The following is a 142,922-nucleotide window of genomic DNA, read 5'->3' as shown; positions in this document are numbered from 1 at the left end:
ACTTGGGACTTTGTTTTCTTTACTATCTGCTTTACCAAACTGCTCCTCATAAATCCCTGCACAGAACCCTCTTCAGAGTTGCCTGTGCTTCTTCCCTCCCATTTCCCACAAGAGGAGCATGAGAAAAAAGCAACAAACCTTCTCACCTTTGGTTTAAACCTTTTCCTTCGTTACCTCCGGCACTGGTTTGTTGTTGTGCTCTCATACATTTATTACCTAATTCTGGCAATAAACTCCTTTGGCAGGAATAGTGTTTCCTTAAATTTCACTGTATTTATTGAGCTCCACATAGGATCATCTGCAGAACAGATTATCATTATGATTGCAACAGCCAGGTCTGTAGGATTAACCAGTCAGAATGAGAAAAGCCGGTTGTCTTTTTTTCTTCTAGGTTCTTGACTAATATCAGCTGCTTTCTGAGCTCTTTAGTGAGTGAGTGCGACTGCAGGGAATTTGGGACTTCTAAAACATACCCATCTCTGAGTTATGAATGGGCAAGGGGGTATTTCTAAAATGGGAAACCTGCTAGACTTGAACTGACCGGTAAGTCAGAATAACTTGTCTCAGAATCAGTTTGTGTTTGTTCGACAAAAGGTTTTCACTTTAGCTCACTTAAGCGAGTTCTATGTGAATGGAGATGTTCTTCTGTAATACAAGTTTACCGAGGGTTGGGCGTCTCCAGGTGGGTTCCCCTTCTCCATCCCCATTTTTCTCTGTCATTTCTGGTAATTCAATTTGGCTTGGGGTGGGATTTCCAGACTTCACTAGCACAAGCTCTTCTGCTCCAGTGTTTGGAAAATTCCTGTTCTAGGTGTCTCTAGCTCTCTGCCTATGAAGTGGGTATTGTAATAGGCTCTCCTATCAGGATGGTGAGAGAATTAATTTGATATAGTGTGATCAGTGACAGTGTTGAGATGAGGTCTGAAGTTTTATATTACTGTATAATCTATATACAGAGGTCACTATATATATATGTTAGGGTTTTTTTCTTATGTGTGTATATAAATAGTAAGTTGCTGGGTCAAAAATACACATTATGGTGGAATATCATTAGCTGCATTTACTGACTTAGCAGAGAGGGATGGTTTAGCTATAAGGTTATCATCAAGGCTAGGCAAAATTAGTGCATGGGATTCCTTGAAAAAGAGATGACATGATTACCTGTGTGCTTTAAACCGAAGCAGAACATTATGCATTGTGGAAAACACAGATTAGGAAACTAAGCATGTTTGATTTTGGTGTTAATGCTGTAATGGCTAGTTGCTTTAAGATTGCTGTAACATGTTACCTGTGGTTATGAGTAATAATTGTTATTTAAAGTATTACAAAACTATTTACGAGTACTAAGCTTGTGTACACTAATTTTAAGATTGATGCTTGCTACGTGAGGGTACTGCTTATATAAATTTGCACAGATATAAAGCAAAAGAGCTGAAGATTTCTTGGAGAAAAGCGTCATTTTCATAATACTTCTGTATTACAAAGTGGGAGGTGCCAGACAATAGGTGTCAGCACTGGTTCAGTTATGCACAACTTCACTGCAGCTGGTGTTAAGCACAAGTTTGCTGTGAACTAGACTTTGAGCAAGCTGAATGCCTGTAAAGAAGTGCTGTGACAGTGTTTGGCACTTCTTATAAAATAGCTTTTTTTAGGGGGTAGACTGGGCAATAGAATACACGAGTCAGAAGATAAAAGTGGGTAAAAATAATGTATGTATGGTATTCGCTCTGCCATGTTTCCAAAATACTGAAGGAAAGCCTTTCTGGAAGTGGTGTTTTAATTAGATTTTGTTGTTTTGTGAATTGTTCAGAGAGATTCCTGGGAGGAGACTTTGATGGAGCACTTTCCCAGGGACTTTAAGAAAACAAAAGAAACCCTAATTGAAGCTAATAAGCCTGGTAGGCTGAAGAAGGAAAGCAAAGTCACAAAAGTCAGGATGGAGCAGACAGGACTAAGTACAGCGCTAGGAAGCTTCCATGAGACTTTGGAATCCTGCTGTTTTATGGAGGAATTTTGAACTGGAACTATGGGGTTTGATAGCTTGTTCATGAAATCAATGCATGTCACATGCAGGGGGCCATGGACAATTCTGCAACAACTTTGGAAGCAAAACCAGGAAGACTTAATGCAAAATGTACAATCATGCAGTGGAGAAACCAGATGAAACCCCATCAAGGAAGTAGAAGACAAATTCTTCATAGAATTGGATTTCCTCTGTGTTTCACTAGCAGCACTCACATAAGGATATACAATCCAGGATATGAGGATTAAGCCAAAAAGATGTAAGCCTAAACGCTGTAAGAGCCCAGTGAAAACATTATGGTCTTCAACCAGCACCTCTTTTAAGGTGCTGGATTAGAGTGTCAGTTGTCTAGAATTGCTTTTATCTGGACAAATGCTTATCTGTTTAAACTATGTCCTTGCAGGTGGAGGATACTGTAGCTTTAAAACTGTAAGGAAAGATGGTGAAATAGCCTTGCAGTCAGTCTACTAGCTGATGTGCATGTATGGAGGAGTTGATAAATAAGCACGTGCTGTCATTAGAGACCTGTGTGTGGTGAATGCCAGGGGGATGGCTATGCACAGAGCTTTTCCTTGTTAATATTTGGTGGGGGGATAGTTGAGATACCACCCCCCCCCCCTTCCCTGAAGTGTGTGCTGTATTGCAAAATCCTGTGTGTTCCTGGCAGCTGTTGCAGTGGCACACTCCGAGTGCCCCAAGCCTGGCAGTATAATCTAAAGGGAATGCAGTTGAATTGTGATCTATTGCTATATAAAAGGGGGCGGGTCACTCTGCTGGTTCCAGCTCCTTTTCTGTCATTACTGCTGCAGAAGCACCAACCAAAGGCAGCTGGCACGCCTCTTCGTTGGCTCTTACATAATGTGGGGTTTCACAGGGCACTGATGTAGAAATAAAGTCAAACATTCTTGAGGCAGACTCACATTACTTGTATCGCTGGTGCTCACTTCGCTGTGGGGTGTAGGGCTGCTCTTGGGAGGGTGATCTGTGGCCCTGTTTGAGTGAATTTTGGAAGGTGCGCAGGATGGCTCCAAACGACACAAGGGATGAACTTGTTTTCTTTGTGAATGGTAAAAAGGTAAGGAAGATTCCAGCTTCGTGTCCTGATTACTTATTTTTCTGGTAATCTTTTTCCTCCTTTCAAGGTTTCTAATACCAGCATAATTGTCATGGCTTTTACCTATTAAATTGTGAAGACTGCTTATTGCTTTACTAAGTGGCTTTTTCTCTTCTTTGACTTGTGAATCACGCAGACTGGCACAACTATATAACGTTCCTTTTACATTTTAGATTTGTTGGCAATAATTTACTGCAGTTCTGAGGCAACTAAGTAAAGGTGCACTGACTTCATACAGGCATTTCTACTAGAAATCGTTTCAGTAATTACAACAGATCTGGAAAACATATGTAAATATCCATATATAATTTGTATGTTCAGTATGTAATTATGACTTTTGATTTTTAGAAGGGGTTTCAGCAAAACGTTCATTCCATTTCCATTTAGAAAGCTAGAAAGCTCTAAAATCAAAGCCCATTAACTGATACTGTTTCCTAGATCAGCTGCTGACAATTACCCAAGCAGTGACTGTGTCTTGCAGGAGGGTGTGTGGTCCTTGCATATGCTCGACACCTTTGTTTGCCACAAACCCCCTCTCTGTTTGGATTTCCCTGGCTATCGTTGCAGCCTTGACTATTCAAAAGCTTGGAACAAGTCAAGGCTGCCTGTTTTTGAACTACGAGTACCAAGTTAGCTCTGTTTGTGAGCTCAGCTCAATGAGAACCTTGCCCTGCTGCCTTCCCCTTGCCTAGATACTTGGGCAGGGAAACTTGTGCCAAAGTAGCTTCCAGCTGGGAGACTTGGGGAGGGGAGAGGGTTGCATATCCACTGTCTACTGTGGAGCTGAGAGTCTGTGCACTGCTTAGGGGTAAATCACATGCAGCACCAGGTTGGAGTAGAGAATATATATATATTTTATTTAATCCTTTGAGATTAAATAAACACATTATTCTTAGCTGGTTAAAAAGCTCTGTGCCCTGCCCTATAAATGGGCACAGGTTTGGTATCATTTTTCCTTTTGTTGATCTTTCCTGCTAGTTTAATCAAGTCTAAATGTAGGTGAGATTGTTGGTACAATGAGAGTTTTTAGTTATGAATATGGATTCCAAAACTGGATTGGAATTTGAACCTTCCAAGGTACTAGAGCATTTGATACCAAAGTTTTGTTTTATCAAAGTATCAGTAGTTAGGTGAAGAATAAAGCTTATCTAGAATGGATTGCAAGTTAGTAGAAGGGCTTTTGAATGTAATACTGATGTAGAACCCAGTCCTGTTTCTGAGGTTCTCTAAAGAAGGGTGACAACTAAGCTTTGCTTACACAGATCAGGAATGGCTCCTATGTCAATGTTAATTGACATATCAGCCATTCATTGTTTCTAGAGTGAGGTGAAAACTTGAAGCTCCAGGTTAATCATGACTAGGTAATGGAGCCTCATCAAGACTGTGAAGCGGTGGCACAAGATGATTTATGAATTTCATCTGCTGCATTTTCTGCTATGGTGGGCACAGGTGGCATACCATTAACTTGTCATCTTCTTGCTCTGTGAAGGTTTTAGTGACTTCAGCTCCCTACTCTGTGAACCCCACTTTTTGGAGGGTGAACTGGAAGCTCTTTGAGTCTTGCAGTAGGAGGTTGCCACAAACATGTTGGTCAATCCAGACCCTGACACAGGCCAAGTACACTGCCTTTTTTCATTTTCTGGTATGCTCTAATGGAAGAGAATTGTAGTTCTGGTGCCAGAGCTGCTAAGGTTCAAAACCAATATGCTACTCACGGTAGGTATGAAGAGTTTATAAACAAATTCTTGTATGCATTTACAGCTTCAGCGTTTATTAGTGCTTGGGTGTTACAGGAGCATTGCTCTGCAGAAATCAATGGAAGAGCCCTTCTTCCTGGAGGAGACTCTTGGCTAACATGAAAATGTGTATTGGTCAAGGCAAAAAAGAAGGGACTGAGCTGCACAGAGCTGGTTCTGTGGGACTCTTTTATGTGGGGTGAGGCAGAGGGGAATAAAGAGCAGCCTAGACCCTGAAGGCTAGCACTGGAAGGCAAACAGTTCCTTTTGTATCTGTTATCTGTTCTTACTCCGTCCTGAAGCTCATAAATGTGTTGTGAATGGCATTGCCCTTGATGCAATTCAGCAATTTCTGTGGAACTGCAGCTCTTGCTTACAAAAGCCGTATCTCAGAGCTGACCTTGTGTGTGTGTCAAGGGGTTTATCACAGTGCGATCTTGACAGTTGTTGGCTAAGAAAACCCCACCAGGGAATGGTTAATACTACCAGTGGTGTCAACTCATTCCGTATGTCAAGGCTGTCTCAGTATCCTTTCCTGCCGGCTCATGGATGTGACACTGCTAGCAAAGGAGCATATTCCACTGATCAGAGAGGAGAGGCCTTCCTGGGTTGTGCTCTACTCAGAGCCTCTAGTGACATTTTCTTCCTATTCCCTTCTTGGATGTGCTGCCAAAATGGCTTGAGTTACACCACCACCAAATGCAGGTTTAAGAGAAAGAATTGGGCTTATGGGGCAATCCAATCTGTGGCAACGAATGTGGAGTTTGTTGGGACATGTTTGCACAATGAGATGTTATGTGATAGAAGGGGTGGTGGGAAGTGCCTCGGCAATGCTGCTGAAACGGCAGGTAGCAAGGTAGGATGTGGCTCCATCCATAGAGTCCTGGCTAAATATTCCTGTTGATTCGCTGTGAAGAATGTGATAGCATTGCCTGTGAGAAAGGTTACTGCTGCGTGAATTGTTGACAGCTGGACATTGCTAATGGGTTGCCCATATTCTGTCATAGTACAAAACTGTGATAAGAGGTGGTTGATAAGATAGGGACTTTCATGGCAGCAAATCCTTCCCTCTTACTTTAGCCCAGTCTGCAGTGTTGTCAGAGAAAAAGTCTCTTCAGAACAGCTGAGCGTACTTCACATTCAGGACTGTTTATTTTAAGCACCTGTTTACTTCATTGGGTATAAAGCTTGGCACGTAACTAACCCAGAGTTATCTGTGTTAACACAGAGTCTGCCTAGAGTAGAATGGAAAACAACACATGCAATTTAAAACTAATAGTGGCAGCTTTGTTTTCCTCACCTGACAAGTCTGTCTGATGCATATATAGCATGTAATTTTAGTTCAAACATGTGGAGTCAATATTTCTATTCCTGTTCTGAGTGTTAAGAGGGGTGCTGTGCTGGAGGCCACATTAGACCTCTTCCAAAGCCTGTGGATGTTTGACTGCACATAGGACCAGCCAAAATACAGGATTTTTTTTGAGCTTTGGCATTCTCTGGGTCCTACATAAACAGTGAATTACAAGTTTTCATCGTGCTGGTTTAAAGCAAACCAAAATGTTCTCAAGAGCAATAGCAGATTTACATTGTGTGGTTATATTCAGTGTGTTCGTCTGTGTTCTAATCTCGTTGACTTCAGGAAATGCACATTCACAGATTTTAAGGTCCTAGGGGACCTTTACCATTGACTAGTCTGACTTGCTGTGGGGCAGTCTGGTTAAAACCTTCCACCTTCTCTTTTAGTGCCTAATTGTGTGACTAGGGACTAGTGATTGAATTGGGAGCTCGTTGTTCAGAAAAGCATCTGCTTCTCATTTGAAGACCCTAGCTGATGGAAAGCTTAGCATGTTGTTTGGTGAACTAGGAAAGTTTCCATTTTCTTTTCCTTTTTGTTTCTCTATTTAGCTTTCTCAACTACTGTTTTAAATTGAAAAAGCCTTACTTTAACTTTTTGGGAATACTAATTTAAACATGATGCTTTATGTTGGAAAGGCAAAGTTATCTGAGTTAGTGAACGCTGATAGAGAAGAGAGCAAACAAAATACATACTGAAATCCAAGTGTTTTACATAAAAACATGGGGAAGTGAGCTGAATGCCTCTCTGGACCAGGCCATGGAACCAGTGTGTGGGACTGCTTAGCAACTTGTTCCATGTAGTGCTTGAAAAGCTATGGGGCCAGGCTGAGCTCCCTGCTGAGGTGATCTGTGTGTTTAAGATTCCTAGAATCAGTAGGCAAATAGATGTGTACTACAAATACAGCAGTACAGAGCAAATTTGTCTGGAGTCATTTGACTGTCTGTGCCATCCTAACATTTCCAACAAAGTTTCCTTCTGCATTTGATTAATATTTAAGCTACCACATGCAGTGAGATCCACAGTTTTGAACCTGACAAAGTGATGTATCTGGCAATATAAAATTTGGCTTAAAAAGAAAATCAAAACCCCCAGCCAGTAATGAGCAAAAATGAAACATTTTTTTAATCACAGTGTCTAAGTAGGTTGATCCTAATCCCACTGAGGGCAGTGAATACAATTCATTTTCCTTCTATACAAGGACACTGGGGGAGGTGAGCAGGAATTGTTTTGATGGGTAAGATATTGAGCTGTGAATCATATTGTTCTGGGCATCAGACAAGAGAAGATGTTATCCCCACCCACAGGGTTTTAAAATATTTTCAGAACAAATCACAGCAGGTGATTGTAACAAACCAAAGGCTGGTGGTGTCCTGCAGCATGTCATTCTTCATCAATGGCAATGAACAAAAGGGAGGAACAGTAAGAAGTTCTTACTCTATAGCCAACAAGAGAGGCTCGTAAACAAGCATCCCTCTACCGGGACCCTGACTGCAAAGAAATGACTCCTTGCTCTCTGATATTTGAGACCTGGGTTAAACCAAAATGTCCTCCCAACTCTTACCCCTTATCTCCCTCTGATCCCAAGTCTCTGCCAACATTGCTGAGACAGTGGAGTAGTGTGAAGTGACTGAAGTAGGAATCCTGGGCTATAGGTTTCAGCAGGGTAAGAGCATGGATTTGCTCAGGACATGTTCCTACTGCATAACAGGAGCCACTTTCTGATAAAGCTGAATAAAGGGTTGACTTTGGGACTTAACACATGCTTAAATACTTCACTGAAAGTGTGTGGAGCTGAGTGGCTAAATGCTTTGCTGAAGGAAGGCTTAGGCACATGTTTTATTTCTTACTTAACTTTCTGAAAAGGAGCCACTAGGTCAAGCTTTTAATTGCTTGGTTTGAGTACATAGTGGAGTGCTGCTTGGGTTCTTTACAGTAGAATTCTTGAGACATTTTCTTCGAATAATCTTGGTCTTTAAGTATTTTGAAGCTTTTTCTCAGTGCCTGGCTATCTTGGAAGCTGCTTTGAAGGGCTTGCAATGACCATCGGCACAGTCTGAAGGAAGAAACTCAGCTTGATAATGAGAGGATGAGTTGCTGAGAAAGGCTCTTTTCCTGTGAAAAGGGCTCTTGAAGGCCTTTTGTCCATGGGACACTTGTAGTCACAGGTATTTTTTGGAATTATCTGCTCTTGTCTGTTTCCCAGACTACAGCAGAAGGATATACGTGCTTACTCTGAACCAACCGGTCATGAGAGCCACTACATGCTCTTACTTGTTTCTATGCATCCAAAACGTGAGGGAATATGAATGCTCTGCTCTGAATAGCAGCAACAAGTGCTGTATGATTTACAGTAAGACATCTCCAAGCTAGAAGAATGAACTCTGTTTCCTTATAGATTATCCTCGATGCAGGACTGTGAGATGCCAAAAATGGCCAGTTGTGTTTTGTAGCAGCAGCTTTATCGGCTTGTTCTAAAAATGTGGACTCAAATAGGAAGTATGAACCTTGTCTCTTCAGAATAGCCCTGTCACGTGTAAAAGGCATAACATTGAAGCAGTCCAGAGGTTGTGAAGGTTTCTTATCAGGAAGAAAAAAGGCTTGCACAGTTGACCTCTCTTTCAATTTGCCCTTCAAACTGGGAGTGATTAATTTAAATAAACTGTAACTATTGTACTTAGGACTTGCACAATGTAAGAGCCAAGAGCACATGATTGCATTCTGGCACACAGTGAATCTGGAAAAGTTTCTTGACACTTTATTAATAACAGAAAAAGGGGAAGACAAGCTCTGCGGCCATTTGGAGGCAAGGACAGAACTTTGCTTTCTGACCCTTGGGCAGAGCTTCAAGTAAAATCTAATTTTCCTTCTAATAGGTAACTGCTAATACTGTTGTATAGGATGGAGCTGACTCAAAATGTGCAGAGAAAGTTTCCCCTTAGTTGAAATTTCCTATTCCCACATTTAGGATGGCTACTAATGTAACACTGATTTAATGTTAACAGGGAAGAAAGAGAAACTTAAAGAGGTTTGGTACTTGCTGTGTGTCCTGCGGCACCTGTACTGCTCATTTTAGGGTTTCTGCTGTTGGTTTTTTTCTGTGCAAAGACTATTACTGATGCTGTTCCTGTCATTCTGTTTATCTGCTCATTTTTCTGTCTCTTCTAATAGTGATAAGTAGAAGGGACAGGGGTCAGTTATGTATGGTCAGTAAAGATGAGATGCAATTTGGGGAAATGTCAAGAATTCAAAACTTGAGTACAAAACGCCGTTCTTTCCCTCTGCTCACTACTGACTCTATTTGCCATTTCTGAAGATTTGCCTCAGTCTGAAAAACTTTGACATACATAAACGTGTATTTTCTCTGTCACAATAAATTCAAGGAAAAGTTGTGTCTGGATACGTGGCCAACATTGCTGAACCTAGTAAGAGGAGTTAATCAGTGGCTCTCCTTCCTGCTCTGAAAGGAAGTTATAGAAAGACCAAGCTTTCTCCTTCCAACTAACCTATCTATGTTGTTCAGCATCCTCTGTGTAACAGCACCTTTCTCTTCTTTCAGGTGGTGGAGAAAGATGTGGACCCGGAAACAACTCTGCTAACCTATCTGCGAAGAAAACGTATCCAATGTCAGAAGAAACAGCAGAAGGCTTTAAATGCCTACAGCATTTCATAATTGTTTACTGTTCTGCCTGTCACTTGAGTGCTAGGCAGAGCTTGTGCAGAGTGTAAGAGGGAGGGCTCTGCAGGGTCTGGTGTTTCTTGCTGCCAAAGATTACAGCTGGTATTCCAAGCTTAAACAGCAGGAAATTTTAAATAATATTCTTTAAATAAACTTTAAATAATTTATTAATATTTTAAAGGGAAAACTCTCAGTATTACTGGGAATCAGAATAGGATGTAAAGAGAAAAGACAAAAAAAAATGAAGGAAATTTAGATTTGTTCCACATAAATTGTAAAGAATTTTCTGGCCAAAATATTACAGCCGCTTGAACTGCTTGCTTTATCACCCAATAATTGGGGTATTACTGCATACTTAGTATCCAATAACTTGATTATCCTGTGGCCTGTTTATCAGATGACCCGGGGATGCAAACTCAGAGGCAGAGGTTCCCACCACATACTGTGGGCATGTTACAGGGGTGGATGCGAGCAGTCACGTTTCATTCCTGTTTGAAACTGGTCAACACATGAGTCAGATTTGCTTCAGGAGCTGGGTAGCTATTACTGTGATGACCAGGCTGGCTATACTAGGCCTGGTTCAGTAGGTAGTGTCTTCTGAGGTTTTGTCTGACCAGCTGGGTACGTGCATATGCCCAACTATTCACATCTGTGTTGATTTATGCCTTAAAGAGAATCATGTACACTTATTTCACCATGCTGCCATGTTCTGTTTGTCTGGGATCTGAAAGAGGTACAAGAATATAAATCACACTCCTTCAGGGTTTCCAGCAGAACTATCAACAGCCCTATTTTGTCTGACCGTGCTTGGGGTGGATAAAGTTCAAGAGGGAAAATAAGTGGCATGACTCTGTGCCTTTGTGTACTTTTTACCACTAGACCTTTTGTGTGTAAGCTTGTTAATATCTAATGCAAATAGCTCTGTGAAGAGATGACCAGAGCTCTTCAAAACCTTCTGATCTTCTATAAGAACATTCTGATAAACTTATGTTGTAGATGTCTGGTTATGGTCTGGCAAATAGTTTGAGAAACAATTGAGGCAGAGTAGCACTGTTGCCAAGAGGAACATTAGATGACATAGGAAAGCTGTATTTCTGCTGAAGCAGGCACATTTTTGTATGTAAAGTAGACAGTGCTAGAGGCATGATTTAGTGGTGGACTTGGCAGTGTTAGGTTTATGGTTAGACTTGATGATCTTGAAGGTCTTTTCCAACCGAAATGATTCTGATTTCCATGATTCTATGAATATAGTCAGTTCCAGAATCTTTGCAGTGAAGGCAAAGATGATTTGAGTTCCCTGAATCATGATGCTTGTTGCTTTTCCATAGGCTTAGGTTGATTATCTCAGCAAAAGCATGTGTCCATTGCCAATGAAAACTGTTGTTCTTTTCCCACCAAAAACCTCTCAGCATTGGCCAATCCTCTTCACAATAAATAACAGCTTCTAATTACCTTCTAGTGAGTGAAGGAACCCAAAGCAGATGTGACTCAAGGAATTCTTTCCTGAAATCCCTTTGCAGGACATTTGATGTAATGCCTGATTTTAAAGTACAGACATCCACTTTGCAGCCTGTGGAGGAATCTGCTTAGGCTGGTCCACACACTTTGTGAGTTCCCAAGTGTCTCTGCACTGATTCTGTGCATCTCTGCTAGTTCTGCCTCTCAGTGTTTTCTGGGGTCTTACCTGAATCAGGCTGCTGGCAAGTGTGCTTAGCTGGTTTTGTCTGTAGCAATGTGGAAGCCATCATAAATGAGACCAAGAGAGGAGCTGGGGTGGCCAGACCACAACTCTTGAGATGCAGGTAGTTTGTGGGTAGTTCAAGTGCAGCTCCTGTGTCAGTGCTTATCTGTGTGACTTATAGAACTGTGTGACTGCTCTGCCTGGGCACCTTCTAAGTAGCAGGAATCACCAGGTGGAGGAAGAAGTCAACCACCACTGGTGAGAGGTGCTGAAGGAGATGTCACCATGTGTCTTGGGGATGTGGTGCATGCCTGAACAGCTCCCGCTCACTGTTTTGCCCACAGTTGCTGACTGCTTTGTTTCCTTTATATCAATTCCTTTTCTGAGTCTAAAGAAAAGGGGGAACTATTGAAGTTCAGACACTTTTTTGTTTATCCTAAAAGTCTATTTGAACATGAACTGCCTCCCTATTAGGGCTTTGGGTGTTGATCTTGGAGCTCACATGCTAGCATTTGAAACTTTGCTTATGTTGAGTTAAATTATTAGGCATTAAAAATGAGTGTTTGGTCTCCAGCAAGAACATGTTGCTAAGCCTTGATTGACACCTCTTTGAGTAGGCTTCTGCCAACATTCTTTGTTTTCCTTGATTCCTGTTCTCTCAGTGGGCTTATGTGGAACCAAACTAGGCTGTGGAGAAGGTGGATGTGGTGCTTGCACTGTAATGATATCCAAGTATGATCCGTTTCGGAAGAAAATCCTGTATCCTTTGCAATCTGAACTCTTCAACAGAGAAATGAAATGGGGACAGATCCAGATTCTTGACATTCCGGAAATGGTGCTGTTTTTAACAAAAGTTATATAATGTATGTTTCTGCCAAAACATAGTTTTTCACTTTCAGAACATAAACTCAAGACAAGAAGATGTTTTTTCCTACAGCATTACACAGTGCTGGTAGGGAACTATTTCACTGTGCCCTGAAATATTTGTACTGATTCTAGCTTGCAGGCCATCTGTCTTTTCCCAATTGAGAATAGCTTTATGTTCCTTTCTTGCAAAGTAATGTAACTCTTGGTTGTGATCACCCAAATAATGATTACCGTGATAAAATCTTTATTGCTGTTGTATTACTGCAATAATCTGGTTTCTCTATGCCAGCAGTTATTCACTTTTTCTCTGCTTCTATTGTATCCTTCAGAATTACTCTTATTTCCTAAGACACAAACTTCTTTGTGTTCTCTCTTTAATTGATGAGGGGAGCAATGGAATCAAACAAAACAGGGAATAGAGAGAGAGGATGAGGCAGAGGAAAAGCAAGGAAATCTTGGATATATTTGGAATAATGCCTGAAGATACTTTAACTTGGGATCAACTTAGTGGTTCTGCTTAGTAATGTGGTCTTGAACAGGGTATCTTTAGGGTCATTATTCTGTTTTGATAGAAACGAAATAAAGCAGCTAATTCCTATGAGAATTTTGGCACCATTATTTTATTTATAATATAATTATATATATTATAATATATTATTATATTATATTATATCTATAATATAATATTACTCTATTTCTTCAGCCTGGAATTTTTCATGTTGTCTGCCATCTAGAAATTGTTTCCTAGGCAAAAGGCCAAGAACTCGATGCTTTTCTGTAACTTTGTGAGTGGGACAGACCAGCTATATAACATCTTGGTATTTGTTGTCTGCCTCTATGAATTATTTGGTTTCTGTAAAGGTTAACATGCAACAAGGATGTTTCAAGTTCTAATTTCTAGGTCAAATCCTGGTGCATACTTAGTTTAAAGTTCAAGTGAAGTTGATGAGAACTTTGGCTGGTGTTAAGATTGGTCATGTAACGAATACCTGTATCACATCTGTTTAAGTTCTCCTATTGTGTCCACTGCTACAGTTTCTGAGTACTCTTCGGTCCTCCTGTCCACTTTTTCCTTTGTTGAGCAGCACTGGCAAAAGAAATGACCTTAATTTATTATTTTAGCCACCATACTGCCAATGCTTGCCTCTTCCCTATCTGTGCCCTTCATCATGTAGCTGTAACTACTGTTGAAGGCATAGGAAACACAAAATCCAGGCTGCACCCAGCCCAGGTAAGTTATTAATACTGGCAACTTTAAAACCCTCTATTCATGTTTTCTTCTCATGTTAATGAATTCTGTTGCAAGATGTTGGGACCTCTGTCATAATGTTAAACGTGGGAGTTTGACTTCCCACATTGAGTAGTCTTTACTTGCAGGAATGCCTACGTGATGGAATCAAACGTCTGGGTCAGTGCTGCAGCTCTGTTACACCCTAGCAAGTTAGCTGATGCTATCCTGGCTGAATTGATAATGCATTTGTTTTAGGGGTATGTGGCTGTGTTTGGTCTGCATCCTGGACCAAATCCCAGAAACTGGGAAGACTGATGTTATGGTGAAAACCTATACAATGACCTGGAGCCAGGAATCTGAGTTAGGCTTTGGCTGTTCTGTGGTCTTCCATGAAAGACCTTGGTTTCTCATCCTGTGTAGTTAGGAACCTTCCCTGCAGTAGAGCAGTAAGGCTTGGTTCAGCAATGTTTCTGGAATCCCAAAATATTCTTGGTGGGGAGGAGTGACAGGAAAGTGAAGCCTTGCTCTTCTAGCAAGGTGTTATAATGCGCTTTTTGTGGAAGCCTCAGCTTTGTCAGGGATTCTGTTCCTTTAGAAGGAATTGTGATTCATCTCAGTTTGTACAGCAGGTAGGACTTGTGCCAATATCTGAGACAGTAAACAACAAAGTGATGAGTATGTTAAACATGCATGAATGGATGGCAGCTAGGCTGACCTTTGTTTGCTTGTCTTCTTTTCCTTATCTCCCCTGAAGATTCTAACAGCTAAGTTTTGAAAGTCACACTCATGTCTGTACAAGTAGCCCCAACTTTTCTAGCATGGTAGATCTGGAGAACTCCTGATCTCTTTGGAGGTTTTAGTTGCCTTCAGTTGGGAATTCAAAGCCTGGATGCATACTTTTCAGAGAGTTCTCTTATTTTGCAGTCTGCTTCACACCGTATTTGACCATCTCATCAGAGAACATCTGATGATAGTTTTAGCTCCTCTGGTGAGATTGTGGTTTTTTTTTAACAGGGGTGTTACAGAAAGAAGCACAACAGTGAACTTGATCTCGTGACCTCATGGTTGTTGTTACTTTTTCTCAGGAGAGAATAGCAAAAAGTCATGGGTCCCAATGTGGCTTTTGCACTCCAGGCATTGTCATGTCCATGTACACGTTGCTTCGGAACAAACCTGAGCCCAAAATGGAGGACATAGAAGATGCTTTCCAAGGTAATACTCATAGCCCTGCAGACCTGCAGCCTGTTCTGCTTTTATTACATCTGCTTCACCAAACGGGATTGAGGTGCACCTTTGGTTAATGTGTTTCATTAAAGACAGCCAATTGTCATGAAGTTAAGAGGTAGCTTTTACCCTAGGAGACTGGCCAGGTGCTATGTGAACAAAAATAGAGTGTGGAAAATCTCACAGAAGCTCCTTGTTTGCCCTGAAGTAGGGGCAAGTAGCCTCAGTCTTGGATTAAGATGCCACTAATTTTCACATCTTGTTTATTCATTGCTGTCACAAGAGCCTGCAGAGGTGACAGCATCTGTGCCAGCCAACCTCATGTTGTAAAGCGTAAAGACAGCAATATAGGTGATGGAGTGGGGCAGAATCCAACTGTGTAAATCATATGAGGGGCTGCTGTTATTGCTGAGGTTATTGCTATTACCATGCTTCTGGCAGTGACCCACGAGGAAATCAGATGCAGGAGAAAGCAACCTCTGTAATTCAGGAGACTGGATAGCTGGTATACTGACTACACTCACACAGTTGAGGTAGATGCATACTGAATGAGGCAGATTGCATTTTTTTTTTCCTAATTAATTTCAATGGAAAACGATGGTAGGATTGTTGCAAGATTATTAATGAAATTTTCCTCTTCCCAGTTCTTTCATTAACTTTACCCAGGTTTGACAAGCTTTTGTGGGAATAATAAAATGTTCTAAAAGAAGAGATGTTTTTCAGCCAAATGACACTGAATCTTTATCCTTTTGCTCTGGTAATGTAGGGAATTTGTGTCGGTGTACGGGATACAGACCAATTCTGGAAGGATACAGAACATTTGCTAAAGTAAGTGGCTTCAGATAATGTTTAAAACAAATCTGGAAGGCTGGCTGTCTTTCTGTTACTGAAATACAGCTTGAGATGAAACAGCAATGAAAGAAATATATATACATGCCACAACAGCCCACCGCAAACTCTTGACCACTTTGTATGTGCTTCATGCATTAATAATGCAGGCAGACCAACTCCTTTACTCACTCCAGTTGGTGGAAGTGGAGTACCTGGTGGTTCGTTTATGGATCACAGGTTATCAGACTGATTCTTTTCTGTAAGTTCTCAGTGTCACTGCATAATGCAGCTTGCACATGATCCCTGATGTGGAAGAAGTGTGAAGGTATGGTGCATGAATAGGGACACACTGTGGGGGTATCTAAGGAGAAAGCTGCTTTCTTGAAAGATTAGCTGCGGAGCTGAAAAAGCTCTGGAAAGAAGCTATAGCTCTTGCCTAGAATTCACCTGCTGGTTTGAGTGAGGTATAAAGCTTTGCCTTCAATTTTCTCTAGTCCCTTTGTTCCTGAAAGGCTGCTGGAGTCTGTGAAGAAAAGGAGATCATTAGGTACTTCAGTGATTTTTAGCCACTTACGGGGCTACTCTGGTATTAAATATCACAAGTAAAGAATTTAGAATGCTGCCCATTGATTTCATTTTATTATCCAGAATTACGATCAATAAAAAATACAAACAGGAGTGAGATCCACTACAAATGGCTGATAAACACAGTCGATACAGTCTACTTGGATTTCCAACAGGCTTTCAACAGTGTCTCACCAAAGGCTTTTAAAGACAATAAGCGGCCATGGGGTAAAAGGAAAGATCTCTGTATGGATGAAAGATTGGTTAAAAGGCAGGAAATGGCAGGTAGGAGAAAATCGTGTGTTTTTGCAATGGAGAGAGGTCACTTGTGGAGTTCTGCTGAGACGTGTGGTGTGTGTGAGGTTATTCAAGATATCCCTAAATGCAGTGGAAAAGAGTCATGTGAGAAGTAAGTTAACAGATGTTGTGTTAGTCTGGGTAGTGAGGACGGAAACAGACTTTGAGGGATTTCAGAAGGACTTTACAAACCTGAGAGACTGGAGAATAGAATGGGATAAAAAATTCAGGGCAAATAAATGCAAAGCAATTTACAGAAAGAAAGGCAGTCCTCATTTCACATCTAATAGGACAGACTGAGCAGACACAAGGTCATCTTCCTGTTACATGCAGGAAGATGATCTTGGAGGTGTGGTGGAGTTCCACAAAGCATCAGCTCAATGCTCACTGGCAGTCAAAACAACACTTCAGAGGCTAGAGAACAAAACGGAAAGCACTGCCATGCCTCTGTCTGCATTATGGCTCTTCCTGCACTTGAGTACTCTGTGCAGTTCTGGTCCTCTCGTCTCCTACAGGGTACAGCAGAATAGGGGAAGATTCAGAGAAGTGGAATAAGGATCACATCTGTGGTAATCTGGTTGCCATACAGGGAAGGAGTAAGGAAAGGGCTCTACACAGCCCATGTACTGGTTTGTGGTGATCTCTGAGAGAGATCTATAAAATTGTGACTGGCAGGTGGAATGTGGAATCTGCTGTTTGCTGCCTTTTCCAATACAAGAGCAAAGTGTCAAGAAATGAAACTAGTAGAAGTCAGGTTGAAAACAAACAAAGGGAGATCTGCCATATCAGGTAGCTGACCTGCAGAACTCACCAAAGGGCGCTGTGGGCACCAAAAACTTGCACAGGCTTCAGGGGAGACTGAGCATGTACTTGGACTGAGAGCTGTGGAGGGTTACTAAAGAGACAGAAACTACACTGGGTTAAGATAGTCCCCTGAGCTGAATGCAGCTGGATGCTGGTAGAGTCCTAGGTATTGTATTGTATGTGCTTGTCCCTTTTATTCTTCTCTCAGTATTTCCTCACAGCTCCTCCTAGACCAGAGATACTGTCTGAATGATCAGAGTAGTTCCAAACTAGGACAAGAGGTCTATCAGTAGACTGGACACAACCTAGCCATCACACTGCAGGGTACTGCCTTCCACTGACAAGGGAAATCCTACTTGCTTGTCAGCTTCCATCCCCCATTTCTGCTTTGGATGTAATAAATGTCGGATCTCTCAAAAGCAAATCAAGTCTAGAATCTGCATGTGTTTCTCAGAACAGTTTTTGTCCCCGCAGGACTTGAATTGTTGTGACAGAGTGGCCAATGGCACTGGATGCTGTCGTAGTGAGAGAGAAAATAGCATGGTAAGCTGAATTTTGAAAAGCCATCATTTGCAATGTAATATTAGAGTTTTGATGTTTTAGTCACCTCTGCTGTGGTGCAGATATTCAGAGCCATCTCAGCTTGTTTGAACGCCTGCTCTTGGAAAACACTGCCACGGAGTATGGTCCTGACTGGCGTGAATAGCCATCATGACATAGGTTTTACACTAGTGAGCTATACACATTCTTTCTGAATGTGGGAGGTGTAACTCTTTTGTTAAATACCATGGTGACAACTGTAAGAATGTGTTACCAGCTTCTGGTATATTGGAGCAATACATCTTTGTGTGAAAACAGATCTAAACCCCACTTAATTCCCCAGTACAATCTTTCCCAAACTCTGCAGTCCAATGATGAATGGAGTAATTTAATCACTGTTCAAATTAATGGTACAATTGGAAGCTTTTGGGATATCTGGAGGAAAACAATCACATTTTATGTGCCAGTTGAGGTGCAAACAATGGAGAGATGAAAACACAAATTAGGACATAAGGTAGTGCAACTATAAAGTGAATTTAGGAAAGAGAGAATATAATGAAATTATTTGCCAGGAATTCCAGTGAATTCCTCTGGATTTTTTGCTAGGAAGCATTCAGTGTTGCATGAAATATTGCAGCAATTAGGACTGCTTGGAGTTCTTTTGTCAAAGTAGCTTATCAATGAAAAACATTACTACATAAAAGGGAAGGAATATGTCATGTAAAAGCTGGAATATTCTGACTTTGTGTAGAATAGCTGAAGCGTGCTTGTTACTTCTTTAGAATGGGGGCTGCTGTGGAGGAAAAGCCAATGGCCCAGGCTGCTGCATGAACGGGAAAGAAGGCAATGTGGTAAGGTGCCCTTCAACTATTAGTTTTTCCTCTGTTGCTGATGTTTTGAAGTCTTAGCTCTGGCTTGTTCTGTGCCAAACCCCACTGTTTTGTATTTAGCTGTATTTATGCAAATCTTACCTCAGACAAGGTACCTTTGTAATTTAACATGCCAATGTGAAAGTGATGTCTCTTCCAATTGGCAAAGGCCTGTTAATGTGTTCAGGGCTTGGGTTCTGGGTTCTGACTAGACATGCACTGTGATCAGAAAAATACGAACACCCAAAACTCTGAATCAAGTGATATCTTTTTGCTGTGTTTGCCATCCTTTGCTCCATTAAATAGTAATAGGGATTTGACTGGAAAGAGGAACAAGTTAGTGTCGTATGCAGATAGCTTTCTTCTCTGCCACCCAGCCATTTGCATTATCTCTGTCACAGAAAATGGTGTCCTCCAGCCTGTTCAATTCTTCTGAGTTCCAGCCATTGGACCCCACACAGGAGCCAATCTTCCCTCCAGAGTTAATGGTAAGCTCATTCAAAAAGAAATAGTATGTGGTTCATTGGTTTCATTGTGCTGCACAGGGTTTGAGTGTCCGCAGTGTCTCTGCCCCAAGGAAATGGCGAGCAGAAGATGGCTGCTGATAAAAGATGGATGGGCATGAATGCTTCCCTGTTGTATAAAAGAGAAGGCTTTTAAGCCAATGTGACTTAAAAGATATGCAGGCCAAGTGCTCGCCCCAGCTGGCTGGCTTTCCTCACTTGTTTCTCACCTTACGTGACTGCTCTTGGGTTGCCTTCCTTTCTGGTCACTGCCCCATGGGTGGAATAGTTGCTGACATCTAGATTTTGATTTACTAGGTCAGACGTGAACTTCTACATTAAAACAGCTGTATCTGAGCTAATGACCCTGCGTTCTCTTTATAGTGTAGGAAAAGAAGTAGGAGCTATGGGATGTAGCTGAATATATGTTTGAACTAGATGACTTTGCAAAAGCACCATCTTCTGCACTCAGTGTAGCAGGAGTAGCAGTTGGCTAGCTCACACTGACAGGAAAAGTTAGGTGAGATTAGTTTCCCTCCATGTTTTATTCCTTTCTTTTGGGGGGTAGTTTTCACCTAAGCGAACGTGTCCCAGCCAGGAATCTAGTCCACGACATGGCGTGTTTACGGCTTCCTTCACATTTAACAAACAACTGAAATTCAGTTGTTTGTTCTGCTGCTGCACCCAGCCTAAATGTGTCATGAGCTACAGCATGAGGAGGTTCTCATATATAGCATAATATATATTTAACATGAGATAGGTCCCGTCTGCTTCTTCTCTAAGATGTTCTCCTGCCTAAAGGTTGATCTGATGTTGCTGAGGGGCAGCTGTGTAAGTCTGTTTTCTTCAATCACTGGATGAAGGAATTAAAGGAACCAGAATCTGACTTTACAGCTGGTAACTCAAATTCAGCAGTGCTAAGGACTGACATTTTTGCAGCGAGATGAGAATGGAAAACCCATTACCTCCAAGATGGCTGAAGCCACAGGCATCTGCCAGAACTTTGGTGAGTTGCTTAGAGGTCTTGCTAGGGAGATGTGTCTGCAGAATGCAACCGGAAATATCAGGAAGGAAAAACTCTTGTCAGCATGAAAAAGACTCTTGGAACTGCTAGCAGAAGGATGGGGAATAGCTACCTGCCAACAACAGTGTGGATATCACAGCTAACCATAAGTAACTTTACTAAGATGGAGCCTGGCCTGGCATAGGCGTGGGCAGCATGTGGGCAGGGATTCTTGGCTTGAGCCAAGCTCTAGCTGAATTCACTATCTATAGGCTGAGTTCTATGTGAATTCACTTTTGCAGACTCAGAATAACAAACAGCAGAAACAGCTGTGTTTCAAAGGCGAGCGTGTGATGTGGATCCAGCCTACAACTCTCAAGGAATTGGTGGCTCTCAAATCCCAGTACCCCAATGCCAAGCTCGTTGTGGGGAACACTGAAGTGGGTAAGAGGAAGAGCTGGTGCTCATTATGAGCATTTGGAACTCTTTCAATGGAGTGTTTTGTGATAGTTGTGCAAATGTAAACCTCCTTTATGCCATTGCTGTTAAATAGGTGTTTAATCTTCAGGTTTTATGTAAGAATAAAATTTCCTCTTGGGTAGCTTAATCTCACAGTGAATGTTTTTCCCTGTTCTTTGCTGTGTTGGATGAGAAAACCATGCTTATCTAGACCTCTAAGCTTATGTGCTGGGTTTGTGGAATTTTGAGAAGACCGAGTGGCACAGCAGAAAATGTCTTCATAAACAAACAAATTCAGTTGTGAAACCTGTGCTTTAAAAGGTTTGTCAGTGAGTAAACTGTTAGACTTGAAATCTTACTGTTTTTTCCCCCCAAATACATACTTCTGCAAACATAAGTACTGAGGAGGAGAGTGCAGACATATTTAGTAATACTGTTATCCTGAGCAACTGTTTCAGGTGACAATCCCCAAACTTTGTATGGTTCATTGCATTCATTGCTCTTTCCTGAAGGATTATATACAACAACAGCCAAGTTACGCAAGTACTAAACAGTGTATTTTAGGTTATTGTAAGCCTAGAAAAGAGTCTCTAAAACTTCCCTATGAGAATCCTGGTATTAGTGGAAACCAGCTTTTTGTTTGGTATCTCTGTGACCTTATATAATCACAGATGGTCAATGAACTGACTCTTTAATAGGCTTGCTGCCATTTCATTGGGAAACAGCTTAGGCTCTCTATCATCTCTGTGTAACTGAAGGAGTCTTACTTTTCCTTAAGGTATTGAGATGAGGTTAAAGAACATGTTGTATCCAGTGATAATAGCACCAGCATGGATCTCTGAAATGAATGCTGTTCAGCACACTGAAACAGGTGAGCAATAAAGAGGCAGAATGTCTGTGAAGTGAGTAGGGACTCCTTTGAATAATAAAGAGGATATGAAGGAAAATCCCAAGATGAAAAACTGCTTTCTGTATGCATCAATTCCTCTCCCATGCAGGGGATCAAGTGAGTGATATATAAAATTAGTTTGAGAATCAGAGGGCTTTCACTAGAGGGTATATTAGACCCTGTTTGATGCATCATGGTTTAAGTATATTAACTGGGTTAATAATGGATTTCAATGAGCAATCTTTTTAATTAGACAATTAGTAGCTGGGGGAAAGATGCTGGATTTGACCATCTAAGGAACTAAGTGAAGTATTGCATTTATCTTTGTGGTGGGAACAGGTCAACCTTACAAATATTAAGAAGTAATTAGGACAATGTAGTGCGTGTGGTCCAATGCTTGGTAGCACGTTTAAGCTCTAGAAACTGGAGAGGAGTTGGAGTTCACTTCTCGAAGGATAAACTAATACCTATAGGAGGACAATATGGTTCATAATACACTGAAGCAAGAGGGTATAGTGGGTTACTGTCATGTGAGAGGCAGTACCACCATGAGCTGTGATTTAAAGGTGAATTGTGTTCTGGGGATGTGATGCTTACATGCAATGCATACAAAGTAGGCCAGTGTGACTGAATGTCTTCTCTAAGCCCTGCTGTCTAATTAAACTCGGTGACATCTAAGCTTTGTAGGCGCAGTTATAACCATCCTCCTGTACTTTGATGTTTGGGAGAAAAACAGTTCTTTTCATTTGTTTACAGGGATCACCTTCGGTGCTGCCTGTACCCTGAGCTCAGTAGAGGAGGTGCTGAGAAAAGCAGCAGCAGAGCTTCCTCCTTACAAAACAGAGGTCTTCCAGGCTGTCCTTGAGCAGCTGAGGTGGTTTGCAGGACCACAGATCAGGAACGTTGCTGTAAGTGACTCAGGAGTATCAGGGACTAAAATTGAGAGCTCAGTCTGAGGAGCTGGCCCGCATCATCCAGTCTTGGTGTGCTGTGTGCTTTTCACATGAGAACATTTGCAAATCTAGCTAAAGAAGGTACTATGCATAAACCAACTCCAGGAACTGATAGCAACTTGGGTCTTGGTGCCTGTGTTCACAGGTTTAGCAAGCAAGGGAAACAGAACCATAGCAGCTGTCCAGGTCTGTTACCAAAAAAAGTGGGGAAACTGTACTGAGATTTGACTAATTCAACAAATATGTATGTAGAGTGCTGAATAAACCTCAAACAAGCAGCTCTGTAGATTTTTGCCAGCACAACTATGGTAGTCACAGTGTTAATGCATCAGATGTGGCAAATTTTCGTCTAGTTTTAAAGGGAAAGAAGAGGTGGGTTTGATGTGTTCAGACTCCAGATACTAAAATGAAAGGTGAAGCAAGCAGATGAACCAACCTACCAAACGTGAAATTTTGCTCCACAAGGTAGCGTGCCATTTGTATGGCAGCCAAGAACTTGGGTTCCTGAATATTACTGAAAAGGTTCTCCATACTTTCATGGATCTTCCCTTAACTGCAGCTATAGCGATTGAATTTTGATATTGTTGGGTATATGTGGTTTGAGCATATAGTAGTTCTGATGCATTACCCAAAGACTGTTCCTAAAACTGTTGGTATTTACTGGGACAGCAACTGATTTCATGGCTTTTACATTTACCCACTTCGTTGAAAGCCTGAAATTGCTGAGTGAACAGGAAGAATTTATCAAAGCAGAGCTAAGCTCTAGTGCACTGTGTATGGAGTAATGCACATACAAGATGCTTCAGGTTTTTGACTATTTATCTGATGACTGTATTATAATTCCAGGCTCTTGGTGGGAACATAATGACAGCAAGCCCCATTTCTGACTTAAATCCTGTGTTAATGGCAAGTGGAAGCAAGTTGACTCTGGTATCAAATGGTAAGTTAATTGCATTTCCTTGTGGCACTTAGGGGAGTGGGATAGTCAACAGTCCTCTGCCATGGATTATAATGTTTGGTCAGAACTTGAAGGTGGAAATTAACATTGCATTTGATCCTTGTGGATTTTGCAGATAAAGATTGAAACTGTTGCTTGGTTTTGTGGTTTTTTGTTTTTTTTTCCTATGAAGAAAGCCAAATGTCTTCATTTGTGTTTGCTCTTGGGAAGAATTTTTTTGGGATAGGATCCCTGAAATGGACCTTCTGATCAGTGACTTTCTCTTGTACTGGTTTGTGTGCAGGCCAAGGAAAGGGTAAAGAGGGAATTACACTGGGCTGTTGGAAACTGGTTCAGCTGGAGGCTCAGCTTTAATTAGATAAAGAAGGAGGGAGATCGATCAGTTCCTGTCTAAATAAAACTTTATATGTAGGCAGAAGCTGTCATAGAGTCCTAAGGACCAAAGCAAATCTGGGAAAATCCTTCCTGACTCAGTGAGAGGGTGGAAAAATGAAAACTGATATCATATCAAGAGTGATCTGTGTGGGTTGACGGATCTTTCCGATCTTTCACACATACTATTGCTGAGCTTTATCTGAGTTATTAACCCATCTGCCATTGTTCTCTTCTTGCTCTACAGAGGGCAAAAGGACTATCACGATGGATGAGAAGTTTTTCACTGGGTACAGAAAGACAATAGTTAAGCCTGTGGAAATCCTTCTCTCGGTTGAAATACCCTACAGCAAGAAGGTAAGTTTGTAGGAAAAGACTTCAGTGTTTGTGGAGCTGAAGTGCTGTTATTTGGATCTTATTTTCAATGTTAGGCACTCTTTCACTTTGAGACTGAACTCCAAATGGTTACGTGTAGTCCCAGGTGGACCAGGAAGCAAGGAAATTATTTGGCAAAAATCTAGCAACATGCTCTTTTTGACAAGCAAGGGGAGCTGGGCTTTATCATAAAGTATGGTAAGTCCAGGAAGTTTCCTAGTGCAAGAAATATGAATTTCACTTCATTGTCTGAAGTTTTTTGAGTGCATTTAATAATGATGAAAGGTGACAAAATGATGTTCCCAAGGAATAAGTTCTGTTTGCAAAATACATAGCAAAGATGCCAGCAGTTCCTGAAGTGAAGGTTCTGGAGGTTCCTGCTTCATTTCTGTGAACTGAAATGGAAAAGTGTGTATGGATAAGAGCGAAGTTCAGTTTCTGCATCCTTGACTTGCAAGACTGAAACCAGAAGGACTGATTATTAGGGCATTTTGGCAATGTGGATTTGCAAATTCAAACGAGCCTGCGAAATTTCCTTCAAATAGAACAATGAACACTTCTGCAGCAGCATGAAGCATAACTGATGCAGAGTATCTAAGAGGTAAACCTCTCTTTTCTTCCCTTTAGGGTTCAGAACATCAGACTGTATTTTTATGGCTGTGAAGGTATTTACCCCTTTAGGGCTTGAGGCTACAAGTTATAAGATACAGCAGTTCACAGCATAGTGACTCCTCCATTCATATAACAGTCTTACGGCAATTTCACAAGACAAACTTTTACCAGCAGGGCAGTGGCTTCCTCCCCAGGTTATATGCAGCTCATTGATGCGAAAAACTAAACCAACTTTTGAACTCTCTGCTTCATGGTTCCTTGGCTGATCTTTGCTCACAAACATGAAATCAGGGAGACTGAAGTTCTTCAGGGGACATCTGAAGGTGCTGGCATGTGGCAGGCAAAGTCTTCTGGAACTGTGGTTTCCTCACAACTGGAAGCAGGGCTGTGTCAGCACACAGATCAATATTTTTTTGTTGTTCATGTTAGTCTAAAACTGATGTTACCTCTTGCGCTGGTGTGACCTGTCACACCAAGGTAAGAGCGGCCAAACCCCAGAAATAATCAGACTAAAGAAGTTCAGCAGTTTGCACATTAAGTGTCACTGTAGGGGGACTGAGCTCAGGGTAGGCTTTGTCACGGAGAGCGTGCAGTGAGAGAAGAGGCTGCTTTTTCTCTTCTTTGAAAGCTAATTGGTTTAACATTCAGCGTGGCAGAATGTCCTCACTGGGAGGATGCTAGTGATGCTCCTCTGCTATTACCTGCTGACTGCCCACTAATTACTTGAATTCAGGAAATGAAACACACCCTTCAGTTATATCTGCAGTAACAAGTTCTTGATGCATAAAAGGGACTTCTTGTGAAATTGTTCTCCTTGCCAACAACAGAGGAGTTGTTCTCTACAATAATGCAAGAACTGCTGTCCACTTCTGATGAGAAATAATTAATGGAACAGACTGCTGAGCTGTACAGTCACTTGGCTAAGCTACTACAGAAGAAACTTGGCAGAAAACTCTCCAGAAGGGCCATGCAAAGACATTGGGTCTGATTCCTCACTTAGTCTGTGAGATGCCTCAACAGAAATTTGTCATAATCTGCAGAACAAGCAAGAGGAAAAACTTGACTATGACTGTGAAAAACTACTGTGACACCATCTCTCGGTGTATACTGGTGGAGTGTTAATCTCCTATTTACTGCCACTCTTCATAGGAGAACTGCTGAGTTTTATGAGTTGCAGGTGCACTTAAAAGAATTTCCTCACTCTTTGGAGACCAGCAGAGGATTCAGGGTAGTTACAGAGAATTGTATTTGCAGTATCAGGCTGAAATTGTCTTTCATTAGCTTGTCTGGTCTATAAACAGGGGAAGTTTAGATTGGATATAAGGAAGAAATTCTTTACTGAGAGGGTGGTGAGGCACTGGAATGGGTTGCCCAGGGAAGTTGTGAATGCTCCATCCCTGGTGGTGTTCAAGGCCAGGTTGGACAGAGCCTTGGGTGACATGGTTTAGTGTGGGGTGTCCCTGCCCTTGGCAGGGGATTGGAACTGGATGGTCTTAAGGTCCTTTCCAACCCTAACTATTCTATGATTCTAAAACTGAGAGACATCTGTGATTATTGATTTCAGTTCTTGCAGAGTTCAAAGACTTCCAAAGGGATGGGATTTAGGATCTGTGTTTTACTGATTAGGGTTCCAGCTTAGCAGCCTGGGAGAAATTTAAATTTGCTGAGGAACTGTAAACTTGTTTATATACAAATATATGTCCTGGTTCTTCCTCTCAAGATATGTACAGGCAGATCTCAGTTAAAGCTCATTTCCCACACACTCCTAGGCTGGCTAGTAAGCACTGATCTAATACATCAGAATTAATTGTTGAATCATGTGAAAATATACAGCACTGCATGAACAAAAATGTCCTGCTTGGCCCTGCAAGATGAAACAACCAGATACAGTTCCCTGGAATAGCTCATCCATGTAGGGAGATGGGTTAATGGCTTGTCCATATTTATACTCCAAAGCATGCCAAGGTAGAGAATAAAGGAATAATTTCCTCTCTCCTAGGGTGAATACTTCTCAGCTTTCAAGCAGGCTTCCCGTCGGGAGGATGACATTGCTATTGTGACCTGTGGGATGAGAGTCCTATTCCAAGATGGCACTAGCCGAGTGGAGGACATAAAACTAAGCTATGGAGGAATGGCTCCAACAACTGTCCTGGCACTAAAAACTTGCCAGGAGCTTACTGGCAGGTAGGAACTTTTCTGTGATAGAAAGGCTACTTAATGGAACAGTGCTGATTTTTACAGGAGCATAACAAATACTCTAAGAGGAAAGAGGAAGAAGTGTAGCTACACTCCTGCAGCAGTCTGCGTTTTGCATGGCACCTGGCTTCCTCCAGTACTCCTTACCCTCAAAGATCCATGTCAGTGTCTCATTCAGAGACCTGTTTCCATGCTAAATTCACCATTGGTTGAAATGGGCAGAAGCTAGGTGTGGGCATGACCTACAAAACTGATTTTTTTCAAACTCGACTGAGAAATCTGCACTCTTTAATAGCTTTGCCACATCTTTAGAAAAGATGATGTAAGTCCAAGATGAGAGCAAGGCTTACACATATCCTATAACCAGAGATAGAACAGACATTGCTTGAGAGCTTGTGGGGCTGCATGTCAGAAGAGTTAGTCTGCCCTGGTGATATTTAGGGCTGAGCGAGGGCTCAGTGTCACCTTTGTTCCCTTTCAGAGACTGGAATGAGAAGCTGCTGCAGGATGCCTGCCGCTTACTGGCAGGTGAGATGGACCTGTCCCCTTCTGCACCTGGTGGGATGGTGGATTTCCGACGCACGCTCACGCTCAGCTTCTTTTTCAAGTTCTACCTGACGGTCATTCAGAAACTGAGCAAGAACCACAATGGCACTGTGAGTGCTGCTGGGAAAGGCAGACTTGGGGAAGGAGGACCTGTATGTGTTGCTTGGTGGGCAGGGTTCAGATTCAATGAGAGCTGTACCTCATAGCGAGCTCCATGTTGCAGTAGATGCTGGTGGTATTCCTTACCTGCATGATAGATTAGTGCATCTTCCCACTTGCTTCCTTGGGGCATGTCTACCTTGCTGTGGAAGGATGATGTTCTTGTCATACTACAACTGCTGTGGGTCTGTGGCTATTCATTGCACAGATCCTGAGTCCTGTTTGCCTTTTACCCAGTAAAAGATGAATTATCTTCACTGGAAGATGGAAAATGGAGAATATCCTGGGCTACTGGGGAACATGAGAAAGGGTCTGGCAGGGAAGATGATTGTTTTTTAATATGTCTCTGGCAGAACAAACTGTTTGAGCCCATCCCCTCAAGCTACATCACTGCTACAGAGCTGTTTCACAAAGATCCCATTGCAAATGCCCAGCTCTTCCAAGTAAGTAGCAGTACTTGCATGATGTAGACCTGGGTTTTTCTGTAGCTCAAGCTGCGCTTCTTATCTCGTCTCCCTGAGCATGGGCAATATGTGAACTTATGTAATGCCATTTCTGAGGCTCGTATTGGGATCTCAGTCCCTTCTTTGCTTTAGAATACAATGTTTTTCCTCTCATTGCCTGTGACTGTTCTTGGCATGTACAGCTTCATAGAAATTCTGTGGGTAGCAATGTCCTCCTGTAGCCAGCTCCATATCCAGACTGATGTTTGCCTTCTGCTTTCCTCAGTTACAGCCTGCTTTTCTTTGCATATCTCAGGCTTCAGATACAGGATGTATTTTCTTCCTTATTTCTCCATTAATGACCTGTTCACTTCAGCATTGAGAGCAGAAGCTAGCTTCCAAACTTGAACCTTTTATGCAAGCTGTAACATCAGACCCTTCTTTTCCATGGTGGTTTCCAAAACCAAATCCCTTTCACTTCATTCTCTACAGCCCCTTCTGTGTAGCCACTTGGTCTTGTTTACCTTCCTTTCCGACAGGCACAAGCCCTCATCCCGTTCCCCATCTCACTGGAATGTCTCATGGTGCTTTTTGCTCTTCCTTCAATGCTTCTGTATCTGCAGTCTAAGCAGTAGCAGTCAGCCGTGTGTTTTACTCCAGGAAGTGCCCAGGGGGCAGGCAGTTGAAGATATGGTGGGCCGGCCTTTGATGCACGTTTCAGCAGCCAAACAAGCATGTGGAGAAGCCGTTTACTGCGATGACATCCCTCACTATGAGAACGAGCTGTATCTAACGCTGGTGACCAGCACCAAAGCCCACGCAAAGATCCTGTAAGTCTTGCTTTTGAGTTTCAGATGTTGGAAGCGTCCGGTGCCTGATGGTTTAGAAAACACTGACCTGTCAAACTGTGGGTGAAGCAAATGTTTTTGCAGTACAGGGAACTCGAGTTCATTGCGCATTGTCACATGGAGGTGAGCTGTATGTGTTACGGCTGCCTTGCAAGTCCTAGTCAGTGTGAATATGAGGGAATTAATACCAAACTCAAAGCTTTGCTGAAACACAAAGCCCTCAGCAATAGGCAACCTTCTTGCATGTTGCATCTCTTGTACTCCAGCATGAAGGATTAGAAAGGAGCAGGGTAGGAGAGCACCACGATGAGTCATTTTATCACTAATGAGAGCATGCAGCTTAAACATACTTTTTCCTATCTGCCTAAAAATTTAGGTTGTAACATGCAAATCTACCGCAGTACTCCTGCTGATGAGTCTTCTGGTTTCTGTCTTGCACAGTGCTTGCTTACACTGGCTATGATCAAGCTCTCTGCGTAACAGCCCTATGTGTGTTAATTTCAGCTATTAGATGTAGATATGTATCAAGGGGATAGGTCAGTGTTTGGAATGTAGATGACTCTGAAAATATCTTGTCCATGCAGGGCATGACTGATGCATAATTTGTAACGATAGTGACTAACCAACCCTAAAATATCTATGCTGGCAGGTAATGCCATTTGCATTCTTATGAGTTTTAATGCTGCTTTATTGTGGGACTCGCTGCCCCCCACAATCCCTAATTGTGTTGGTTCTTCAGGCTCTTGTCTGCCCTCAACTACTTTGATGTGGGATGCTCTGTGTTATATTGCCTCATGCCATCCTCAATAGCTTTGTGATGTGCTTGCTCGTTCCTTGGGCAATACTTCCTGCCTATTTAGGCTTCCTGTCCAGAGGTTTCCCACAGTGGTTAACACACGATGGGCAGTATGGTGGTCATGGATGCACAGATGTAGTAGTCAGCTCTTGGGTTATGAAATTGCTCTGTCATCACAGTTACATCTTAGGTGTTGCAAAGCAGTCATTGATGAGTGCTACAAATGCATAAACACTGTTACTACTACCAGTGCAGATGGGGCAATAGAGAAAGCATCAGATCTATGCCTGTGACCACAACATGCACTATTTTCTAATTACACCTTCTCTTGCATTTCCGTTGCACATTGATCTTTTGAGCTGTGAGCCTGTATGATTCTATAGAGGAAGAAGTAGCATATTTCATGGGATGACAGAATTACCTCAGCCTACAGTTTTGAGGGTCAAAATATTGGTTCTGAAAACTTCCACTTCACCCAAGTTAGATTTTGACTACCAAGTGTAAATTTGAAATCATCTGCCTCTGTATTTCCAACTATGGGTAGCTGTCAGGGGATTGTTTCTGAGGCATTCCCATGCAGAAGCACAGGAAAGTGAACTTTCCAAAGAAATATAGCACTGTCTTCAGTTCCTGCTGTCAGAGTTCCTGTGGGAAAGTTCATTCATACATTTAATGTCTCCTTAAAGAAGTCTGTAACTCACTGGGATGCATAAACAGCTACTTCCAGGCACAGTTTGTATTGGAGTTTCAGGAATCTAAACAGGCATGCTGAAAAAATGGCAGCAATTTACAGAAGACAATAAATCATTCAGTTAAGCAGCAGCAAAGCCACAGCTTTTCCATTCGCACCAGGTCCCTTGTAAAGCAAGCCAATTACATAGCCAGTGTGCAAAATACTGCAGAAGGAGCTTGAAAGTCTTTTGTAATAGATTTTTTTTATGTGCTTCATATAAAAACTAAATTATATTGCACTTTTCTAGTTACTTTCCATCCTGCTTGTCTCTTAGTTTTAAATCTGTGTATGATTGAAGCAGACAAGCGTTTTGGTTAGCTACCTCTTTTGCCGATTACAAAAAAAAGCCTTTCACGAAGCTTTTTGCTTTTGGAGCATCATTTCTTTTGCATCCTTTTGAATGCCCTTCAGCTTCCTTGTGATTGATACTCAATAACTTCTTCCTGACTTACAGGCACATTTTTATCTAAAGGTGAACCCATGGTAGATGATAGGTGCCTGCAATAAAAATTCATGTTTATCAAATAGGGAGGAGTTTTGTCTTCACAGGATCATGGCAGCTGAGAAGACAGTGGAGACATACCATCACTGACACCAGTCTGTCTTTGGCAAAGGATGTCAAGGAATCTGTACATGTGGCAACTAGGCCAAATTCAGATGTGTTTTAGGGAAAAAGATGAATGACATAGTATTGTCCAATGCAGCAGACTGATGATAAGGCTCAGTTGGGATTCAAATTATCATATACATTGGATAAGTTTTTAGTCTAACACATCCTTTCTACCTTGGTTCACATGATATTCATGTGACAAATTCCTTCTCTTTTGCGTAGCCAGGGAATCAGGCCTGAAAATGTATTGGTATCTCATGAGTGCTGACAAAAATGAAAAATGGGAAATAATAATGCTGCCTCTCCTCCTTTCTTTCTTTCTTCCTTCAGTTCTGTAGATGCATCTGAAGCCCAGAGTGTTCCTGGGTTTGTGTGTTTTGTCTCCGCCAAAGATGTTCCTGGCAGTAACATCACTGGCATCGCTAATGATGAGACTGTCTTTGCTGAGGATGTGGTATGTGGTTAAGAATAGCTTTTCTCAGTCACACTGCCCAGGAGACAAGGTTTCTCATATTTCCAGTGAAGATCTCTTCTTTACATGGAGATAAATCCTAACTATTGGATCAATAGAAATCTTGGTGCTCAATTCAATATGGTCTTAGTCCCTTTGTCCTGTGCCCTTCTCTCTATGTTATCGTAGAATCACAGACTGTTTTGGGTTGGAAGGAACCTTAAAGACCATCTAGTTCCCTGCCATGGGCAGGGACACCTTCCACCACACCAGATTGCTTAAAACCCTGTCCAACCTGGCCTTGAACATTGCCAGGGATGGGGCAATCTGTGCCAGTGCCGCACCACCCTCATAGTGAAGAATTTCTTCCTAATGTCTAATCTAAATCTCCTCTGTCAGGTTAAAGCCATTCCCCTTGTCCTGTCACTACAGGCCCTTGTAAAAAGTCCACCTCCAGATTTCCTGTAGGCCCCATTTAGGTACTGGAAGACTGGTACAGGGTCTCCCTGGAGCTTTCTCTGTGCTGTTGTCCTTTTGGCTGCAGGCCACTGGGATAGGCTCACTCACTCTGTTACTGTCCGAAGTTGTTTGTGACCATTTTCCCTTGGCTGGTTTTAAATAAACTGATCTGAACAAGCAGCTGCAAAAACTGCTCAAAAGTAATAGATGGAGATAATTATTGTGAGCCTCTCTATTACTGCATGTAGACACCGAATGATGGTGGGTCCTAATCTTGCCTGTAGGTCACTTGTGTTGGTCATATCATTGGTGCAGTCCTTGCAGATACACAAGAACATTCCAGAAGAGCAGCTAAAGCTGTGAAGATTAAGTATGAAGAGCTCAAACCTATTGTCACAATTCAGGTAAGATGGCTCAGATCTGGTTCTGCAGTTAGCTTGAGACCCCCTGATGTCTAGTTAACTTCTATTCTCACTCGTGGTTATTAAGCCACGTGTTTTGTTAGTCTTTGTGGGTGCAGCAGGATATGGATAGAGGGAATAATACGCATATTTAAATATAAAGAGGACACACCTATGATATAGTACGGATTGGGAGTACATTAACTTGTGTGTTATTTGAAGCTAAAAGAAATAAAATACATCATGCTCTGCAAAGATTTGTTTAAATTAACAAGGATCCTATCTCCCCAATGTGTTTACTTTCAATATTCTCTGGTCTGACCCTGCTGGCTTCATTGGTATTCATTCATTCTTTTTTCTGATTTATGACACTCAATACTAGGGTGTGGAAACGTTTTCTTCTATCTCTGTCACTGTACTGCTTCTCTGAGATTTCTGCAGGCCACTTGTCTACTTTCTAAGATAACGAAATTAGTTTTCAGGAGTTCACAGGAGTTCAGTCTCCACTGTGAACATTTCCACTGACTGTATGGACACAACCCTGAGATGGCTTTTCTCAAAGCTGAAGAAGATAATGTCAGCAATTTGTGATCATTTCATGCCTTTTTTTTTAACTAGAAGGCTTGTTGACAAGATTTGCTTACGTGACAGTAAAAGCAAATGACATCTAATAAAGCATTGAAACCTAGAAATGAGAAAGAAATGCACGAAGCCGTTCTTATGGGGGGAGAAATCAGAGCCGTGGGATTCTAATTAATTTTGTAATGGTCAGTATGGTCATACCTTGTATTTTGTAATGTGAATTGTACTCATGCAAATATGACTCTGTGCATTGTCTAGTGCAGGTGTTGGTGCTGTCATCTGTGGACAGAGGTTTCAGTTTATATGATTTGTGGGTTCACAGACAACGTGTGCACACTTTTCTGAGGCTTCTAGTTTATTCAACCAGGGAAGATGGAATAGAGCCAACAATGTGCTGATTTTTGTTGTTGTTTGATCATTCTGAGGATTTATTTTCCATTATGGAAAGCTTCAGCAAAGGTGAAATGTGTTTATAGAACTTGCCCAGGAAGGATTATTGTATATGAGCTCAGAAGTGAACTATTTCTGCAGAAGTTCTCATCCTGTCGGAGAGGTTTTAGTTTTCTCCTTTCTGATTGTTTGTTTCCTTTTCCTTTTTCCCCTATTCTTGTCCGCAGACTGTACTTAGGTTGTAAGTCATAGCTGTGGTGGCTACAGACCTTGAGATTCTGGGCCCATAATGTAAAATGGGTCACAAGGAGCAATTTGAGACTGTCCAGTTCTGGTGTTTATTGTGAAATTGCTGAGTTGCCAAAAACGTACTGCTTTAAGTCAAGTCACTTAGCTTTTACCATAGTTAGTGTCTGATGAGTTATTGTGCTTTTCATCTTGGGTATTTCTTCTTCAGTCAGAGGAAGTTTTGTTTTCACTCAGCTTCCCCAAAAATTTCATTGTGTCATTATGTTTCCTAGGAAGCTATTGAAAAGCAATCCTTTCTTAAGGCTATAAAGAGGATTAAAAAGGGAGATGTGAAGAAAGGATTTGAAGAATCTGATCACATTTTGGAAGGTGAGAATAAGCATTAATGTTTCTATTCAAATAGGGTAATTTTTGACAAAAGAGGTGAATCATCATGCTTGTTTTTATGCACGTGATGCTGAACTCATGAAACTAAGGCTTGCGGGGCTAAATTTCATATTTGGTTTCAGATGACTGTTTATATACAAATAGCTTGTGAAAGATTTAATTTCAGTTTCCAACAAACTTTGGTGCTTCCAGCTGTGCCTCTGTAAACACGCTCTTCCAGTGTAGGGACACATCTTCTTCAGCAAATATTCTGCAAAGTGAAGTTTTATTCCCTCCCTGAAACTTATTCATGTAGGAGCTTTTCCCTGTCCAGGCATAGTGTGGTCTAAATCTTATAGTTAGTTTCCTATAATCTGGTACCACTCTATGTTACGAATAAGTGTCATGAATGAATGTTGTGAATACATGTGTCTGAAATGTTATGAATGTTATGAGTACATTCGATGTTATGAATACATGTGTCTGAAACCTGATCCACCAATGTTGGTGGCTGTAGGAATCGTGAAGAACTTGGCATTGCCCTGTAGTGCTTTCTTGATGTCGATTGTTGGCCTGTCTTAGAGGATGGGGGTTTTTTTTGATGTATTTCTTGATCTCATTCCGTTGGAGTCTGCCAGGCTGTAGAGACACGGGTAAATGCAGCAGTTATCAACAACTGTCGAAACCCTCTAAGAGTTAGGAGGGGAGAGAGTGCCAGAGCTGTGGTCTGGAATACTCTGTCAGACCCCTGCCATTGCTTGGTGTATATATCACTGATCAATAGCTCCTGGGAGGAAGACCTTCGCAGAACTGTGTATTTATCAATAAGAAGGTGATGTATCCCTCTCACAGATCCAAGAAGGAAGTTAAATCAGTTACAGACACAAAGCCTGGTGTGAAGGGAGTATTCTTGAAGATCATGGAGAAGCATCCTCCCTTTACCTCCACGTGGAGGAAAGAGGAGTTATTTAACTGAAACACTAATTTCCAGCTGTATAATTTGTTGTAGTTTGGTATGCATTGCTGAGAGCTTCCTCTGCAGTCAGCAATTGGTGCTGGCACTTGAAAGGTGTCAGAAGCTATTGTTAACTGTTTCTTATAGTGTACTATCCCATACAAAATGAAAAAACTGTGCCAAGCAAGGCAGAAATTGTTCTGAGCTAGAAGAATAGGTTATTTAAAAGGCTGCAATATTGTGTGAATGCCAGGCCAACCCCCTCGAGGAGACAAGGGAAGGGACCCTGCTGTGCACCAGAGCAGGCGTTGTCTCACACAAGCGTGCATTTCTCACTGATGTACCTAATGAAGGCAGCTATTTTGTTGCTGCTGAATTAAATAAAAGGGAGAGAGGAACAGAACTTTGAGAACTGCACTGAATTTTCATGGCAGCTGAGGGTCATGGCTGAGAAAGGAGGTTGATTCTGACATTCATAGCATGTAACATGACTGGAAATTGTACCCTCAGCACTGCCAGGTAAAATGTTCTGGGAAAGAGCCACATACAGTGACAGAGTTAATTCCGAGTTAGATCATCTTAAGGCATTTTGGACTTCTATTTTTGTTCCCCTCTTTCGAAGTCTGTAACCTTGGATTTGACCTGCTCAGCTAGTTGATTTATTTTTATCCATCATCTCAGAGCTGTTATCAAGGCAGTCTGAAAGGCACCAAACACTGCATCTTAAGGGTCAATGGCATAGTGTGCAGGCTTATTCCTGAAATGCCAGTCACTTGTTTTGGACTAAAGATTTCTAGAAAGTGTGTGTCTGTGGTGTCTGGTTGGGGTTTCTGGTTTTTAACTGTTTGGGGTTTTTTAATGTCAAATCAGAAGTTTCAGTTTTAGGGTTTGGGATATCCAGTCTGAGCAGTGCAAAGGGTTGTCGTGTCTAAAGAGTAGTAGCCTGCAGGCAGCACACGATGGGAGACACCTTATAACACCAGAGACACCCTATCTTTGGGGCATTTCTTTCCATTTTCTAGGAGAGATGTACCTTGGTGGGCAGGAGCATTTCTATCTGGAAACTCATGCTACTCTGGCTGTGCCAAAGGGGGAAGATGGTGAGATGGAACTCTTTGTGTCAACCCAAAACCTCATGAAGACACAGGTACTGTCTCATTGACCTGCTACCTAAAAGGCATTTGTTTCTCAATTTTGGACTAGATAAATGGTTTTTACAGTTGGTCCTATGTTGTCTAGAATAAAAGAAACCACATATGCTTAGAGTTGGGTATGGGATCTGAAGTCCATATGCATCCTACTGGTGTCCTGAATCTGCTTGCAGATGACAGATATGTTTCTGTTGGCAGCACATCTTTGTCACCAGGGATTACATGCTTAACCCTTTCTGGAGAGGGTGCCAGCTGGTCAGTAGGCATGGCTGTTGAATGATATGTCAGGAAGAGAGGTGGTATAAATGCTGACTCTATGTACCAGCTCTCCCATCTTGTGAGATAGGCTCCTGGCACTATGGGGTGGCTTTGACCTGTCTACTGACTCACCAAGACTGACCAAAGGTTTCATAATAGAGTGGAGAGAATGGGCAGAGTGGTATGGTCATCAAAACCTGTCCTAAACGAGACCTCTGTCTTGGTAACCTCATCTAATGTCAGTCTTTTCCTGTCTGCTGAAGCACTGTGTGCCTTCCCACCTCAGGGGTGAAATAATGGGCTTATTGGTTCCAATTGCATCAAATCCAATTGCAGGACCAATAGGACCTGCAACACAACAGAGTACTTGCACTGTTGTAGAAGGGCAATGTATTAATATCTCATTCTTAACACCAGCTCAGCTCCGTACATATTCTGTTGTTCTTTAGGAGTTTGCTGCTAATGCACTGGGAGTCCCTTCAAATCGGATTGTGGTGCGAGTGAAAAGAATGGGAGGAGGATTTGGAGGAAAAGAGACTAGGAATACTATTTTGACCACTGCAGTGGCTGTTGCAGCCTTCAAGTAAGTTTGGATGTGGAGAGCAGGGCTTTTCCTTTCAGACTGTGCCAGCCTGCTTCTTTCTGGAGCATTATTTCCACTGGAGCATATAGAAACTCTTCATGTCTTGTTACTCTACAGCTTATAGCAAGCCTAGGACTCCCCAGAGGAAGCGTCTAATAGGCTCTTAGCTGGTAGGAGGAATTGAGCCTGCTCAGAGGGGTGAAGCTTATGTGGGAATATCAGCTTTTAATAGGAAAGGGGGGAAAACCCCCTTATTCTGGTGTTCTTTTGGAGCAATCTGAAAACTCTCATATCTCAAATTATCTGCCTCTCCACTTCACCCCAAACCCTTTCAAAATCCAGCACTAGCCATGCTTATTGTTTTGTCTAACAGGGGCATGAGAGTCTCTTCCTTGCTTAAAACTACTACACCAGGCTTGCACTGCTGTTTCTGTGCTCTTCTGCAAACTCTCTTTGGATTTTTCCCTAGGAAGGGTGGCCACTGGATAGAAATCCATGCTTTTCAAGCCCCTTAAAGCTCAGGGAATGAACCTAGACTCTAACCATTTGTGAAGTGTAAACTGGAAATGTGCTTCTGATTTGTGGAGTTTTGATATTTGCACATACTGCAAGTTTCTGTGGCTGCGATTGAGCATGGCCTTCCCAGCACTGCCCTTGTAGGTGAGGAAGCACCCTGCTGGCAATGCTAGATGAGTCTTGCAACACAGCAGCATCTTAATAAAAGATCTTTAGAAGAGAACAGCCAAAAGGCAGCTCCTGCAGTTAAATAGCTTTATTTTCCTATTCTGAGCAAACCACCCACTTTCTCTGATTAATCAGTAATACATGTGAATTTTTGTCTTTCCTTTATTTCTGTGAGCCGAACCACTGTTTTATATCCCAGAGGTTATGAAATAACATCTATGGCATTCCTTAGATATTTTTACAACCTGAAGATAGGCACTGGAAAGGCAGAATTGTTAGAAAATGAAGAGCAACTTCTCTTCTCTTAGCATTATTATACAGTTCATATGGCATTCTCTCTTACAAAGCCAAGAAAGTGCCTTGAGAAATAGTCTTGAAAACAGTGATTGCTCAGTTACTAGTATCTGTCTCTGTAAGAAACTATCCTTCTCTTTAATATAAGAGTCTCTGCAAGAGTTTTCATGAACAGGTCCCAGCTTCTAAGATTTTTTTTCTGTTGGTAGTTTTTTTTACCCAATTGTGCCTTTTTCTTAAAAGGAAGATCAATGAACCAAGCAGTTTACCCTTAACCCCCCCCCATTGCTGCTCTGGAAGGACAATGCTCACCAAAAAGAGGAGAGTCTTGCTCTGTAGGAGCTGTATTGCCTGTTTCAGGCTTTGCCTGATAAATGTGTTCTTAAACAGAACTGGCCGCCCAGTACGGTGCATGCTGGATCGAGATGAGGACATGCTGATAAGTGGTGGGAGACATCCCTTCCTGGGGAGGTACAAGGTATGCATGCATATGAAATGAATGCATGGTGTCTCAGTGTTATCACCTGAAACATCAGAGAGCAGTAAGATACTGTGGGGAAAAAAGTGCTGCTCTGGCTGTTTCACTGCTGATGTCCCTGCTGCAAATGGTCAGCTGGGTTATAGTATTTTCCCTGTTTAAGTCCTCCAGATTTTCCTGTGGTTTAGATTGTTCACTTTGTGTGATCTCAGCATCAACATTCCCCTCTTCCTTGCAATCAAGACTTTGCCCCTATTGACAGTCACATTGCTCTTAGATGCTTCCCCATTTGTTTACAGTATGGTACTACCGTTTGTTTTGTTAACTTCCTTTCCTCTTCAATCCCCATCCAACTGCTTTTCAAAGCAATAGAGCCAATAAGCCATCCTGGTAAGGAAGGTGTGGCTGTGACAAGTGGCCATCACGTGTTTTAGAAGAGTTCTCTGGAGTAAGATTAAGATGCATAAATGCATAAGTGGACCCTTTCCTGGGAAGCTTCCTCAGTAGCTGCCTGTGCTGCGGCAGAGGACAATCAGCCTTTTGCCTGTGTAATGTCCATTCAGTTTGTGGAGGGAAACACAAAACAGAACATTGTGTAGAAAACCAATTACTGAGGAGACTGTCATGACAGGTTGGCTTCATGAAGAATGGGAAAGTCAAGAGTCTGGAGGTTTCATACTACAGCAATGGGGGCAACTCTGTAGACCTCTCTTATGGGGTAAGTAAAACTTTCTGATGGCTTCAGAGAGTCATTGCCTGCAGCACTGCTTGCCCATCCTGCTCCCTGACATGACTGAAAGCAGTCCTTGATCAGTTTTTGGGTCAACTGACCTGTCTTGGCATGTGCCACATAATTCTTATTGAAGCTGAAATAACCTGGATAAGGCAAAAGGGTCAAGAAAGTTTGCTTTGCATTACAAAGGGCTGTGGTGAGAAATTTGTTGCACAACACAAGATGACTGATAGTTCCTCAGCTTTGGGGAAAACTTGTTCTTTGGAATAAGAAACATCCAAGTCAACAGGCTGCTCTGGGCAGAGTGCCTAAAGCAACAAACTTGTTAAGGACTGGCTAAAACTGGCATTGGCTTTGCAAGCACTAAGGACAAGAATGGGGCTCAGTTCTGAGTTTGTCTTTAAGATGTTTTTCCTGCTGATGAGTAAAGAAACCTCTCCTTTTTTTGTCACGTGAGTGACCAACCTGATAAACTAGTGTCTGTCATGTTTATTTTAGCTCCCTTTCTCCCTTTCTGGTTCTTCAAGGTGGGTAATGGTATTTAGTAGCAGTTTGGCTCAGCACAAGACCAGATCTGACACAGGAATGTGAAGCTCAGCCTGTCAGTAACAGAGAAGGGTGCTTATTGTCCTGTCCTTCAGAAGGATGCCACTTGCCACTCCATTGCAAATGGAACAGAGCACTGCTTACACCTCAGTGCTCATCCAGCTGTATTGAGTGGAACTGCAGGGTGGAAGAGAAAGAGCCAGTGGCTCTACATTAGCTTCAGAGCTTTCCAGCCTGGCTTTGACAGCTAGTGAGAAGTCGGACACGTGAGTCATGTAATGTGTCCACCCACATTCCTTCTCTTTATCAGGTTATGGACAGAGCCCTGTTACATTTGGATAACTCCTACAACATCCCCAATGTCAGCAGCGTGGGCATTGTTTGCAAGACCAACTTGGCTTCCAACACAGCCTTCCGTGGCTTTGGAGGGCCTCAAGGAATGATGATTGCTGAGTGCTGGATGAGTGACCTTGCTCGGAAGTGTGGCCTGCCACCTGAGGAGGTACAGACCCACTGACATATTTCATGGTGGTGCTACTTTTGAACAAGCTCTGAGAATGGACAAACCACAGAAGTTTGTTGAGCATAAGAGGTTTCGCTTCATTTTTGCTAAGCACTTAGCAGAGTCTCAGATTTTCTGTATGACAGCCACATTATATCATGGATTATCTTCTACTTCATTGAATTCCCTCAGCAGCCTCAATTGTGGAACATCTGCTTTAGGGAAGATGTATTTCAAAAAGTCCAAAGGCACTAGGTACTTTAACCTTATTAACAATGTGCTTAAGTCCCAGTCTCTCTTGAAAATTTCCAGCCTTAATGTCTTAGTCCCCATTTCCCCATAAACAGATATATGTCTGTTAATTCTATTGTACTGTAGAGTGAGCAGAGGAGTAAAAATTGGAACTAATGTGCTTTTGATATCTTGCATTAGAAAGACCTAATCTGAAGCATTTAACTTGACAAGTCCTTTATGTGTCTCTTTGGGAAGGTGAGGAAGCTCAATCTTTATAATGAAGGAGACCTGACTCATTTTAACCAAAAGCTGGAGGGATTTACTCTGCGAAGGTGCTGGGATGAATGTTTGTCAACCTCTAGCTATCATGCCAGGAAGAAACTAATTGAAGAATTCAACAAGTAGGTGTTCTGGAGTTGTCTTGTTACCTGCTGCCTATCATCTTCTGAAGTTCTCTTAGCAACTTGAGTGATACAAGGTCAGACCTTATATTTGTAGAGTGACTTCAAAACTGTTTCTTTCTGAAACTCTTTTATGCTCACAACGGAAGTAACTTCTTAAGCTTGTGGCTTAAGTAAGGCAGGATTTGACCTACCATGACCTGATTTTGTAAGTGAAGTGTAGCAAAGGAGAGAGGGTCTGGTAAGTCCAGCCAGGCTTTTCAAATGGCTATGAAGTCATTTTGTTTAGGCTTTCCACTGCCTTACCGTCTCTTTTAGTTGGCAGTTTAGTTAACTGAATAGTTAATAGTCCAGGCAATTGCTTCTACAGTGCCTGGGGGAGCATCTTCAGTTCAGATTTCTTCTTGCTAGGACCTGTAAACAAAGCCAATCTTTCATAAAAATTACTGATTAACTCAGTCTATATTGCATTCATGTGCTTTATTTCTGCTTTGATACCTAAGCTGTCAGAGGGAACCATAGTATTGAGTTGCAATGAAAGCCCTCATGAGTATACAAATACTGTCCTTTCCCTGCAGGCAGAATCGCTGGAAGAAGAGAGGGATGTGCATCATTCCTACCAAATTTGGCATCAGTTTCACTATCCCATTTCTGAACCAGGTCTGTAAGTGTCATTCATCTTTTCAGTAGAGAAGCTAGATTTACACTGCCTCCCCCAGGCCCTCCTCCATTTGTGCCAAACTGGAGCTTTTCAGAGTAGTAGTCAATTAGCCAAGAAAGAGCATGTATTGCAAAACAAAATGAGCAACACAACAGTTACCAGTTCATGCTGTCCAAAAGACACCACGGTGCAGCTATGTTTCCATAGTATTGTGTAATGTTATTTTCCTTACCTATTCTCTCTTCCTCAATAATCAACGCTGTTTCTGTTGTTTGACCTGACTCGATAGACTCTCAGTGGTGTTAGCAAGTTCAGGTGAAGGGTGCATCTCTATTTCACAGGGGCAGGTTTGGGTTACTTCACCTGTTTTCTAAGCTGAAAATACTGACTGAAGTTTGCTGTGTCACTGGAACTGCTAGTGAGTTGATGAGACTAACTCAGACTCACCTCAAGTGTAAACTAGTGGCTTTAATTACACCGAAGAACAGCATTGGTCTAGTTCCAAATCAATTCTATCTGTAGTTTGTAACTGAAATCCTGCTAAGTAGTTCATAAGTTCATTTATGATGATTCTTGGATGACTGTTCCTTTTATAGGCTGGAGCTCTAGTCCATGTGTATACAGATGGCTCTGTGTTACTTACACATGGGGGTACTGAGATGGGTCAAGGACTTCACACCAAAATGATTCAGGTAATAATGAGTTTGGACTTAACCAAATGAGGCATCTTTTCAGGAAAATTACACTCAGTCTGCAGTATTGCCTCAGACAGCTTGCTGCTTCCTCTATGTGCATGTGGAGGGTAGCAAATCATGACTAATTCATCTTCATTATTTCAGCAGCATTGCTAGATTTCCAGATTATTATCACAATTGAGTGTGAGAATTAGGTTCTTCATCATCTGAACTGTTTATTATGCAGATAATACTTCATTTCATCCCATAAAACTACAGTTTGCATATATTTTATGCAAAAAATAGTTGTATTGCAAACATACTTATCTGCATATACTAATGCCTTTGTAGTTAAAAGACCTAAGGGAGTGATACTGCTTTGGCAGGGAAATGAAAGAGGAATCTAATAGGGCTCTTTATCCTCTGATTCTTACAACTGTTGGGAGAAGAATTTAGTCTCACAGTAGTGAATTGAATGTCTGTCATTGTGGCAAAAGTGTATATGTATATGCTCACACACATTCAGTCTATGAAGGACAAACTTAATATTCTGGCTAGTGCTCAGTCACTAAATCAACTGATGTTTCAAGGAAAATGAGATTTAGGACAGGAGAGGGTAGAGGTTGCAGTGCTAGCAGTATAAGCAATGAATGATAATGCTCATGTATAGGAATTGCTGCTTATCCACTGTTTACTTTTCCTCTGCAGGTTGCTAGCAGGTCACTGGGAATCCCCACCTCCAAAATTTACATCAGTGAGACCAGCACAAACACTGTCCCAAATACCTCTCCGACAGCTGCATCTGTCAGTGCAGACATCAATGGGATGGCCGTTCATGTACGGAAACTGAGTTACTTGAACTAGTGGGTTATAAGCTAAGACTGTAGAACATGGAAGTTTGATGTGTATTTATCTGTTGCTTAAGGAAAACATAACCATTAAAAGGCAATTCCAGGCTAAGGATACCTCATAATGTCTTTACCTGCTACAACTACCAGCACTGTTAGATGATGAATAACTGTATTTTTTGAATTTGTTCAAAACTCTCCTTGAGTCCTTTTGTAGTTCTAAAATGGAGTATTTATGATTTCTCAAAATGAGCAGAACAAAACATCCATTCAAGTAGCTGGCTTCTCAGTAATTAACGCAGCCTTATCCATAACAAATACATTGTGCTGCAAATCTTGATAACAGATGGTTTGTGAGCTATGCTTCAGAATCAAAGACCTGTAAATGTTGATACACTGAGAGCAAACATCCTTCTGTAGCAATGGCGTGGTCATGATTGTCTCTGACATGGTGGAGTTACCAATGCATATATTTACAGGGTATGTGACTTTTTCATTGAAAAGAGTGATTTAGTATTGATCATTCTTGGGTTTAAAGCAAAGGGGAAGTGCAACCTGAAGTAAAATAATCAGGTTGGTTTTGTTCTCTGCACAGCTTGTCTGAGTGTGTAGAATTTAGGCAAGAATGTTATACATTTTTTCAGTCTTACAGGATTATCTTGCTAAATATGCTAAAATGTCCTGCTATGACTTGGTACAGATAAACTTACTGTATAAATGGGTGGACTTCAGATATTTTGTGTCATGGTCCTGAATATTCTGTGTTGAATTTGGGGTTCCCTTCTACTATCAGTATAGTCAATCTGCTTTAACGTCTTTTTCAGTCAACGTTTCTTCCTGCATAGCAAGATATCTGTTAGTGAACTTTGTTCCTTTTTATGATAGGCCTAAAACCTAAAGGCAATATTGATTCAAACAGAAGGGTCTTTGAAACTTCTATAAGGCTTTTCATGCTATAAGCTGGCTTTTCAGATCTTAAAATATTGCTTCTCTTTGTTTCCAGAACGCATGTCAGACCATCCTAAAAAGACTTGAGCCGATCAAACAGTCTAATCCCAAAGGATCCTGGGAAGACTGGGTAAGCTGCCTGTATCTGTCACGAGATAAATGGGCATTGTCAGAGATTGTTTGAGTTGGCAAACCCTGTATGCAGGTATATCCTCCAGCCTTCTGCTAGCAAAGATTTGTGCAAAGACAGTGAGAGAGAAACCTGGCAAGGGAAGTAACCAACACTTGCAAGAGGTCATTCCCAAAACATCAGTTATGACTTTAGTACTGAGATTTCTCCAGACCCTGGTGTCTGTCCATGACAAACTTGGTCAAATAGAAGGCTTGAGTGGTTACATTATATCTTTCAGGCTACAGTCTTGGACAAGAAAAAAACTCGTTTGCAATGAAGTGATTCTGTGACAAAAATGATTTTGTGAGCTGCCATCCACCTCCTGTAGTGCTCCTTAGATGCAATACATTTGTACCCTCAATAGTAAGAGATTAGTGTGCTGTAAGTTCTCAGGCCATTTTCAGATCCAAGTTCTCTTCAAGAGAGGAGCTCTGACTTTGTGATTTGCAAGTCAGAGTAGGATTTCCCCTGGCCTCATTGAAGTCAAGACGACTGTCAGTTTAACCTTTGTCTCAGGTTGTAAGTCTAACCTGTAGCTGAGAGCTGCACAAACAAGAGCAAGTCTTATTCCCCTGCCAATGGGCAAGTTCTGCCTTTGGTAGCTGCTGACAGGGCTATTTGGGGAAGCAGCTGCATCATGATGTTTTCCTTTGAGCTGCTGGTGCTGGGTAGCATGAAAGCTGTGTGTCACTGAACACCTATTCATGCTCTTCTTGAAATAGAATCATAGAATAGCTCATTTGCTGTGGTTGGATAATTACTGTTTTCAAACTCTTGTTCACTTTGGCAGATTAAAGCTGCATATGAGAGCTGTGTTAGTCTGTCGGCAACGGGGTTTTATAGGTGAGTGAATGTTCACGCTGTAGAGGCACAGCTTCTACTTGACTGGGAAATTCTGGGAGGATTTACAGCCCCTATCCCCTGACTCTGCTCTAACTTGGGGCTGCATTCCCTTTCCTACCTAGGAATGTTAAGCTGAGGTCAACACTATCCTGGCTGTAGAGAATCAGCTCCTGATGCAGACAGCTCTTGAGGCCAAGTTCAAATCTCACGTAAATCTGAAGTAGATCTAACTTCACTCTAGGTGACCTAAGTCTGAGGAGGCATAAATGAAATCAGAGCTTTGCCTGGGGCTCTGCTCTGTGTCAACCTTGTGACTTACTTTTGCACTAGAACCATCATGCAAGGGAAAAAGGAGGCAGGGCTTGTCCTTGAGGACAAAGCTGCTTATGGCAATTGGCTGGAGCAGTATCCTGTTTGTTGTGGCATTAGCAGATACCAGTGCTTCCAGTTTCATTCTCCCACTTTAAACTGTGTCTGGTTCCTGTGCAGTTCTGAAATGAGGCACTTTTCTTAGCTTCACTGCTGGAGGAGACCAGAGATCGTCATCTTTGAGGCAGGGGGGTTAACATAAAACGAACTAAACACAGTGTTGGAGAGCTTATTTAGGACTAAAGTACTATATGAGCTCATTTCTGTTGCATCTCTGAAATGTATTTTCTCTCAACCAAGTGACTGTCAGTATTTTAATAATCCAGTTTTCAGATAAAGTATAAAATGCCAGATACAAAATTTGCCATGAACTGGGCTTAAATCACTTCTTAGCTTAATGCAGTTTCTGGTTCAACTTGCTTATGCTCTGAAATTTAATGACCTCCAAGAAATGTTCAGCTGCACTCCAAAAGCAAAAGATTTGCTACTGGCTTGGTATGAATGAATTCATAATGGTCATCACAAGCCCTGAGATTCATGGGAAACTAAAGGCTAAGATAGTTTGATGGATTCACTCAAGTTTTGGAATATAGAGGAGCTTTAGCAGATCTCTTGTTCATACTTTTTTGCATGGGCTTGACAGAAGGGCTGAAACAAAAGTGAATAAGGATTTCTTGCAGTGTGCTTGTATTCGTTTTGACTGTTCATTCAATGAAATGTGGTTTTGTTTTCCTTTGTGTTAAGAATTCCTGACCTCGGCTACGACTTTGAGAAGAATGAAGGGAAACCATTCTGCTACTTCAGTTATGGTGTTGCTTGCTCCGAGGTTGAGATAGATTGCCTGACAGGTGACCACAAGGTGAGAGGGTCAGCAGTGAAATAGCCCTCCGTGTTTAGGTGAAGGAAACATTCACAGGGAGTTAGAACAAATACTGGGTGTCAGCCTGTTCCTAGCTCTGCCATTGGTCTGGTGTGACCTTCAGCAAGTTTCTTAACTCCTCTGTTCCACGGTGCAACAATCCGTAAAGTATAATAAACTGATAATTATCTACCCTGGGGGGATATTAGGAGGCTTAATGAATGATTGCAAAAGTTACTGGATTTGCTTAAGTAAGAGATAGCAGCACTGTGTTAGCACAAAAAGAACAGAAACATACTGGAATTGAGTTAATTATTAAAAATCACACCAAAGACTTTTAGAAAGAAAGAGAAGAGAAAAAAGTATTTCATCAGAATCTGACCTAGCTGGTTATGCTCAGGTGCAGAGCACTGACACGAGCAGCTGGGAACCAACATAAACTGGGTCCATGGATCTCTGGGGAAAACCTCAGTGAGTTCCTTTGGTTTACTTTAGAGATGAACCTCAGATTAAAAGCCAGTTGAGCTGAGATAGATGGTTGAACACTGGCCAGGTGTGGGTAGTGGTTGGATGTATTACTCCCCCTCATACAAGAACAAGACCAGGGTGTACAAGCTGCAGTGTTCTGTGCTGATTTATTCTTTATTTCTGCCTTTCAGAACATTCGCACAGACATTGTTATGGATGTTGGCACCAGTCTGAACCCAGCCATAGATATAGGACAGGTAAGTAAAGTAGTGTTGCTATCTCTACCGTGTTAAAGTGCCCACACTACTCTCAGGTTTTTCTTGATCAGCCATTATCCCTCTCCAGGTCGTGCCTTTGCAAACAGAGCATTTTAAACTTGGGTATCCAGTGAGGCATACTTAGCTATGAAAACCAGTTTGACTTAACTATGCAATAAGCACAGAATTATGTAAGGAAATATCCTTTTGGACTTTTTTTTGCCTCAGACATTAAGACTACAGGATATTCTCCCATTACCAACACACTAATGCTTGTCAGCATCTGCCTTGCCTAAGGAGTGAATCCAGAAAATACTAATACGATGGAATAAGCTCGTCCCAGGCTCAGTTTCTGCCATGTGGCATATAAGACTAAATCCCACACTCCTGTCTGTCAGCATCAAGTCCCACTTAATTCAGTGAAAATTCTTCTGTGAATAAAGAGATTCTGTTCTCCAGCTACTGCTGTGTGGGGATCTCAATAGGAAGTTGTACCAGTCACTTAGCTTGCAAATTCCTTGGGCAGGGACAAGCTTACGTCCTTATTTTGTGCAGTAGTGATCACAATGATACCTCTCAGCAAATAAAGCTAATAAACACAGGGTTTGATATACCAAGAGATGAAACGTTAGGTGTCTGCACATGCTAATCTAGCCATTTTAGCTCCCTTGGTAACTCTAGATGTTGATGTAGTGTGAATCCTGCTGCTTTAGCTAAAATGAAACTTCATTGAAAGCAACATTTTTCCTGAAAGAGACTTTTTTGGAAGTGGCCAAGGGGAGAAGGAGCCTTTCCATCTTCACAGCCTGTCAGCTTGGGTACAAAGAGATGGGCTATACAGAGCCTGTCAAAGACATCTCAATTTCCTGTGTCCTTCTGCTGCAGAGGATCTGGGGGCACATGAAAGGATATTGTGTGACTGCAGGAGCAAAAGTACAGACAGCTAGGTTAATGAGTGTTCGTGCCAGATATTTAGACTGCTCTGCCTCTGTGGGCACAGAAAGCTGCTTCATGTCAGGTTGTTCAAGCACATCCTCCTCTCGTAGCTGCTTCCCCCCTTTTTTCCTCTCCTAAAATTTACAGTGGTCTTTAGTATTTGAATGGATATGGGAGTGTTTTTTGCAGGTGTCTGTGCTGGTCACCTGAGAATATGCAGTACTTAGGAAAGCATTTATACTGAAATAGAAAGTGTTAAATAGTTTATTTTCAGTCCATTTAGTCTTCCTGTTCTTTGAATTATCAGCAAGTACAACTCATTTAGTGGTAACCTGCCTGTGAAAGAACGAATATTTTGGCATTGATTTCCTTTTTTCCCTTGCTTCATCAGAGAATTCCTGTCCTGCATTTGCAGTGTATTTGTAAATTGCTTCACCTGCCAGGGCAATGCAGCCACATCTTCATGGGAACACAGGGATTGTGCAAAGCTGCCAAGCTGTACTCAGCAGAAGGGACAAGGGTTTAGGGATGAAAAGTGGGAAATTAGTCAGGAGGGGAGGGCTGGAAACTCTGGTAGAAATCATCACTGTTCGTTCTAGTGCGGGGAGGAACAGCAACAAAAAATACGTAACCTTGTTTGGATGTGTTTGTAGATAGAAGGAGCATTTGTCCAAGGCCTTGGGCTCTTCACCATGGAGGAGCTGCGCTATTCTCCTGAAGGAAACTTGTATACTCGAGGGCCTGGGATGTACAAAATCCCAGCGTTTGGAGACATCCCAACGGAATTCTATGTGTCTCTTCTCCGTGACTGTCCAAACAGCAAGGCAGTTTATTCGTCCAAGGTATACCTGTGAGATCTGCAGGCCTCTTCCTGCTCTATAACTCTGTGACGCTGGGTGTGATGAAGTAATGGTGCATGTCTATCTTGCTATGCTGGCTGTATTGCGGGGTCAGGATGTTTTCTCATTCCTTACCAGAGGGTTGCATATTATCCTTTATAGTCAGGAAGAACTGAAGTGACCTGCACATTGCTGTCCTGATTGTCCATTAGAGAGAACTGAAGAGGCTTTGCTGCTGTAACAGAGGCTGCAGCCTCCCTCTGCGTGTCAGTTCCCTGGTTGCTCTTCCCTAGCACCAGAGCCACCACTGCAGATAACATTTCCATCAGCGCCATTTCCCCAAGTCTGATATACCAACATCTTGTGTCTGAGTTTTCATGTTGTGTTTCTTTACTGTTTCAGTGCTCATGACACCCTTAACGGTCCATTCTTAATCCATGTGTCCTTCGGCTATTCCCACTGCAGTCAGTGCTGTTCTCTGCAGTTAGTGAGGGCCGCACAGAGCGGGGCTGGATATACAGCATCAATGAATTTGCTTTACTTGTGGTTCAACAGAGCATTTAGAGGCCATCTAACATCCTTGTCTGTATATGCCTGGCCTGCTTCCTTAGAGTTTCCCATTTTCTCCTCATCCACAGGAACATCTTCATCAAGGAGAGGTTTTTGGGTGATCAGTGGTGATGGCAATTAAGAAAAAAGGGGCTGGCAGGGACCTCAGTATTAGATACTTGTGTAATCCCTGAGGAAGGCATTCCTGCTAGTTTGCAAGGACCTCTAGTGATGGAGCATCATGATCTCTGCCCAGACAGCTCACCACTGATTTACCTGAATTCCCTTTGCACCATCCTAAAGTCTCTGGAAATGGGTTAGTCCCTTTTTAATTCCTAACAGCCTTGCTGTGCCAGAAAGCTTGTGTTTTCCTACTGTCTCTTCTTTAAATGGACTGAGAGTTGTTTTAGCTCAGTCTTACCAATACCATGTGGCAGACTGGAGGCTGTTTTAGCTTCATGTTTCCCCACTGATCACATCTGATAGACTGAGGGTCACATCTGGAAGGCAAGGGTGTGTTTTGGCTTGGCCTTTGATTCCTGATCACATCTGGGAGACTGAGACATTACAAAGAAGGAAAAAGAATGCAAACAATTCCTGATTGTCGCATAAGGCTTGGTCATCTTTCTTTAGCTTCATTAGTTTTTCAAGGGCCAGGACTGTTTTGGGCTGCAGCCTCACTCTTGCTTGTACTCTGTCTAGGCTGTGGGGGAGCCACCTCTGTTCCTGTCTGCCTCGGTGTTCTATGCCATTAAAGATGCCATCTACTCAGCAAGGAAGGACTCTGGCCTGACTGAACCGTTCAGGCTGGACAGTCCTGCCACTCCAGAGAGGATCCGCAATGCTTGTGTGGATATCTTCACCAAAATGGTAATAGCTTCTGGTTCCATAGTTTGCTTCCTACCCCATATGATGGAGTGTGTGTGCTGCTCACAGTGGCCCAGGCCTGGGATTAGGGCAAGATCAGAGGCAGTGGCCCTCTGCTTGAACAGATGGGGTTCATTTCATGGGTGTTATTCTTCATTTCACATGCCACCAAATGAGAGACCAATCCACAGACCAGCACTGCTAGAGTTCCTATTGAAGGAAAGGTTGCTATACAGTATCATGAAGCTGCAGTTCATCCCTCAATCCTCCAAGTGCTGTCTGTAGAACAAAGGCACTGACTTGTCCTGATGCTCCTGACTATCTTCTCTCAGGGAACCACCACCAACTAGCATATCTTGCAGGTCCATCCTGTGATTTAGTGGTGTCCCTCAGGGAGGGAGGGAGAGGAAAGTGTTACTGAAAATGCTCACTTTTTCTCAGTGTTATGATCATAGGAGTCTCCTTAGAGGCTGTGGGCTTGATCTGGATGAGTGCAGGAGTTAACCCTGTCACTTGTTTATTCATGGGTTCCTCCTCTGTTAACAGTGTTCTGATAGGGCTGCATAAGAGTTGGTCCCTGCACAGAGGCCTGCTGATTGCAGTGTACTCCAGAAACAGCTGTCTGTCCATGTGGGCATCCTTCAGGCTTTTGCCGGCTTGAGCCCCTTTGTGGTCAACAGCAAAACCTGGTTATCTTGGTCATTCTCACCTGACACCTGCATCACTGGCTGGGAGGAGGACTTGGAAATGGTTTTGAGAACTTGCACAAGCTGTTGACCATCAGCCCTTCAGCTGGAGTCAGGCCCAGCCTCTAACAGAGGTGCCATGAGACAGACATCTCTGTGTTTTGAAGGACTGGGGCATGAGCTCAGGTCTTCAATGGCACAAAGTCACCCATCTCAAAAGGAGCATAGTGGGGCACTTCAAACCCAGGCCAGGACCTTCATTTGTTGCTAACTTACTTTGTTTTCTCTTTACAGTGCCCTTCTGCTGAACCAGGGACCTTTAAGCCATGGTCCGTGCGTGTGTAGAAGGGAAGCTTGAGGAGCAAACTCTCCTCCTGAAACTGAGCTGACACCAGAGGGACCACAAGGCAGTAGAACTATAATAGGAAAAAATAAATCTGTGTTCATGCGGCTCATCCACTGATTCATGGAGCTTTCACATTTAATTGTTCAATCATTTTTTCCTCTAGCAGAAGGAATTGCTGCCAAATTATAGCTGTGGTGTAAATTCAAATGAAGAGTAAGTGGAAGCTGATGTTATCCAGATGTTATTGAAAAATCTTACAGGTTCCATTGAAAACTGCTGCAAGTGTGGGAGACGTGCCTATTGCCAGCCAGTGTGAAATAGCAGGGTGGTTGTTTCTTCTCTTTGTGCTGTAGGGAAAAGATACATCACCTTGTGATGCTGTGCCAAGGACTTGAATGCATTATACCCAGACAAACAGTCCTCTAGCTGAGATGGGGGAAGGCATGAGAGGCACTGAGGGCTGGACCCTGTTGTGTCCCTTCTGCACGCAAAGCCCGATATACACTAGAGGAAGATAAGGAGGAGTTTTGATGTAAGCTAACGAAGATGGTCTTGCCTATTTAACAAAAGTGGTTCACAGGAATATCCTAAAATGTGACCAATCGCTGATTTATCCTATGTTAAACTACTATTGCTTTGTTTGCACTGGGGCTTTAATGAATTTTCATTTCATGTACTACTGATTAAAGATGAAAACTAGACCTATACCAAGAAGACTGGCAGCAAGATACTGCTTCATTAGCACAGTCTTTTCCAGGCCCACACCTCCACATCTTTCCCCATCCTTCCAATAAGAAGGGACATCAGAGATCTTGGAATGACAGAGAAAGTAACTCATGATTGTTCCCAAGGCAGTTTATACCGGCCCAGGAAAGGGAGAGGAGGATGGACACAGCTGGGGATTAGTTGGCTCTGGGTGCCCTCTAGGGTCAGTCCCTTGCTGTCGTGCTATTGCCTTGCCTTCTTTCCCAGACAACTTGTGGTTTTGCTGAATGTAAGAGAATGAGAATGTTTTGCTACAGGGACCGCTTGTCTGAAAAATGTGCTGTGTGATGACCTCGTGTCTTCTGGGTTGAGTGCATTTTTCATGTCGGATTTAACGCTGAGCATCCCTCTTCACTGGTTTTGACACTCAGACTAACACTGTAGCATCATGTTATCTCTAGGTGATATCAGCCATGTACTGTACCTGCTCATCATGTGCCAACTCTTATTTGTTTCTCTGGCCCACAGCTTTATAAAGATGTCCTTTTTCAACCTTTGCACTCCTAGGGCCATCCAAAAAATATGGTGCAAGAGGATGTAACTCCATTGCCTTATATAAGATTTTGCTCACATACAAACTGCTTAAAACTGGCCTCCATCTTAGGACTTAATGTATGCACAGTTTGAAATACGTTCTTTAAGCACTCCAGGTTATATAGCTTAAAAATGTGCAGGTTTATTTCTTGGCTTAAAATATTATGGTTCTACCATCTAGAAGCAGCACAGTTGTGTACGTGAGTTGCAGAAAGTATTTTGTGCCTGCTGGGCTTGCTATGTAATTGTTTTGTTAATTGAAATATGATATTGCTGTTTCTTAAGCATAGAACGTGTGCTAATGCAGAACATGGGGAGCTACCGGCAAAGAGTATGATGTTGAGGAGCTTCCAGTGTTGTCTAAGGGAAAGGCCACCAGTGTTCACAAGAGACCTGTGGGTGTCCTGGGACATGGTGGGATGTCCCCAGCAGGATGAGTAAGTGCTCTTTATCCCTCATGGTTATGGGGGCACCTTTTCTATCATTTCAGAAGGGGTTTTTGTGTCTCACAGCCACAGTGACTGCCTGGTCAGGTAAATGAGATGTATCAAGTCTCTCTTTTGTTTTTTCCTTTGTGTGTTAATTTGAAGTGTATTTGCCATGTGAGGTGTACATGCGGTGGTCAGAGCAGGCTAGTTCAGTGCAAACCTTAGCCTGTGGAGCCATTTTTGCTTCAGCACCAGTGAGCCACTGTTTCCCAGGCCCCAGTCCTTCCCCTCAAGCTCACTGAAGCTCAGGACCCTCTTATTACCCTTCCACAGCCACTAGCTGATGGAAAGAGGAAACTACTTCCTTTTGGAGTGCACTGGAATTGAAAGTAAATTATATCAAACACCTGAGGGAGGGGGGTTAGGATAAAATCAGGGTTGCAAAGTAATTACAGAAACCGTTTTTGAGGGTGTAGGAGAAAGGGAAGCTTGGAGACTAATAGGAATTTACAGAGAGATCATAGTAATAATTGTGGGTGAGATAGGCACCCTAAGGAACATGAAGCTGAGGTTTTCATTTCACCCCTTGGTGTCTTAACATTTCGTACATTGGTTTCCTGTGGAACTAAGTGCCAGGCACTTTAGTGAAGGAGGGCTGGTAGGAATAATGTGGACTGCACTACAAAGCTGCCTGAGAACAGCTCTCCTGCTATCGGTGCACGGCACTGCCCTCTGCTAGGTGCCGCACCAGATCTTGTTACGCTCATCTCTCTGCATGGGATTTCAGCTTGCAATTGCTGACGGGAAGGCTGCTTATGGAGAGAAGAATATTCCCAATGAAATACAGTGTGGACACATGGCTAATGTTACAGTCCTTCCAGAAGTGTATTCTCAGAAGAGGAACTGTGCCACCTTGCCAGACTGTACAGTATGACGCACAATAAGGGCACTTAAGTAATAATTACTGTACCGGTGTAGTTTGTGTGAGGGTGGAAGGAGGCCATCTGATCTGATGTCTAAATGTTATTAAAGGCATGTCCCTTGGAGAGAGAGGGAAGCCAAGTTTTCAGTAATTTCAGTTTTAGGTCAATTCTAATCAGCATCTTTCACTATTGTTCTTTAATGAGCATTGTCAAATCAGTGTCTTTGTCACATGAATGTATGCGGAATTCTCTGTGAACGTCACAACACTGCAAAATAAAGCTAAAAATTATTCTGGAAACAAGTGTGCTATGGTAAAAATCTGCCACAATCTGAAAGCTGGACAGCTTCAGCTCATCCTTGGTGTTTGGCAAGGATGGACCCTTCCCAGAGGCAGGTCAGCTCCGTGGCCAAGGCTGGGAGAGGATGGGTGGTTGCCATGTCCTTATCTCATCACTAGTGAGTGGAGCTGAAAGCTAGGCTTGGCCCATTTGAGTCAGTCCTGTAAAGGGGGAACCTCGCTCAAAACTTGCGAGTGGAGCAAGCATTCTGTGTTCCTTGGGCCCTCTTGAGCCTAAACATGCAGGAGATGTTAAGGTCATAAACGGGGAACAGTTCACACAGCACGGATAAAACCAAGTGATAGGCTGGGGCTGTCCTTCCCTGAGCATGGGAGGGTTGGGAACATCACCAGTGGTTCCTCAGGAGAGTATGCCACACTGTGTCATATCTCACCTACTTGTGTGGAGTAGACAGACTCTATGTGATGTGCTCCTTTGGGAGTGCTTCCTGTATCTGCATGGGGAGACTTGTCCCAAGGAAGCCATCGCCAAACCTCTTGGCCCGAAAGGGAGCCCAGGACACGACATGGCAGTGCAGGCAGAGCACAGGTGGATGGTGCTGTGATTTGCAGGAGGTCCACCTCACCCCACCCCACACTGCTAGGCTTGCTGGGAGTTGTTCGACCTCATCACAGCTCAATTCATGCACTTTTCCAAATCCCAGTGCCATGTATTTCCCTAGTGCCTGCTATTGCCACATTTAAACACAATTCAGCCGCGTGAACAGCCTTGATACCCTGTCCCCGGCAGTGGTCCATCTCTGCTCTCTGCTGTGCCTTTTGGAGCGGTGACATGGACAAATGTGCTGCATGCAGCTCTGGAGAAAAGGTCTTTCTGTGACCCAGGCGGTATCACAAAGCACTTCCATTTGGATTAAATCCCTCCAAACCATTCCCTCCAGCTGGGATATTGCTACCAGGTCTCTGGGGTGCTGTGGAGGTCTGACAGAAAGCTGCTGGAGAAAGGGAAAGCAGCAAGGTCCCAGCGGTAGAAATGAGACAGTTTCTGCTTCTGTTGGAGGGACAGCTCGCTGAACATCTGCTCTGACAACCAGCCATAGGTCCACTGCACGTGGCTGTCGGTGAACTCAGGGAGGAGGTTATCCACAGGCAGCCCAGCCCTCTGCAGCAGGTAACCCAGCTCCTGCCTGAGGAAGCCGAACATCACCACGTAGTCGTACTGGACAAGGCAGGGCCGGCAGATGCTCACAAGTGGTTTCCAAGCCATGCTGGCATTGTGTGGTCCACTGTCTAGAACATCCTGAACAAAGCTGCTGAAGGAAGGGCTGCTGCCCATGCCTTGCATGAACGTGGAGATCAGCCTGTGGAAAGGGTCCCTGACAAACAGCACTTTGGTGTAGGACCCTAACAGAGCCTCTATCTCCGTCAGGTTGAACTTGCTCAGCTGCGTCTCCCGTGTGTGATGCCAAGGGTAAGGAAGTGGCACCGGGAGCGTCACATTTTCCTTCTCCAGCTTTCCCAAAAGCTGCTGCCATTCTTCCACCCCTGTTGATGGCACTTGGCAGTAGAGGAGGTCCAGCTTGGTGCTGACCCTCAAACTCGAGAGCAGGCAGGCTCTGTCCTCCGGGCTCCTCGGCAGCGTGGTCACTTTGCCCGGTTGGCTGCAGAAAGCTCTAAGTCTCTTCTTCCTGAGCTGCTGGATGTGAAGGAAGGTGTCCAGGGTCAAAGTGAAGCCTTCCTCTGCCCTTGGGGCCAGGTCACCTGGGAAACACCATTTGAAGATGGAGGGTCACTAAAGTTCATAGTGGACCTCTGCCTTGAGCTGGCACAGGATGCTGTGGCACGTCCTTTTCCAGTTATTTATTGCAATGTGGAAAGGACATAGCATGAAGAAAGAAGATGGGTAGGGGGAGGGAGACCTGCCCTGTGTGGTAAAGAGCTCAGTTTTGCCAGGCAATGGGTTTCTGTCCCTGTGAACGTGGGGGAGCTTGGACACACAGACCTCTCTTTCCCCAAACCACCATGTCTGAGCACTGACCTGGACTGTAGCAGTGTGCCACAGGCTCCCTTCTCCACTAAGAGCTTTTGCCTTTATCTCCTCACTTTCAACTGAGCTTGACAGGAGGTTAGTTTACCAAAATGAGTCAGAAATATTCTGGGAGCTGAGAAGTACTAAATTGCTTCTGTTAATTAGTTAACATCAGCTATGAAATGTATGTGAAAGCAAGAGATTATCCTTAATGGCTCAGGGCAATTTAGGGATCCAAACACACTTCTTGCATCACTTTCATATGTAAATTCTTTCTACTGTAGATAAAAAGGCAAAAGCAAATAAAACCCAAAAAACAAACAGAAGCCAGAAGAAAACAGAACAAATATAAAAGGCAAAAGCAAACAGAAAGCCTCTATTGCAGTAGGTTTAATTTCTCAAATTCCAGCTTTACTTTTTGCTCTTTGTCTTGTTGGGTTTGATGTGAAGAGGCCAGAGCGGGTTTGAATGCAGGGGATGAATACCTGCTTTGCTGCTTTATTCCTTTACAGCAGCAGCACATCCGCCTCATCTGCTCAGCGTAGGCATTTGGCAGCCCTGGGGAGATGGTCCCTGGTCCTTGGGAAGTTAATTATTTCCCACTGATTTGTGGAGGCCATTACGCAGGGGACAGATACACAGCTGAAAATGGGAAAAGGTCTGCAGGAACCCAGGAAGAAACACAGCAAAGCCTGGAGCTGTCCTGGGCTTCAACTGCCCAGCCCCACACAGACAAGAAAATCTGGTGGTGGCTTTGCCCTGGATTGACCAGCACTGGAGGGGAAGGCCAGGTTGGACAGAGCCTTGGGTAACCTGGTCTAGTGTGAGGTGTTCCTGCCCATGGCAGGGGGTTGGAACTGGATGAGCTTCAAGGTCCTTTCCAACCCAAACCATTCTGTGATATTTTAGGCAAGAGAGGCATTAATCACTGATTCCCAGGCTCACTCCTGCCTCCCCAACAACATTTCATCCTGCCCAGTGGAAGTTTGGGAGTTACCTTCAGCAGTTTCCCCCCCCACACCTGATATCAATGACTCCACTGAGGACATAAGGCTGCAGGGCTCCATGTGAAGGGCTTTCTCCACAGGTTACCCCTCCCCAGGGGCTGTGCAAACAGCATCTTCAGTGCTGTAAGCATTTGCCCACCCAGACCCTCCAAAGAAACCCCCAGGCCGTTCATTTCCCCCAGGTACAGAAGTGCTGCCTCCAGGCGGGACCACCATGGTGCCCTGGCATTACCTCTTTGTCCAGTGGCCGGGCTCCGGAGCAGCAGCCTCCAGCTCAGGAAGGTGGCGATGCCCAGGGCAGCAGAGAAGATGAGGCGGGGAAGGAAGCGCATTTCTTGGGTGCTGCTGCAGTGCTTGGAGCTGAGCACAGTGCGGGTGAGCAGGCAGGGACCGGGAGAGAGGGTGCTGGGGAACCTCCTGTGTTTATTTAATAGGAAACACACCCAGAGCTGGGTTAAAGTACTGTTGGGCAGCAGCCCTGCTTGGCTAGGGGCAGGGAAATGGCCTGAGGCACAAACGGTGCCTCCTGCCCTATGTTTACAATGTGAGCTTTTGGGGCAGAATCTGCCTTTTCTTTCAATGGCTTTGCTATCCTCAGTACCCAGCCACACCAGATGACTGTGGTCCCAGTGAGAACCACCCTGCAGGCCCAGGTGGGGAGAGATGTCCCCCATCCCCTGATACACCTTGTTCTCTGCTGGTTTTGCCTGTCGATGAAGCGCTGCTGTGGGGAGTGTTCAGGGATGAACAAGTGAATGGTGGGCTCTGGGTCCTGTCTCCATAGCGCTGAAGGGTCTTTTAAGGTAGAAGCTGGGTTAGGGGAGGTGATGTGATGGGGCACATCCAGTGTTAGATGTTCCAGTCCAGGAGGGACTGCGGTGGATGTGGTCTACCTTGACTTCAGCAAAGCATTTGACACAGTCTCCCACAGCATCCTCATAGCTAAACTGAGGAAGCGTGGTCTGGATGATCAGGTAGTGAGGTGGACTGCAAACTGGCTGAAGGACAGAAGCCAGAGAGTTGTAGTCTATGGGGCGGAGTCCAGTTGGAGGCCTGTATCTAGTGGAGTGCCTCAAGGGTCAGTACTGGGACCAGTATTATTTAATATATTCATCAATGATTTAGATGAGGGAATTGAGTGTACTGTCAGCAAGTTTGCTGATGACACTAAGCTGGGAGGAGTGGCTGACACGCCAGAAGGCTGTGCTGCCATCCAGTGAGACCTGGACAGGCTGGAGAGTTGGGCAGGGAGAAACTTGATGAAATATAACAAGGGAAAGTGTAGAGTCCTGCATCTGGGCAGGAACAACCCCAGGTTCTAGTATAGGTTGGGGAACGACCTGTTAGAGAGTAGTGTAGGGGAGGGGGACCTGGGGGTCCTAGTGGACGGCAGGATGACCATGAGCCAGCACTGTGCCCTTGTGGCCAAGAAGGCCAATGGCATCCTGGGGTGTATTGGAAGGGGGGTGGTCAGTAGGTCGAGAGAGGTCCTCCTTCCCCTCTACTCTGCCCTGGTGAGACCGCATCTGGAATATTGTGTCCAGTTCTGGGCCCCTCAGTTCAAGAAGGACAGGGACCTGCTGGAGAGAGTCCAGCGCAGGGCAACTAAGATGATTAAGGGAGTGGAGCATCTCCCTTATGAGGAAAGGCTGAGGGAGCTGGGTCTCTATAGTTTGGAGAAGAGAAGACTGAGGGGTTACCTTATTAGTGTATATAAATATATAAAGGGGGAGTGTCACGAGGATGGAGCCAGGCTCTTCTCAATGGCAAACAATGATAGGACAAGGGGTAATGGGTACAAACTGGAACACAAGAGGTTCCACTTAAACTTGAGAAGAAACTTCTTCTCAGTGAGGGTGACGGAACACTGGAACAGGCTGCCCAGGGAGGTTGTGGAGTCTCCTTCTCTGGAGACATTCAAAACCCGCCTGGACACATTCCTGTGTAACCTTATCTAGGTATTCCTGCTCTGGCAGGGGGATTGGACTCGATGATCTTTTGAGGTCCCTTCCAATCTCTAACATACTGTGATACTGTGAACTGCTGCCTATGCCCTTTTTGCTGGTGGCTGCTTAAAATCTGTGACCGCTGCTTGTGGTGTAAGAGACCCTGAGCAGAGCAAAGACCATGTTATACCACAAAGGGAGTGCTTCCCCAATGAGAAGCAGTCTGACTAGGGAGTGTGACAACTGTAAAGACCAGGGCAAAGGGGACAGCAGCACCCTGGGGAGCGTGACCTGCTCCCATTCAGCCCCATGGTTATCATGGCTACAAAGACTTCAAACCAGGCAGTGATTATATACAGATTGCCTTTTCACGGTGAGATCTGCTGCCAGCAGCATCCCATGGGCTGGCATAGGGCAGGGACACACTGGCTAAAAGACCCTGCAGCTGCGAGTGGCTGTAATGGCCCAAGGAGATGGGATTGCTGCTTCAAAGCCTGGGGAGAGCAAGCGGGCAGGCTGGGCACACGGACCCAGCCAGGCATGGGCACAAGGGCTGTGCTGCATGGGGGCCTGCCAGTGAAGCAACCCTGGGTGGTGGAACCCATCTGCCAGGAGGTCCTGACAGAGCCCGGTCTTGTGCCACGGGTGGATTTGCCGTCGTTGGGACTGGACAGCCGTGTTTTTCCCACCAGAGGGTGCTCCAGGCCCGAGGAACCCCTGCCCGCCTCTGATGCGTTGGGCTGTGTACACTGCGCTTTTGCGCTGCCTCCTTAGGAACCATCTTCACCGTCGTAATGGTCACAACTGCGACTTTCGAAGTCTGCTGGGTCTCGTTCGAGCCTTGGGAAAGCTGCTGGGACTCTGGGAAAGGCTGTGGAATGCTTTTCATCCCTCAGTGAGGAGGATACGTGTTCTTTAGGTGATGGGAACCTGCTGAGGGGTCAGGTCTTGCAGCTGGACCCCACTGCGTGCATCCCTGCAACCCGTTCCCCTAAACACAGGAGAAGCACGGTGCAGCCTGAGGCTGGGGTATAAGGGGGCAGGAGTGAATGGCCACCCTTTGCTTCCCGTCCCAGCAGAAGACACACATTTCAGTGTGAGCTGCAGTGCCATGCTTGCTTCTCTCAGTGTAATGGGTCTTAGGGCAGGAGGATGCCTGAATGAAGGCATTATTAGTAACTTATTCTTAACCATTAAATTGTTATTACTAATAATAATTATTATTAACTGAAAATAGGTGTTTCTTGTGTCAGTAACACAAGACCACCCCACAAGGGCTGCACGGCGATCAGTAAATCACTGCAGTGCAGGGCTCTGCACAAGGCAGCACACCCTCCAGCGCAGGCTCGCTGGTGTGGGGGGCAGCACCATCAGCTTCCCTGCTCCTGGGTACCAACCCGGTGCTTCTGTGCAGCTCCCAAAGCTGCTCTGAGGCAGCTGGGCAGCAGCATCCATGGCCTAGACACACACCAGAGTATTACAGGGGCTCAGCAGGAGCTCGCCCAGCCGACAGCAGACCTGGCTTGAGCACAAGGAGATGCCTTATATTAACGTTCTGCAGTAAGGTTAGTGAATCAAAGGGGCAGGAGCAGCTCTGCGAGTTCTCTTCATCAAGCATGTGGCAGCAGCACGTGCCTTCCTGCATCGGAATGTCACATTGCAGCAGGGACTGTCCCAGCCGCAGCCCTGCCGAGCAAAAATGCAGCTGGAGCTGGTAGAGAGAAATGAAGTTTATTTGTGTTTTACAGTCATAAGGTGAAAGCACAAAGATGTTCTCTGTCTGAGGGGCAGGGAAACAGTGAAAACCCCCCCTTTGCTTTGCATTGCAAAGTTTTACCAGTATGGGCCTTTTCAGAGGAGCACGAGATGCAGGCTCTGCTGTGCCTTTGTGACCTGCAAACAGGAGGAAATTTCTGAGTTTACAGGGAACAGAGGAGCAGGGAACTTCTCTCCTTCCCTGACTTGTATCTGCCACTTAAATGGGTTTTGTCCCCCCAGGCTTTTCTTTTTTCGTGGTGCTAAGTTTTCTCAAGTGTGCGTAGACATTTCAGATTTAAACTTGCTGTTAGGCTTTCCCTGCTCGTCTCCCATTGACTGCATAGAAGTGGGTGACAAGGCCAAGACTAATTCTTGCTAGGAAGCAGAAGGCTTCCTACCTTACGTTATAGGGAGGCAGCACCCTTTTCGGGCACAGAGGCTGAGCCAGGCAAGGAAGCACACTTGATCCTACTCGATGCAATTACACAAGGGAATTAATTAGGGAATTCATGTGAAATTTCACCTTATTTGGGCACACTCTTATTGCTGTACATGTGAGAAAAAGCTACTCTCCTTTTCTTTACAGTCAGGGTTGTCTGAATACGGATTTCCAGATTTAGTCCCACCAATAGCTCCAACTGGATTGCCTCAGGCTCCCTTTTTTTTCCCCTCATAGGATGCAAACCCTTTGGAGATATTCTTACATGTTAATAAACATCCTCGTCTTCAGCCTTCCCGCATTCCTCCCACACTTCCAAATTGTGCTAAGTATTGTCTTGTGTGACCATGACCCACAGGCGCTGGTGTGCCGGTCCCCCCTTCCTTGTTCCTTGTTGCTCCTCGTGCTGGTGTGTGTGGGAATGTGAACTCTGCAAAGTGATGGCAAACGCTACCTCATCCAGCAAGGGATGTTTTTACATTGCGGGGAAAGGAAGAGCGGATAGGAAACCTTCTTCTTCTCCTCCTCCCACTTCTTGTTTGGAAACTCGGGATACAACATCTATGTTTTGCATGTGAAGTTGGGCCTGTTCGCGGCAGAAACAGGGGAGCAGCGGGAAGAGGAACAAGCTGCCCTGCTCCTGTAGCATTATTTAACATGGAAAATGCTTGTTGTCTTTGGAAAGGACAGTCCTAAAAGTCTTTTAAGGCTGCTGGCTGGGGATTCCTCCAAATCAAACCAAAATGTTAAGGAGGAAGTGGGTATCTGTGGATAAACTGGGGGTGCTGCAAGCTGAGGGAGTGGCCTCTTCTCCGTCACATCTGATCCCTGAGCTCCTGTCTGTGAGCTCACGGAGAAGCTTGGCTGCCCAGCTTGCTTCAACACTGGGACATAGACTGACCCCATTGCCTTTAGTCACCGGCACTGCTCGGGATGAGGTTTAGCACTGTAACACATGAAACAGAGCATGTCTGTAAGCACTGGCTCCTTTAGTCTCATGGTCGTTTATGAGATTTGGCCAAAAGTGCTTGTTCTTGGCTGCTTCCTGGTGTGGAGGATTTGGGGTTGTCTTCTATCTGGCTCCTGCCAGATGTGGGCAGCTCTGGGGTAAGTCAAACCGCTCAATACCCTGGGCCTGTCTCCATCTCCTTCAGCACTTGCCACCAAACTGTCAGTATTAGCAGGGAGGGCAGAAAGGTGGACATTTGTCCTTCTGCATTGGATGGAGAGCACCAGGCTGGCTTCAGGCACGAGGGGAGAAAGCTGGAGGCCACAGGGACTGGCCAGTGCTGGACCAGAAATAGTTATGCAAGGCGGAAAGGAAAGGAAAGCAAGTTCACATTGCACCAAGGAGCAGGTAGGACAATGTTTGGAGGGGTTGTACAACTCTGGCGCTTCCTGTTTTCCGTGGGCAGGAGCTGTGATTGTCACTTCTTATTCAGCTCCTCATCCTGGGAGGAAGACACTATCGGGCTGTCCAGGGGCAGCAGGATGTTTATGTGGTAGGCTGAGTCAAGGTACTGCTTTTAATACTCCCCGGAGCAGAGTCATTGGGGGAAATGTACATTTTAGGTTTTATTTTTATTTAGAAAAGGCCCATAAACATCCAAAGAGCTTTGGGATTGCCATGCAGGCTGCGTGCCTCCCTGCCAGCAACGAGATGTGTTTTTCTCAGGCTATTACACAAGGATTTTACAAGGTGTCATGAGCTATTGGTAATTCAGGGAGGATTCGTGTAATTAGTGATGCTATATTGAGAAGCTTGGCTTAATTACTACAGAAGCTGTTAAACGTTGCATCGACTTAGCTTAGGGCCCAATGTCAACATGAACACCTAGTGCTGGTGGAGAGGGGGTAAGGCCACCCTGTAACCTCCACCGTATGCCTGCCCAGAGGACCCATCTCTGCCCACTTTGTTAAGGACAAGTGTGTTTTCCTGGGAGAGGAGGGTCAGGAGACTCAGTGAGCCCGAACTTCTTAAAAACTGAAGGATTACAGCCATCGTCTCTCTGTGGTAGCAGGTGGGAATCCCATGGGAGAGAAAATAGTGTGTTTGGATCTACACGTGCAGGGGAAGGATGCTCATGGGCTAGTGGCCGTCATCCCTTTCCCATCACCTGCCATGGGACCAGCAGCCATCCACCCTATCACCCCCATCCCATCCCTTCCCATGGGAGCAGCAGACATCCATCCCATCACCTGCATCTCATCCCCTACCATGGGAACATCAACTCTTCACAGAGCTTCATGGCCTGCTTGAACAGCACAGGACCTTTTATCACCAAGAGTTTCTCTAACAAGATCTCGGTCTTGCTTTGCGTCCCAAGCACCTCCCAGCTCCTCCTGGCCTTCCTCACTCTTCCTCTGACTGTTAAAACGCGGTAGGACTGTGAGGAGAAGCCTGGAGTGCTCACAGACAGACCAGGCATTGCCTGTGCATGTGTGGTAATAGGGCAGATCTAGTCCTTCACCTTTGCTTTCTCATTTGTTTAATGTGAATCAGGTCTTGTCCTGGCTGTTCTGTTCCTTAACAATATGTCCTTTAGGGTGCAGCTCTTGGCTGCCCTTTACACTTCAGTGCCCTGCAAGCATTAGCGCAGGCAGATGCTTTGTTATTTAATCCAGACACTTCTCTTCTTTGGATTGCTCTTCCTTTTGGGAGCAGAGAAAGAGGGGAATCCTCCAAGCACCCTCAGGAGCCACTTCTCCACCGCACCGACGTGGGGGCAAAGCCTCTGCTCGGCCTCCAGCTTCACAGAGATTGTAGGGTCTTGTGTGGCCACAGTGGTGCTGCTGGGGGCTGCACAGAGGAGATCTGGGTCTGAAACATGTCAGGAGCTCCTGAAAAAGAGAGAGTGGTGGTGAAAAACATTGGGATGGCAGGAAGGAAACCTCGGGTGTAAAACATCACTCACTGGACCCAGATCTTGATCTCTTTCCTGCATTCCCTGAAGTGGGTGAGGAGGACACGGGCAAGGCAAAATGAGATCTCATGGGATTTGAGCTTGTATCTCCCATGGGTCCTCTTTTCCTGAGCCTCAGCTCCCCTATTGCAAAACTGGGACCCCTTCCCCAGGCTTCACACCTTTTGCCTGCCCCACTTTTTGGGGGAAACAATTTTGCTTTACTTTTAAAGCAGCGCTTTCCCCTTTTTGCCTCATTTTCCTGTGCAGCAGCCTGGCTGGGTGAGGAAGGCTCCCACAGTACCTGTTGCTTGATATGGGAGCATGGTTTCTCAGGCAGCTTTTGGCCCAGGTTGCTCCCTGAAAGCCGAGCTTGTCTGAAGGCACATGCAGGTATCTGCCCATCTCTCCTGCCATTTCCAAGGGAGCGCTGCCATGTTACACTGCTGGCTATCACATTCTCTTGGTTGCTGATTGTATCCATTATTCGTATAGAAACTCCTGAAGTATTCCAAGATCTCTGACTTGATTTGAATGTCTTTTAAAGGAGGCAGCAGCATGGGCTTGGGCTTGGGCTACTTCCACACCTGGCCTTGTGGGATGTTATTTCTAATGAGCATCATTTTCGGGAACTCTGGAATCTCTGCTCCCGACTGTTTTACTGTACCAGAAGTGGCAGGGGGAAAAGGGTGTAAGGTCTGTTTGTTTTACTTCTTTATCCAGACAATAAGCCAGCAAATACTCCCAGGTTGTTTATATTTGGATAAGGCTGCTCTGTGTCCTGTGAAAGGAAAATGACACATTTACTTCTCCTGTAAGAGACAGTGTGGGACAAAACGGGCCTGGCCACAGGCAGGCCTGGCTGCCAGAAGCCTCTTGAAGCCACTTGTGTGATGCACAGGATGACCTTGGTGCTTTGGTCCAGGTGGTGAGGGCACAGCAGGGGCATGAATACCTGTTTTTAACCTGTTGGTGGCATGAAGGTTGGGGGAAGATGCACAGAAAAAGCAGAGCTTGGTCCCGAGCAGCATCCCCAAGCTGCTGCCTCCTCCTCTCCCACTGGCTCCTGCGGGATGCGGGGCTGTGGACACCGAGAAGTGGCCTCATCAGTTTTCCTATCCAACAAGCTAGGTTTGGAGTCAGTGGGATGTGAACCATAAAGCAGAATTCTGCTTTCCTGTGGTTTTACCCAAAAGCGTGGTCCCTCCTGTCGTGAGGAATGGACAGGAGGCATCACGGGGGGGTTCAGCTGCATGGTGTTGCGCTGGCTTTGCTTGGCTCCCACCGTCCCCTCTCTGGGCACCCAACACTACCTGGGGACACTCAGCTCATTGTGCCCCCATCCCTTGCTGGCCCTGAGCCTCACACCTTCCTGCAGTGAATGGGATTTAGGTGCTGCAAACAGGACCAGCAGCAAAGCCAGGACTGAGCTGGTTCATGCCCAGCCACATCCATCCCAAGGGCAGAGGCCCTTGCCTCAACATCAGTGTTGCCTAGTGTGGATTCATCTGGGGAGACAGCACATAGAGCACCCCCATTGGTGATATCCCCCAGGGCTAGCTCTTACAGATGCGTAAGCCTCTTGCCCCATTCAGCTGCATAGAGCTGAGGAATGCCCTGCTGTCCTCTCTTCTCTGCTGACACACTCCCGCAACCCAAACACATACCTGAGATGTTTCCACAGGAGCTGGGCAGCCCTTCACAGGCAGGCACAAAGAGGAAAGTTGTGGAAACAGTCCCAAAATGGTTTTCTTTTTGGTTTTTAATTCATTTTCTAAAGGAACTGTCAGAGAGCTGCTCGCCCAACAGGGAGAGGTTGGGCAGAGATAAAATGTGCAACCCTGAGGCCCCACAGCACCATCGGTGCTGAGACACGTCAGGGGGGAGGAATTGTCTTGGCCAGGAGACTGACTGCCTGTTTCACCCCTGTAGAGCCTGGGCAGCTCCCAGGGTGACTCTGACAGCTTCACCCCGGGGCAGGCGCTCTAAGGGAGAGCTCACAGCCCCACTGCAGTCTGTAACCCCAGCAGGGCCCAACATCCTCCTTCCTTGAGCTCAAGACTGGTCAGAATTATTGTCTTTTTCAAAATATCCTCAGGGTTATTTTTATCTAAAAGTGAAGAAAAGAGAAACTGCTCTTCCTATTGTTTTTTTTCCCAGGGTATTTTGGAAGAATGAAAAGGGGAAATGACTTTCCTCCCTCATTCAAAGCTGGCAAACGCAGCCAAAACCTGCCTCCTCTTCCTATTATTTTACTTCTATTCGTAAACCTTGCCTAACTGCCTGCAATCTGAGCATCTCTGCAGATGAAGAACCCCACTCCCCTGCTTCTCTTCTTTGAGGAGCCTGCATAGCAGATACAGGTCAAGGGAAGTGCTGTCCATGAGCTCAGGGCTTTGACAGACCCATCTGGGGGTACTTGGGATATAGGAATATTAGAGTCCTGTTTATCCACATATTCATCTATACATCTCAGCTGACAAGAAGAGCTGCTTCATCACAGAATCTTCCATCACCCGCTACCTACCACCCTCCTCGCCACCTCCATCACTTCATGAAGGACATCTGTTTTGGTGACCAGTCTTGGTACTGACAATGGCACACAATCTCCTCCTTGGGGCTGCCCCCTCCACTTTGGGGTGCAGTGATTGCAGCATAATGCATTGAATTACACTGATTTAAATATGTTTTTCCCCTTCAAATGGTTGTTCTCAAGCAGTTGTGACACTGTTATTCAGCAGGATCACATTTGTCTCCCTGCAGGTGCTGAGGCGCATTTGATTTAAATCATTCCAAACAGGCTGGAAACAAGGAAAGTGGCTTCTAATCACAGAGCAAAAACATGATAGGGCCTGGAAAACACTGAGAAATCACTTCAGAAGAGAAATGATCCTTACGAGTCCTCTCCAACCTGACGTATTCTACAATGCAAATGAGCAAATTGCTATCCTTTCACACGCAGCCACAATTAAAGCAGCAGCAGCAGATCCTGGAGTCAAGGCAGTTCTGGTCTGAAAAAGCCCAAAGGATTTCAGCTGTGCTTCCCAGTGCAGGGCATGAGACGCGGCAGCTGTTGGAAGTCATGCTCTGGTGCACACTCCACCTGCTGAATGTGTGTTGAATTCAAAAGCGGCCAACGAAACCTTTAACAAACAGGGCAAGAAAGGCACAAAAGAGAGGCCCAGAGATCCCCATGCATGAAGGAAGGGTCCAGGGGTGTGCGAACTGTTTCACACCAACAGCCACCAGACTCTGTGGGCCTCAGTCTTCCCCTGTACTTACTTCCAGTGAATGTGGCACATGGAAGCAAACCACATTGGGAGCCCTTTGGAAGCACAGATTTCAGACACACCATTGCTAACTCTTACCCAAGACCCTGTGGCAGGTTTTGCCTCTGCGAGCTCATGACCCCCAATAGTTGTTGCACCCTGGTTGAGCATCCTCAGCTGATTCTCCTGGTGAAGATGAAGGAGGAGGCAAAGAAGATGAGCAATGGAGAGGTGGCTCCCTCGGGAAAGACACTCACAAGCAGGCATCCATCTCTCTCTTCAGCCCCCAAGGGATGGTGAGCAAGGAAGGGGTGGGAAGATGCTGTGCCAAAACAGTGCTTTCCATAGTTCCTCAGTGGTGGGAACTGGCATTGCTGCTGGGATTGATGTAGGAGTGCTGCCCCAGCCCTTGGGGTTTAACTGGAGCAGATCACTGCAATGCCCCTGAGACTTGGCTCTTGGGTCCTCCTGAGGCTTTTTTACACCCTTGGCTGGTGGTTTGATGTTGCTCCATCACATTCCTACTCCCTTACTCCTTCCCCAGCAGCCCTTTGCAGAGCACCATGCTGGTATCCCTGGAGAGCTGCCAGTGCCAGCTGCCTCTATAAATAGTCCTGCTATAAACTGAGAGAGTTTGGTCCCTGACAGGCACAGCCCTGCCTCAAATCACTGTGTTGCAGGGTGCAGGCTGTGAGCGCTGCCACACCAGAAACAGATAATGTCTTGTTAGAAGGCTTATATTTTGATTTTCAGCTGGTTAATAAGTGATGCAATGGTGGCACTCTGGTACCACAACATTTCCATTCCCTTGGTCTTATTTAAATCAAATGTTTTAGTCTTCATACTGGGATAAATTGATCTTAGAAAGCAAACTAAGACATACATGCATGCAAACGCACTGCAGGCTCTGTAGCAATGAGCCTGGATTAGATGTCAATGTGTTGGAGTCAGCCTGTGGGTCTTTGTTTCCCTCTTTCTTAGAGGAGTCAGCATGAAGCCTCCCGTGGTTGCAGGATACATCCTTCCATTTAGAAGGCTGGAGCTTCCCCAGAGGCAGTAGGCTGAAGGCAGCTCTCATCTCCATGGCCCTGGGGAATAGCAGCAGTGCTATTTTTCATGTTAAACTAAAGGGACAGTGTTCAGTGTCGAAGGCCAGGTTGGACAGGGCTGGGAGCAACCTGATCTAGTGGAAGGTGTCCCTGCCTGTGGCAGGGGGTTGGAACTGGATGAGCTGGACCAACTTGTTGGAAGTGTTGAATTCAACACTTGGAACTGGATGAGCTGGTCCCTTCCAACCTAAACCACTCTGTGATCCTATGATTTCTTTATGCTCTCCTTGCCCAGATTGACTTTCTGTGCCTTTTCACATGGTGAGGCTGAGTCCCCAGAAATGGCCCCATCGGATTCAAACCTGTGCAAGGAGGAGGGAAGCTTTGCCTGCCTGCATATCTCTGACAGCTCCCTGCAGTATTAAAGGATATGTCAGGGATGAGCTGCAGCCAGAGCTGCCTTCAGTCCCGAGTGCCGCGTTTTCCACATCCACATCCCCAGTGAGAGAATCAGGATTTATTCTGAAAAGGAAAAAAACCACAGTTTTCTCAGGAAAACCTCTGACTCCCTTCTATGCGCTTGCCAGGAGGAACGGCTTGCTGGGGGTTGAGGCAAACTTCTGCTTGAGACCCAGAAAACACGTGAATTCCTTCTCACATTCCTCTTGCCGCACCTCCTGTTAGCACTTGAGGATTTCTTCCCTGGTCACAGAGAAAATCAGGCAAGAAACTGTAGGAGCCAGTGGGTGGCAGAGCCTTTGTTAGCGTTTTCCTTCCATAAACTAATGCAGGTGGCCTCAGTGTCTTGCTGGAATAAAGGTTTCAGGGTGTGAGTACCTGCGCAGGGCAGACAAGCTAACGAGAGTGATGCTTTTACATTACAGGACACTGAAAATCATTGGCATTCAGGCTCGAAACAGCCTGGCCTGATACTGTGGTTCTCATGTGTGCGGGCAGAGGTGGGGAGCAGACCCCAAGGCAGACCCTTACGTCCTGCTCCTCTCTGCAGCTCCATTGGGAAGCGTGGGTACGTGTGCGTCGAGGAGTGTGGGAGCTGTGTGGTGGGGGAGTGGGAATGGTGGGAGGCACATCTGTTCTCCTGCGCTTATATTTATCTCTCAGTGGATGACCAGGCTCAAAAGGCAGGATACGCCTCCCTGGAGCCCGATGAACTCACGAACATCTACCTGGGAAGGATGCAAACCTGGACCCTGCTGCTAAAAATATCCTGGCAAACAGAGGTTTTCCAAAACAGAGTTCCGGAAATGCTAAATTTGGAGGTGATTCATTGAGGGAGGGGGGCACAACTGCTCTATTTATTTTCCCTTAAGGCAATCAGGAACAATGTAAATCCCAAACGCCTTCATCCTTACCCCCTTGGCTGGGCTTGCTGTGCTTTGAAGCATCCATCAATAACCCTGTAGGCACCGGCTTCCCAAGAAAGCAGACCTGCTGCAAAAACAGGAATCCCTTATCGGGCAGCAGGAAATGCTATTTTTACATGAAGTGCAGATTAAAAATAAAAGGGAAAGATACGCACCATGGGCACAGGCTAAAATTAAACCTTGAGCTTCTCCCCGATGGCTGGCTCCTGCTGCTCGCCTGATTGAGAAACCAAGGGTGAACGGCAAGAAGGAGCCCGCTGTCTCCAGCCGCTCTCGGTGGGATTTGCTCTGCTACAATGCTTTTCTCTTTTCTTTTTTACTCTTTTATGAGTGTTGTTTAAACAAAACACCCTGGACCACTGCTGTGGCTCTTTGCATCTTCATGTGGCTCCTTGATACAGTTCTGAGCCAGAGGTTTCAGTTTCTGACTGCCCGATGAGCTGCTTTGACCTGTGTCCAACCCAAGCCTTTCTCTGACCAAACTTGCTGCATCCAGATGGCCCAACATGGTGTACTGATGCATCATGAGGGTTTGTCTTGCCCAAATGGCTCCACCATTGCCAGTTCTGGGTCTGCTCCACAGACTGGCACATCTGGTCTGGATTTTGAGCATCACCTCTCGAAGTTCTTTGGGCTCTGTAGCAATGAAACAAGCCATGGGCCGCAATCCTCCAATCTCTTTCTTTTTCCTGCAGTCCAACACTGGTATGCAACTGCCAAAGCAGCACTGTGGCTGTGTGTTTTCATTACCACTGTGATTTGTACAACCAATGAAACCCATTTGCAACCACACTTGTGTTCTTCAGCATCTCAGGGCTCTGTCAGCTGAAGCTGTGCTCAGGGCTCTCCTCTGAGCTGCTTTTCCAGCTCCGCACTGGGTGGCACTGGGGTAAGTCCAGCAGTGACCATTGGCCACAGAGGTGGCCCTGATGACACCTTGTCAGCAGTTCTGTCAGGCAGCTCATTGCAAGCTTATCTGTATTGGATCATGGGCCAAAAGGCTTTTTATTTGTCTTGCAAAAAGCAATTGAAATGGATGCAGAAAAGTCACCCCATAAAAGGGATGTGTGAGGTGCACATCTCCTGACTGACCGCACTGATGTTTTTTATGTGTGTGTGTGTATATACATATAGATATAAATAGGTACAGACTACTTCCTGCCTGGGAAAAGTCCCTTTCAAATGTCCATGGAAAGCAGGAAGGCTTTTGAACTCAGGTGGGGGCATTTTGCACCATGACAGGGTTTCCAGCTGGGTGAGAGATGCTCAAACCCCATGGAGAGCCATAATCAAAGGTAGCAGGATACCCACAGCTTGCTCTGTCAGCTCACAGCCAGGGATGGGTGTTTTAGGGCTCAGAGGATCTGGGATGTGCAGCCTGTTAATGTTGGCATGGTCTAGAAAAGCAGCAAGTCTCCAAAAGGGGGCAAGAGGAATGTAAATGGCGCTCAGAGATGATAAACCACATGTGACAGTTGGATGTTTTGAAGCACAACAGGAGCAACAGAGCAAATACGCTGAGCGTGGAGGGTCTTAGTCTCTTTCTGGGAGTACCACCACCAGCTCTGCCCAGGCTGACCCTACGTAGACTTTGCTCTGCTTTGCCTGTTCTGAGAGGGGATAAAGAAAAAGCATGCAATGAGACCCTTTTCAACAGCAAAGCTTTGCTCTGAGCCTTTGGCTGCAAAACATATCCTGAAAGGTTGTTTGCTTGGAAGGAGTACTTAAGAGCATTTGTAGCCTTCATCAGGAAAGGAAAGCCCAGAAAAACCAAGTGGGGCAGCTAGAGTTCGCCAGGCCACTGCAAGTGCTCAGCAGGGGTTTGGCTTGCCAGGTAAACAGGAGTTTGAGTAGAATTTATTTCACCTGAGCTGGTCTCCTCCTATTTAATGCAATTATATGAGGGCCTGAAAGGCTGGGGAGAGAGTGGGAGTTAGGTTGTGTGAAGGGCACAGCCCTTGGAGAACAGGTAAGGGAGGAATGTGAAGCTATTTGGTGGTGGTTTTGGGCACTCTTTGACTGCTTTGGGCTGGAGGGAGCAGCCTGGGCTGTTGGTTCAGCCATAATGCCATTTTTAGAAGATGGCTTTTTGATTTGGAGAGATGGTAGGGTTGTAGCATCCATCACTGCTCCTGTCTGTGGCTGGCCTGGTCAGCTGCATGTATTGAAGTTTAATATCGTGGCATCACTTGCTTTGTCTGTCTTCTTGTGCATTGATGTGTGTATGGGAGGAGAGCTGCTGGCAGCTTTGTTAGCTAGCATGGGCAAGAAATTAAATGATGTTGGGTAACCTTGTGTGTGAATGATTGCATGTTGCTTGCATACAGTGAAAAGCGGATGTCTGGAAGCACATAAAAATGAAAGTCTGTGATCTCTGCTATGTTGTGTAAGTGCTTCTCACTTCTGTCACTTACTGTAAGCTGAAGTAGTGAAATTTGGCTCAAAGGAGAAGTGATGTGAAATGGTACCTAACCTGATTCGGGAAAAACACCAGTCAGAAGCAGGCTGCTCTTCTCTGCAGGGTGCAGTCTATTTTGGACTTCACTCTGTAAAATTATCTTGCCTATGCAGAAAAGGTCTTGCTTTGCAAAACATCACCTTGCTGGTTTGACTCCTTGAGATTACTGTCACTGGTGCCCAGACTGCTCCTGTGTTGGACAGAGTTGGGGGGCTCTGTCCCTGCCTTCCCCCGGGCAGGGCCTGTGTACCAGTGGAGAGCTAGGGCATTTAAAGTTAGTTTTACTTGACTTTCTGGAGTGGACTGAGTTTCCAGCTGGTTATTTCTCTTTTAATGAGAGCTGATTTGGGCATTAAACACTAAAACCCTATGTGAGAATCTGGTAGGATATTGTGTGTTCCTATCTCATGTTGAGTCAAGCACATGCAGTGATTGTTCTCTTAACTCTGAAGAAGAGAGGCTTGCAGAGCCAAGTGAACACAGGAGTGCATGTGAATGCTTTTGGGCTGGATGGGGGGTGAATCCTCCACCAAAAGCCCCTTGGGGCTGTAGCACTTCCAGAGAAGGGTAACTGAGAGGTACTGCTTTCTCTGATATAACCTGTTTGGCCCAGATATAGGACCTATGGTCTGGCCCACAATACTGAAGTGGTGGAGAGGGTTTCCCATGTAGGCCATCAGGATTCCTGGGCTGCAGGGCAATCTCCACAGGAGTACTCCATTGTGACTTTGGGGTTTCAGGTGAAAACCTGTGTCAAAGATCCCCCCATGTGAATACAGGGCAGATTAGTAGTAGGCAGAAATAGCTGCCCATCTAGGTCTCTCCTCGAGTGTGCATACGTTCCCAGATGTAATGGAGGTCATGGCACCCCCAATGAGATAGGTAAATGTAGAACTTGTGTCCCTGGAGATTTCAGGTTTTTTTGCCTGTGCTAGAAATTGTGAGTGGTGCCAGAGGCAGTGCAAAATGCAGAACTTGAGGAGAGAGCGCAGGGTAGGACCAAAGGTGTGCCCTGACCCCCATCCATCATCCCAAAGTGGTGATGGGCTCAGCATGCTCCTCTTGGCTGATGTGCTCAGGTTTCTTGGACCTGGACCCTGTTTCACATTCAGCAAAACAGAACTCGTTTTTACCTCCTCCCCCAAATATGTTATGTTGCAAAAAAATATCTGCTGGTCCTTCCGTCCCGAGATGTTTGAGAGAGTCAATTTTTATCAGAAAAAAATAAAAACCCAACCCAAAACTCAAAACAGGAAACTCTTATCAGCTTGCCAGGAAACTCTATTGCTTTGTGGAAGTGTTACCCTACGGTCACTGCTACTTTCAGTAGCTGTTTGTGTGTAATTTATGGCCTTAAGATGGGCGTCAATCTTCCATACAAGCACAGGAGAGGCTCTAAAGCTGGAAGGGGTAGTGGTAGGAGTGGAGGGTGGAGGGGAAATGCCAAGGAACAGGATTTGTATTATCTTACTACGTATATTTACAGTGATAAGATTTTCATTGTTTTCTATGGTTAAATTATGATCCTGGGGTTTTTCTGTGTTCGGATCAGGAAACAACAAAAATATGTCTCCAAAAAATGCTAAAGTTTAGTCTGCAGTGACTGTTGCTCAGCAAAAGTAATTGCAGCACTTGGGATGGTCTAGAACTTTTTGGCAGGGGGATTCCTAAATTATTGCCATATGAAATCCTGTGTGTCTGTATTCCAAATAAGTGCAGGTGTCTCTGTGTAAAACCATAGCTATGTGCTATTGAAACTTGTCAAACTTGTCACAGGGGGTTGGCTGGTTTGTTTTCGTGCCCCAGTTTTGATGTGCCCATCTCCAGCACAGAGGGCTTGTTCATATCCAGAAGTAGTTAAAAATTGCATTGCTCCAAAGTGTCCTTGGATTTAAAACCCCAGCCGTCTGTATGCAATGTAGTAAAATGTGTCTGAAAACTCCGCGTGTGTGCGCGCTTTATGTATAGAGATCGGGAACATAACATTCAGACCTGCCTGGTAGCTGTGCTGATCAGCACTGGCTCCTTGCCCAGCATTTCCTTTTATTTTGCCTGGTTTTGTCCCCTGATGTATCTGTTGGAGCGCTTTGTGGATTGCTGTCACACAGCATCGCAGCAATCTCTCCAACAGAGCTGTTTTGTGTGCTGCGAGCTGTATGATGCGCAGGAGGAAGCACAATGCTGCTGCCAGGTTATCGTGCTTGTCGCGTTCACTGCTGACTAAAGTGCTTGTTTATCTCTCAATTTCTGCTGGCGAATCTCTTTTGCCTATAAATAAGAATTAAACTTTAGTCTGGAAAGCTGAGCTGCTGCGCCATGAAGGAAAAAGAGACTTTCTGAGTAGGTAACCCATGACCAGCTCTCCTAATGGCAGCCGGGTCATGCAGAAGAGCCAGGATGATGTCCTGAGTAAGCTCTCTGAGTGCCACCAGTGATGCAGAGCATCTTTCAATGGACGCCTGGCATTTAGAAATACACCCTGGCTTTGGGAGTATGGGGAGCAATGCTTTATCAGGGACAGTGCATTTCTCAGCATGGCTTGGGGTCCCACTCAGCTGAAGGAATGTCTGTCAAACCAGAATCAGAGGTTACAGATCTCTATCCTTCCATCTTACAACAGATAACGAGTGCACTTTGAAACCTGACTGTATTTATTGGCTTCTGGTCTGGTATCCCTCTCTGAAGCAAATCTTTAAACAGAAAGATCAACTGTTTTCCACCCCTCTGTTCTTAAATGATGGTCTTAAAACCAGAGCATTCTGTGCAGGTTTAGCATGCTGTGTTCTGTGCTTCTGCACTGGGTTTGTTCCACGATTGCTTGAAGTCTTTGGCCAAGTGTAGTTGATACACTTGGCCAAACACCAGTGCATTTGATCACAGCATTCATGTGTGAACTCATTTTTCCTCTCTTAATATGCACTTACCTGTCTAATAAGGCATTTAAAGACATTTGTCTGAAACCCAGTAAACAATGGCCTTTTTCTCTCCTTTCTCTCCTTTCTGTGTTTGCACTAGCACTTTGTTAGGAAGTAAATAGCTATTTGCTGGGGCTGTAAAAATCACTCTTCCTCTCCTTGTACCTTATCTCATCTTCCTGGGCAGAAGTCAAGAGCCTCTTTCTTTCCCCCCCTCCCCTTCCCTCTTAGATATACAATTGAATACGAATGATGCAAGGGGTATAATATGCCAGGTATTTTACACACTCATCTCTGGGGAGCTGATAACAGCAGCCTGCCTCTCCTGGAAATGGCCTCTTGGCCTGCTCTCTCTTGCTGGAGTCAGCAGTTGCTTACAGGGCTGGGAGGTGCTTGTCTCCCTTGCCCTTCCAGCAAAGGGCTTGGGGCACGCAATGAGGTTGCATTTCTGATTATTCTTGAGGCTTTGAGGTGCGATGTAAATTCAGTGGCAGGTCCACCAGCTCAGTTGCAAACCTCCAACCAAGGTGGTGGGCTCTTGGCTAGATGAGGGGGGAAATGGGCTGTGAACAGGTCTGACCAGCCCTGGAGATGGTGGGAAGCCACATCTGTGCATCCTCTTTCCCCAGGGGTGTCCGAGTGGCTAAGTTGAGCCCGCCAGCTCTGAGTCACCCCGACCTTGGCAGCCTTTCCATGTAAATCACAGCTCTGATATCGATGTTGAAGGTGGCTGAGCAAATCCCCTTCCTCGGAAAGGGGAAGGCTGCAGCAAGGCCTCTTGGCTGTGATGGTGGCCTGCCGCTCTCAAGAAGGACCACGCCAGCTTCTGTTTGTAACTGTCCCCCTGAAAGGAAGCGGTGGCAGGCTGCCCATCTGCCCTTATTTCTGTGACCCAAGTGAAATGAGCAAGGTGACCCATCGGAAACAGTGTTAGAAATATTTGTGACATTCCATGATCTCTGCAGGGCTGGGATAGAGGCAGCTGGAAAGGGCAATGTGTCCTGATCTGTCACATTAGCAGTTTATCGTCTCCTGCTCTGCAGGGCTTATTTCTCTTCCCCTGTGAAGGAGACATCCATGTTTCCTGCTGGAAGAGAGCAACTGCTCTGGGGTGACTGGACAGATCCTCCATGGAGGCATGACCTGCTTTCAACACGCTGTACTTGCAGCAGCCTTCCCTGGCTGCATGTACATGGCATCTTGACCAACTTCAGCAGCTTCCCCTGGTCTCCCCTCTGAACCCCTGGGGCTACCTTTATACCTTTGGCAGCTTCTCCTATGGCATGGGCAGGGAAGCCACCTCTGCTGTGTTGCTCTGGGACCTGACAGGGACTGACTTTCTCCAGGGGGGTACAGGACAAGAGCCATTACTCTTGCCCATCTCAGAAGGTCTTTGGGGTGTCAAGATAAGCACTTTTCTTCCTCATTCCTGCTGTGCAGGTTGGGTGAGGATCTGTACTTCCCCAGAGCCCTACTGGGAGGGGAAGAAATACACAGAGTGGCCTTGAGAAAGCTGATTGCTGTGAAAACCCACAAACAAAGCCTGTAACTGCTCCTTCCAGGTTCTCACAAGAGATGTGAAATGCTGACCTCGGGTCTGTACTGAAATGCAGCCAAGGCAGAGATGATGTGGTGATTCTGGGTTTGACTGAGCTGTGCAGAGGATGGAGGGGGAGGGAAAAGCTTTTCAAGCCTAGGCTTTGCCACTTCATAGAACGTGTCTCTTCTCTGCTGTTCTGCTGAAGTGCTATGCCTGAGGCTTGGCAGAGCCTCTTCTCCAGCGTCCCCTCTCCTTATGACATGGGGAATGTACTGCAGGCAAAGGGCTGGAGCAATTCAATCAGCAGAGCTTTGCCAAAGCTCATTGCCTTCTCAGTCGCCATTCCTGGAAAGTATTGGTGGGAGGGACACACAGGGCACACAAAACTACCAAAACCCCATCACCATAAAGGTCACATGGTTGCACAAACAGCTTTGAGGCAGTCAGTGGTCCATGGGCTATGGTTTGGCTGCTATGGGCCTGGATATTTACAAAGCATTCAGCCATCACTATACTTGATGGTAAGGCCAAGTACATAACATAGCTCTGTTGAGAGCTAATTGTTGGTTTATAGCATGTACTGCCTGCCTGTGGCTGAAGCAGGTTTGAACCAGAGCTTAGAAACCAGGTCCCAAAGCATCATCAGTACTTGACCCATGGTGGGCTTTTGATTAAGGCTCCCTGTGAGACCTGGGGTTGACATGCACTGCTTGTGTAACTCCTGTTCTGTAAAGATCTCTGTTAACTCCAGTGCATGTGGGACATCTCTAGGCAGCAAAACTTCCTTCTCAATTGTTCTTCTGGTTGCTGGATGATTTATTGGCCCTGAGCAGCCTACAGAGCTTCAGACCAGCATTAAATGGCAACCATTAGATCATCTCCTTTACACTTTTGAGGCTGCTCGCTTTCAGAAGGAAGAGTCAGGTCTTGCATGGCTTGGAAGGAAGAAGGGATTCAGGTGTGCTTTGCTAATACATGTTGGTGGCTGCTGGTGGGTCCCTGGGAAGCAGGCCACCATTTCTTATTATAGTTTAGTTTGCAAGCTGTGATTTCTTTGCTGATTTTATCCCTTTTTGCAGGATGAGTCATCAAAGATGATGATATTAATTAAGGAACTAACCTTCCTTTGTGGCAAATGGTGCGAGTTCCCCAGTTTGCCAAGGGTTTGCTCCATGCTAGAACTGCTTTGATGGGTGCTAGTTAGCTGTTATAGGTGCTTAAGCTGCTCATGTCCTTTCCTATATAGAGGAACTGAAACTCCTCATTGGCATGTGAAGAAACTATTTACTGAGGGACTGGGTCTTCCCATGCTAATCAGGGAGCAATTCAGCTTTTGAGAATTCAATACGCCTGTTAGCTTTCCAGCTGGGACTCCAGTTATGTAGTTATGGTACAGACTGGAGACGCCTGTGCTGTGTGAAGCTTTAAAGATGGCTGGATGCAGATAATTCTCCCTTATTTGCTTTGTGAACGGCTTAAGCACAGCAGGCAGCGAGTTCTTGCATTGATACTTTTCCACTGGCTTTAGGGGAAAAAAAAGCCTTGAAAACTGATGGCTGAAGGAGGTAAGAGAAGTGGCCAGAGAGCTTTCCCGGGGAGCTGCGCTTACTTCTGCCATCACCTTATAAGGAGCTTCTGTGATTCTCATCTTGCTGATAGATGTGGAGGGTGGTAGGCTGAGCGATGGGTAAAAGCTATTTAGAGATAGTTTCTAGTTGGCATTTGCTTGCAGCAATCTCGTGAGGCACAAGGAGAGGAATTCCACGCATACGCCCTTCATTTGTCTGCACGATGGCACAGGCAAGGAGGACAATGTAATCCAAGGCCTATAAATATCTCTCACGTCCATGTCTTCAGAAGACATTAATGGAGCCCTTGCTGACGCTTGTTTACACAACATGTAACTAGCTGGAGGAGAGCCCATTTTAAACCTAGCAACTCTCACAGTGTTTGATGTGCTCCTGATCAGCAAAGGTATCAGTGGAATGGACACGCTGCGGACAATGTGTGCTGAACTCAACAGGGATTTCTCCGCCTTCGGGCAGAGAGGAATTGTTTAGAACGTATTCATTTAAATACTGGCTTCATTACTTTATCTGCAGTGCCTGAAGGTAGCTGGGAAGCTACACAGTGATTGACTTGCTGCACTAGCCTTGAACTTCTTGGGATGTTGAGTTTCCAAACTAAGCCTTGTTTTCCCCCACCCTTGCACAGACTGGGAAGATGAGGGACAGCACAAAGAAGGAAAGGGAAAGACCAGAAAATAATAGATACTGTATTATGAAAATTCCACAAAAATAACTTGGATGTTGTAGTCATGCTGCTCCTCTGTGATAACTCAATGGTGTTCCCGGTGAGTGTTCCCAAACGCCCACCTGTCATGCTTTGAAGGACTCTAGGACTTCTGTGTCTAGGAAGAGGTTAAATAGTCTATCATGTCCCTTGATTTGCCAAAGCCTAAATGTGGAGTTACCTGATCCCTCTTCCCACAACTTGTCCCTATAGTAAGAGAAACATTGAAACAAAACAATAGCAGAGGAAGAAGCTATCAATGATGCAAGAGGTGTAGCCCTGCTGGGCTTGTAGAAACACTGTCAATCTATGCGAGGTCAACTGGCCCATAACTGTGTTCCCCAAGCAAAGGTTGCTGTCATATGGACAAAGCATTAAGGCATAATAAGAACAAGCTAAAAGAACAGTTTCCAGACTGAAGATTGAATTTCATTGTTGTATGGAGTTTATGTTGGAACTTGAAATGATGGAAAAACTGATTCCAACTTTTTGTTTGATTAGAAATCCCTCTGAACTGCAGCATGCTGGCTAAATTCCAGCTCAGAGAAGTAATTGCCTTTTTCTAAACTACACACCTCCTGTGAAATCTTATCCAGGGAACTTAGTGTAATTACTATCCTTCCCTTCACATAAATGGTAGTGGAGAACTGTTGATCCAATCTGCCTATTGTTTTCCAAAGTAGAGAGAACTTAATTTTCAAGCAACCCATCTATTGGCCCATATAGCTTGCAGGTGCAGATTTTTCTTCTCCAAAACCTTCCCAGAAAGGAACAGAAAAAGACCAAATGCAGACCCTACTCAGAGAAAGCAAAAGGAACTTTTTGTTCTTCTGACCTTGTGGAAGCTCTTCTGTCTATGGATGGATACAGAGGGGCATGAAAGCAGTGAGTGATACTCCCATGTCCACGTGATGGAATCCCCCACCCACAGACATGAGCAAATGAATAGGTTCCTCTGTATAACTTCCTGGGGAATACCTTGTTCAGTAACTGAGAACTGCTCTTACAGAAAGGAAGCACTGTTGGATGCAGATAATACCTTTGGAGCATGGTTTTGTGAACTGGCAAGCAGTGGACATGGAGTCCTTGTGGGCCTGGGAAATCATCTCCTTGCTACAGATGTGAGGAACGATACAAGTGACTGGGGTTGCCCAAAAAGCCATAACTCTGAAGGGAAAAGAAAAAAGAGAGGGTGTGCAGCTGCTGTCTATGGGAAAGGGATAGAGAAATGTATGCCTTCTCATAGCTATACTGGAGAGATAAGATCGCATCTGTTGCCCATAGAACCTCAGGGTGCTTGGGGTTTGGTGTGGGGGGTTGGAGTGTGGTTTAGATTTTTAACTTCCTGAAGAGCTTAACGAAAGTAAAATGTACAGGATAAACTTATCTGAATATGGAAGACTATCTGTAAACTGCCTTTCTGGGAACAGCCTCTCAAGAGGCTGTCCTGTTCCCTCTGTAATGGGGTTGCTTTGTCTCCTGCCCTGTTGCTGAACTACAGCGCGATGGTGTTAAGTAACTGTGTGTCACTAAAATGCTTGTGTTGGTTTTTCCCCTCCAACATGACTGGGGAAGTTGCACTCTTGACAGCGTAAGTGGTTTCTGAGCAAGTGTTGAAAGAACCTTTCCCTGCTGTGGTGGTTTTGTGCACTTGGCCTGTGCTGGCAGAGCACTGTCCCTTCTGAGTGAATCCTGCTGACACATCCTGGAGAGGCTGGTGTGGGGATGTAGAGCTGGAGCCTCTGCACAACGCACAGAGCAGATGCAGGAGCTGTGGCATGTGCTGTAGCCCTGGTGTGGATTAGCCATGGTGTGGGGGACTGCTGCTACCAGCAACACAATCGCTTGCTCTTTCCTGTTTAACAGCAAGCCTTTTTTTGAGACTGCTAAAGAATAACTGCAGTTGGTGCAATGAAAACTGATCTACTACGCGTGTTTTAGCAACAAGATAGTGGTTGGGTTTGTGAGCTCACATGTCCTAACTATCAAGCACAAAACATTTTGTGCCCTGAAAGCCATTTGATACCCATCACAATGAATTTTTGGCTCACCTGAGCACCTTGCTGGTATATACTGGAAAAAGACTAACAGACCTTGCCTGCCATCCCCTTTGAGGGAACCAGTTATCGGTTGCTTTTTAAGCAAGCTAGATTTCAGCATGGCATGACTAGCACAAGCAATGTGCTGTATGAGCAGGCATCAGGAAATCATGCCCACCTAGACGAAGGGCTGATTCAGGGGACTCTTTTCAGCCTCAACCTGGAGTCAGACGGATGCCAATTCCACAGAATGACCTGGACAGCATTAGCAGATAGCACACTTGTAATGACAGTGAAACTGGGGGTTACTGGGTAGTTGAACTGGAGTAACAGTCACGCTGCTGACTTTCTAAATGTGCATTTATTGCTTCTTAGTCTCCACCCTATTATCTCCTCTCACCCCTCTTTCCTGTACAAACACGAAATGGAAACTGTGCCAACCACTGCAGCTCGCACCCTCTTTCTGCATGCTTCCCCAGTACAGTCCTAACTGCTCTCACTGTCTTACTCGTGCATCCCTCTGTCCCATTCTGGGGATAACAATCACTGTAATCAACACATAAAGAAAAGGCAATGGCAACAGAAGCAAAATTAGAACCAGCAAGGTTACAGACTGGTGGGGTTTTTTTGTGTCCTTTTCAGATCTTGATAAACCTGAAGCATTCTTGTCTGACTGGCAGGTGAAAACCCTTTCAATATATTCCTTTTCCTAATTATTTGGTGGCTACTTCCCCGTATGTTGAACAAGGTGAGTGGTGGGTACAATTCCACTTGCTTCAGCAAGTACTGAGGTTGCGATTAGCCTGCCAGAAGAGAAAGGAGACGTTGCAGATGTTAACCAGTCACTCATCAGTGTACACCCGGGGCCAGCAGGGCTGGTCTGTATGTGCATATTTGGGAATGTGCTAAGGATCATTTCCTCGTTCTGCTGCATGGAGAAATAACCTGCTTTTTTCCCCCTTATCAGCTGCAGTTCATTTTGCTATGTAAAGAAATAGACAGATCTGGCCTTTCTTTTTTAATAATGTTTTAGGACCAGGGTACAAAAGAGGTTAATGCGTTAATTTTTGACAAGTGATAAATGTACTGCAATAAGCACATCCTACATACACAGAATATATTTCTCTATATAATATGAACACAGAGATATAAAATAAGTTACACTTGTCTTGGTTTTTCATCACAGTAGGAGCTCAGCTTATATAAAGTGACAACAGGAATTGGAACAACACGCTGCTCCAAAGCAACAACAAAACCCAGAAGAGTGCCTCTGTGTGTTTGTGTGTTCAGGAAAGAAAATAGGAAATAGAGGGATTTCTGCCAAAACCAGGTCTTGAAAACAAAAACCTCAGAGCACGAAAGAGGATGAAGAGGGTCTCTTAGCTCAGGGCAGAGGTTCTGGAGATCAAGTGTTACCGTGTGGTGAGGAGAAAAGTGGTGAAGGCTGTCATCTCTGCTACATTTGTGGGGGCATAGGTAGCAGAGCAAGCTCTACCCTGTGCCCCAGTGTTCTCTGTTCTTATGATGGACCATCTACCTACCCGACAGTGACAGGTTCCTATCTTTACATTAAGAATGGGACCTTAGCTTACACTGTGCACAATGAGAGTAAACATGTCACTTCACAGGAATGATAAACAACACCACTGTTCAAAGAGAAAACACTATCCACTGGTTATGAAATGTTCAGTGAGCCTGGGAGTGGTGTTGCAACCCACCTGATGTCTGCCTCTAGTGCCCCCTCCTTCGGTATTCCTTGTGGGGTGGTTCTCTTTGTCATGCCTGCAGAACTTATCTCCCCTGGGGACTAAAACAGGAGGTAGAGACGATAGGGAATTCTCAGTGCCTGTCCCACAGCAAACAATGAGGAACTCCAGCTGCCCAGTTCAGAGCTGTTTCAGATTTTATTCATCTTTTTTTGTCTTTAAGGACAGGGAAACACTTGTAATATTTAATCTAACAGTAAATCAAGGCGCCTAAAAGTTTTAACTCTGGGGTCTAGTAACTAGTATTTTAGTGTGGGCTTATGTTTGTCAATCAGGAAGTGCTCTTTAGTTTGGCCAATAGCTAGGAGACTTCGTGGTTTCCTCTTTGCTATCAAGATCTCTGTCTCCTGAAGTTTGTGAGACTCATTTAAGAGCAGAGGGTGCAGCCAAAGCTCAGGAGTGATAGTGGCAGTTAGCAGGTTTCCATTAGTGCCTACTTCACTCAAAAATGCAGCCCACTTCAGTTTTTCTTCTGCTCCTGCTTATCAGATCCTCCTAATCTCAACATACTTTCCTTACCTTCATATTTACAGACTACACATTAGAAAGCAGGGATGTTACACTGGAAGAGTTAATTGCATATTACCGTGAAGGACTGGACTTTTTTGTTCTCTTTGCTTTTTTTCTTCATACAACAAAATAAGTATAAATCCAAAGTTGATCTCACCTCTAAAGGTATAATTTAAGTAAACATGTTTTTCTAGATCTTTTCTCCCCCCATTCCCTTTGCCTCTCCCCTGTAACTTTCCTTTCACTCTGTTACTTTCCTTTTGGATGGAGGGAGGAGATGGGAAGGGAGCTCATTTGGCAGCTCATGACCTTCCAACTTGACTTTAATGAGATGATTCGCCAAGGCAAACTCCTCATCATCCAGCATGCCATCTTTGTCGATGTCAGCCAGTTTCCATATCTTGCCCAGCACCGTGTTGGGCAGCTTTGACCTCACCATCTCCTTCTTTGCATTGGCACCAGTTATTTTACCATCAACAGGTGAGAGTGTGTAGAAGATCTCATCATACATGGGCTTGTCCCTGGCCACCACCCACTCCGCATCATCGATCCCTTCACCAGCGCCTTCGCCATAGCCATGGCCAAATGGACCATGCAAGGTGCCCTCAAAGGCTCCTCCCTTCACCATCTGGGTTGGCCGCTGTGACTCTTCCTGGCGTACGAGCACCATGAGCTGGGCGATGTCATTAGCCAGCATGTCTTCCACTGTCTCCAGCAGCTTGCTCTTCAGGGGCTGGAACTTGCTAAAATCCTGGGCTTGCAACTGATCCTTAAAGTGGGACAACACAGCAAGATGTGAGCAACATGGCCATACACAGTGCAGTAACAGTGTAGAGAGGGATGACTGGCTGCTACTTGGCTCAGAAAAACCTGCTATTGCAGAGGAGGAGTGGGGAGCTCAGCATTCCCTCCTCTGATAGCCCTGCTCCTCAGCATGTGATGGCCTCTCTCTGGCTTAAACTCTCTTACTTAAAAGCTCTTTAAGCCCTACAGAAAACGATCTCGGCTAACAAAGGGGGCTGGCAGGGTACATGGTGAGAAGGGAAGTGGTTTACCCAAAGGCCAAGATGATGGCCATATGCAAGTAAGACTCCTCCTTTCCAAGTTACATAGAAGCAATCTCCCTGTAGACCAAATTGTTCAAGGCAAACTGCTTCTGCAACTCTTGCTACATCCTCCAGCCAGTGCTCTGCATTCCCTCCCCCTCTGCATTCTGGGAAGGAGATGTTTCTCTAGGAAAAGCCTGTTGTATTTATCAGCATGCAGGGCATCTTTCAGAAGCCATAAAGGCAGTAGTATGCCTGTAAAGAGGTGAGCATGTCTTTACAGCATGGCTCAGTCTGTAATTTTCACAGCTAAGCAAAAGTGCTTTGAGCAGGGCCTGCAGGTAAGTCTCTTCTAAAAACTGCACAATGACCTACAGCTTTATCCTTCACCCTCTACTTGTTAAATCCACACTATTCACTCCTTCTGGATTGGTACAGTTATTTTTAAACACATATTTTAACAAGGAGTGAATGGGATCATCTATTGGATACACTCCATAGATCTCATTCCCAAGAACTTATGAAAAATATACTTCACAAAAGAAAAAGAGCAGATGGGTGTGTTTTCCATAGGGAGCTAGTAATGACTTCAACAGCTAGCAACTCAGAACAGGTTTCTGCTTGGACTGAAGCCATGCAGCAATGTAGCAGTGTCCAGCATTGTCTGAATATACAATTCAAGGCTCTGATCCAATGTTCTTTGAAGTCTTTGACTTGCATGAACACTGGGTCAGGTCTTAGCTCTGCAGAACAGAAAACCTGCTTCCCTGTTTAAAACAGAAGAGGGGCTTTAAGTTTCCACAGGCTCCTTTCTCTCTTTCTATATACAGAGTGAACTAGAAGATGGGGAAAAAAAGGCAGCTCTTGAGGAGGGGGGCATATGTATAACTTTTTCTAGTTACAGTTTTTCTTTTAATATACATTACAAATATTCTTAGGCCTGGAAAATCTGTAAGTGGAACCTGGAATTTAAAATAAAGAAAACCAGAAGAAATAATTTGCCGTCAAGTGCTATTCAGGCAGAGATCTGAGAAATGAAGGCAGCTGTAGCTTCACACGAGCTCTATGTGCAAAAATGTTCATGGCCAAATATAGCCTGCACATATTGCAAGGCTTGTAACAGGCCTTTCCCAACAATCACAACAACAATCAGTGTCTGCGTGGCTTCTGTCATATACCCTGAGGTACTCTAATGCTCTCCTTGGATGCTTGGTGATCTGGCCAAGATGTCACTGCTTACCTGCATCTTTCTCAGATTGGGGAAGTCTCCTGGTGAGATCTGATGCTCCCGTTCAATCCGGGCATAAATCTCTCCCAAGTTGTTAACAAGCTCTTTCTTTTTATTGTCTTTCCCGAACATGGAGGGCATTTCCTTCTTTAGGGAGCTGATGATGTAGGCATGGACCTGAAGGGCATTAAATGATACAGAATGAAGAAGACAAGTGTTAAAGAGCATACTGGGAAATTGTTCCCAGCAAGAGTATCTGTACCCAGGACTCAATCCCATCTTGCCCCACCCTGAAGAACAAGCTCAGCTCCTCAGCTTGCCTGTACCTACTGATTATTGCTGCAGTACTACGTGCTGCTCAGCTGTGGGCTCTACCTGTGCTAGGACAAGGTGAAGACAGTGTATGAGTCCTGGTCATACAGTAACATTCATATGCAATTCCTGGAGGGAGTGGTGTGGTTTTTTTTCTTTCACTGGGAATAGCCTTCCAGGGAATAGTCCCTTGCCAGTTCAAACCAAACATAATGGTTTTTGGAGCTCTCTCGGCTATTTTTACTGTTTTAGTAGGAACACCAGTCCTTAACTTGTGACATTGTGTTTTTTCTTAGGAATGAAGACCCTTGCACAGAGGGCTTTCTAGGGATCTTTGATCTCTCTTCTCAATTTATATGGGGTTATTCCTTGGATTCTGAGGGGCTTCATTCAGCTCATTTCAAATATCCAGAGATACAGCAGGCTTATTTGCCATTCTTGCGAGTCTCCACCTTCTCTGTGTCCAGGTACTTCTCTTGGCTAAGGAAGTTTAAGGTAAAAGAGCTAGAGCTTACCAATTCCCTTGGTTCTGACACACTGAAAAGGTCTTAATTCTCAAGTTGCAACCACACAGCAACTTTCCAGATCCCTTCAAGTGCTACCTGCTTTGATCTGCAGCTACCTTTGTCACTGTAGCCTGTCATGACTGAAGCACCAAGAAAAGGAGGTGCTTTCTTCCTTGAAGTGCATAGGACTAATATGCTAGGCCTGAGTGAAATGGGATGGATAGAAAGCAGGATCCACCAGCTCTGCGAGCCAAACTGGCCGAAACCACTCCCCTAAAGCCTCCATACTGCAGACAGTCCAAACTGAATGCCTGAGGGGTTCTATGCCAACACCTACCTTGGCCAACCGTGCTCGCTTGATGAGATCATTCAGCTTCCTCAGGGCTGCATTGCGGGGCAGGCTCTGGATATCCCTGAACAGGTCCTGTTCCTCTGCCTCAAACAACTTGCGGTTGTCAGGGATGAGCAAAGGATGGGACCAAAAGGAGCCAATGTAGACCCTGATGACCTCCGGAGTGTTGACGATCTTTCCCAGGGACCACATGAGGGCACCGTACACCCGCATCAGCTGCTGAGTCTCTATCTGGTCAGCCTTGTTGAGAACAACTCTCATCTTGTCCTCATGGTTCTTCAGGGCCTTGATGACCTCAGAGAATTCATCGGAGATGTCCAGCTTGTGCGCATCAAAAAGGAGAATGATGCGGTCAACCCGCTCTGCAAACCACTCCAGTACAGCAGCAAAGTCATAACCTGCAAGGGGTGGAGGAGAAGCTGAGATGCACATGCATGTGAGTAAAGAAGCCTACTTGCTGTACCAGAGCTATGCCATCTGAGGGTAAGCTTGCAAAGAGTAAGCTGCCCCAGTAAGATCAGGTAGCTTGATAAAGGCAATGTGAAACATCATTCCTCATCAAAGGTCGAGATGAGGCATTGTCCTTCACACTGAAACACCCAAGGTGCACAGAGTTAAGGATGGCTCTCATCATCTTAACAAATCCCCCAAAGAAATCCTGAACTTGTGCTACAGATGCTTCATTTAAATTCATATCACAAGGAAATTGCTATACTCGAACAGCTATGGCAGAAGTTTTGCATGTTGGCAACAAGAGAGGCCTAGTTTCTGAATTACTGGCCATCAGCATAGCATACAAAGGCTGCAGAATGCTGGATAATTGCAGTACTTGCACCCAGACTGGTTTGAGATGCGTGTCTCTACTGCTTAATAACCCTCAGGTCTTGTCTAGTTTGGCGAGACTGTCCCATTCAATTCAAAACCCAGGATGCAAATAACCTGTCTTACCCGAGTAACCATCCTGTCATACCTTCTGCATGTGCACAAAGCAAAATGATTTGTGTTTACTTTGCTAAGTGCTTGATGCTTAGCAGACAGCATTGCTGTGAACACCAGAAGTGGACTCAAGCTACAAACTGTGGGTTCAAATTTCTTGTGCCTCAGAACTAAGGATAATGGATGCACAGTGTTAGACTTGGGTGTGTCTCTAGGCAATACAGAGCATGATAAATGGTGTGGTGGTGATGTTTTTTTAAAAGCCAGCAATAACAACAACAACATGACCTTCTCTCCTAGCTCTGCGGTGGTTTTTCACCTCTCAGCCTCACTGAGAAGCTGATGTTCTCCCTTCGCTCTTTCAGGCTCTCTATGCTGTGTGATATTTGGGGTTATCTGTGTTGCCAGAGTGTGGTATTCTGTTAGAAGAGCTTATGCTACTTGCATTCAAATCCTTTTACTATTTTAATCTTGGCTTTCATGAATAAATGTATGACAATTAGTTCAGTGCTCCTCCCTTTCTCCTTTCTGTCCTCTTAAAAACCTAGAGGACACCCAGTAAATCATAGTCATTAGTTCAGAACTACAGAAAGAAGACTGCTGAGCTCTGATCTTGATTTTTGCCACTAGACTTTTCCTAGTGACTAAGCAAACTGGGGTGGAATCCTGGCTCTCAAGTCAGGTCAACTTTCTCTTCAGCTAGATAAATTGGTATTAAATGTTTACTACTGAGAACTTGCACAACTACAAAGCATTATTATCGGGCAGAGTTTTGCTTTGTTCTATTATAGTTTTCCTTTTACAAGAAAAGGGGTTTGGGGTGGTGGCATGCTCTTGGACGTGGACAGCTTGCTCTGCTCTTTTCCATGGGATCTACAGAAACTGGATGGAAGAGGGATGTCTGTCTCACCAGTGACCTTCTGCTCAGTTAGGACACTGGTGCCTTCTCTAGCAGCAGTAAGCAGTGATGGACCCTGGCTCTTTGCTCAGTTATGTTTGATGCTGAGAACTCCAGATAATGCAGAATTAGCATTACCTTTGACAAAGACCTGCTGAGCATTCAATATATTATATTGATGTCCATATAGCTTGTCTAGTCTGTCTGTCTAACCTCAGTAACAAAGCATGAGTCAGATCTTCTTACAGTTGGAATAAACTTGGTCCTGCTTGCTTTCAGATATTAACAGCTTTTTAACCTTAAATGTTCTCATTGTAATGAGCTCACCTCCATAGGTCTAACTGCTTATCTGCTGTAAAGCCATGTGTGCTGACCCCTTCCCAAATTGCTCTAGGAGGCACTAGCAGCGTGACAAAGTCAATACAGATACCTTATTTCATGTGGACTGGGTTCAGGCTGTAAGTTGTTGCTCTGCACACAGATCAGTGAGTTTGCAAATGGGGACCACTCTCCCCTTTCAACGTGGCATATATAGCCACACCTAATGTTCCATTCTGCTTGGGCTGTATTGGAAACCACTTAGCATGACAGGAGAGTTTTTTCTTCATATGCAGAGCTACACAGCTTGCTTTTTCACCATGGAAGCAATGAGTCAGGCTGACTTTGTTTGGAGATGTTTGTGCGTTTAATCTTGTCAAATCTCATTGACTGGGATGCTTTATTGTCAAGCTGGCATGTGTTTGCATGGCACCATGACTACTTTTTCCAGCCTTTTTCTTGGGAGGATCAAGGGTAAAACAGTCATGCTTTCTAAGGCACACTGCAATGCTACAGTAATGTCCTGTCACAGATCATGCAGACAGGTTCCCTCTGATAGCAGAGGAACAGCCAGTTAGCCTCCCTGTGGTTAATAGGGGCTAGGATAAGGTGGGGAAGGTGTCTGTACCTATAAAGTGTGGCATTCCAGTCTTGGTATTAGCTGAGTGCTTGGGAGACTGACCATAACCCTTTGATCTGTCCCGGTCTCAGGATTATAGCAGAAGTATCTTTAGGTGCTTAGCTCTGTTGATTTTTATCATGTATCAAGCCTGGATCCACAACAGCACTTAGAAGGTATCTGTTCTGTGAGCTTCTCTTTCCTATTTACCAACAAAAAACTTGCTCTACCCAACAAAAAGAGGGCATTAGTATCTGCTCAGACCTCTTGTGTGTTTCCAGCTGCTACAGTAACAGTCAGTCTTGAAGGTCCCTCTGGACTTCATTAAATGTTTAGAATTGATTACTAGACTTTCCCAGCTTCTTTGGGGAAATTCTCCTGACAGCTGTCCTGCATACTGCCATTGAAGAGAGAACAAACCCCTGGGGGAGTTACACTTGGGGTGACGTTTCAGAGCAGGCAGAACAGTATGGACTCATCTGCATTCCATACTGAGACAAAAAAACAGCTCATAGAATCATAGAATAGTTAGGGTTGGAAAGGACCTTGAGATCATCTAGTTCCAACCCCCCTGCCATGGGCAGGGACACTCCACACTAAACCATGTCACCCAAGGCCTCATCCAACCTGGGCTTGAACACTGCCAAGGATGGATATTCATCTTGTATGTCCCGCTAGCTTTGGCACTTAGGGAATGTGTGAGACCTCTCCTGTTGGTTCCCAGCAAAGCAAGAAACCTCTCTCTGTGCAGTTCTAAGTATTCTCCGGTATAGAAGTATCTGTCAGAAAAACCAAGGTGTGTATACTTTGTTAAGTGATGACACTTTATCATAAGTGTTGTATTGTTCCTTAACATGTAGTATGACCTCCAGAAAGGGCAGGTGGGACAGGCCTCTGTTTACAACTATCTTCTTGGAGTCTGACTGTGATGGTGTTTTCTCACACAGACAAGTGCCTAGAGAATCGCTACACTGGTGATTTGCAGGGCTGACATTTTAGTTTTGCTGTTAGCACATAAAGGAGTAGATTGTTCCTTAAGCAAAGCTTTAATTTTCAGATGGTTCTTCAATAGCATGGAGAACTGAGGACTTTTTGCCTGAATCCAGCCAGAGCTGGAGGTACTCAGCACCTGAAAACACACACAGTAACTAAATCTCAGCATTACAACCTTACTTTAATTTCCATCCTATTACCCCTTTTTCATTTCACAGGTGCATAAGGCCTAACTTTTTCTTCTGGCAGATTATCAGTGTGTGAGCTTAGACCAAGAACTGATCTTGATCTACAGTCAAATTAGGAGTTTTTGAAGTATTCCCTTGCTCATTCCACTGCAAATGTGTTATGTTTCTTCATGCCTTCTTAGTGTTGTAGTGTTGCTAAGTCCTCTCATAAAAGCAGCCAGTTACTATCTCTGATTTGGCAGTGTTTCAGTGATGGGTGAAGCTATCCACATAACACAGCACAGTTTTATTCTAAAGTTACAGGGCATTTGGGAAGCCATCTGCTTGCCAAGCTGCATAAATGCAAAACCATCATTGCAGGGAAGTTCAGACAAATGAAAAGGGCAGAATTTTTTGCTCAGTAATTCCTGTCTGTTCGTGGCTGCACTTGCATTTCTGACAAAAAATGATGCACACTTAAATGTTCTCTCGTATCACTGATGCAGCTTTCGCAACCTCCAGATAAGGTGAACATGAATCCCAAGCATACAGTACTAGGAGGACAAGATGAACATGATAACAACTTTCTTCTATCAGATGGTTTGTTTTTTTTTATGGGACAGATTTCCTTTTGACAGCGTGAAAACGACTCAACAGATTTTAACTCAAAGCTGACAAGTCAGTGGATTTAGCATAGAGAGAAAGTGATCTTCTTGTAGACACCCTGCCACCTAGACTCCACAAGGCAGACTGGCTTAGTGAATACTTGTCTGTGCACTACTGGAATACCTGGCAGCATGCATTTCACTAAGATCTGGCAGGATTATGCAATTACATTTCTGTCAAGTCAGGCCAAGCATGATACAGCCTTTATGCTGACTGTGGGAACACAGATGATACCTGACCCAGCATAAAATCTGTCTGGCTGTAACATTTTAAGCCAGTTTAAACCAGGAATGAGTGTGCATGTATTGGTTCAGCATTTCTCACTATGTAGCTATACTGGTTGCTTTGTTTGTTCTTCTGGGTTTTTTGGGTTATTTTGTTTTGGTTTTTTGCCTGATAGTAAGCATTCTGGATTTCCTGTCTTATGAAACTACATCCACATCCCCTGTGGTAGTGGCGTTCAGGTGGGATGAAACAGGTATAGTAAGATCAAGAAATCCTGAAAACCCTAAAGATGCTGCTTTGCACCCGGTATTTCTCAGCTTGCTGCCACTACTGCTTTAAATTGTGCTCCTGTTTTTAGTAGTTGACCTATTTCCTGCTGAATTTTAGTCACTGGGAGCTCCCTTTTCATTCTTTTAAAGCTGGTGCTATCCAAAGGTTGAATATTCACCAGACAGCAGCCCTCTATAGGGCAGAGTTTTATGGCCATGTCCCTATCTGTCAGGATAGATTGGCTCTGTATCTGAGGACAGCATCAGAAGATGGGATAGCTGGCACAACAAATGCTGACTACCTAGAGAGGGAGCAGCTTTTGAAGATGAAATGAATGCCTATTCCAGGAAGCTAATGGCTTTATCTGAATTTTAAATTGAATAATAGGGTTTGGAGGCTTAGTCTATCTGGTCATGGCGATGTCCCACCTGAAAGTCCTTCAAAGACAACTACATCATGGCAAAACAAGCAGACGGCCCACACTGGAGAGGGAGAATGTGCCAGGAGGGGCAGGTGTTACCCGAGTGTGACAGATGGCTGTAAGCAAAGGAGAAGTAAAGCAACATGACGGTCAGAAGAAGAAAAGGAAGGAAGAGAGGGGGAAGTGACACATCCCTTTGAGGACACACACAGTGAGTGGGAAGCAGGGTAGGTAGCTGTTTTAAGACCCTGGGAGAGATGATGCAGTACACAGAGGAGGTGACAGGGGAGAATGAGATGAAACAGCTAGGACTGGGTAGAAGAACAGTGATTTGAGCAAGTTTCTCTCAAGGTGGGAGCTGGTGGTGCCAGGAAGGAGAGGACAGAAGGGAACATGAAAAGCAAGGGATGAGTATTGGATATACGTCACTGCAGCTCATCCTAAACTGTCTTTGTAAAATGCTGCCATACTCCTCCCTGGAAGTGGCTGCCTTCCACAGGGATATAGATACTCCTGTAATGTACACCTGTGGGTGTGTTGGGAAGTAGACAGAAGTCCTTCAGCAGGAAAAGGTTTCTATGAATGTTGCATGTCATAATTTCTAAAGCAGGACTCAGATACTGATCACTTCTGCCTTTGCTTATGCTCAAAGAAATAATCTGTCCTGGAGCTGCTGATTCACGGCACTAGGAGCTACTTCCTCCAGCCAGTGCCCTGCATCTCCTTCTCAGTACCAAGAACTAATGGAAATACTAACGTGTTTTGGAGACATAGTTTCCCAAAGCAAAGTAAAAAGGACTAAAAGCATAGAAAACCTACCTATGTTTGTGGCTAGGAAAGATGAGTGGGTGTCATATTCCTAATGCTAACATTAACATTAAGCAGTACCTGCACTGGCAGGCTTTAGCTTTCATGTTTCAGGGCCAGGAGCCTGACAGGGCTCTTGCTTTATGTCAGTGGAAAATGAGTGAAATCTCACTAAGCACACTGAAATCATGTGGAGCAAAACTAAGGATAGCATTGTCCAGAACAAAGTTTCATTGTAACATCCTGTTTAGCTTCTGTCCACACAGCAGACCTCCTCCCCTCTACCCTTTACATGTTTATGTCTTTGTCATTTGTGACAGATGGACTGAGAATTTTCTGGTACTTGGGCCAATTCAGGAAACAGTTCCTAGGCAGATTTTGAGACCTCAGAAGGCATCTGAATATAGGCTAAGTTCTCCAGAGTGGTCAGTACACAGCAGCACTGAGAAGCTGGAATTCCAAGGAAGTCTTTTTATTATTGTGTCCAAATACAGAGTTCTCCCAGTATACATAGTTTAAATCTAAGGAGAAATCATGTTTGAAAACCTGACCTGAAATGGCCATCAGTAACTGGTAGCTGGTACCAGTGACCAGGAAACAGTCCTTCTCCACTGTTACTCAGTGATGAGAGAATACATGAGCATGAATAATGCAAATTGATGAGATACTGATGGGCATGACTATCTTTCCTTGATGAAATCAGATCTGTAGGATATTGCTGGAGTGCACAGTAGATGATACAATGGACAAACTGAACAGCTGTTCTAAAAATCAGACTTGTTACAAATTAAGTGCTTGTATATGTTAACAGGAATAAGAAAGAAAAGCACAGCCCTTTCTATCTGTGTGCTATTTAATCTCTGTTCTTTTGCATTATTTCTTTCTCTTCCACTTCAGGAACTGCAAAATATAGCACTGTTTCCAACTGAAATCATGAAGGCAAACCCCCTCCCTAAACAAAATCATGGTTTGGTCTTTCCAAAACCCAAACACAATCATGAGGTTTTTCTCTGCACCCTCCTTACAGGTCAGAAAAGTTAGGCTCACAGCTTCATGTATTTCTATGAACAAAAGGAATTGTGCAGATTTTCTGCTCATTCTTGGGTTGCTTTTAGAGGAAGCACAGAGCTGTGTGACTGCAGGAACTGAGCCTTTCAGCAGTACAGTGTTTGTGAGACTGTGCTAAAATCAGGCAAGTTGGTGGAGAGGCTGCCTCACTGCAGCAATGAAGGTGAAGTGGGAAGTTAAAACTAAGCAGTGCACTTTTACCCTGCCAGGCGGATTGAAATACAAGATATAAGCAAACATCACCAGTAGGGAGTATTATAGCAAATATTTGAAATGCTTCCCTTTTAGAGGCTTTCAGGGTGGATGCTTTCAGTTGTGTATCATGCTGTTGCTAGAACACATGACAAGGCTCTTTAGAAAAAATATTTTCTTGTTGCCATTGTACCCTAAACAACTTCACATGAAATGGGAGAACATCAATTCCCTTGGTATTTGCCCTTCCCTTCCAAGCATGGCTATTTGAGACACAGTCAAGTCTGAGAGCTCTGCACTGCCCAAGACTCTTGCCATTAGCGTTTTTCTTCTCACTGTCAGGCTTCTGAGTGACTAAATATCCCTAGTGCTGAAGCTGCTGGTCACTTGGGAATTCTCCTTCCCAGGAGGCACAGCAAGCAAAGCTTGTGGGGCTTTTTTTCGTCTTGGCTGTGGGAAGCCTGGGCTGTACCGCAGTCAGCAGAATGGAACTGGGTGTAAGGCTGGAATAGTGCATACTGGCAAGAAAGCTGATGGGGAATGATGCTGTCAGTCCTGACCTGTGGCTAGGACCCTGTGCTCTACTAATGTGGGGAAGGGAGGAGGTGATACATATATTGCCTATGTACATATATATATATATATATATAGGGTAAAAATGAAGTAAGCGCTCAGGATATATATTCAGGAAGTATCACCCTGAAACAGGGATCACATACTGCTTGGCTGAGGCATCACTGAACTTGGAAGACTTGAATCTGTCCAGCTCAGGGCATGTGCAGGTTGAGACTGACAGCAGAGCATGTCAGGCCCAGCCCCCCAGGGATAGTACCACTACTGAAGTGCATGAGTTGCTGTTATTAGGTGGCTCAATTAGCATGGCAGACTGTACAAGATGATGAATTATGAGAAAGTCCTAACTCCTGTTCTGAAGTACTACATGACCTAACCTGTGGTCCTCCCCTTTACCCTCACTCACTTCAGTAGTCATTCCTTCCTTGTCTTCCCTCCCAGCAGGATAGCCTTGGCTCATTATGTGACACCAGAACAGTGTTTTGCAAGTGGGTAGCACCCATATTATAAAACTCTCAAAGCAGACAAAACAAATATCTCCCCTGTAGGCATCTCTGCAGCCTGCTGTTGCCTCATGCTCAGCTGGAAACAACAGAAGAAAGAAGGACAGATGAAGGAATACAATGACTAGCTCTTTAAGTGCAGACATAGATCCATGCTCCGGTATGTGAAAAAGACCCGAAAAGAAATGGCTTTCCTTCAGGCAAGGATAATACAGAAGCAGTGAAGGGCAGGATGCTTTAGGCCACGACATCCTTGGAACACTTCCCCCCAAGCCTTTAAAAACTAGGGGTCTAGCTACCTTACCTGTCACACCATGGGTGCCCATCACAAAGTACATGAGACACAGCTCAGTAGGACAAACCACTGCAGGCAACTCCTTGACCATCCTTTTTTATCAGAGCCTGAGAGCAGCAGCAGCTGTGTCAGTGCTGGTGATCTCATTGTATGCCAAGGGGATGTGGACTTCAGCTATGACAGACTGCATTCCCCTCAACTGCTTGGCAGGCCTGAAATTGCAGGTCTGCTACTGGGAAACTTCATGGGCTGCTGTGGGGGGAAGGTGGTGCTTATGATCATGTAGTGGTGTACTGGAAGAAAACCAGTGCAGAGCTCTTTAGAATTACACAATACTCCTTGGAGGAAAGCTTGCATTTGCAACCCCCTGCTGCTAGCTACAGGATGCTGCCTGCTTGCAAGTACTAACACTGGTGCTTCTGCACACTGTCTGTCCATTGGGGAAGGGACTGCATTATCTGTCACATTAGTCCTTCCAACAGCAACAAGGCAGTGAATTTAATTTACAGTTGAGTTCAGCCAAATAAAAAGCTTCAGAACCTGGTGTTGCCCACTGAATCACTGCTTTAAACCCACTTTCCTTGCTCCTGCTCCTTGAAACATGGATGCAGTAACAGGAACAGCTATTGCCTTGAAATTCAGGGGTATAAAGCAGCCCTCATGGATTGCTAAACTTTGATACCATGGTAATCTGCTAAGTTGGCGCTGTATAGATTAGCTAATGCTCTTGATGTCTAATGGGAAAGGAGACAGACTTGTGATGTTCCCAGCGAGAGGAATTTCCTATTTTTAGACATGCTGCTGGTTCTCATGGGATGGGCAGGCTGGGAAAGCCTGCCACCTCTTTTGCATGTTTACTTTTCCTCTTTCTGCTTTACTGTCCACTCCCTTCCCCCTCCTTATGTCACAGGTACCCCAGTCTGAGGGTCTTAAAACCTACTACTAGAAAACAATAGGGCCATGAAGAACTCCCCTGTTCCCAGTAGTTAAGAAACTCCAAAGTATCTCTTGGGAAATGTCTGTAAAATTCCCTCAGGTCTTGCTTCATTCCTGAATGAAATCTGGGCAGTCTGGGAAGGTTGTGCCCAGTGACAGGACAAGGAGAAATGTCCATAAACTAAAACGCAAGAAGTCTCACCTCAACATGAGGAAGAACTTATTTGTTGAGGGCAGCAGAGGACTGGAACAGGATGCCCAGGGAGGTTGTGGAGTCTCCCTCTCTGGAGACGTTCCAAACCCGCCTGGACTCATTCCTGTGTAACCTACTTGATATGGTCCTGCCTTTACAGGGTGGTTTGACTAGGTGATCTCCAGAGGCCCCTTCCAAACCTAATGATTCTGCAAAGGCAGGAGCATTTTGCTGTGTCAACAGGTTTTAGTACCACACTATTGCTCTGCCTCCAAAACCAACTTGTAATGAGGGCAGCTGGCTCATAAGCTTGGTGGTAGAGGCACCAGCCTCACCACTTTTTCCTATTCCTCTTCTATGGGAGCTGGAAGGTGAGCACTCCCTTTCAAACACTAGCTTCCTTGAGATAAACTCAAGCCAATGCCTGGCAGCAGCCCTTCCTAAACATAAGCACCTCAGCACACTTGACTCTTTCTGCTCCCTGGGCTGGATCCCCTGCAGACAGAAACTGCTGGAGTTCTGCCAACTTCAACAAAGCTATGTTGATTTAAACCAGATGAGGAACTTGTCCTCTAGCTATTGAATGAAAGGCCATCTGACAGGGTCCACAGGACCATTTCAGGTTGTCCTGGATATAATTAGTGACTTAGCAAGATCCCACCTACCCTGTACTCTGAATTGTTGCTATTATGTCAGCTGACTGTCAAGTTGTGACAGCCCCCTTATCTTATTTGAAATGTAGCAGAGCAAATTCCTGGGATGGTAGGATGAGCAGAAGATGGCTGTGCTCCATCTAGAGTTCTCGCCTTCTGGCAAGAGCATGGAATGACCACACAATAGTCAGAGGGCCAATACACAAGCACTTAATTGCATTAAGGACAGAGAAGTTGTTCTGGAAGAACTTGTGCCATGTGCTTGAGGCAGTCCTACAAATAGGTATAGCATGCAAAAGCTTAGAGAATTAGGGCTCCCCTTTAGTCTTCTCTGCTTATGAGGAATGTTCCCTCAGTTTTTCCCAGATGTTTGGAGAGGCATTACTGGCTTGGGTCAAAGTGCACCAGTGACTTTCCTAACTTAACAGCTGTTCATCAGCACTTCTGGCATTTACTAGATAGAGTAGCTGTGGGAATCGCAGAATTGTTTAGTTTGGAAAAGATCTTTAAGATCATTGAGTCCAACTGTTAACCCAGCACTGCCAAGTCTACCCCTAAACCATGTCCCTAAGCATCTTCTAAATACCTCAGGGATGGCAGCTCCACCACTGCCCTGGGCAGCTTGTTCCAATGCTTGACCATCCTTCTGGGGGAGAAATTTTTCCTAACATCCAATCTAAACTTCCCCTGACACAATTTGAGGCCACTTTCTCTTGCCCTATCACTTCTTACTTGGGAGAAGAGACTGACACCCACCTCGCTACAACATCCTGTATTGTAGAGAATGATAAGGTCTCCCCTCGGCCTCTTTTCCTCCAGGCTAAACAGTCCCACTTACCTCAGTCATTCCTCATAAGACTTGTGCTCTAGAGCCTTCTCCAGCTCTGTTGCCCTTCTTGGGACCAGTCTTTGTTGTAGTGAGGTACCCAGAACTGAACATAGCACTTGACTTGCAGCCTCACCAGTGCAAGCACAGGGGGATTTTATCTTCCTTAGTCCTCCTAGCCAAGCTGTTTTCTGATTCAAGCCAAGATATTGCTGGCCTCCTTGGCCACCTGGGCACACATTTTGCCGAAGGAAAGAATGTTTGCACACCATGGTTTTCAACCTTCTGAAGGCTTGTGCATCTTGCTACCTTTTGCAGGCTGCCTGGAAGGAGTTTTTATCCTCTAGCAGTGCAGAGAGCCATGTTGAAAAAACCTCAGTGTGAGTTTTCAACTAACTCTAGCTGTCCTTTATAGCTTTACCAATGCTTCTTTAGCTAAGGTCCCTGTGGTGGAAAATTCCAGTAAAACAAACAAGACCTGGCTCTGTGCAAGGTGGTTCCTCAATTTAAAGTGAAAACAAAATTTTCAAGAACAATTTCAATGCAAAGGAGTGTTACAGAAGTGGGAAAAGCATGAGTCATCAGAAACCATATGGGACAGAACTTCGAAGTATGGGAAAGGCCTTAGAACTTGGGGTACAGCCTGTGCTGCTGAAACTTAATTGTGCATTCTTAATAGGCAGTGTGAATGAGAATTAATCTTCTCCAGCTTGAATGCTGCAATTGCTACTCTTGGCTTTCTTCCAGTGAGATGATGCATAGCTACCAGCTTTGTCTAAGGAACCTGCAAGAAATGTGAACTATGCCACTATTACCTTATGGAGTAATAAGTGACTACAGATGTTAGATTTGAAGTACTGAAATTTTTCCCACTGCAGAGGGTCAGACTGAGACACTCAGAAGTTCATTAAGACACTGTGCTAGTCATCGGATCCATTTAGGGTGTTCCAAGATTTCCACATTCCCCATTGCAATGAGGAACCTGGGTGCCAGTGATTCTTAAGCCCAATCCAGTCCTGTGCTAGATCTAGGAAGACCGGATAGTGCAAGAAACCTGCCAGGAGGTCAACTGGAAAGAAACCACACTGATTGCCATGGGAGCCTTGCTCATCAATAAGTCACTGAAAGTAAGTGTTTCTGCAAAGTAGACAGGTATTAATTGAGTCTTTCTGATGGAAATCTGTTCCACTGGGAAATATTGGACTGAGACATAGGTACTGATGACCTTGTCAGCAACCTTCCCTGAAAGCATTTACATTCTCTATAGCAGATTACCAATGCCCCTTTGGACTTGATTCGCAAAGTCATGCTGTAACTCTGAGAGGTTTTCTGTCTACAGCTTGTACAGGTTGAGGTGAAACTCATATAGGATCCCTTTGGTTTTCACTAGTGTCATGCGGAAGATAACTGAACTTGGGACTTACCTCTGCTAATTCTCTGTTTTTCTCCAGAAAGGATTCCTGGCGTATCAATGACACTGATGCTCTCTAACACAGGATTCGGTAGCTGGGCACAAACAAACCTGTGTGAAAATAAATGTGCTTAAAATAAAAGCAAAAGCTATTTATGATGTGCTGAGCATCATAGACAGCATGGGACAAGCCAGGCTTTCATATCACTAACAAGTCTTCAGTTTGAGCTTGGAGCTGTTGTTGATTTAAAGAAATGACAGGGAAGCCAGAAGTGAGCACTTTCCCTATTTTGCTGCTTCTAGAACATGGGTCTCAGTCATGATCTAAGACAGGTTTTTTTTAATGTGGCTCCCATACTGTGAATTATTAATGAAAATGTGGAAGTCCAAATGTTTTCATTTGCCATTTAGATTTTAGCAGAAAGTGGTATGTCTTTGTTCACTTAAGCATTCCCTTGCAGACTCCTGAACTCAAATGAACTGAAACAGAACTAGTTTAGAAATAAACTGACCACATTATAAGATTTTTGTTCTCTTTCAAATCTGGTTTTCAACAGACAAAGTGTTCTGTCTTTGGACCACAAAAAATCCTAAAGCATAAGCAGCATGAGATCTCAAGAAGTTACTTAGTCTATCCTCCTGCCTCAAGGCAGGATTAATCAGATGCTTGTCTAAAGTGTTCTTCAAATCCGTAACAATGCAAACTCACCATTTGCTGGGAGTCTGCTACATTACTTAATTATCCTTAGAGCAAACCCTCTTTTTCTTAATGTGTAATCTGAACCTCCTGTGCTACAATGCCTTTCAGCCTCAAACACAGCAGATGTAGAAAATGATTTATTTTCCTCTCTTGTCACAATATATGCTATTGTCATCCTGTCTCCCTTCAGTCTTCCCTCTGAAGAGTGGTGTTTTTTGTGGGTTTCCCCTTCATCTCTTTCAGTTCTCTCTAGCTGCCTTTCCAGCTCATTTCTAAATCCCTGAAGACCTTTGCACCGTTCCTTTGGGTCCTCAAACTGCTTCACATATTTCTTCAGGCATGATGCCCCAACCCGACATGTTGCTCCAGCTGTGACCTTGCCAGCAGTGAAGAGAGTGGATGGATTGCTCCTTATCTATTCCACATGACAGTCCTGTTTATATATCTCAGTAAGATGTTTGCTTTTTTAAACAGCAGTGTGACACTGTTGACTTACATTCAGTTTGTAATTCACTCCTCCCCACTCTGCAGCTCTATTTCTGCATTATCGCTCTTCAGCTAGTTGTTCCCCACCTCGTGTCTATGCAAATCACTGCCTATAAAGAGTAACTTGTGCTTGTTCTTAGTGGGTTGCAGCTCATCTATTTCAGTTGCTGGTAACAGCAAAGGACAGTAAAAGCCAAACCATTTACATAGCTCCTGGTAGCATTTCATGGATAGTCTTTTTGTGATGGCATTCCAGGCAGCTATAATTGTGTGTGTATGTATATATGTGTATTAATAGGGTGGTGTGACATCCAGACGTAAAAACATGTTACTGTGGGAGGAAGCAGAACCACAGGATGGGGATTGGCACAAAGATGCAGTCAAGGCAGCCAGAGCCCTGCAGCACTCTGAGTGGCCAGTTCTACTGAAGTCCTTGCATCTGTGAACCCCTCCAAGCTATGCTACAACCTCACCCCAATTTTTCTGCTTGTATGACTCCAAGAAGATTCTTGCAAGAGTGAATCATTATGGGTTAGATTAATAAGCTATTCGGCTATTTCAGACCACATATTACAGCCTCTGTCCTGTATCTGCAGCTTGGCAGGTGGCACCAAGGAGCATTTCTGAATGTGTAACACCTCACGTAGAAGCAGGCTGGCTTGATTCTCCTGTTGACTGCCAGGCACAGCAGCAGAGTACAAAAGGCTCCAGAGGTCATGTTATTCCCCTGTCCTGGCAGCCCAGGTTTGCTCTCCATTGCTATGGACCTGAGCATTCTTTATGGTCTAGTATTGAATGGCTCAGGCAAGCTGATTTTCTACCAGTTTCTCTAGGGAAAGTACTCCATGGGAGATTTCAGATACAAGGTCAGAGGCCAGCATGAGTGAGTGCTTTCTGGCTCTGTTGGCAAGGTTAAGCCTGCTGCCTTCCTGCTGTCCAAGCAGAACTGCAGGACCTCAGGGAGCATGACCTAATTATCTCTGGGGCCATATTAAGGGAAGAATGTGGTGCCCAACTAGACTTTCACTACCTTTGCAGGCAGAGGATGGGGCTGAAAGAGGAACCTGTTATCCATGATGTCTCCTGCTGTTGACTACACAAAAGCAGGACTGACTCAACCTTAGCTTCCCAAGACAAGGGTAGGAGGAAGCTTGCAACAAAGCCAATGTGATACAGAGGTAATGGCCAAGATTCCTGATTTTGCTCCAGGCCCTTGGTGCCAAATAAGTCCTCCTGATAATTAAGTGCAACCTGTAATCTCTCTGCTGGGATCCCTCCAGAGCTGGGGTATTGCCACCAGGGTTAGAGTGAGGAAAACAAGCTCTTCTCACATAGCCAGGAACCACCTGGGGCAAGGAGAGGCAAACAAGATAGGGTACTGCAGAGCTATTCTCCTTTTCCCCCTGGGCAGCTTGTCAGCCCTACCTCTGCCTTTAGCCAGGAAGATATGGGCAGACACTCCATCTCTTGGGAATGAAGGGAGGGAGGAGACAGGCTCTGAGCAGCACAATTAGCTACTGTCTCCTAGCCAAATCATGCCTGTACCACTCTTCCCTTGCTTCCTGGAAGGCAGCAGATCCTAGTCTCCTGCCAGGAAAGGGAGTAGCAGCAGAGGCTGGATGCTCACTCCCTCTGCTCCTCTACTTAGCCTCCCCTGAAGCAGCAGGCTCTGTACCCCATAGGACATAGTGCTGTGGTCTGCCATCTCTCAGCTGAGATGAGCATGATCTGTATGAATGCCATGGACTTGTGCTGCTCTGCTCCTTTCCACCAGAGCCCATAGTCAATTGTTACCTTTAACCACCCATGGGTGAAGCAAATTTGCCCACAGTTGCTCTCTTATCTCAGTTTAGAAGGGTGGCTCCTGGCAATTATCTCCCTTCCCCAAATTTCCTGATCACAGCCTTCTAGCTGAGGTCAGTGCCTTAGCATACACATAGCAGCAAAAAGATATGAGCAAAGCAGACACATTTTTGCACTGTCTCTTGCCAAGAAGCCAGGCCCACAACAGGAGTTAAGTTTGGTGGCTTGATCTAATCCAGTGAGCACACCCTGTCCTACATCTGCTAAATTTCTGATTCTCAGACAATTCTTCCATGCACTTAGTTTCTTAACCTCACTTGGAGTACTGTGTGCAGTTCTGGTGTCCTCAACATAAAAAGGACATGGAACTGTTAGAACAAGTCCAGAGGAGGGCCATGAGGATGATCAGAGGACTGGAGCGCTCCCCATATGAAGATAGGCTGAGAAAGTTGGGGCTGTTCAGCCTGGAGAAGAGAAGGCTGCATGGAGACCTCATAGCAGCCTTCCAGTATCTGAAGGGGGGCTATAGGGATGCTGGGGAGGGACTCTTCATTAGGGAACTGTAGTGATATAGGACAAGGAGTAATGGGTTCAAACTTAAACAGGGGAAGTTTAGATTGGATATAAGGAAGAAGTTCTTTATTGTAAGGGTGGTGAGGCACTGGAATGGGTTGCTCAGGGAAGTTGTGAATGCTCCATCCCTGGCAGTGTTCAAGGTCAGGCTGGACAGAGCCTTGGGTGACATGGTTTAGTGTGAGGTGTCCCTGCCCATGGCAGGGGGGTTGGAACTTGATCTTAAGGTCCTTTCCAACCCTAACTATTCTATGATTCTAATTAGCTGGGTATTACCATCTGCATCTTCACTGTGATGTTCACACTGCTGAGCTGGTGGCCCTTAGTGTGTTTTCCTTTGCCAGTTTAGAAACTGTTATCACCCCCCCTTTTTCTATCTGTCAGCAGAAAAGGTGCTAATCAGCTGTTGTGGCTACTCCCTGCATTGCAAGCAGGACTGCACTTGTGTTGAATCACTGCTGTGCTCCTCTGTCCTTGTGTCCCCACAGAAGAAGAAAGAGGAGGAGAGTAACAAGACCACAGCATGATACAGTGAACTAGGCTGATGGATGTAGGCTTGCTGTATTAAGAGCAAATTGCATTCAGACACCATTGATCAGTCCCATTCAGGAATGTTTGCCTTTTTTTTTTTACCTTCCATGTCTGGCCTCCTTACTCCTGATGTTGCTTCTTCTCTCACTGAACTGTCTGCCAGCTGTGGCTGTTCCTGGCTATCAGCAGAGCTGCTCTGAATTACATTCTCTTAATTGCTGTCTCTGCACTCCACGCAGCAGACCTGTTACTTTCTTAGGGCAAACCGCATTCCTTCCCTGATGTAGGGAGGAGGCAGCCACCTGACCTAACTGTTGGCCAGATACAGATGTTCTGGGTCCTATAAAATACTGAAAAAGTCTGAATAGTGCAAAACCATGTTCATGTATTTGAATTATGAGCCTGTGGAGTGATCAGAGATTGCTTCCTGAGGCACTGTGGGGTTCTCTGCATAGTAGTGACTCCAGCTAGCTCCCTCTTCTCTTGTAAAGATGAGAGAAGACTCAGCCTTCTCTGCAGGTTCCTTCCCTGCCTTACTGCAGCCTGTAACACTCCTGTGGTCAATGCTGGTTGGAGATGCTGCAATCTCTGAATAGACTCTAAGCTTCGAAGTTAGAAAAGGAGCCAAAGCCCAGCTTTCCAGCTTGTTTGGCTGAGCAGCTGCCATGTTTGCCATGTCTCCCACACTGTGTTAGCAGGGAAAGTGTTGATGAGGGGCGTAGTCAGTTTGTTCCCATCTGCCTGCTGTAGGACAGCTCATGCTCATCTAGGATATGGGTGTGTGCTGCTGGCTTCCTGCAAGGCCTAGATCCAAAACTCAGTATGGTTCCAGTAAGTCTAAGGGATGCAAAGGTTACATTCATCACGTTGCAGAGCTACAGGCCAAGCCCCTGCTATGGGTTTGGTTTTTCACAGGAAAGACAGTAGAGCTGAGGTCAGCTTGCACCTCAGGTTATATGCATAAGGCATCAGAACAGGGAGAGCCTAGGTTTGTTCCAAAGGTGACATTCAAGCAATGTTTAAAAATTAAAAAAAGCAAAGATGTGAATTTTTTGTGCCAATTCCACTTCTTTACTGACTTCAGTGGCTACGACTCGTTGGGACTATTTAGTTTCAGGGAACTGAACTGACTGCAGAGTAGAAGAAGCTAGGAACATGTAAGTAAGGTAGAACAAAGTGTACTAATGAGATTTACCTCTAGACTCCTATAGGATGAGCTTAACAGGCTGTGTGATAGTTTGTTTTGTTTGTTCAAGTAAAATGAAGGGTTTTCTCACTTGAATTTGTTAATCTGCAGTGAGTTACTTAAGTGCACCTGGTAGTACTGGAATGGCTTTGCATCAGCTATGCAGATGGGAGAAAAGGAATAGTGTAACACCTTACCCCTTTAAATTGCTTGCTATGCTGCTCATTAGGTTCTAGATTTATTCTCCAGAACAACTAAGTTCTTGAGTACTGACCTGTTCAAAAAGGCGTTGCCGAAGGCGTTGAGTTTCCTGAATGGTTTTTTGGGATCCACCACCAATGCATTTCCAGGAACAATTCCTTCCACATCTCCTTGCATAACTGCTATAAAGGAGTCAGTTGTAGGCTCTGGTCCAATCCTCATCCCTGGGAAATCCTGCTCCAGCAGGTACCTGTAGGTGAAAAAACAGGGTGTGGGCATGAGACATGAACTGCCTAAGGCCTAAATGAGTTGCACTGAGGATTGCAGTGTAATTCCAAAGCTCCAGAGTATGGATACTTCTGAGGCTATTTTTAGCACTGTCACTGAATTGTTTGATAAATGTCATGGTAGCTTTTCTACTCAGGACCTCCCCGTTTAAAGCTTCCTTACTTCAGATGGATTAAGAAATTGAGATGATTATAGCTGCTGGTAAGAGAGTCTCATCATGTTTGATCATTCTGTGTTATTTTAATTCTTGAGACATTTGGAACAGACTTAGCACAGCAAAGTAAAACCAGCAGTTCACTGCAATCACAGAGTTAATCCTGAAACCTTACTGGCCTTCAGTGCCCATAGCAATTACTCCATTGCTGCTCATTTCAGCTGACTCATCCAACTAATGTGCTTAGCCCCCCATTCAAATCAGTTGCTTATATGCCAGCTTCTCCTGTACTTGACTGTTGAAGACTCAAGTGTCCCTTCTTGTGTGCTTCTGCAATGCATCTGCATTACAGACTGCTCAAGCACACTGAGCATATGCATGTGGGTGGCAGAGTATATCCCAATGTTTGTTATCAGCCTCAACAGAGCAGTAGAGTACAGCATCCCTTATGATTTCCTCAGCCTCTGGCAGCTTCTTTGAAGGTACAGTTTGGCAAATTTCAGGGAATGGTGCTGTAGGACTGCGAATATGATGCTGGCAGCACATCCTGACTTACCCTGCCAAGTTCAGGGTGTGTCAGTGGTGTGCATGGGGGCAGTTCCCTTTGGCTCATGAAGGAACCAAATGCCATCACTGAGGCCAGGTCTATGTCTGTGGGTGCAGAAAATATCTCACATGCTGGTCCTGTCATGAAAACTAAGACCACTGTGTGCATATGGCTTAAAAAAGGTAGGCCTCAGCACTGGATGGTGTTGGACCACCTGACCTGGTGATAAGCTCCGGGTTGTTACATGAAAAACCATAATGATTGCCAGGTTATCAAAGTTCATATTCTACTCTGTTGCTTGTTGTCAGCAGTGAGCTGACACTTCCATTGCTTTAACCTAATCTTTAGTAGGTAGAAAGATATAGAATTGCTGTGATGATAAAAGTACATTCAGGGGGTGGGGGGAAAAAAGTAAATGGTAGAAGGGTTTTTCATGATTGAGACCAGTAATGTTCACGCAGGTGAGTCTTACTAGAGAGGGGAGGTTCCTACTGGCATGTAAGCTTGTGGTAACTTTCTGGGGCTTCCTGATTTCACCATTATTTTACAGAGGTAATCACCATCAGTGCTTAAGAACAACAAAAAATTGTGCTTGTTCACCAGGGCTATTTAGTGACACTGTATCAGCAAATGCATCTTCAGCTCCCAATGGGCAAGTCCAGATTAACTGGATCTAGAGGTAAACCAACCAAACCAACCATCCACAACATACTGCAAATCACTGCTACTTATCTGGCTTGGTACACATTAGTGAAGGGAATGGTGAAGTTACTCCTCCTACAGCCAATGGTATCCATATTTCCCCTAGAAGATGACCACTTCCTTTATGGGATACATTTTATCATGTCTTTTTTGTGCCTTTCATCCAAAATGTTTTCCAAGCCCTCTGCTCACCAGAACACCACCAGAAGTGACTTCTGTTAATGGGAACAACTCTGACATGCAGTTCCCAAAAAACTCAAACAATCCAGGAAGGAGTCCAGGAAGGGAACAGCACTCTGACGTCCTATACTAGGGTGGATACATCCTATCTACCAAAATCCTACACAGGGGTTCCTTGAACTTTCCTACAGAAGTAGGTCATTATTTAACAAAAGCAGGCAGCAGCTAATCTGGTATGTGCCACCTCCCTGGCTGGTGATCAGAATACACCTTCCTGGCAGCTACAGTAACTTTTCCCTAGGTTAAAGCAGCGGAGAACAAGGAGGAGACGCTTTTCTCCCACCACAGGCTCTGTACACTATCATATAAATGTTCTTGCCTCTATTCCCTGGAAGGCTTTTTACACTGAAACAACTATTTGCTAGGTTAGAAGCCACTTGGCCAGACTCTGGGACCTAACTCATGCCTCCTGGATGGCAATTAAGAAATGTTAGCCCTGCTGGACATCGCTGCAATGCTAGTCACTGTCATTGGCTTTCCTCTGCTCCTGCTTTGTACTTTGCTTTTGGTCTGACATAACATATTTAAGAGCTATATACAGATGGGCATTCACTGAATCCACAGAAGTAAAAATGAGTTCTCTTTCAAATACTAGAGAGAAAAGAAACAGGTTTATATAAAAACTGTCAGATGCAACAAGTGGAGGGCTTTTGGGAAACACTCCCAATTCCAGGTCATAGCCTTGCCATAAACAGTAACCTGCTTGTTTTCCTACAAGTTCGAGATGCACATGTAATATGATAGCTGTTGAGCAACAGGACAAAAAACCCCGGGGGGTTGCTTTTCAGAAGCTTTTCTATAAATGACAGTCTAAGCTAAAGACCTGCATGTAATAGCAGTGCTCCTCCTCCAGAAAGGCTGCTCAAGAGCATTTTATCACAGCTCCACTTAGCTGTGTTTCAAAGCATTTATGTGGTTTTCTTGTACAAGATTTAAAAACAAAAACCAAAAGCACTCATACAGAAGTAGCTACAAGCCAATATTAATTGACTTAATGTGCAACAAGTGGTATGAAATCAGAGAGATGAAGATCCACACTGCCTAGTATCATAGCATCTATTTTAAGTAAGGCTTCTCTGGGAGTCTTGGGTACATTGTGCAGCAGGGTGTCTGCAGCACAAGAATCTCATTGTACACAGGACAAATACAAGGGGATTTATTGACACTGTCTGGGGGGGGAAGGCACTTCTGCTAGGCAGTGACACAGTCTGCCTCTGCTAGCAGAAGCAAGCTAGAGAACACATGCAATTGTCACATTTGTGGGGATTTCTGGGAGAGAAGAGCAAACAATATCTATGGAAAACACCGATGAGCAGCAAGCAATTTCCCCTGCCAGTGCAGCATGCCTTACTCTGACCTGCTGGGCATATTTAGGGCCTGTGGGAGTGACCTGCAGCCCGGCTGGGGAAGCCTGCAGAGACTGCCAGGCCAAGAGGTGAATGTTTCTTTCCTTAATGACCAATCTGCTTTTTGGAGAAGTGTGTGGAGTTAGTATGTAACTGGGAGCATCACATTGTTTTCCTCATTCGGGCCTGCCCCTGCTCCTGCTGAGGGACAAGGGTAGGAAAGCTGTAGTGGCAGCCTGGCTTAGGATACCTCAGGTGGGTTTTGAGCAGCATTGAAGCCAGGGGAGTAGATGCCAGGCTCTCTGGGCAGGAATGCCGCAGGATGTGGGAGAAGGGGCTGCCTGCCTGTGATGAGTCATGCAGGAGCCATGCAGGATGCTGCTGTGTGTGGTAGCAGAGGTGATGCAGAGTGGGAAAGGGAAGAAAGGGGGCAGAGCAGGAGGAAATGGTGACAACTGCCTGGTGCAGGCAGAGATGAAAGGTTCAGGGCCACAGGGAGAGGTCATACCAGAGCTCTGCATATAGCCTGTAACAAACAGTCTGGAGAGGCTAGGACATGTAAATGATTAGCTGGAGCAAGAAGGGGTGGCTACACCAGAAAAGCAAGCCATGGTGACAGCTAGTAGGGCTCTGGCAGGCTTGTTCATTTTATTAGCAGGATAGCTGGACAGAAGCCATGATTATTTCTAGACAAGATCACAGAATCTAACTTAATTAGGAGACTAATGTTCTGTCCTGCACTCCCACCCTCTTACAGGAAACATAAAAAGCAATAACATCATAAAGGCAGGCTTCAGTGACATCCTGCTGTGGATGTCAGATATTCTCAGGTAGAAGTGTTACCTTGTCCTCACCATCATGGTCTTTCAGACCCTGGCACTGCAGAAAAGCCTCAGCCAAATTTATGCCGAGGAGAGAAATAAGAGTGAGCAAGAAGAGAAGAAAATGCAGGAATAGAAAAGCTGCAGTTAATGACGGTACATCTTCCACATAGCAAAATAAGGCTCAATCCTCTGTGTACCTGAAAGCAGGGGAGAACCAAGAGCCTGGTTCCACTGAAGATAAGCTGCTGCTCTGTTCTAGCCCCACTGGCTTTGCCTCCACACAACTCACCTTCTTCCTTCCCACCTCAGCCTCTAGGAATGTTTCTCACTGCTGACCTTGACTGCCTTTTTTCTGCCATCAGCTTCTGACAAGAGAGCAGCCTCACTGCAACATGCTGCAGCTTTGGTGCTTCAAAGCCTTGCATTTCTTCCTTGTTTCACATCAAATTTCTCAAGAACAAGGAAAGATGGCTGGGAGACAAACACACCTCAGGTAGGTGACTAAGATCCCTTTTTAACAGTGAACTGGGCCTGAGTTCATTCTACACGAGTGCTTAGTGACACTAAGTCATTTCCCTGAATTGCATGGCAGTACAAGCAGGATGCAATGCAAGAGTGAAATGGGTACATAAGGATAATACTAATTATCGCCCATTCTGACAAGATCATGGAAGAGATGTCCAGAGGCTGTTTCTTGCTTTACTCTACTGCCCAGATATAATGGTTGTCTCCCCTCCCACTTCCTCCCCCAGGCCCCTTTAACTCCTCCCTGCTCTGTTTTAGCTCCCACTTGCCTTCCCACAATAACTCTGGATGCTAATCTGGTGCTTATCCCAGTTCTCTAGTGACCAGTGCCTGTGAGTTCACACTGAAAGCCTATCACAAGCAGTACTCAGTTTTCTGGCAGCTCTTGCCTTTGGTTGGGAACACAGTGAAGTAACAGACCCTCACATGCCTCCTACTATTAGAGGCCCTGGGGTTCTCAACTTTCACCTTCTTATGCACAATTTTACACAGAAGGCAGCTCTGCCTTCCTATAAGGCCACCTCAGGTCTATTTTGCAGCCCTGTGAAGTGGAAGTTCCTGGTCATTTCTGCTTGACCATAGTCTCTGGGTAGGCTCATCCCAGCCCTGTGCACAGAGAAGGCTGAGAGAAAAAGACACAAGCATGAAAGAAATGCAGTGGTCAGAGACTCAGATAAGCTTGCTGACAGCAGAGCAAAGGGGTTGTGGCCCATGCCACATGAGTGGGATGCCTGCAACATGCCTCAGACACCTGAACTTCTTGCAGAAGGCTCTCAGGCTTACAGAAAAAGGGCTTTACTGAACAGAGGGGATAAAGGCAGGAAGTCTCTGCTAACAACAGCATGTAGGTGAGACTGCAGAGAAATGCTGATGCTGGCAATCCAGGCAGAAGCATTTGGAAGAGATGCTCTAGCTGCACAGCCAGCAACCTCAGAAACGGATATTCAGCAGCCTCCTCATGTTCAGGGGAGGTTCTGCTCTGCATGTCAGTAACCCAGAGGACAGAAAACGCCTTTCAAACAAGTCTGGTACCAAGTCACAGAACAAAGATCTGGGGTGGAACCAGACAGCTATGCTAGCTAGCCCCTCTCATGCCTCTTTACCATCTACCTGACTTGCTCACATGAGAAAAGCCTTTTTACTCTTAAACTTTGTTTGCCAGGTGTGTGACAATGTAACAGAAGTGCATTCTTTTCTTGGCTCCTGGCCAGGACATTAAGCAGCAGGAATATTACAGCAGACAGCCCACTTTTCCCCCCTGCATTTCTCAAGGTCACCCCTTAACAGGTACGGTCCATTTGATTCACCTCTCTCTACTCTTCACAGCTCCCTTCTCCACCAAGAAATACTGGTAGAACAAAGATCTGGCTGCTTGTGGCTTGCGTCCAGATTTACACTGGGGTAATTCCACAGATTTCAACACAACCACACCAGAAAAAGGCTGGAATTTAAAGCTAAGCTTATGAATCACATAGGAAACACAGACAGCACAGCTTCAGCTATGATCCCGAGAGAAAAGCTGCTGCAAGTTGAACTAGAAGCATGGCAGAACAGAGATCCCTGCAACCAAGTCCGGCTGGAAAAGTTTAACCCTCTCTCCCACAGCTTCATATCAAGCTGCTGCTGGCAGCTGCCCTTTCTTTACAGTCAGGAATGAACCTACTGCTCCCAGCATCTCAGCAGCGCAAGGATAGAGTTAAAACAGAGCTTACTGTTGGAGTCCTGAAGATGGGCAAGTCTCTTTTGCGCACACATGCTACTCAAGCTAGGTTCTGCACCTTGCCTCTGGGCACGGTGCAGAGAAAGACAGACCCAAGAGGTCACTTCCTGGGTACCCTGGGCCATAGGCAGTCGCACCACCCAAAACGTGAAAACAATGGCTGTCAGAAGGGGTTTACCCTGACCGGAGCAGTCTCAGGGATACCCTGCACCAGGCTTCCCGCAGCCTTTGCACTTTGAACGGACAAGAGGGCCCCAAGTGACTCACGTCTCCACACAAGTGTTCTGCCTGCATTCCTGCCTCACATTTGCCACGTCTGTGTTCCATGGGACATCTCACACCACCCTGTCCTAGCGAAGAAGCACTCCCAGAGCTTTTGAGTGGAGGTGGCTTCCCAATGGAAAGCTGTTAATGGGCACCGGGGGCGCGAAGGGGAGAACAGAAGGATCGGGATGTAATACGGGTAGGAGAGCAGCCTCACCACAGCCCACGGGCACTAAGGGTGCAGGCACACTGGAGGAAAGGAGGTAGCAATTTACCTGATGAAGGTGGTCTTCCCAGTGGAGTACTGCCCCACGAGGAGCACCATGGGCTTGTTGTCGAAATCGGCATCCTCCAGCGCAGGTGAGTGGAACTCATGGAACTTGTAGTGCTCTTCCAGAGGGAGCAACTTGGTTTTGTAGAGCTTTTTCAGGCCCTCGCTGACCGTCTGGAACACCTCGGGGTCCTTCCTCCGGCGGTCATCGGTGCCCAACCAGCTGAACATCTTGGGGCCGCTTGAAGCCAGCTCCGCAGCGACCACCAATACTGGGCCGGGGGGCGGCGGGCCTGAGGGGAGAACTGCCGCTGGCTGGGCTGGCTGCGGGGCGGGCTATTCCCGCATGCCCGCTCCGTCTGGGAGCGGCGGGGTGACCTGGCAGGCCTCGCTCCCCTCCAACGCCCACCCGCGAGGGCCGCCTCCCGTTACGCGACCCGCACACGGGCGGTCTCAGCGGGGAGAAGATCGCCGCGAGAGGCTAAAAGCGCCGCTGCTCCTCGCAGCCTCGGCTGAGCGGCGCACGCCGCCTTCCCTTCACGCCGCCGGCTCCCGGCGTGGGCATGCCGCGGAGGCGGGGCGGGCGGTGGCGGCAGCGCCCTCCGAGCGCGGCGGGCGGCGGTTAAGAGCTGCCCTACAGGAAATGGGCCGGCGCCGGAAGCCGGCGGGGCCTGGCAGGCACCGCCCGTTCTCCCCGGCGGGTGAAGCCGCGCAGCGCGGCGCCATCTTGAGGCGGGAGAGGCGCCACGGCGCCCCCTGGGGGCCGAGGCGGGAGTTTGCAGCCCGGCCGCCATTTTATTCCCTTTCTCACCTCACTGTAAAATAAACCCCTTCAGGTGCAAATTTAACAGGGACTGAGCTGTTTCTGAACGCCGCCAACCCGAGCTGGGACCCCAGCCCTTCCCCAAGCCCTTCCCCAGTGACTCGGCTGCGCTGCTGCTGCCCCTCAGTTCTCAGGTGCTCGCAGAGATAAGGCTGGCTGTGCCCAGGGGAGTTCACCATGTAAGCAGATGAGACAGGCAAATTAGCTGTCTGCACTCCTTTATTCCTCCACTCCTTTATTCCTCCAGCAATTAGGGCTGACAGGACAGCTGCCGAGCGAAGGCTGCAGCACTGGGGCCAAAGCCTGCATGGGTTTTCCATCTGCGCCCAGTTGCGTGTCCCTGGGGCCGACCATCAGCGGTAACACCCCGCTGCAGGCCTCGCCTCTTCACACTGAGCATGTGGGACAGAGCAGGGAGTTCTTCCTACAATATCTCCCTCCAAACGGCTTTTTTCCCTTGAGCTGATCCAGCGGGGATGTGAAATGTGGCAAGAGACAGTGTTGGAAGCAGTCCCACTGTGTGGCAGACGCCTGCCCTTTCCCAGCTATTTGCAGACGGGAGGAGCCCAGCGTTGCGTAAGCAGAGGTGAATTAAATGTGGTTATTTCTCATGGGTTTGGGGGGGACATCCAGAGATGAGTGTGTCCCTGTGTGCCTGGACAACAATCCATGTCCCTTTCCATGTATTTGCCTGCTGGAGCAGCCGTTTTCCTGGTTATTCCTGTTGTGTGATCCCATGCGCTTGTATACTCTGTGGTACAAGCTGACCCATGAGGTGCAAGTGATGGCTTCGGGGACTGGTTTTCTGGAAGAGAACTGCAAGCTGACTGTATTTGCTGAAGGTCAGGCTCCTCTGCTTTCCTGCCAATGCCTAAAGCTGGTCTGAAAGTGGGATTAACGTTTTGAAACCTCCTTAAGACTGATTTGCCTTGTTTTCTTTAGTTTTATAAGTTGAGATTTTTGGCTTTAAGAATTTAGTAACTCCTTTTCCAGTGAAAACTGACAATGAAAGACCCCATAGAAATCATCACGTTTTGGCAAGTATTGCTCATATTGTAGGAAAAAATCACTTTCATCTTCTAGATAGTTCTGCCATTTAAGGGCTGCACTGGTATTTCTACAGCTATATACGGAATCTCTTTGGTGCTTATTTGTGAAATCCTCAGAGCTGATCAAGGGTCAGGCCAGGAAGCCTTTGATTGTAAATCTCCGCAGGCCACCTTGGTGCCCTTCCTGAGTGCAATGAATAGGGGAGGAAAGCAAGGTTTCTGTTGTGCAAGCTGCAGCAGCTGACTGCTACAGGTATGGGAGACCCACGCTTGGCCCATGTTTACAGGAAGAGGGTATATGTTAATCATTAAGTTGTGCTAATCATAAATGTGTATACTAAATGGCCAGGAAAATGGTTCCTTGCCCTGTCTGAAGAGAGTCCCTTTCCTTTGGATTCTTTATCACCAGGGCAGATCACAACCAAGCTTGACAGTTTTTCTAGACTTTCTTTAGGTGTCTCGCAAACATTGCACGATTTGATTTACTTTTCAGTCTCTTTTCTTAGTCTTTGGAAGGCGTACTTCCTCAAGGACTCTTTTTACCTTGAAGTGTAGATCTTGTCAAAAACAATGGGAAGTAAAATGAAGAGAGGAAGCTTAGGGTATAATGAGGTTTTTCTTTTTGCCAGAATCTGAACTGAAAATTTTAATCTGTTTTCACTCTTTATTCCTTTCTGTTTGTGAAACAGGGATGTTTTAATGGATACTTTTTGTTGGACAGGTTGGTCTCATGGTGCAATATTTAGGCAATTTTAAAGACTAAACACTTAACATTTTAGAAATTCTGAAACAGAAAGAGCACAAACCCAATTAAATATAATTAATATTAATATAATATTTTTTTAAAATGATGTTTCATTCGTGGAAGAATGGCTGTTTTTCTTGGAAGTTTCTGAGCTGTTCATACGTAAAAGGTCTCTCTTGTCCCATACAGAAAGTACTCTACAGCTCAGGACATACGTGTATCTGATATTGATGAGGGTCTGCTGCTGCCCTCCACTATAGAATTTGTCTTTTTCTCTCGAGCTGTGATGGATTAAACTTTTAGCTCTGTATTTTCTCAGTCAAGTCTCTGCTGATGGCTGCCAGTCACTCAGCTGTATGCTTGCCTTGACCAGGAGAGAGAGACTTTGCTGGAGAAGATTCACTTCCACTTTGCTGGAAGTGAATGTGAATGGACCAAGTCACGTAGTATTTGCATTCAAAATGAAACCTAATTTTGAGGGGTGAAACACACTGTTATATAACTGAAACTCGTTTCATGTGACATCAAGTCATGGTGACGTGCGTGTGTTTGCTTATCTCCTGCCTTAGGTTGGTCAGGTTTACTTCCTACAAAAGGTCAACTGAGGATGGGGACATTAGCAAGTTACTGAGCTGGAAAAGAGGTGGTGACTCAGTATTGTAACACTTTGACAGTGTGAAGAAGCTTGTAGGAACAATGTAAGTCAGTAAAATTAACTTCCTGACTGTGCAGTTACTGTCAGTGTTTGTTCATTACCAAGTAAGAAACCTGAGCGGTGTCAGAAGTTCAGGTAACAATGGATTCAATAGGGAATAGTCAGGTTGTGCAAAAGGGGTGAGGGGAGAGGAAGGTGCAGTGAGTCCCCATAATTTAACCAAATACACTAATTTGATGAGTAAGGGAAGGACAGTTTCCTCTGGTTCATCTAGATCAAACTTCTTTACTGCCTGCTGTTGACACGTGGCTTAGGAATAAAAGTGTCTCCAGCATAGTCTATGCTTTTCCTCACTAACTGCTGTGCCTTTACCACTCAGAAAGCTGCTGCCTTGCTCTCCTGCCCTTACTGCTCCTTCATATCCCTCTGAGGTATTTCCCGTTATGTTTCTTCCACCGTTGTTCTCATGTGGCTTAGCATGCACATGCTGTCCTTTTCCCTACCCTCTCCATGCTGCTTTTATCTCCTCATTGCCTGAGGTGGAACAAGGTGCCACTACAAACAGAGAATGTGGAATTGGCTAATGTATATATAATGAGGGGGAAGCATGCTTGCCTCCAGAAAGCTCTCTCCTTAAATTTGTACGGCAAATAAAACATGTTGTATTGCACATAGGGTACGTGACCCATACAATGTCTTTAATGGTGCTGAAAAGAAAAATCCTCTTGAGCCTTTTGCTATCCTTGTGATACAAAAGCCTGGGGGTTTCTCATATAACTCTGTCATAGGATTTATACTTCCCTCAAACTCACATAAATGTTTCTTTTAGAAATCATTGTGATTTAGTTATTAACAAAGTTGAGAGACTGTTATGGCCCCATCTGGTGTGAGAAAATGTGGGAGTTTTGAGGGTTTTTCCTTTCTGTGTTTTGTCTTACCTGAAAGCAGAAACCTTGTTAAAACGTATTAAGACACGGTTGAATGCATCTTCCTTGTTGGTGATATTTGGAGAGACGTGGTGTTTTGTACTTTGACTAACCAAATGGCTAATTAAACAAGGAAGCTGCTGTTCATTGAAGCGATAGGTGAGTCAAACGGTAGTCTGCATGACAGGCTGACCTGTTCTTTCATGTCTTCTGTGGAATATTTTGCATTGGGCTCTTCAGAAATTTTCTGGCATTACTCAGTATGCTTTTTTAACCCACCTCCTGCTTCTACCCCAGTGCTTGATAGGTTAGCATTAGCTCTCGGGGTTACGTAGGCAAGACATATATATATGTGCATGTACGTGCGCACATAAATTCACACATAGGTAGAGATAACATACACTATCTAAAAGCAGCAGGCATCACTGCCAGTGGAACAATTATCCTTCGCTTGAGGACACACCTGGAAAAGGTAGGACCTCAAATGCCAAGTGCTATGAGGAGGGATTTGGTGCTGGCATTCAGCAGTTGCCTGTGGCTGGCACAGACTTAGGATTTTGCAGGGGGTTGAAAGGAGTATAACTGTCATCTCAGCAGGATGCTGAGCTGAAGTTGTCCTCTAGGATCAGATGGGTGTATTAGTTACACAACGCTGCTGGCAGTGCGGAATGTACAGCTGCTGCTGTTCTTTTCTCTGGAAGTTGTAGAGAAAGGCAAAAAGTTCTTATTAGCAAACATGAGAAGAATGGGTGGGATGTAAAGCAACTAGACGAGCCGCACCAGCTGCTCACGTCACGGCTCCAAAGCCAAGTCACATTTTGCGCACCCTTGTTCCCTCGGTGCTGCTGTTTAGGGGTGGCTTAGCTGACACATGATCAGAAAGTATTCTGTAGAGATCAAAAGCTTTACCTGAATTAAATGGGAGTTGTGAGCAGTCAGAATCTCTAATGATGATGATTATGAACAGGATGTGTAACCTTAAGTGCTGAAGGATAGATCTTGATGGGATTCTCATATTTCCACTGGTTTCAATGTGGCTTGGGCAATTTATGCAGCAAAGAATATGTATTTTAAATTCTCAATCAGAGTCTTTAAAAGTGAATATTTGGTCAGGGAGACATTGTTTGAAGTTCTGAAAGCCATCCAGGCATTTTTGCTACAGGCTTTTTGTTAACATCGTTGAGAGGCTCTGGAGCAGATTCATTGCTCAGTCTTGAAAATCTCAGCACCAGAAGGTGTTTATCAACATTTGGGACAATAATCTAAGCACTGGGAATTCAGAGCAAGGTCCTCCACTTGTTGGTATGTGCATTCATTTTGTGAGAAAACACAGTTCAGTGCTTCTTTTCAGGATATTTTTATTTGCTATAAAGCCCATAGGAAGAATGGGAGTCAGCTTTGAGTTTTTATTTCTGAAATACACCACTACATTTAATCAAAGACTTGAGGTTGTACCTGCAAGTGCTCTTTTTGTACTGTTTAGAGACTAATAAAGATTAACAAAGCCTAATACAGTTACATTTCCATTTTGACTAATGACTACTAATTTCTGTAGCTAATGTTCTGCTGTATTACGAGAACAGTTGTAAAAGATGGCCCTGCATTGTTTGCTGTGCTCACCCAAAAATTTATTTTGCATGCAGACATTTGTTCTGTTCCACACAATCAGGAGCAGCTCTTCAGTGCAGATAGATTGTATTCATTAAATCAGAGAAGATGAGAGTAAGGGACTGTCATAGAATTTTTTCATGGTCCAATTACTTTTACTAAAAGTGAAGGATTTTCTATGAATTCTTCAGATACTCATTTTAAGACTTACGGACAAGGTATTTAAGATGTGAGAAAGATACAGAAGAAATCATAGGATGCTAATGTAGTGGAAGGACTTAGGTTTCAAGCATACTAACAAGGGAAATGTGCAGCGAGTAGAGGATCAAATCCATCCAACCTACTGGTTCACGGCTTCCATCTAAAGCTTTTAACCTCTGGCTGCTACACTTGGCTGCTTTCTCTTAGAAATTTTAATTGCAGGAAGAGACCTGCACATACTCTGCTTCACCTATGTCGGAGGACACAGTGGGACATTCCCATTCAGTCTGGTTTGGTGACAGTGCTGGGTGGAGTACGAGTGATTTCCAGGTATTCCTTGGCTAGCTGTATGCAACTGTATCTGGCACCTGCTCTTACACACGACTGCAGCCAGACCGCAGGCAGAAGAAGGTCGAAACACGAGGTGGAACACATTGTAGCTGTCTAATGAGTGACTGTTCATGACACGTAAAATGCTTCATTGCATCTTTTGTTCAGAGATTTCCAGGTAGTTTGGAAAAGTGTTTAAAACAATACACCTACAGGTAGGTTCAGCTGGGAGGTTTTCAAATCATATAAAGTAGCTGCATTATTGACTCTCAACACAGTCTGATACAGTTGAGGCTGCTGGCTTAGTTTCTTGAAAATAAAGCTCCATGTTCAGGTGATTTAAACCTCCATTTTTGAAAGCATTGTTTGGTTTTTTTTTCAGACTACCTCTGGGTTCCAAGGCCTATCTCTAAAGTTTAGTTCTTTTTCAAATAAATGCCAGAATGAGGTGAGAACAGGGGAAGGGTTACAATAATTTCATCAGGCATAAATACTCTGCACACCCTAAAAGCAAATCTCAAGTATTTCCTCTTCAGTGTAGCTTAAAGTATATCAGTTGCTCATCAGTGTTTTTCCTGGGGAGCAGCAAAATGAGAAATGCTTCTTCATACGTATTTTGTCTGTCTATATAAAGTGCAGCCAGTCACCAGGCTGTTTCCTTCCTCTTGTTTTTCTCTTAAAATCTATCTCTCTGTCTGTTGCTCATGTTGTAACCGTGAAAGTCAATGGCTGTGAAAGGCAAGGTTTGGAGGGAGAGATAGTATTTTTCATCTGCAAAAAAACCAAGCAGGCAAGCTGTTAGGCACTTAAATCCTTTCTCAAGTCTGAAATGTTTACTGTACAATAGAAAATGGAATTTTTGTTACCAGGGTTGTATTTTGAAGATTTTTCCTTGGTTGCCCTTGAAGATCAAGCCTTGTGGATCAGTTGCAGAGTGATTTTATAACAAACGAGGGCTCTGCGTGGGAAGGATGGCACAATCTGTGGTTGTTTGGTTTTTCACAGGGAACACCAGTGACCTTAGATGGGAGTAACAATCAACTGGCTCCTAACTGAGACTAGTTTCCTAGGGTGCCTGGGGCAGTGATTTTGAGTCTCAGAGACCCTCCTCTGCAGAAAAGCTTTCCAAATGCTGTATCATTATGGCATGTGAACCATTTATTGAACTTCGTAGCCCAACTCAGTTTTCAGTCCACGCTGTAATGAGAAGGCTGTGATTATGATCACCTGCTTGCCACTGAGGGGTGTGATTTGTCTGCTGAGAGTTTAATCATCATTTCTCTCAAGATCCCAGCACTTGCAGCAGCAGGTGATCACAGGATCACTGAATAGTCTGGGTTGGAAGGGACCTTAAAGACCATCTAATTCCAACCCCTTGCCATGTGCAGGGACACCTTTCCTTACACCAGGTTGCTCAAAGCCCTTGAGAATCATAGAATGGTTTGGGTTGAAAAGTTCCTTAAATGTTTAGCATAGCTGCTAATATTAAAAAAGGGCAATGAAATCACTCTTTGCTGTTTTCAGTGGGGGGATGAGAAACATCTATCTTGAATGTTACAAGAAAAAAAATTACCTCAGCATGTGATTTCATGTGTGAATCTGTGGTAATCAGCAAGATGGAATGTGATCTCTTGGGAGAGATTGTATCATTCTCCAAAATGAGGCAAAAAGGGTAAAATAACCTTTGGAGGGGTGTGAGTAATGCCTTTGTAACACCTAATGTATTCCATTTTTCTGTTAGCCTTTGGTAAATGTGTTATTTTTCTTCCTTTTTGGGAAGGGGAAATAACCACATGCCAGAATGTGATTGAATAAAAACTGTCGTTCATGTTGCAGTGAGTTATGAAAATATCCTGGAAAGCCTAAAATAGTCCAGAGAGACAGAGAATAACTGTATGTATGGCTTCAAAGCCACATTAAAAGTCAATGGGGTCACTCATTTTGATTTCACTCAGATCTACAGTGAATGTAAAGCTCTGAAAACAGAGTGGTAGGTGCTAGATTAGGATCAGATGGGTCCCCACTTCTCCAGGGAGGGCCACCCCCCTGCCTCTCCCTGCTGGATAAAGAGAAAACTATAAAAGCCGTGTTTAAATTGACTCTACACTTATTTTAATTACCAGGAATTCTTTGGGAGAAGTCACACCTCATCCCAAGAAAACAGGAGCTTCCAGCAAGTCTGTGCAGAGTGAGATCCCTGCAGAATCCTCAGTGTAAAAGAATTATTGAGGCGTTACTGTGGATATCACCATGCCTTTTCTCCAGTGCTTGAAAAGAAAGAAGTCACCTGTGCCTTTAGGCAGGAGTATCTTTCAGAAACACCCCCCTCTCACCCAGCAGAACTATCAGGCCTTGCTGGAGACTTGCTTGAAGAACAATCACCTGTTCACAGATGACACCTTCCCTGCTCACATCAGCTCTATTGGAACCGGAGCACTGCTGAAGAAACTGCCTCAAAATTTACAGTGGAAGAGGCCACATGTAAGTGAGTTTCAGTGGATACTGCAGTGTAAGAGGATGATCACAGCTGATAGCCAGGAAATAATTTTAACATTGATCAGACTATTCTTAGACTTTAATTTAGGTGTGTTTTAATGCCTCTAGAGATTACACATATTGTAATCAGCTGTCATTTTGGAAGCTGGGCTATGCAGAGTTTCATAATTGCCTTTGAAGCATTTATTGCCCAAAATCATAACCAGGCTCACTGAGTTTATACCCGGTAATGCTCAGAGCAGGCAGGGAGAACAGGCAAAGGGAGCAGAGGGAGCTGGGTCCATAGAGCTCACAGCTCTGGTGATCCCACTATGATTCCATGATTACAGTTCTTATGGTGATGATCCCTCTCCACAAAATCCAAGGTCTTGACCTTTTAGAAAATTTCTGAGTTTTGAGACCGTTCTTTGCCTTTGAGCCCTCTTCCATGGACCACATACCCTTGTGATGCTGGAATCTGTTTTTTTCATATGCAGCAGCAGGTGCCTTGTCGTCTTGCTGGGCTCTTTTTTTCCTGCTTAACTGTTTAGTCTATTCTTCTTAGAACAGTCTTTTCCCAGCTTTCAAGGTTTGGCTTGTACTGATACCAGTAACCAACCATTAGTCAGTAAGTTGTTTTTAGTTCTGGGACCTGTTTTCTACTGTGCATGTATTTCCAAGGCCTTTGATGATATCCTATCCTTAAACTGTACCTCAAAATAAGAGACACCTTGTTGCATGGGCTGGTCACATTCTCATAACAAATGGATAGATACCAAGACTAGGAGGCCAGAGCAGGGGCCTGGCACGGTTAGATAAGGCCTGTTACTAGCAATGGTAGTTCTATTCTTACTGAGCCACTGAGCAACATATTGACAATCAGAACTTTTTGAAAGCAGCATACAGATTTATCTGAGAGTTTCAGTTCTGATGTTACCATGTCTGTAACAGAATTCAGCCAGATAATAGCAGATAGCATCTCCTAGCTAAGCTATTTGCTAGCTGTGATATTTTATCAGATTTAACCAATTTCTTGGAAGGGCTGAGTTTCTGCAAAAGTCATGAAAATCACTAGGAAAGTAGAGGCACCTTTGCAAAGTGAGCAGGAGAGTTTGGAAATAGCAGCCCTGGTTCTCAGAGTTTCGTATGTTATTCATCTCACAGATGGCTTGTGTTAAGTCAGAATCTGCATGCAGAGGAAGAGTGCAGTCCTCAGGGGCCTGAGCTGGATTGTGCTGCCCTGTGGCTGAGGCAGCTAAATCAACATAGAGGTATTTGGGAAGGAAAGGTCAACATGAGTCTTGGCCTCTACAAAGCCCTTCAGGTGTAGATACCACCCCAGAGATACTGGAATGGACTTGAAAGCTCCCCTGTCTCTCAGTCCACCATTCTGCTGCTCTAAACTGCCTTGTGAAGAAGGCTGCCATTTGCTGTGAATGCCAAACATAGCCCAGCAAAGGCTTTTTGAGGATGGATGCTATTCATCCTTCAGTCCCTGTGCTGCAGAGGAAACACTGAGATTCTGCCATTCAGCCTGCAGGCTTGTAGCTTGCTGCTTCTATGACTGATGACCTGCAAACTGAACACCCAAATTCACTAAGGATGGGGGTTGGTGTCTAATTACTGTAACTGCTTTCTGAGGGTTTGCTGTTTCTCTGCTACTGCCTGAAGGGGAAGCCAACAGTGTGAAAATTAGATTGAGCAATTTGTGGGTCATTCGAGTGAAACATAAGTTTGGCACTTGGGTTATTAATTTAACCCCAGAGGCACTTGTGAGAGGGGAAAAAAATAACATAATTTCTCTCTGAACAATTATTCATGGACCTACTCTTGTCACAGCAACAGGAACTTCTGTAGCAGCCATCAGTTAGTCTGTAGCTCGATTGTCAGTTGTGGAGGCATCAGCCAGGCTACCTGAAAGTTTGAACAGTTATGCTCTGCCATACTTGTCAGCAATTAGGGAGGAGCAGGGCTGGCAGGTCTGCAGGGTTCTCTTCTCAATGCATCTGCACACCACTGACTTACATTGAAGACCAAATTCAATGCAGATCAAGTACAAATGTATGCCCAGGCTTGTGTCAGGTTAGCCAGAGCACTTGATAATGCTAGAGTTATACCTGAACCAGAGCAATGTCTGTTGGGACAAAGGGACCACAAGTATTTTGAAAGCTTTGAATAGGCAGAGGGAATGTTTTGTGTCACATATCCATGAGGTTTTTACATCCTAGACTAGGAACTCACTGGATTTCCCATTTTATGAGACTACAGAAAGTCCTTGACTTTAGGCTAACCCAGCTTATGTTACTAACTTGACTCTCTCACATTTTTTTGGTTGTGTGCTTTCCAGGCTTTGCATAGAAGTCCAGTATTTTATGCTGCAAACAGAAAGCAACTTGATCTCTGCCAAGGACTGGTGGGTAAGGAAGCTCTTTTGTATAAATATCTAAGAATTTTTATACAAGATAAAGTTTTCCCTGGAAATTTCACTGTATAAAACTTGGCATAGAAATAGAAGGTGTACATATCTTCTATCTTCACTTGGCATGGTGTGGATGAAACAATCATTAAGCTGGGATAGACTCAGTGAAAAACCTGTCAAACTTTAAGGTAGGATTTGAGACATGAAAGGTGTCTCCACCAGCTGGAATCACCACTCTTTGTGCATGTTAATACTGCAATAGGAAGTGATCCTGTGCTCTTACTGGTCTGGAATGTTGTTGCTTGACCATTGCACAGAGACCACAGAAGCAGGAAAATCTGAAACTTTCGCTATCTTTGTACTGAAGGCTCAGTATGATTGTGTTCTCTTCCCAGTTTTGCAGTTAGGAACGTAAATGCTATGCTCATGTTAGCTGAAATGAAAGGATATATTGTCATCTCAAAACAGGTAGGGCAGGACTAAATTAATGTTGAAGTGCTTAAGCCCTTAAGCACAAAGTCTGATAAATACAGTCTTGTGTGTGAGATCCATTGGAAATTATTTTTCACTTCTGAAAAGTTAATGTTTCTAAGAAAAATGGAATTTTTTAAATAGTGTGCCTTTATAGAGAACAGAGAAACAACCCCAAACACACAATGTCCATAAAACCCTAGAATATTTCCACTGACAGCTATTTCTTGTTAGATTTCTTATTTAACCAAGGAGTATCCAAATAAAAAGATCATGGGGGAACAATTATAAACCATAGTTTGGTTAAGTAAAGCATGCATCTGGATCATCTCATTTTCTGGGTACAATGTGTTATGATTGTATGGACAGTTGTTATAACTGTAAAGACATCAGCACAACAGCTCTTCTGCAGGATCTTGGTGGTGTTCCTGAACTTGGCTGACAACATTCACTTTTCAGCCAACTGCATGTGTCCGTTTGTCTTGGCGCAGAGAACTGCTGGTTCCTGGCAGCCCTGCAAGCCTTGACATTCCACCAGGACATCTTTGCTGCAGTCGTGCCACAAAACCAGAGCTTTGAGAGGAAATATGCTGGCATTTTCCACTTCCAGGTACATCTGTTCCTCCAGAGCACAGGAGGTCTTCACAAATCCTCTGTCATGTTTTGTGTCACACCCTGAGATAATTTGTATGCTGTTCCCTTGCCCAGGGGCAAGTGGCCAGAGACTATCCCAGCCTCGAGTGTAGTCCATCACCCCTCCCACAGAGCAGTGCAGTGGATCAACTACAAGCTGCTTTGAGGATATGACTCCGCTTGGCCTTTCTCTCCAGCTGTGCCCTACCCATACTTTAATCCAGATAAAAGTCTTCTTACATAGTAGCAACAACTTGCAGGACTCGAGCACATCTGCTCCAACCTTCTACCGCTTTGCCCAGCTTTTGATACAACTCTGCTACCCTGCAGTTAGGAATTCCTTCCCCAGAAACCCAACTGTGCCTCATTTCCCTGCTTAATCCTTTTGCACCTGATAATGTTTTCTCCTCTGGCAGGGTGGGGCTGGGGAGTTGGCTCTGTGGGTGAGTCAGTATGTCCTGCTGACCCAAAGCAGCTTGTCCTGTGCCCATAGCTATGCTATCTTTCCTTTCCTGTTGTTTCAAGGGGAGGTCCCTTCCAAGGGAAACATCAGCTCATTCTTTTCCCATTCCTTTCTCCTGACAGCTCTGGCATTTCGGTGAATGGGTTGATGTGGTAGTTGATGATCGCCTGCCTGTGAATGAGGCGGGAGAGCTGATCTTTGTTTCCTCAGTCTATAAGAACGTGTTCTGGGGAGCCCTTCTGGAGAAGGCATATGCTAAGTAAGTGACTCATTCCAATTTATGCAAATAGCGTCTCTAAAATATGTTGGTTGGTGCCTACACAGTTTGTTCTTGTTTATAACTGCATCTCCTAAGCCTTGCCATGTTTGGAGTGTAGTAAATGGTTCTTATCTTTTTGTTGTTATGCAGTAAAAGCTACTGCTGTAGTAGCTGTTATCAATCCAGGCCCTTGAATTGAAATCCAAGGGTTTAGGAATAGCGGTGAAACAGACCTGTTGTGGGGGGATTGTCCTGTGAGTGCTATCACTATTTGGAGTGTATTGGCTAGGCTGAAGCCTTCCTTGTAAATACTGCAGAGGAGCAAAGGCCACAAGTTTTTTAAAGAACCAGGATTTTGAAAGGTGAATGATTTCTGATGCCTTCTTTGATGTATTATGAGTTTGAGAAACCTTCAAGGAGTTTCACTCTGGGTGTCTGCTGAAACATTGTACTTTGGTTTAGGTAGAAATCCCCCAAAGCTGAGGCATCTAACAAGTTGCATGGCACAGTGAGAATACTGGCTTCTCTCCGGGCTGTTTTGTCTAGAGTGGTTTATTAGGACTAAGAAGAAATCAACAAAGCAGAACTGATGGCGTTTGTTAATATTGGGCTGAAATAATTTCTGTAGAGCAGGGAAAACTCCAAGTTAATATTAAGGGCAAGATCCCAGCAAAGATGAGAAAGCTGAGATATTTTCATTTGGTGTTAGAGCAAAATGACCAGAGAAGGTTGCACTGCAGTGGTAAAGAAAGTTAGATGGAGACTGAGCTCTCAAGATAGTATGCCTCTCAAGGCACTGTATCTTGGATATAGATAATAGTGATAATTTCAGGCAACATTTGCTAAGGCAGAATTATCAAAGAAGTAGTGATGGACATGTTCTCACTATTGTGCAGTGAGGAATGTCAGTGAGAGACCTTTTAGGCTATAGCTGATCTTGAGGACAATTTGCTAGATCCCCCTCTTTCTAAATTCCAAAGATTCCCCTTAAATTAACCGTGACTTACAACCTTCCTTTTGTTTTTGCAAACCTTTATTGTATGTTTTCATTGGTACACTGTTCTTTTCTTACCATGTGTGACTATAATCCCAAGAATATATTGATGTCTTTTTTTCCTAGACTGTATGGCTCCTATGAAGATCTGCAATTTGGGCAAGTTTCAGAAGCCTTGGTGGATTTTACAGGTGGTGTTAATATAAGGATCAAGCTTGCAGCAGCTCCTCCTGATTTGTGGGACATCCTGACCAGAGCAACCTACAGCAGATCTCTTATGGGCTGTCAGACACATTTAGGGGTGAGACTTGGAGTGACATCAAAAGGCTTCACAGCCAAAAGCCTTTCCAGACCTGTTTTGCTCTGCTCAGCTAGTCACTGTGACTCAAAAAGTATCAAAGCTGCTGCACAGGACTTTCTATAGAAGCCACATTCTTAAAGTTTAAACTTTGCACGTGGATTGATTCTCTGGTGCTCTCAGCTCTCTGTTGTTATGCTTAGGGACTGGTTTATCTATCAAAGAACCTCTATTACATGTTGTTCTTCCCATTTTTGTCAAATAAATTTTCCCATTTTTACAGGTGGTGCAGTGAGGCACAGAGACTCATGGAATGTCTTATATCTAAGATAGAGAGGTGTGTAGTTCAGAACATAAATTCAAATCTTGGCTTCCAAGATTTAGATTGGATATTAGGAAAAAGAATTCACTGTGAGGGTGGTGAGGCGCTGGCACAGGTTGCCCAGAGAAGCTGTGGCTGCCCCATCCCTGGCAGTGTTTAAGGCCAAGTTGGGCAAGTTTTGGTCTAGTGGAATGTGTCCTTGCCTGTAGCAGAGGGTTGGAGCTATGGGCTTTATGGTCCCTTCTAATCCAAACAGTTCTATGATTCTACTGTTCCTGGACTTTTAAAAAGTGAGGTCTCTAGCCAAAGATCCATAATTTAGGAAGAGATCTTCCTATCAACTTTCCAAATTCAAGCATAGTGCAAAATATGGCTGTTAGGAGCTTAGACTTAATCTTTTTTTTTTTTCCCAGTTCAAACCAGTCTTTATTTGCTTTGAGAGTCATTGCTTACACTGGTATGGGTCTCTGGTATTAGTATGAGTCTGCTGTGTAAGCAGGGATAAAATAAAAGGTTTCTTTTTCTTCTGTTTCTCTTCCTTGTATACAGGCAACAAAGGTCCTGAAGAATGGGCTTGTTGCTGGCCATGCCTACACAGTGACTGGTATTAGAAAGGTAAGACTATCACTAATATCCTGGGTCCAGGTTTGTTTGGATGTCAGCAATTTTTATTGCAGTCATAGGTTCAACCTTTAGATTGCCATAGAAAATCTATAGTATTTCTTCCCCCAGTGCTCTTGTCTTACTCTAAGGCTGAAAGAGACTCTGTGCTTTGTAAGGGTTCACTTCTAAGTGTGTCCATTTTACTGTCATGACCTTAATGTAAAGGACAGTGGTTATAGATCAGCATATCTATAAGTGTGGGAATGATTCACAGTGCTCTGCTGAAAGCATCACCTACAAATGCATCTTGGATGTTGAGGATGAAAGAGCTGGCCTTTGGGGATGCTGGGAGGATATGCTAAAAGCTACTTTGGGTAAAAAGCCTTCTTCTGAAATCAGAGGGGCTGTAGAGAAGCAGAGATAATGGAATAGAAGGGCCAAAACATGAAAAACTGCAGATGGAAACGTGAGTCAAGGCTAAAGTCAGGGAACTGAACTGGGCTTCTGAGCAGAGAGTGCAGGTGGACCCCACTGATCTGCAGAAATATCATTAGAAGTCCCCTAAAGATATTTGTCTAGGGTTAAGGGGCAGTAAAATAATAGGTCCCAAAACAGTGTTACTGTTTTCTGCAGGTGACCTGTCAATATGGGCCAGAAAACCTAGTGAGACTGAGAAATCCATGGGGAAAAATTGAATGGAAAGGAGACTGGAGTGACAGGTAAGATTAAAAAAGGGAAGGTCTGATGCCCAGTGGGAGGTAAGGTTTCTTGGAGGAAAGATGCTGCCATCTTCAGGCATGAATTAGTGCTGACAGCAGCATTAAGATAAGTAACAGTTGCTTGGGCAGACCCTCTGGTGTCAAAGCAATGACTCGATAGATTTGTGTTTCTCCAGCACATAGTGCTCACATAGTTGGGCTCATTTCACACATGCAGTTTCAACAAGCTCAGTTCTTTTCCATTCACTGAATACCAGAGGAAACATAATATGAACATCAGACACTGACCACATTGCTGTGATCTGGCTGGCATGCAGAGTGACAGCTATGCAGGAAGCTTTAAACAAACTGCATGTTTCAGGGCATGGGAGGGACGATGCAAAGTCCTCCATGGACTGGAAAGTTGTTGGGAGTTGAGTGACTGTGAAGGAGTCCTCCATCCTGGCTGTGTGGGGAAACACAAGTATGAGATCAGAGGAAGCAACTAGTGGGGCAAATGGGCCCTTATATTTGCATCTGCCTGAAGTTTTTGATTGAGATCCATGAAAGATAACTGTTTGTATTCTAGACCACTGGCAACTGTAGACTCGTGTCCTATTCCTCTTTGAAGTGGAGCATGTTCCTTTCTTCCAAGCTTCACTTCATTCCCTGTTTGCTGAGGCTTGGGGGTAGGGAGGAGGGAAGAGCACAGGGAGGTGTTGGGAGTGTGAGTGACTTTCACCTTGTCTGCAGAGCAGTAACTTCTCTGATGCATGTCTGTCACATAATGACAACATACCAGCTGTTCCTGTTAAAGAGCATAATGAGCAACATACTGTAGGCCTGCCTTTTAAATGACTCCCAGCTGCCTCTTGTGCTGTCCTAGTCATTCATTCATTATGCCAAACACTCTTCCTATTATGTCTCCTTTGACAGAATATTAACCAACAAAACAGGTCTAGATTTTTATGGTTTAAGCACTTGGAAGCTGTGTGTGCAAGTGAATGGACTGGCGTATGGAAATGGAGTATTTCTGGCTACTGCTGGAGAAAACTGGAGTCATTCAGCTGCATCTCATGGGACCCAGAGTGCTTGTGGAGCATCTCCTGTGGCTGAAGGCATAGGGGACTTGTGTTTAGTGGGGGGCAAATGTGGAGATATGTGGGGACAGGAATTTGGCTTTTTTTTCCTAGAGAAAAGCTATGTACTCTGCCTTGAATTTGAGGCAATGTTTGAATAGTCATTTCATTTTTGCACTCAGCTCTTACAAATGGGAGCTGCTGAGCCCGAAGGAGAAGATTTTGCTGAGGAAAAAGAAGAATGATGGAGAATTCTGGTAATGGCACAATCTTGCTTTTCCCTTCTCTGCCAGTAGCTCTGGGGCTGCATCTGGAGATGAAGCAGCCCATTTAGGTCAAGGTATATGTGATCTCCTTTATGACAGCCCATGCTTGCTTTCTTGCTGTCCTCTGCTACATGGCAACGTGACAAGCAGTAGCTGTGCTGACACAGAAGACGTTCACTGTTCTTCAGTGGCAGGAGTGAGGGGGAAGCAGGACACTGCTGCTGGGGACAGCTTTCAGGAGTTTTTGTCCTGCCTTTTTTTGACGATAGCTTTGGGAAGCTCGTGCGTGCCTTGTTTGTTCGTGGTTTCTCCATAGCTTCTGCCACGAGGTGGCAATGTTGTCACCCGTGTCGTTTCACTGCTCTCCCTTTGGTGGCAATATTATTTTAATCTCTGTGCTGCTATCCTTTACTGAATTTTTAGTCTTGCATTTGCTACTCCTAGCTGCTGCTGATGGAGCAGACGCTCTTTTCTTTAGTGCCTAATAAAATATGAGCATTACCATATGTAACACAAAATGGTGCAGCTTCGAAGTTCCCTGCTCCTTTTTCTTTTTCTTTTTATAAGCCATATGGACTAAACTAAACTGCTGACAAGATGTTTCTTGGCACTCTTTTCCCAGGATGTCTCTGCGAGATTTTAAGATTCATTTCGTAGATCTGATGATCTGTAAGTTAACTCCAGACCTGATGAGCCAGGAAGATGGGAAGAAGTGGATGTACTCCCTGAAGAGGGGGAGATGGGTTAAAGGAAGTACAGCAGGAGGAAGTCTGGGATTCCGTAATGGTGAGGGGTGCTTTTTTGGATGGCTTTGTGGTAATGTTGCTTTCTTACCCAATTACCAGCACTTTATACCTGTTAGCACAAAACTGACAACAGAAACATGGTCTTCCTGCCTCTCCCTCCACACAAACATCAGAAATAAGCAGCTGAAGGACTTTGCAGCTTCTGTGAGAGCAGAAGCTAGTAATTACTTGCTAGCATAGGGCAGTGGGCTTGTTATGGCATGAAATGAGCTGCAGGATCCTAGGATCAATTGCCAACACTGAGCTTCTTTGTGGCATTAAACTTGTTTGTTAAAATTTGCATCCTTGGCACCTCCAGGGGGTGGTATTTGAAGTAAAGTGGATGGGAAATGCAGAGGCTCAGCCTTCCTGGAAGCAGAGCAGGTGGGGTCTGAAGTCAGCTAGCCCATACACTGGAGGTGATAGAGGAATAGTGATACATTTATAAACAAAACGAACTCTTAGTTGTATGTGAGCAGAGATGTAGTTCCCTGGCCTTCCTCCTGTCCTACATAGCGGTTGCACTGCTGGATTTGCAAACTGCACCTGAAGATCGAATCCCTGTGGGCTCTGGAGTCCAGACAACCTGTGATCTATTCAGTCTGATATCAGGCATCGAATGGGAAGCTGGCAATCAATTTTGTGATGGAAAATGACAGAAAAATGTTTTTCCCATTTTGTTTAGGCACCTTTTGGATGAACCCTCAGTATTGGCTGAATGTTTTACCAGTTGAAGACAGTAAAAAAACCCTGGGTTCCTGCAACGTGGTTATATCCCTGATGCAGAAACACAGCAGCAAACACCGAAACCGAGCTCCCCACCTCTTCATTGGATTTTCACTCTACAAGGTGTGAAGAATTGCTTTACCTTTCTTGCTTTCACCACATAGGAAGAATTCTAGCCCCTGTAAAATGTACAGCTTTGCAAACCAAGAGTTCTGTTGTGTGCAGGATGGTCTCTGTTCTTCTTGCCTGTGCCCAGTCTTCTCACACAGCAGGGCTAGGCTCCTACAGGCTCTGTGCCTCACTTGCTGCCTCTCTGGCGTGCTGTGTGTCAGCCTGCAGAGCAGTGAAAAGTGCTTGTTGATTCAGAGCACACTGGGCTTTATTTTGCCCACTCTGAGAGCATGTGTAAATGCTGGAAGAGGATGCCAGAAATCTCCTTACTTTGGGGCAGGAAGAGTGCAGCTTTCTGGTTATATCCAGCCTTGTGTTTGAGAAGTATTCCTAGCACAGGGTGACAGTGCCCGTGTGTGAATGCTGCTAGTTCCCTGTATATCCAAGGGTAAGTGGGTATCACTAGAAGGAGTGAGAGTTTCCGCCCTCCCTCAACTCTCTGCTTATCTGAGTGCCTTGCAGAGCCACTCTTCTACCTTTGACAAAGCCACAGCTCTTATTGCTGCAGTGAGTTTGCGCAGTTATAGAGAGATGGCTGTGGGGAAGGGTTTTCAGGTTGAGGGGCTGATGTTTCTGAAGGCAAAGACCCCAGCTGGACATACATAGCTGCTTCCCAGCAATGACATGGCTATGTTGTATGAGACCCAGAGATTCCTGTCTGACAGATGCTATTTCTTCCTGCAGGTGGACCTACAGGTGAGTCCCTTGTCACCACTGCTGGCTGTTTGCGGGGGGACTTGCGCTGGTGCAGCTGTTATGACAACACTGAAGGTGGTGTGTTTGCTTTTGTTCCTTGGCTGACAGCTAGTAACAGTGTATTTGAATTCAGTAAGGCACTGCGGTAAGTCACTATTAATGCAGAGCTATCCACTGACTCTTCTGAAAAGCAGCCGTATCAGCAGGGCTTAGTTGCCTTAAAAGGGGCATTAATAGTTCAGCTTCTGTGCTGGGTCTTCAAAGGTATTAGAAGCAGCATCAGTGTTTACCTGATCAGCACTTTGTCCATGCTGCACTTGTGGGATGGTTTCTTGACCATTTCGTGACTGTGTCTAAGCTGGACTCACTTCAGCTCTCAGGGGAGCCAGAGCTACTTTTTTGCTGTCTCCCAGTCTTGGGATGAAGTGGGAACAGAGCTTGTGTCCCATGCAAGTCAGGGATCTCCTGGGGAGCCCAGGTTGCTTCCTGGTTGGGGATGCTCTGGAGCTGATGCTGCAGGTGTTTTCAGCTTGCTTCGGCCAGATGTATTTCTAGCATTTTCTTTAGCCAGAAGCCTTTGGGACCTGAAGAAGGGCTCTGGAACTTAAACCCTGATGTGAGTCCTAATTTTGGCTCTGACTTCAGAGGGCTATTAAAAACAAGCACAGGTTTAGCTCTTGTTATCTAAAAAGGGCATACCTTCCACTCTGTTACCACTCAGAACACTGTTTACGTGAGAGTCCCTTTGAATTCAGGGTGGCAAAGAAGGAGTTTGGGTGTATGGTCAGGGCAGCACAATTGTGTTCCCACTTACTGTATTCGCAGCATGGTAACCATGAGGTAAGATGCCACTCCTTCATGACTTAAATATTTTGGGCACTATCGGGGTTATAAGTGAGTTAAACTTCCCGGCAGAGGGGTTCTGAGTGTGGCCCTAGCACACTGCTGTGCCACACATTGGTGTCAGCCAAGACTTCAGTTTCACGTTTGTAGCAGTTGCCAGGATCAATATAGAGAGATGACAAGCTGAGAGCATATAAAATATTGGAACTACAGTCAACAAAGTATTGACTGGAATGCAACAACTTTGAATTTAACATAAGGGGCATGAGGAGGAGTAACCCTGAACCCTTCAGAAGAAAGATTGTTCTATTAGCAAGAAAAATACTGGCAAAGGAAAGGGGAACAGCATCTCCACTATGAGGCTGTGGAGTAAAATGCCTAAATGTTCTGAGGAACAGCCAAGATCAGAAGGAGACAGTGGTTTAGGTAGCAGGATTAATTATTTGGCTTGTGTACTGGGCACTCCGTGGCATTAAAAATGAGTTCAGAGTTGCCTAGATTAACATTTTATCCATCCTCCTACTGCAGGAAAGTGCCTGCAGAACAAAACATCTGTAAATGCTAAGAGTGCCAGGCAGATCAAGGACATGTGCATGGAGTTAGAGGTAGGAATTAGGATGGTCCTGCATTACATTCAGATCACAGGTGCTCTGAAAAATCCTCTGCTACCAGACCCCTAGTATAAAGGGCAAGCTGGGGAAAAAGTGCATGGTACCTATTGGGTAGGAGAGATGTTCTGGTTAGTGAAGAGCAATCTCTAGAGCAGTTCCTGTCTGCAGTCATTTCTGCAAATATGGAAATTACTTTTGCGGTAGCCACTTTGACAGGAGCCACTTCTCCTCCCCAGTCCTTGCTGCTGTTCCTTGCAAGTACTATTAAGTTGATAAGGTTGCAGGAAGTCCATTCTTTGTCATATTAGCATTGGGCAGGGGTGGTGCATAGTGAAAATCACCATGTCCTGGAAGGAGAGTAAGTCCTTTGGGCCCTGTTACCCGCTTGTGCTGTTAAAAATATCCGAGGTGTGAAGGCAGGCTGTCTATGCCATGCCTGTGAACTCCTCACCTGCATTTTGTCCATTTGTTTGGCTAGGGTAGAACACATTTCTGTTTCTTCCCTTAACAGTACCAGGAAAGCAACAGAAAGCTGCCCTCAGCGTTCTTCGCTCGACATCAGCCTGTGAACAAGCACCAGGTCTTCCTTGATGAGCGAGAGGTAACTCATGACTTCCACTTGGAGCCTTGTGTCTATGTGATTGTCCCATCCACCCTGGAGCCTCAGCAGGAGGCTGAATTCATCCTGCGGGTCTTCTCCAGGAAGCATGTTCTTCGGTGAGATGCTGCTGCCCCTCTGCTAGTACCTATTTCCCTGGGATGATGGGATGGTCTGGTCTTTCTAGTCTCATGCATCCAACATAAAGACTTTACTCTGTAAAAAAGCAACACAATCTCTTTTGGAGAGACTGGTTGTGGGTTTCTTCTATTTTAGGATTCTCAATGGCTGAAGCACTGCTTTTGGCTTTATCCTTTCAAGTAGTGTTGAGCTAGACCCACAGAAAGGGTTCTTGCAGCATGCTTATGTTTGAGAATGTGGAGAAGGACAAGAGGTTTTTAATGCACCATCAATTTACCAGGAGACCCTGCTGGCAATGCTACAATGGTTGCTTGTGCAGAAATGGTGCTTTGGAGACTTCGAATGCCATCAGGCTTTGGAGAGCCATATGGACATGAGGGCTTCCCTTGCTGCAGCTGTAACACTAGGAAAAAATAATACATTTTGCAGCAGCAGCTTGTGGTCCCATCTGGGGATGGGAGATGCCACCTGTGATGAGACAAACACACAGCTCTGGGATGTTTCCTTAATGTGTCTGCTTTTTTGCATCTCCAGGGAAATGGGTGGCAACACCAGTTTCACCCTATCTAAGGTGAGTATGAGAGGAGCGGGAGGTCTGTGCTTTGGTCTTCAGTTCTGAATGCTGGGTTTTTCCTGTTGCTTTACCCTATGGAGATGCTGAGCAAGAATGGGTGTTCTTGTGTTGTAGCACTTCTTGCAGCGCAGCTTGGGTTTAGAGGCAGAGTCCCCTGGACCATGTGCACAGATGCAGTCAAATGGGGGGATGGGCAAATTTTTCAACATCTTAGTTGTCTTTTTGCAAACTTCTTTTTGTGACACCATTATTCTTATTTGCTACTCTATCTTCCTGTATAAAGGACAGAGACCCTTCCCTTTCTTGGCATGGAATGAGCCCCATCCTTTGTTGTTGAACAGTTTGGGGAGAAGGAAATATTTCTCCCCACCCTAGTGTTACCTGAGTGTTTCTTTCCAGAAATAACATTCCTATGGGGTGGGAGCTATCTTAGCAGTGGTGTAGCATTGCTTGCAGTGGTGGGGAGAAGGTGGAAGGGCAGAGGACAAGAGTGCAGTTCTGGGAAAGCATCTTTAGCAATGGTCTTTGGCAATGTTCTTCTTCCTTGACTTAATGATATTTTTAATTTATTTTTTTAAATATCTTAAAGGAAATTGTAGATAGGTATGAGGGCAAGATCTGGGAGGATTTCTTCACAAAATACTTTGAACAGGTAAGTGTGTGTATGAGCTGCCAGAGTAAACTCCTCCAGAGCTATTTTATAGCTCTGTGAAAGTAAAAGGGCATGGATGTTCACAGGAGGTCTGGATGTGGAAGTGTGTAAAGCAGAGGGGCCACATGAGGTTGGGCTGTGTGTCCAGTGACTGTGAAGCTTAGCAGTGTTAGTGTTGAAACAGGTATACTTCTCTCCACAACTGAGTGCAAATACTTGGAACTTAATGCCACAGGACATTGTGGATGTGATGACAGTATCAACAGGCTGAAAAGGTATTAGCAAAATGATGGGCAGCAGTTCCATAAACAGATACTAAAGGACTAGGCAGGGATGTACCCTCTAAGATCCCTTTTCCAACAGGTGTGGGTGCCTGGGAAACAGGAGAATGAACTGCAGAAGCTGGCCAGGCTCACGTGCTCCTCCTAAACATTAATCCCTATTGTCTGTACTGGGGATAAAGTGGTGGGTGGCGAGGATCCATCTTATCCTTTAGGGTGTTCTTAGATTCACTGGGGAAAGTCTCCTATTAGAGAAATATTGGCACTTGTCTCATACATTCTTCAGCACAGTTTGATGGTAGCTCACTCGCTTTGAGAGGTGGAGTAGGTATCCCACCATCTCCCTTTTTCACTAACTTTCCTAGTGAATACAATCCTTATTGTGAAAGATTTTTTTTTTTTTAATGATCTCCCTGTCCTGATTTGGGATGGAGCTGACATTCATGAATCTCACTAACTGACAAAGGATGCAAGTGTTTCACCTTTTGGAAAGGGTTTATTTAGCAACATACCCTGTATTTGGCAAGCACAATTGCATAAAAACACATTTGCTCTTTGGATGGCAATATTTTGACTATTTAAGTGTTGAGCAATATTTAGCTGTTACTAAAAACAAGCAATGCTTTTACTTTTGGCCACTTGTGTAAGATTCTGATTTTGAGAACGGTGTGGCTTCCAGACATGCTAGAAATTGCCACGTATTGTGAAGTGCTGGTCCTTTGCTTCAGGAGATCCAAGTACACACAGAGGCACGTTCTGCCATTTCTTAATTGCATTACCATGGCATGGCTCTGTGACCTGAAAATGGGCTTTTATTTGGAACAGTGACATTTAAAAAAACATCCTCCAAAGAAACAAATGTCACAGTTCCTAAAAAATCTGTAAACTTTAGAATAACAAGGGGGAGAGGAAATTTCTGCTTTGAAAAAGTTTGGGAAGAAAGTATTCCAAACTTTCCATCTTTTTTTTTTTTGTTTGTAAATGATAAAAGGGAAATATTTGAAGCAGGTCTCTTGACAGTATGCTTGATGGGACAGATGGCACCAGGGCTGAAAGGTTAACAGCCTGGATCCTCACTCAGCATAAATCTGCACTACTGTATTGATCTGTGCAGAGCCCTGAGAACTTAGCCCAGAGCAGACTGCAGCCCTTGCAGGCTGAGAATCTTGTCATATTCAAAGGGAGTCTTTTCTATTGATCTTCACAGTGGCTGGAGTGGGGCCAAAAAAGCAGAGAATGAAGATGGGACATGCTGGGAAAACAAAAGAGGAAGAAAAGTGATTTAATACTTTATATAAAAACAAATTTAAAATTCTCTTCTATATCACAGAATCCTGAAATAAATGCTGTTCAGCTCCAGAGGATCCTGAATAATATATCTTGGGGAAGTAAGTGCTGAAAAAGAATGTTTCTGTGAAATAAATCCTCTTAGAGAAAAGCCTCAGCTACTGTATCTGTTTCTCGAATTCTGGGAAGAGAAACTGGCTTCAGTCTGACTGAACTGACTCTTCTAACGCCATGTTTGATTTCCAGAGAGAAAGGATTTGCTGGGGTGTGAGTCGATGTGGTAGAAGTTTTCTAGGTGAAGCTAATCTAGTTTGAATTTCAACAACTGAAAGAATGAGGGGAAAGAGCAAGTGTAGATATTGTGTGTGGATGCCAAGTCTGAATTGGACCTCCAAGCCCAGCTTAACCTCAGCCTTGATTCTGAACTACCATATTTCACCTTGTGCCACTGCCACAGTCTTGGCAGCGCCACTGCCACAAGGTGTAGAAAGTTAGCCTGGTCTGTAGGCAGTTATGCAGTGGAAGGGGGACTTGCCTGTACCTTGATGTGCCTGGTTCATGCCTGCTATTCTTACTTACTCTTCCCTACTATGCGTGCATAGGGCTGTTTTCTTGCTCTGTTTGTGTTTGGGAGACAGGATGGAGGTGCAGGTAGCCTGCATAACTTACACTTGCGAGAACCAGGTGAGCCCTGAGGTTGTCTCTCTTGCGAGGACTCTGACATCCACTGTGCCAGTGGCAGCCTAGAGTATTCCATAAACTCATGATTTGATCCCTGGTTATAAATAAAGCTACCTGGCAGCAGCAAGGTATTGCAGGGGCTGTTTTCTCTGAAAAGTGATAACAGAGCTACAGATATAATGATGAATCCAATTTTCCTTCCCAGTTTCTTCACTGATAACAACCAATGTGCATCAGAAAATACACCATCCAGCTATTCTAGGCAACAAAGAAGAAAAACAAAAGACTTATGTGATGCCTTTTCCACTTAAGCTGAATTTGACACTGCTCCCTTTTCCAAAAAGGTGGACAAAGATAGCTCTTCTGTCTTTGCAAAGTGACCCACCAGACACTGTCTTGTCTGTGAGAAGACTATGTTAAACAGAGTCTTCATTTTTCATAAGTGATCAATATGAAGACATTAATTTAAAAACCTTATAGTACTTGATTCATACTTGCTAAACAGGGCTATTACAAGATTAAAACATCTTCACTTTCTGCAGAGAAGGGGTTGGTGAGTTATGGCTCTGTCCCTTGCTCAGTGGAAGTCCACAGACAATCTATAATCATGATTTGCAGTGCGATTAGAGTCTATTTCTGTTACTCTTCATGTAACTTATGTATGAACTGGGAATGCTAACCTTTGGTGCAGCATCATGTTTTCAGTGATGCCTGTACTTTTAATTATATTAACAAAGCTGGCAGTGTGTCTGTGAAAGAGAGAGGTGGAGATGATTAGCACAAGGGTTTCAATCTGCAGTGCTGCTCCCCAAAGCTCTTCAGGTCAAGTGACTTTGCTCAAGGTCATGCAGTAAATTCTGTTTGGGATTACAGCTTCGGATGTCCTTTTCCTTCCATTTTCTCTAATAGCTGGAGATAGTGGACCATATTTCATTCTGTATTACATGCCTGCGGGGAGCTCATATTGGATTTTCTGAGATTACTAGAATCCATCCTGTAGCCTCATATTTTTATCATCATAAATGATACATCTTCTCAAGTGGGTGTAAAGTTTCACAAAGGCTTTGGGGTCTGGGCCCTCTCAAGGGAGGGGGAATTTTGTCAGAGTCCATTTTTCTGAGAGATGTTCAATGACTCTTCAAAACAAGTTTTCTTTCTTCTTTCTCTCCAGATTTCCAGAGTTTTCACCTGAGTTTCAGTCTGGATGCCTGCCAGGGTATCTTGGCACTTCTGGATGTATCCTTGGCATGAGTGATGTTTCTCTGGAGCATTATTTATTAGGGCAGACTGGGTGTTACTGTGATTTCTTTACCACCAGGACACAGCCCTTGCACTTCTCACCCTTCATAATAACAGTTCAGCTGTAACAGAATGGAATTGGTTTGAGAAAGGATTGATTCCTGCTGTCTCTGAAATCAGCAGCCAGTATCTGAAGAAGGCCTACAAAGGGTGCTGGAAAGGGACTCTGCATCAGGGACTGTAGTGATAGGACAAGGAGTAATGGTTCAAACTTAAAGAGGGGAAGTTTAGCTTAAATATAAGGAAGAAGTTCTTTACTGTGAGGGTGGTGAGGCCTGGAACAGGTTGCCCAAGGAAGTTGTGAATGCTCCATCCCTGGCAGTGTTCAAGGCCAGGCTGGACGTATTCTTGGGTGACATGGTTTGGTGTGTGGTGTCACTGCCAATGGCAGGGGGGTTGGAACTTGATGATCTAAAGGTGCTTTCCAACCCAAACCATTCTATGATTCTATGAATTTAGTGGGGGGAGGATCAAGCCTCCTATAGATAAGGCCTTATGGGTTAAGAAATCATTATCCTCATATTATAATTATGCGAATGTTAGGGTGTCTATGAGGTTTTGGTGTGTTTGGGGTTTTTATGTAATGGATGTTCTCTGATATTTAGTTGGGATGTTCTGACCTTAATTCTCCCACAAAGCTGAACACCTCTGGCACGCTGAGTATCCAGGAATTCAGAGTCCTGTGGAAAAGGCTGCTTTTCTATTTGGTATAACAATAATTTCTGTGGCCCCTTTTTATAACTCCTTGCTCACAGTCCCTTTGGTGTCATCCGTTGTTTTGGGGGAGTTTGTTTTGTTTAAAAATACTCCCCTCACCAGGAAGTGTTCCAGAAAAGAGATACTAGCAGATCAGGAAAGCTTGACCTTGTGGAACTGCATGCAGCTGTACAGGAGACAGGTGAGCCCACAGCACGCCTTAGCAAGTCCTCTTCCTCAGAAAGGCTAGAAAAAGCCTAGGGCTGGGAATCATCTTGAGAATTGTAGGTAGAGCCCAGGAGGAGGGGAAGACACCATAGGCTGCATGGTTTTAGCCATCTGTGCTTCCCTCTTTAGTTGGGTAAACTCATCTGAAACTTATTCTGCTGTGGGATGGGTGACTTAATCTTTGCCCCAGTGTGGTCTCATATGGATAGTTCTCTGAAACAGAAGTGTCTGTCTATTTCAGACCCAGTTTTTAAATCCCTTCCTGTTCATTGCTAATTTAATTTTAAAGGACTGTGTTGGGGTTGTGTGGATACAGGAGGCCAGATCTAGCTCATATTAAATTGCTACCTCTGCTGAAGCTGACAGCTCAGGGATTGAACCTGTAAGGGTGGGACTTGCACAGAGGCAACGCTGATGCCTGACTTCACTAATATAATGTCTGAAGCTTGGTCTAGAAATGGAGGACAATACATATGGATCCAAATACTGGACTAAGCTCTGTTGCTCTCACTGGGCTTTGAGTGGGGGCTGATGCTCAGTCTTGTAGCTTCATTGAATGTGTACAGCTTAAATATCACTCTTCTTTTTGATGAGTGGTTCACCCAGTTCATCTGAGTCAGTGCAAACAGTGAGGAACCCAGGGAGACCTCTGGTAAAGCAAACCAAAATCCCAGGCCATGAATAGAAAATACTTCTATTCCTTGCAAATGCTGCTTGACATTGGGAGTGATGCTTTCTTATAAGCTTCCTCTGTATTTTCTTTTTCATCTCCTTTCTTATCCTTTTGTGGAGTATTGTTCTTAAACACAGCTGCTGTTGCTCCCTCACACCTCTTGAGCAAAGGGTGTCCATGTGTATTTTATTTCAACTCTGGGCAACTCCCTCTGTGAGGGGATCAGATCTGAACCCTTTCAGATTTGGAGGAGATGTAATCTCTGTGTAATGGCCTGTTTTGGGCTGGTTGATGTTTGACTATCATAGGGGAGGTCTGCAAAAAACAATCTGTTGGAGAAGGGCTGAAGACCTCTCAGTTGTGCACCCTCACAGCTGTGTGCATACCCATAGCTGTGCACATTTGTAGAATCATAGGTTGCTTTGGGCTGGAATGGACCTTAATGATCATCATTCAGCTGTGTACGGCTGAGAATTCCTATCTCATTCTGTTCTCACCCCTCCTCCTTTTTTTTTCTCCCTTTTATGAAGGTATTTCCCTCAGCAATGAAGTCTGTAATTTGATGGCAATCAGATATGGTGACCCTGACTTAAAGATCCGCTTTGAGAGCTTTGTGTGCTTCATGCTTCGAGTGGAGATCATGGGAGGTGAGATTGGTGCTACATGGTTGGCCAGGCTGCCCAGCTAAGCCCTGGCTGTTCTGGCACTTCTCCAGCTGGCAGTGGCAAGTTCAAAATAAGGACTGTGTTTCTGAATAGACCAAGAGCAGGCAATTAAAAGCAAGGGACAGATACAGAGAAAATCAAGCACTCTCTTTTATCTTTCCACCAGTCACTTTCTACAGACAGCCAGGCCGTACATACCAAAATGGTTTAGTTCCCTGCAGGTTTGCACCAGCCTTCTGTAGGAGGAGGTAGGCGAATTACAGATGGAGAATCCTTATTCTCCAGGAAGAATAGAGCCTTGGAATATACCTGTGGTAGGACTGCAGTTATGATGAGACAGCTGTTATTCAGTCTGTGAGCTCATGTTGTAGACACTTTGTACATGTGTCAGCACTGTAGAGGATGAGGTTTGGGCCACATGCTATTCAAGGTCTAATAGTTGAATGGACAGACAGTAACATGCCTGACTTTATTCAGCTGCTGTCTGGGTCCCAGCCTTCAGGGTTGTTCAAGTGACAGACCAGAGAAGCTCACATACACTCCTGAATAGCTTCTGAACTCTGCCTTTGAGGCTTTTCCTGAGACAGAGAGTCTTGGCTGGTGTTGATCTCTTGGATATCAAGTTAATGCTCCTCATTTATTTCTTTTGCAGAGGCCTTTCGCAACTTAACGCAAGATGGCAAAGGGATTTATCTCCAGGAATCTGAGGTAAAGCCTGTTCCCAGACTGTCAAATGCAGACTTCTTCATGGCAAGTGGTGCAGTGCATGTTTTATGTTGTAGCATTAAGAAAAGATATCTTTACCTAATCTCTTACAGAGAAGGTTAGAAACAAGGAGCTTCAGGCTTCCAAGTCTTCTGCCTTATTCTGGCTTCTGCTCCTTCTGGAGACAGTTCTCTAATGCCCCATAGTCCAGTTCGCTTGTGAATATTGCAGAGCTCTCATAGAGATCAATGAGTTCAACCCACTTTTCCCATTATTTTACAGTGGATGATGATGACACTGTATTCCTGAAGCGGTGCTGTAGAGGAGGGGATGACTAAGCCTGTACCAGGATGAGGAAGGCTGCTTTGCATCAACTTCCTGTGCACTCTGGCTTAGCCTTGCAGTTTACCGTTTATGAAGAGTGTTCCCCTCGAGCAGACTTGACTCAATAACCACAGACTTGGTGAACTGGAGTTTTGCTAATTCATGTATTTATTTTGAGTCCTATCTCACTTCAGACAGCCCATCTGAGAAAAGGCTGCTGGATGCCAACCACTGTGAGTGCACAGTGTGACACTATGGAGCACAGTGGCTGAGTTGCTGTGCTTGGTGCTGGGGTTTTTGAACCTGGGAGAGAAACAGCTCCTGCTCCAAGTGGCTTGTCACCTATTGGAGGAAATCCCAGTTCTGCAGCTGCTAAGTCCATGGTGGAGAGCAGGAGTCTGTGTTGTGTTTGTGAGGAAGAAGGGGTGGGAACTGTCTGAATGAATGCTGTTCCCTAACCGTGACTTGGAAAAGGGATTTGCAAGCGTTCAAACCATCTCTTTTGCCTTTAGAAGTCAGCATAGTTCTGTTGAAGTGAAACTAAGTTGATTTGACCAAGCGATGAGCCAGGCCTCCAGCTCTTTGTTGTAGATGAAGGCGGTGATGTTTGCATATTTATTTCAGAAAGGCAG

The 142,922-nt window shown here is 44.7% G+C and overlaps 4 protein-coding genes across 4 annotated transcripts; 2 read left to right on the top strand and 2 right to left on the bottom strand.

Moving 5' to 3' along the window:
* Nucleotides 1-3,044: 3,044 nt before the first annotated feature.
* On the top strand, nucleotides 3,045-51,307 carry XDH (xanthine dehydrogenase; the record flags this gene model as incomplete). Its single annotated transcript, XM_080616564.1, has 36 exons — nucleotides 3,045-3,098; nucleotides 9,787-9,844; nucleotides 12,250-12,346; nucleotides 13,577-13,685; nucleotides 14,771-14,897; nucleotides 15,676-15,737; nucleotides 18,728-18,796; nucleotides 19,216-19,302; nucleotides 20,623-20,764; nucleotides 21,558-21,650; nucleotides 22,425-22,576; nucleotides 23,468-23,561; nucleotides 24,199-24,308; nucleotides 26,938-27,122; nucleotides 27,616-27,790; nucleotides 28,193-28,282; nucleotides 28,943-29,112; nucleotides 31,600-31,723; nucleotides 32,464-32,583; nucleotides 34,074-34,170; nucleotides 36,145-36,269; nucleotides 36,981-37,114; nucleotides 38,483-38,570; nucleotides 39,202-39,288; nucleotides 40,160-40,351; nucleotides 40,841-40,986; nucleotides 41,565-41,646; nucleotides 42,244-42,339; nucleotides 43,030-43,158; nucleotides 44,173-44,247; nucleotides 45,080-45,132; nucleotides 46,246-46,360; nucleotides 47,020-47,085; nucleotides 48,675-48,863; nucleotides 50,112-50,279; nucleotides 51,257-51,307. The coding sequence occupies 36 exons, from the start codon at nucleotides 3,045-3,047 to the stop codon at nucleotides 51,305-51,307; spliced, it is 4,011 nt and encodes a 1,336-aa protein (XP_080472690.1).
* A 3,902-nt stretch (nucleotides 51,308-55,209) lies between these two features.
* Nucleotides 55,210-57,625, bottom strand: LOC308219704 (carbohydrate sulfotransferase 9-like; the record flags this gene model as incomplete). Its single annotated transcript, XM_080615009.1, has 2 exons — nucleotides 55,210-56,018; nucleotides 57,526-57,625. 2 exons carry the CDS (start codon nucleotides 57,623-57,625, stop codon nucleotides 55,210-55,212), a joined length of 909 nt encoding a protein of 302 aa, XP_080471135.1.
* A 24,698-nt stretch (nucleotides 57,626-82,323) lies between these two features.
* On the bottom strand, nucleotides 82,324-112,941 carry EHD3 (EH domain containing 3). Its single transcript, XM_080616046.1, has 6 exons — nucleotides 112,342-112,941; nucleotides 105,530-105,706; nucleotides 99,990-100,087; nucleotides 86,992-87,404; nucleotides 85,849-86,013; nucleotides 82,324-84,331 (listed from the first exon to the last, which is right to left on the bottom strand). The coding sequence occupies exons 1-6, from the start codon at nucleotides 112,566-112,568 to the stop codon at nucleotides 83,804-83,806; spliced, it is 1,608 nt and encodes a 535-aa protein (XP_080472172.1). The 5' UTR covers nucleotides 112,569-112,941; the 3' UTR covers nucleotides 82,324-83,803.
* Nucleotides 112,942-120,802: 7,861 nt separating this feature from the next.
* On the top strand, nucleotides 120,803-142,275 carry LOC308220423 (calpain-14-like; the record flags this gene model as incomplete). The annotated part of the gene is made up of 21 exons (XM_080616370.1): nucleotides 120,803-121,155; nucleotides 123,497-123,566; nucleotides 124,531-124,649; nucleotides 125,258-125,394; nucleotides 126,515-126,689; nucleotides 127,558-127,623; nucleotides 128,245-128,330; nucleotides 129,571-129,645; nucleotides 130,277-130,440; nucleotides 131,125-131,288; nucleotides 132,021-132,032; nucleotides 133,998-134,203; nucleotides 134,760-134,796; nucleotides 135,389-135,451; nucleotides 137,063-137,120; nucleotides 138,872-138,936; nucleotides 139,638-139,706; nucleotides 139,819-139,897; nucleotides 141,127-141,243; nucleotides 141,914-141,969; nucleotides 142,249-142,275. Exons 1-21 carry the CDS (start codon nucleotides 120,925-120,927, stop codon nucleotides 142,273-142,275), a joined length of 2,076 nt encoding a protein of 691 aa, XP_080472496.1. The 5' UTR covers nucleotides 120,803-120,924.
* Nucleotides 142,276-142,922: the final 647 nt, after the last annotated feature.

The sequence above is a fragment of the Psittacula echo genome (genome assembly GCF_963264785.1).
Source record: "Psittacula echo genome assembly, chromosome: 4".
Classification (NCBI taxonomy): domain Eukaryota; kingdom Metazoa; phylum Chordata; class Aves; order Psittaciformes; family Psittacidae; genus Psittacula; species Psittacula echo.
The sequence above is the reverse complement of the archived record's forward strand: the minus strand, read 5'-3'. Positions and strand labels throughout refer to the sequence as shown.

Bases quoted from the DNA above. Each gene is read 5' to 3' on its own strand.
- EHD3 (XM_080616046.1), bottom strand. From the start codon at position 112,568: ATGTTCAGCTGGTTGGGCACCGATGACCGCCGGAGGAAGGACCCCGAG. The intron at 105,707-112,341 runs GTAAATTGCTAC...TTTCACCTACAG, and splicing joins GGGAAGACCACCTTCATCAG to GTACCTGCTGGAGCAGGATT. The intron at 87,405-99,989 runs GTAAGTCCCAAG...CACCCCTTGCAG, and splicing joins AAAACAGAGAATTAGCAGAG to GTTATGACTTTGCTGCTGTA.